Here is a 144,179-nt window from a genome sequence, read left to right as displayed (position 1 = left end):
TGTTGAAACTTACACAGGTAATTTGTGCATGATTCTCAAATGTGTATTTAAGGTGTAGTTGTGTCAATGTGAGTGCTATTTTCTCATGTGTGCTTCTCATGTAACTTTCTTTTTAATAGAAGCCATTATGAATTCATTTCTGGCTCTGATTGTGCATTTTATGACGTACTGCCATGTCAGCGTCTAAACGTATGAGACGTGCATAAAGGCTAAGGTAAAATCAGGTCTGAGTATAAACCATGGACTATCTCTGATTATCGTGCATATATCAGTGGAGTGGAGGTCTGTTGTGTATGGTGAAAGCTCCATGAAGTTGGCTGAGATGAAGGAATTAGATTTTGAGGAGTGTACCCATCTTAAAGGATATTGTAAGGTGATAGAACCTATCTCAGAGGATATTGGAAGCTCTCTGTCTAAATAGACAGGTTTCTTGATATGGTCGGCAAAGGTGATAGGTTGATGGAAGGAAAATGTCGCATGTAGCAGGAGCCTAAGAGATAGGCCCTATTTTTAGGGGCTTTCAATCATACAATGACAATCTTCTTCATCCTGCAAAAAAGTAAATTCTCTCCTTCTTCCTGTGAACATTGAAGGATGGTGTTGTGTCTGTGTCTCGAGCCCTGTTCATCATTTATTTATTTATTTATTTATTTATTGAACTTGTATTGCGCACAGCTACCCGCAATGGGTTTCCCGGCGCCAGGGACAGACTGAAGAAGAAAACAAGCAATTGCTGAAAGAAAAGAAAAACAGAACCGAAGAACTTAGAACAGAAGAGTCTTCAATTTTTTGCGGAAAGCAAGAAGACTAGTTTCTGTTTTTAGCGCCAACGGGAGAGCATTCCACATCTTAGGTCCTAGATATGCGAATGAACGGCCTCCCATTTTTGCCAGTCGGATTCTAGGAATCACAAGATTGCCATTGTTGGATGACCTAAGAGAGCGGCCAGGCTGATATGGCTGGGCAAGATTGTGCAGGTAGATGGGAGCAAAACCCTGACGAATCTTAAATAGGAAGCACAAAGTTTTGAAGACCACACGATCAGAAATATTTAACCAGTGAAGGTCACGCAAAGCTTGCATTGCGGACGTTCTACGTGGAACATTGCGCAGCAGGCGAGCAGCTGAGTTCTGTACAACCTGGAGTTTGTTGATTGTGGCTTTATCTGCTCCTAGATAGAGCACATTGCCATAGTCGATGCGGGACATCACAAGGGCTTGTACGACAGTTCTTCGAGTGGACTCAGGCAACATCCATATGATCTTCTGCAGCCAGCGTAGAGTATTAAAAAAGATTGCAGCGACCTTAGTTGCCTGCTGCCTCATCGAGAGTTTATCGTCGATCAGGACACCGAGGTTACGAGCAACAGGCACGGGGGTAGGCAGCGGACCCATATCACTGGGCCAGTGTCTAGAGCCCCACAGATCTTTATGTTTGCCTAGTATGATCACCTCGGTCTTGTCACCGTTGAGCTTTAGCAGATGCGCTTGCATCCAAGCTGCAACACGAGAAAGGCCAGTTTTAAGGGCAGAAGTGTCCTGAGCCCTGCTGCTAGACAAAGAAAACACAATCTGCGTGTCGTCTGCATATGAGTATATAGACAGACCGGCGTCCTCTACGATAGAAGCAAGTGGTCTGATGTAAATATTGAACAACAGAGGGCTCAATATAGACCCTTGAGGGACGCCGTAAGCAGAGGAGTGAATCGCAGATTCAGCTTTGTTTGAGAAAACCTGAAAGGTGCTCTCATTGAGAAATGAGGCCACCCAGGCAAGCGCTGGTCCAACAACACCAAGGGAGCAGAGAGACTCCAATAAGATGGAATGGGACACGGTATCGAAAGCAGCGCTTAAATCAAGAAGAATAAGCGCAAAGGTCTCACCGCTATCGATACCGTGTCGGAGTCGCTCAGTCACCCCAAGGAGTGCGGATTCTGTGGAATAATTAGCGCGAAAGCCTGATTGGGATGGATGAAGATATCCCACGTTTTCAACAAACTCATTGAGCTGGGTGTTAACATGGCGCTCCAATATTTTGGAACAGGCTGGCAGCAGGGATATAGGCCTGAAGTTGGCAAGATTTGTGATGTCAGCACCAGATTTTTTTAGCAGGGGGACGACCATGGCATGTTTCCAGTCCTGTTCCGTCTGGGCTCGAGCTCTGCTGTGTTCTTGTGCTCGTGCGTACTGTCTTTATGTTATGGTTTGAACTGGGGTGGCGTTGGAGTTGGTGCGGGCAGTCAGTGCTGGTTGGCGGCTGTGTCCGCATCACGTCCATGAATTTTTGAAAAGAGTTTGGATGTCGAGTGGAAAATTTGATGATGAATCACAACGGAAAGAATAAGACTGGCTACCACCTGAATGCATCCGATGTAATTTTTATTTTACGTTTGTGAGTTAAAACAACGTAATGGTAAAAGACTTTAAGTGAATAAACTACGTTGAGGATCGGATGCCGCAGTGTAAATGATAGAAGTGAAGTGGAAAAGGTGTTTGCAACCAAAGAAGTAAACAGTGTGATTACTAAAGAACCGATACCTTAATCCGGAATGGATTTGAACTATGAAAAGTTAAAAGTTATTGCTGACTGCATATTGAAATAAGTTTAAAATGATGCCGTAAATCGGATTGAATGTGACAAGGAAGGAACTGATTGCCTAAGTGTGATCGTAAAAGAAAAAAACTTTCTGTGTGTCGAAGCTGTATCCAGGAATGTCTGACATAATATCGACAGACAGAATATCGAAATACAAAAATATCGGAGCAAAAATATCAACATCAAAAATATCGGAATCCTATCTTCATAAAGGTAAGTACAAAAATATCGAAAAAAGTATATCGTAGTACAAAAATATCGGAATCAAAAATATCGTTTTTTTAAATGTATTAATAATAATGTAAAAATAATTTTAAAATACATATAATTTTACACATATTAAATAAAAATATTAAAACAAAATTAAAACTAATACATATACATTTAAAATAAATAAAACACTTAATAATTTAATGTAATTTTTTTTTAATGTTATTTATTTGATTTAATGTAATATTTTTTTGTTTTTACCCTGTACGCCTGTACCCCAAAAACCCAAAACTGACCCTGAACCCTAAAAATATCCTTGTACCCCAAAAACCCAAAACTAACCCTGAACCCTAAAAATACCCCTTTACCCAAAAACTGAAAACTGACCCTGAACCCTAAAAATACCCCTTTACCCAAAAACTGAAAACTGACCCTGAACCCTAAAAATACCCCTTTACCCATGAACTGAAAACTGACCCTTATCCCTAAAAATACCCCTTTACCCAAAAACTGAAAACTGACCCTGAACCCTAAAAATACCCCTTTACCCAAAAACTTAAAACTGACCCTGAACCCTAAAAATACCCCTTTACCCAAAAACTGAAAACTGACCCTGAACCCTAAAAATACCCCTTTACCCATGAACTGAAAACTGACCCTGAACCCTAAAAATACCCCTTTACCCAAAAACTGAAAACTGACCCAGAACCCTAAAAATACCCCTTTACCCAAAAACTGAAAACTGACCCTGAACCCTAAAAATACCCCTTTACCCAAAAACTGAAAACTGACCCTGAACCCAAAAAATACTCCTTTACCCAAAATTAATTAATATTATTTAATTACAAATTAATTATTAATTAACAATAACAATAAAGTAAATATATTAGCACATTAGCTGTAATTAATTTAATTTAATAATTAATATTATTTTTCCCAATTAATTAATTAAGAATAACAAAAAATGATATATAAAAAATTACTATAAATAATGTAATTAAATAATTAATATTAATTAATTACCAACTAATTAATAATTAAAATATGTACAAAATTATATTAGTTAATTAACTAATTAATATAAATTAATTACCAATTAATTATTAATTAAAATATGTACAAACATATAATAATTAATTAATTATTATTAAATTGCTTACCACCCTATTCCCCTATAAACCCATAACCCGCTACAGAACATATATATCAATTAATCAATTAATTAAAATTAATTAAAAATTATTTCTCAATTAATTAATTAATAATTCCTACTAATTAATAATAATTTAACATAATTAAATTACTTCCCACCCTATTCCCCTATAAACCCACAACCCGCTACAGTAGTAAAAGACAATATTTAATTAAATTACATTAAAAATAAATAATAAAACATAATAAATACAATATAATATACACTAAATTTATTTAAAAATTGATATTAGTAACAGCGAAGTTATTTATTTCGATATTATTGACATTGATATTTAAAACTTCGATATTACTGATATCATACTAATATCGATATTAAGACTGTCGATATTACTTACCTTCGATATTTTGTCCCATCGATATTTAAACTTCGATATTATTGTATATCGATATTTAAAACTCAATCTTTTGTCTGTGTACCGTATCCAGAAGGGAAAACTATCTATTGAGCAAGGATTTATCTAAAAATTATTGCATTAAACAAGGGAGAAGTACCTGTCGTTAGAACTTGCATTTTGTGAAAGCTGGAACGTTCCGAAGAGGAGTGTTTAGTAAACGCTATTCACGGCATCATGCAGAACGTTCTACAGTGGGTGCACCACGCATAACGGCGTCAGGGTCACGCTTCGGGGCAAAATTACGTGACTCCATTTTTATCTGGTTGTTGACGTTACTAGGCAACGGTTGTGGCACAAGTCACGCACCGCGAAGATAGTGACTCGTTTACAGCCAAAAGACAAGACGGAGCACAATAAACAAACAAAGGACACGTTGAAGCTAGAAGCGGAACTACTTGAGTGTGATCAAGTTATTCAAGACGGTAATAATTCATCTGTGATACACACACTGTGTGTCAATTTAAGAATTCATTTGTGATATGCACACCTATGGTCACGCTGTGCGTCATAACTTATTCTTGATACAAGTATGGCAACTACAACGATGAATTTGCCAGCCCCACAGGCATTTTTATTTAGAGATGGAGAAGTATCGAGTCAGAGATGGGAGGAATGGAGGGATTATCTTGTAAACTATTTAGAAACGTTCGAGAGCAAGGAGTTGACTCCGGAAAGGAAAAAGAAGATCTTTACATTGTCTTGGACCAGGGGGGTTAAGGGTTTATAACAGAATAGAGAAAAAAAATACTAGTGGAGGTGATGTTTTTACGCGAGCAATAGACGATCTAAAAGCTTATTTTGCCCCCACGGTATGTAAGGCTGTACATAGGTTAAATTTTTTTCATCGGAAACAAGAGGCAAATGAAAAGATAGAAGATTATATTGCTTCTTTGAGAAGGCTAGAGTTATCTTGCAATTTTGGCACTATTGAGGAGGATTTGATTCACAATCAAATTGTGATGCACTGTAATAACAGCGGATTGCAAGATAAGTTGTGGGTGAATGGGGATGCTAGTCTAAGGCAAATATCAGCGATTGTTAGCAAAGTCGAGTTGACTCCTAAGTGTGCCAAAACCGTGGTTAATAAGGTGAAGGGAGAGAACAGTGATGAGATAATTAAGATAATTAGGGCTCCTGTTCAAAACAAGAGAGAGCAAGATTTAAGTAAGAAGGACTTTAAGGGCAATGCCACAGCTTTTGAGTATAAGGGTGAATGTTTTTGCTGCGGTAGCTCCTCGCATTTTGCTAACGACAAAAGATGCCCTGCTTTGGGTCAAACTTGTGCCTATTGCAAGATGACGGGACATTTTGCAAGGGCATGTAAGAATAAAGAATTAGGGTGCATTGTGGAGCAGTGTGATGAGGAAGATGGCTGCGGGGAGCAAGAGTTTAGTAAAGAGGTAGTTTCTTATGTGTGTGAAGATATTGACAATGACTGTGACATTAACATTGTGTAGGTTTAGGGTTTAATTGGAATGTTGTCGTTTTGTTTAGGTAAACTAGGAAAGGTATTAAGTAAGTATAGCACAGGGAGTTTTAGTGTGTATTTTAATTTGTTTGATTTTGTTCTATGAAGGGGGGAGAAGTGTAGGGTTTGTGTCTTTGTGTGTGTTTTTGTGTGTGTGTGTGTCGTGTTTGTTTTTGTGTTGTTGTTGTTTAAATGGGGAGAAGTGTTGTGTCTGTGTCTCAAGCCCTGTTCATCATACGTCTGGGCTCGAGCACAGCTGTTCATTATAATTCCAGGCTCGAGCTCTGCTGTGTTCTTGTGCTCGTGCGTACTGTCTTTATGTTATGGTTTGAACTGGGGTGGCGTTGGAGTTGGTGCGGGCGGTCAGTGCTGTTTGGCGGCTGTGTCCGCATCACGTCCATGAATTGAGGTTATGCTGATAATAAAGCAGCTCTTCTAAGATTACTGCCTACGTGTATTCAACTTAACAGATGGGACCTGCATCATGTGGCCAGCACAAAGTAAGAAATTAACTGGAGCGTAGATGGGCAGCAAAAAGAGAGCATGTCAAAGTCAATGTAGCTCAGGATAAAATTAAGAGCCTATTTCAAGAAACCAGTTGCAGCATATGGTAGGTGTGTATGTGTTACAAAGATGAAACACACGCAGGTATGTATCAAACTTTCTGTATTCTGCCACCACCACAGTTTCAGTCAGCTGTGGAATGTGGACAACAGTCCATGGGAGGGTCCATTATGAGGGAGGATGAGGGGGGAAACGGAATGCACCAATTAGATTATAAAACATCTCTTATGCAAGGAAAATAAAAAGGAGGATACAAGGAGGAAAGAAAGAGAGTAGGAGAAGAAGAAAGCAAGAGGTACAGTGACAAGTCAATAATACAATTGCATAGAATTATGAACAATTGAAGAAATATGTTACCAGGATACCATAGCTAAAGGTTTAGGAAGGACAAACTATGTTAAGTTGTAGTCCTTGAACCCCACCAGAATTGTCTTGGTTCTCTGGGAAACCCTAGGAATTTTAGGTACCCCATCCCTTTTTCCTCCACTAGGATCAAGGTTGGCTGAGGCTGTTTCCCCCAGCTTGTGAGGAATGATTCTGTCTATACTCCAAGTTTGGCCATTCTCAAGGCGAACCATGTTCTTTTCTACGTAAGAAATTTTGAAAGGTTCAGAAAATCTTGAGGTTACCCTCCTACGGGGTTTTGAAAGGTCGACTCAAACTAAATCTCCTTCCTGAAACCCACCAGAAATGACACATTTGCTTTGATCATATCCGTTTTTATATTTGTTCTGATGTTCACACACTCTCCGGTAAATCTCATACCAATCCACAACACACCGACTAATATTTTTCAAAGTGGGAGGTGATAATTTAGTCTTAGACGCTCTGCCTTTCAATGACATGAATGGAGAGGTTCCTGTGATGCTATTGGGAGTAGAGCAATACGCCCAAATGGTTTCTTGTGAAGTGGATCAGGAAGATGTGCCCATGGTTTCGGCCCTTTGTAAGCCTTCCTTAAATACCCGGTTCATCTGTTCTACCAGTCCATTTGCACGGGGGCAATGCAATGTTGTTTATTATTGACTTATGCCTAAATCATTCAAGAAACTTTTCATGTTTTCTGAGCTGAATTATACTCCGTTATCTGTGATCAAGGTGTCAGGAATACCTTCGTCAAAAAATTTTCCCTTTAAGAACTTTGGGCCATATGCATCAACATTCCATTTTGCGATTCCTAAATAGCGATTTTTAAGGAATCGCTATTTAGAAATCACAAAACGGTATGTATGTAGAAAATCGCTTCTTTTTAGCGATTCCTTAAAATTCCATAATTGCGATTAGCAAATTGCTAATCGCAATTAAGGAATAATTTCCCATTCATTTCTATGGGCCAGGAGGCCCATAGGAATGAAGAGGGAATTGCGAATAGCAATTTGATCATCGCAAATTGTGAATATTTTCAAGGGTACAGGGTTGTCTCAAGAACACCCTGCTGCACCCCTGAAAATGACATGTGTGCACATATGGCACACATACATGCCCTAAAGGCACGTATGAGCGTCACGTGGCACCTTTTGATTTTTTAAAAGAATGCGCAACTTACCACCACCTAGAAGTTGGTGGTAATTTGCGATTCCTTAATGGCATTTTGGAAGGTTTTTTTCCTTGATACATTGCATTTAAGTAATCGCAAAATTTGCAATTCCTTAAATGCAATCGCAAAATAAGGAATGGCAAATTTAGCGATTCCTTATTTTGCAACAAAAATGTTTCATATACACCATTTAGCGAAAATGGGTTCGAAAACGCCGGAATTTTGGCGTTTGCGAACCCATTTTGCCTTGATACATATGGCCCTTTATGATGGCTTCTGGTTCAATTTGGTGCACACACTTAAAAAACACCCATCGGGAGTGATAGTCCACTAACACCAAGATAAAACGTTGTTTAAGCATTTTGAGAGTAAGTGGTCCTATAATGTCCAGTGTTCAGTGGTGGCTGGTGACATTTGAAAGTGGTGGGCGTAAAATGCTAGCCATAACGAGCGAGCTCGAACAACCTAAAGGGGGATTCGGGGGATTCTCCCCGAGAAAATGTTGCAAAAAGAGTGGCCAAATGGTGCATTTTCAATCATATGTAAGAAAGCAGGAAGGTTAATAAAGCAATTTTGAAAGTGTTTTGCCATATAATTTTATAATCTGCTGCACTTTAAATGCATTTTAACGAGACCACACATTATTATCACATTGTATAGCCTTATTAATGCTGCACAGGAGTGATTAGCATTTTGAGGCAAACAAAGGTGTACTTAGTGGGTCATGACCCTACTCTCATTAAATTATATCCATGACTAATGATCTTCTGTAGCACTGAGCTAAAACTTTGAGTGATAATGAATAGATTATGAACTAGATGGATACAAAATTAATCAAAATGATAAGAAGCACAGCTGGTGCTCACAGTTTATTTTAAATTACAGCACGCATCTCTACCATGTGGCTGTCAGGGAGGTTTTGTACTCAACTAGACTTCATAGAATAGAGCACAACATTTGTTGCTCTTAAAGCAACAGTACAAACAAGGACATCCCTATATTCAAAAACGCGCAGACACAACATATTTTCATGCCAGAGTTGACAATGTTTGTGGCGAACATTAAAGGCGGTAACATTGCTCGGTGGGTATGAGCGCCCGATGTTAACCATCTGCCTGTAATCCTCACCAGTGGGCTGGCAAGGCTGCCATCCTGACCTTTATCCTACAATCCCCACCTGCAACAATGCACACCGGAGATACAGCGGGATGATATGCATGCCTACAGTGACTCACTCATGCCACTCTTGCCGACATAGCCATAGCATTGACCCGCCACAAAGACACGGAACTTAAGTCAACACCAACTCTGGGGGAACCAGCTTTTTACAGTGACTCATGCCGACATAGGCCTTTTGCATGATTACATAGGCCCACCAAGACACTGAAGTCAATCTTACGCACCGACTCTGGGGGAACCTTTCATCCTTCAGCCATATTTCCCAATGTTGGAATGGTTATGTAAATGTTTACTGAAGGTGCCATTCACATCACCTCAGCGCTGTAGCTTTTGGAGGCCAGGCACAGATTTGTATCCTGCAAGGACAGAGGACATGCCCAGGCGAGCCTTCACCTGCCAGCCAGCCACCAGGATGCACTAGTCGTTAATCGTGTGTCTGTTTATCATCTCGACGCAGTAACACCTTAGCAGCATAATTACACAAGCATATCGGCGAGGGCACGACCCTGATATGTGCTTTTATCGTGAATGTCTGAGGAATAAAATAACACATCCAGTAAACAACTTGTCCGTATTTACCACACATGCAAAAGAGACATCTGATCTGAATCATACTCCTATTGTAGTTGATGAAGTGATAAAACGTTTTGTACTGCCAGGAAATATTTGAATATATATATATGATCAAACACACACTCCATTGGTGACAGAAGGCACTTCAAGCATGAATAATGAATATGTAACTGCTTTGTATTTACTGTACGTTTGTCCTTGAAGTTTGCATGTTTCTCCTTGTGGAAAATAAGGAGTAAAGCGTACAAAGTAGTATGCAGATACAGATCGTGTATGGCTACATCTACTGAACAAAACTATGATCATTTGATTCGCTTCCCTTTCATCTTTGTATTAACGTCAATACCTAACACGCAGTCACAGCTGGCATATGACGGGCGGGTTGGGGGGAGGGAGGTGTAAATGGGGTCGTCACAGATCGGGGGTTTGGGGGGAGGCAGGAGGGGTTTATTTAAAAAAATTAATTACCGGCCCGCAGCACCTCAGCTCCCGCCGTCCTGAGTTTTCGAATTCCAGCAGCAGCTCTCGTCATCAGGGCAGCAGCTCTCATCATCAGGACAGGCAGGCAGCCTCCCTCCCTCCCCTCCGCCAATCACAACCGGTGAGGCGCATCGGGGAGCGCCCCACCTGGGCCATTTTCTCTATGTAGGCAGCCGCAGGCAGCAGCGTACATAGAGAAAAAGGGAGTGGGCAGTCCTGCTCCAGGGCAGCGGGGGAGTGGCTTTAACACTGTTGTGGATACTGTCTGTTTGGTCGGCCTGGGTGCCGACCAAACAGTCAGTATTGACAACAGTGGGCAAGCCACTGCCCCCTGCCCTTGAGCAGGACCGCCCACCCCTAACCAGGCACCTCTGCTTTCTTGCCGTGCGAGATGGCAGAAACATGAAATGGTAGTTTTTACCATTTATGTCTCTGCCTTCTTGCACTACGAGAAAGCAGTGGGGCTACGCCCCCACGCCCCAATAGGAGAGCCCCATTGTTAATTTAGACCACAGTTTACGGGGAACGTCTACAGGAGAAAGAGGAGGTTTACCTGTTTGGTGAATTTTATCACTCTTACCACACTCAAAACAATCTCTCACGATACTCTCCATCATGGAGTCCTTGCAGGGCCACCAGTAGTCCAAGCATACTTTGTTCTTGGTGAGACTGCGTCCTAGATGACCAATATGTGCTAACTCTACAATTTTCTCTCTGAACTTCAGAGGAGGAACGATTTTCTCCCCTCTACATACTGTCCCTTCCTGTATGTTAAGTTCAAGTTTCACCTTCGAGTACTTTCACAGTGACGTCGGGAGCTCATTTTTGGTGGCAGGCCAACCCTCCCTCATGTACTTTTTAAGGGAGTTCATCTCCTCATCAGCTTCAACACAAGCTTCCCATTCCTCCTTATTGGGACATATTACTTGTAAGACGATTTCCTCACACACCCCACTGTTAGTTTTATAATCTGCATCCATTGGAGTGCAGGATAGATGGTCTACAACAGCATTTTCGGTACCAGGTACGTAATTTAACTTGAAATTGTAACCTTCTACTCCCAATACCCCTCTTGCAATTCGGGGTGCGGTCCTGTTTGACCCTTTTGTGGTGAATACAAATACTAGAGGTTTGTGATCTGTTCTTACAGTAAATGGTATTCCCCATACGGAGACTTCAAGTGTTTAATGGCCCGATAACAAGTCAGCGTCTCATTTTCCACTACCAAATATTTATTTTCTGCTCCTTTAAGAGCACGAGAGGCGAATGCCACTACTTGTTCTTATCCCTCTGCAAACTGAGTAAGGCTGGCACCTAAACCTTTAATGCTGGTGTCTGTACAGAGTACGGTAGGTTTGGTGGGGTCGAATCCACCAAGTGACTGTGCAGATATAATTCCTTCTTTCACCACTGCAAAAGCATCATTACATTCTTTACTCCACACATACAGGATCTTGGATTTAAGCAGCCTTCATAATGGTTCAACAATACTAGCAAAAATCCGAACAAATTTGGAATAGTATTCCGACCTAGGAATGACTTTAGGTCTTTAGTACATAATGGGGCGTTAGTATTTTGAATAGATTCTACCAGATTAAATTTGGGTCTGATGCCATCATGTGAGATAGTGTGGCAGAGGTATTCTACTGATCCTACCCCTATGTGACACTTCTCTTTTTTTAGGTAAGTCTTGCTTTTTCTAGGTTTGACAATACACTTCTCAGCCTGACATGGTGCTCATCCACCTTTTTTCCATAAATGAGGATACTGTCCTGGAAGCACAATGTTTCAGGAAGATCCCTCAGCACATGCTGCATGATTCCTTGGAGGGCTGCCGCGGCGAGGCCAGTCTGAAAGGCATGCGCTGGAATTGAAATGCACTAAGCGGGGTTATGAAAGATGTAAGGTGGCGGAAATCTGGATTGAGCTCAACTTGTGGTAGGCTGCAGACAGGTCGAGGACAACTGGCTCCATTAATTATTGTGAGGACCTCATGAATCTGTGGTACTGGATGTCTGTTCACCCAAATGTTTCCATTGAGATCCCTGAGGTGAACAGATAACCTCATATCTTTACTTGTGAGAACTATAGGGGCCAACCACTTGGAATGTTCGATGGGTTCTATCACTCCAAGAGCCAGTAAGTGGTCTAGTTCCAGTTGTAGTCGAGTTTGCATAAGTTGGGGAATGGGTCTGACCGTATGTGCGACTGGTTTAATGTTGGATTTTAGTTTGATGGATTGTTTGTAATTTTTTAGTAATCCTAAGTATTCAGTGAATACCATAAGGAATTCAGTACAAAATTTCTTCCCACCAAATGACGGGTCCACAAGTAATACTTGGTCGGTAGTATTGGGGTCCAACTTAATACCCAATTCCTTTTGGTGTCTCCACCCCAACAGACTAGTCCCTTTTTGCGTGACATAGATTTTCCCAATAGTGCTCCTACCCTTGAATCCAATCTCCATGGTAGTCATTCCCAAAAGGGGTATGGGATCACAGTTATAACCCCTGGGTTGTTTGTCAGGGGATAGTAGGATTTCTTGCCAAGTGGGAAAAAGTTCAGAAAAGCATTTGGCATCGACTAGGGTGTAAGGTGAACAAGAGTCACCAAATACTGACATATTTTATCAAGTGTGATGTTGCAAGAGGGAAAACAGATAGCTTCTCTGCCATCTTGTAATTTGAAGACAAATTTGGTATCATGGTGTAGGTCTTGCTCAATAGCTATTACCGGTTTATTGCTCTGTTGTCTACAGATTCTTGCCATGTGGCCCCTTTTACCACACTTGTGGCTAACAATTATTCTTGCTGGGCAAGCTATATTATTAGCTAAGTGAGCCGGGCTGCTGCATCTGTAGCACTTGGATTTGACTGAAGAATGGGCAGTGCTACTGCTTTTATTTTGGTTAATCTTACTTAGATCTTGCTTATTGATGACATTTACATCCGCTTGTTTGTCCCCACTATCTTGCATAGCCAAGTGCAGTATTACAGCAATATCAAACCCTTTCTCGATATCAGGATTAACCACCAGTAGTCTATATGGATGTTAGGGTTATTGGTACACCTGACTGGTTGGTCCCTGATAAGGGATTCTTGGAGGGACCCAAATGCACTTGTATTAACTAACCCCTTCAATGCTGCAAAAAAAGATTTCACTTTTTCTTGTTTACCTTGTATTCTAGAAAAGAATTTGTGTCTCTCTAACACAACATTTATCTTCTTGCCAAAGTGTTTTTCCAACTTGTTCACTGCAGCTTGGTGAATGTTTTCATCTTCTTCACTATCCTCCCCCACCTGACTTGACATGGATATATTCTCATATGTCTCACATCCTTCAATGCAAAATTAACAAGAAGGGAAGAGAAGGTTCACAGGTGGATTCGTACCCCCTGATCAATAGTTTGTAAACAAAAGGAATCCACTAAAGGATGGGTTTCCCTAACTATGGTTGGGAACACCCTGTGTTGTAAAATACCCCTCTCACACCAAAAGGACCCTTGGTGTCATGCTTCATCATTGGGGTCTTCACACCCCTCTACGGGAAGGGTCCTTTCGGTGTGTGAGGGGTATTTTACAACACAGGGTGTTCCCAACCATAGTTAGGGAAACCCGTCCTTTAGTGGATTCCTTTTGTTTACATCCTTCAATACCCGAATTATGGAATAGAGTTTGTAATTTACGTACATGGCAAAGCATTTCTCCTCCTATCGCAATAAGGTAAGACTCTAATAAACCAAATAATTGTTTCCAAGGCAGCAAGGCTTCACCAATTTCGTTCAGAAAAGGAGGTGGCTGAGAAATATTTGGTGAAGCCATTATATTTCCACAGAGGAAAAGAAAGGCAGAAATAAAATAGGAGGAGGCCACCACAGACCACTTAAGGCTAGTACGAAGTCTGTGAATTGCTACACGCAGGGTGACCCTTATACTACCCTCCTCTTAATTTTCGCAACAAAGGTAGAGTGCAAGCAAAATACGTGACAATAATAGGCAACTTGTGATCACCATAATTAACAGGATTGACATCAGTAAGTCTATGAATATTAAGAGGCAGTGCCTGTCCATCAATTGTTCCTTTTGCATTGGTTACCCCGAGTGGGACGGGTTTGTTTAGACGTGAGTCCCGTGCTCTCCATGCCACTGAAGTCAAGCTATCCTGGCTGATGAGGGCTGAAAGCCTGAAGCATGAAATTGGTCCTAGGATGCTTGTTTCCAGTCCAGGGAGGACCTGGCCTGGCAGTTCTGGCTGAACTGTTCCCATTGGGTGCAGGGTCAAGACTGATTTGCATGTAGCTGGGTCGAAACTAGAATGGCATGGTGAGCAAAAAAAACGATGGATTTAGGCCCAGATCTCTGTACTGGGGTGAATGTATGACATTGTTCTGTATTCTGTCACATCAATTGTTTTTTTTGCATTGGTCAACCCAAGTGGGACGGGTATGGTCAGACGTGAGACCCTTGCTCTCCATGCCACTGGAGTCAAACTATCCTGGATGAGGAGGGCTGAAAGACCGAAACAGGTCCTAGGATGCTTGTTTCCAGGGTCAAGACTGATTTGCATACAGATGGGTCCAAACTGGAATGGCATGGTGAGCAAAAAAATGATGGATTTAGGCCCAGATCTCTGTACTGGGGTGAATGTATGACAGTGTTCTGCATTCTGTCCATCAATTGTTCTTTTTGCATTGGTCACCCCGAGTGGGACAGGTATACCCAGACAAGAGTCCTGTGCTCGCCATGCCACTGGATTCAAGCTATCCTGGCTGATGAGGGCTGAAAGCCCGAAACTGGTCCTACGATGCTTGTTTCCAGTCCAGGGAGGACCTGACCTGGCAGTTCGGGCTGGACTGTTCCCATTGGGCGCAGGATCAAGACTGATTTGCATATGCCTGCCTCCAAACTGGAATGGCATGGTGAGCGAAAAAATGATGGATTTAGGCCCAGATCTCTGTACTGGGGTGAATGTATGACATTGTTCTGCATTCTGTCCATCAATTGTTCTTTTTGCATTGGTCACCCCAAGTGGGACGGGTATGCTCAGACGTGGATCCCGTGCTCTCCATGCCAGTGGAGTCAAGCCATTCTGGCTGATGAGGGCTGAAAGCACGAAACTGGTCCTAGGATGTTTGTTTCCAGTCTAGGGAGGACCTGGCCTGGCAGTTCGGTCTGGACTGTTCCCATTGGGCGCAGGGTCAAGACTGTTTTGCACATGACTGGGTCCAAACTGGAATGGCATGGTGAGCGAAAAAACTATGCATTTATGCCCAGATCTCTGCACCGAGGTGAATGTATGACATTGTTCTGCATTCTGTCCATCAATTGTTCTTTTTGCATTGGTCACCCCGAGTGGGACGGGTATGCTCAGACATGAGTCCCGTGCTCTCCATGCCACTGTAGTCAAGCTATCTTGGTTGGTTAGAGCTGAAAGCCCAAAACTAGTCCCAGGATGCTTGTTTCCAGTCCATGGAGGACCTGGCCTGGCAGTTCAGGCTGGACTGTTCCCATTGGGCGCAGGGTCAAGACTGATTTTCATACGGCTGGGTCCAAACTGGAATGACATGGTGAACAAAAAAACAATGTATTTAGTCCCAGATCTCTGTACTGGGGTGAATGTATGACATTGTTCTGCATTCTGTCAATTAATTGTTCTTTTTGCATTGGTAACCCCGAGTGGGATGGGTATGCTCAGACGTAATTCCTGTGCTCTCCATGCCACTGGAATCAAGATATCCTTGCTGATGAGGGCTGAAAGGCCGACACTGGTCCTAGGATGCTTGTTTCCAGTCCATGGAGGACCTGGCCTGGCAGTTCAGGCTGGACTGTTCCCATTAGGCGCAGGGTCAAGACTGATTTGCATATGGCTGGGTCCAAACTGGAATGGCATGGTGAGCAAAAAAATGATGGATTTAGGACCAGATCTCTGTACTGGGGTGGATGTATGACAGCGTTCTGCATTCTGTCCATCAATTGTTCTTTTTGCATTGTTCACCCCGAGTGGGACGGGTATGCTCAGACATGAGTCCCGTGCTCTCCATGCCACTGTAGTCAAGCTATCTTGGTTGATTAGAGCTGAAAGTCCAAAACTAGTCCTAGGATGCTTGTTTCCAGTCCATGGAGGACCTGGCCTGGCAGTTCAGGCTGGACTGTTCTCATTGGGCGCAGGGTCAAGACTGATTTGCATACGGCTGGGTCCAAACTGGGATGGCATTGTGAACAAAAAACAATGTATTTAGGCCCAGATCTCTGTACTGGGGTGAGTGTATGACATTGTTCTGCATTGTGTCAATTAATTGTTTTTTTTGCATTGGTCACCCCAAGTGGGACAGGTATGCTCAGACGTGATTCCTGTGCTCTCCATGCCACTGGAGTCAAGATATCCTTGCTGATGAGGGATGAAAGGCTGAAACTGGTCCTAGGATGCTTGTTTCCAGTCCAGGGAGGACCTGGCCTGGCAGTTCGGGCTGGACTGTTCCCATTAGGCGCAGGGTCAAGACTGATTAACATATGGCTGGGTCCAAACTGGAATGGCATGGTGAGGAAAAAAATGATGGATTTATGCCCAGATATCTCTACTGGGGTGAATGTATGACAGTTTTCTGCATTCTGTCTATCACTTGTTTTTTTTGGATTGGTCACCCCCAGTGGGACGGGTATACTCAGACAAGAGTCCTGTGCTCTCCATGCCATTGGATTCAAGCTATCCTGGCTGATGAGGGCTGAAAGCCCTAAACTGGTCCTAGGATGCTTGTTTCCAGTCCAGGGAGGGCCTGGCCTGGCAGTTCGGGCTGGACTGTTCCCATTGGGCGCAGGGTCAAGACTGTTTTGCATATGACTGGGTCCAAACTTGAATGGCATGGTGTTGGAAATGGGGGTTGCCCAAGTCTCAAAGGGGGTAGCATGGCATCCAGCGGGCAGGCCAAACTTCGAGGACATGTGAAGCATTCACGCAGTACCCTCAGTCAACACACCAGGCACACTTACAAAAGAGGCAGGACACCAATTTGAGTTGGAAAATTAAGCAGTTTAGTATCTCCAACCTGCAAGGCAAAAAGGAAAAATACACTGGTAATCACAACAAGGCGCCAACTGGCGCCAGAGCCAAGTACATCCTGGGGAATTATTTACATGGGACAAAAAGGGTTGAGTCCAAAGTCCATGCTGTAATAAAAATGGTTGGTTAAATGAACATTAGACCTGGGGCCAATCTGGCGGGGCCAACTCAGGGTCTCATCCTTAGGGGTAGACTGTAAATGTAAGGTACAACATTATGCATAAATACACCTCATGTATTATAACGCCAATCCCCACCCTTGTAAAGGTAACTTCAGGGCATCACAGAAAATCCCAACATACAGGAACACCTGCAGTAAATCAGATTAGGGATATCAAACATCAGTCGGAAGCATTAATATGCATTAGCATCAGTAACCTCCTATCACTCCAACACAACCCCTGTAAGGGAAACATCAGGGCATCATGGCACAGAATAGACAGGAGCACCTGTAACAATTCAGCAAGGCTTGCTCCTTAACAGGGGATGGGACTAGGGGCCTGGAACAACATGCCAAGCCAACCTCTGGGCTCACCTGCAATAAAGGGCACCACCCGGTCTACTCCATCATCCCTGTGGGTTTATCACAACAGCCCAAATACATTTAAAATTCGGCACACACCTGCAAAAGAAAAAGTCACCTTCACCTGCCCGGTGGGCACAAAAGCCTTAACTATAAAACCACCTAGGCAGTACATAACGGTAGTATCAATCATAAGCAGGGGCGCAATAACCTAAGCACCCAGCATTGACATAAGGTGTGGCCGTGTCTCAGGGGGGGGGCCATGATGATTCCCTGGGGGACCCTATGGGCTAGTTATCGGCCTCCTCCTACTGGCACAGTCTACTGGGGCCACCGACTCCGCTGGGGCCCAACGTGGCAGGTACCCACTGCCAGACGGGGCACCTGATAAGGTAACTCAGTCCCCGGGGGCGGGCACCGGCAATGTACCCCGTTGCCCCCCTCCCTCCACCAACTTAAGACAGGCCCACACTCACCGGCAGTCCAGGGACTCCTTGGCGGTAGGGGCAGGCACCGACAATGTGCCTCGAGGCCCCTGCCGCACAGCGTTTAACTCACGGGGCTTCCCCGACCAACCGGGAGCCTCGCGGGTCCTGCAGCACCCTCACATCAGGGTGGAAGGAAGGAGGGGTTTGCGCTTCCTCGAGCGCCCCTCCCAGCGGTATCTTCCGGCTTCTCCCGGGCCCTTCTTCCTCACAGGGGCCCGGGGTTTTCAAACGGCGTCGGCGGGGCCACCGGGGACGGCGCAGGGACCTGGCCCGCGAGGGGGAAGCCTGCCTGGCTTTCCTCCCTCCTCCTTCGGGTCGCTTCTTCCGTGTCGGCGGGCTGGCACCGACAGTGTGCCCCGGCCCCGCCTTCTCCACGAGCCCCTCACTCTGGGGCTCAGACCGGCGGGGTGGCCTCCCGCGACGGTCGCTTCTCTCGGGGCTCTGACTCGACTCCTTCCTGCCTTCCCGGACCGACGACCAATCCCTGCGCGGCGTTGGCGGGGGCGGGCCACTGACGCGGCCGGTAGCCCCCGTCACATGGGCAGGTCGAGGCTGGCTTCTCGGGCCCAGCGCGGCCCTTTCTCTACTCCGGCGGCCCTCTCCTCACATCGGGGGCCGCCGCAACGCTGCACACCCCAGCAAAGGGGGGTCTCCTCACGGCGGCGGCGGATTCCGGCGCTACCACGCAGCGCGTGGCGAGGACAAGGGGTAGGCTCCCTTTTTCAATTAATTATTTATTTAGCAGACAGCGCGATGACGCGAGGGTAGGCTCCTCCCAGTATGATTCTCCTCAGGAGAATAGCGCTATTTACAGCGCACTGCTCCTTGCCACAGTCTCCTCCGGAAACAGCGTTTTCCACCACGCACTACTCCTCAGACCACAGCGCTATTCACAGCGCACTGCTCCTTGCGCACACACGGCAGTTCTGGGGCAGATTGGCGCTTCCAGAGTATAGCGCTTCCTAGGGGGAACACAGCAGGCCCTCAGAACGCGTTTTTCTTCCCACAGCACTACTTCTCCTCACAATCTTCTCAGCACTATGGCGCTATTCACAGCGCACTGCTTGTTCAGCAGTCCAGGGGCAGGTTGACTGAGGCAGATTAGTGAGGCACAGTTCCTCGGGGGCACTATCCTCCCCGGGCAGCTCCTCCCGGTACAGCGCTTCCACAGGGGCCGCAACTTCCCAGTTCAGCACTTAGGGCAATGCAGCAGCAGCACTTCCCAAGGGGGCCACAGCTTCCTGGGGGCACCAACCTCCCCAAACAGCGTCTGACAGGCGCTCCTCACGGAGGGGGGGCGAATAGTTCCACAGCCAGCCCCAGGGGCACACTCCTCACCTCCTGGGGGGTTCAAGCCCACAGCATTCCTCCTCATGTGGGCACCTCTTTCCTTCAGCGCTGGCGTAGTTCAAGGTCCCACGGCGTCAGTGTCCTGGGTAGGACCCTCCCTTGTCAGGGGCCCATGGGGACAGCAGCGGGGGGGGTTTATAGGGGTGCAGGGCCCAGCTCACAGGCCCATGTGGCGGTAGCACCTCACAACAGGTCCCCTCCCTTCCTTGTCCCAGCGTTGACTAAAACTCTGGTGACACTTTCCCCTATTTATACCCTCCTCCCAGGCAGTGCCAGGACCTTCTAGAATGTTGGCACATCTAGCCTAAACTGGTTCTAGGGGAGGGGGTGAGCACCCTGGGTGCCAGGCTTTCCCTCCAAAAGCTAGGGGTTGCTGGGTAATGTTATCTAGACCGCTGACCTATGTCAGTCCAGTGGCAAAACCCATGGCCATGGCATCCATTTTAAAAGAAATCATTTCAGTCAGGTGCGTTTTCAAAATGGGGGATATTTACAAGTGCACCATTTACAACATGTAATTTTACATTTTCACAAAGTGTCTCACATTATGTCAGGTAATTACATTTTTCAAAAGGGGTCTCACACCACTCATGGCCTATACAGGTTTAATCCCATGGGGGAGACAGCCTAGGTAAGGGGGTCAAAAGCGAAAATTTTTGGGGGAAAAAGGCCAAGTCCAACACGACTCCCCCCCAGCCAAAAGCCAGGGTAGACACATCAATGCCTTGATGGGCTTCCCTGCTTGGGGCGGAAAAAGGTGGACGCAGGCCTGCAACTACAGGAGCACCTGCAGTCTCTCCTCCACTCTGGAACCCAACGGTTCTCTTTCGCAACCCTCCCTTCACCAACAGAACCACCCCACTGGTGTTCCCTAGTGGGATGTCTCTCTTTCCTAGAGTGGGAGGCACTAGCCTCAGGCTTAGAATTCTCTTGGACCACTCTCTTCTCTCCAAATTTCCACTGGTCCACCCACCTGGGGTCTACACCCTCAGAATGACCAGCCCTTAGGGGCGAGGCTCCCCTCCCCCTACTTCTCCTCCTTGGGTTCCTCCATCTCCTACGCCTGGGGACACCCTCACACAACTCTCTTCCCAACCTGGAATCGAAACTCACAGGCTGAACCGGTGACAGGGGCGAGTCCTCCCTCTCCCTGCACCCCCTCCCAGAATTCTGCACCCTCCTACCCGGAGAAGTACCCCTGGGAGTCACTTCCGGGGGAACTCTGATTACAGATGTCCCTCCCACCAGGGCAGGCAACTCCTGTCCCTGGCCACCCAACCCGGGATCTGCGCCCTGTGGCTGAGCTGGTGACAGAGAAGAGACCTTCCTCCCTCTGCACCCCCTCCCAGAGTTCCGCACCCTCCCACTGGAAGTGGTACCCCTGGGAGTCAATTTGGTAGGGACCTGCCTTACAGGAACCCCACCCTCCAGGTCAGGCAACCCCTGAACCTGGAACCCCAGTCCAAGATCTAGACCCTGTGACTGGTCAGTCCCCCGAACCACTGGAGCTCTGATTAGTGATGCTCCGGGTTCTCCTGACATAAGGGGATCCCTCCCTCTGGGTGACACATCGGGGCAGCCTAGCCTCCCAAGCTGGGGTTCTCTTAAAGAACACTCCAGGCCTGGTGGCCGCAGCTGGGGCACCTTGGGACACCTCCCCGTCTCACTCCCTTCGGGATCACTCCCCTCTGCCTTCCCAGACACTCTGGCACTTACCCAGAGGTCTGCCTCCCGTGCAAGTTCCCTGGGGTCTGAGAACCCGCACTGCAACAGATGGTGACGCAGTCTTGGGAAACAACTCCTCAGCATGTGCTCCCGAATAACGGCATGGCACAGCCCTTCCCAATCCTCCACTGCTCTCCTCACCACCCAATCCTCCAGTACAGTCCAACACTCCTCCTCGAACTCTCCCCAGGACTGATGGGACAGCTTTCCCCTGCCCCTGAACTCTAACCCGTCCTCCTCCTCCGGGGAATCAGGCACAGTCTCCTGGGCTTCGGGAGTGGGACTCCTTGCACTGGACCTACACTCGCTGCCACCACTGGATCCCACCCACCTCGGTGAATCCAGACTCCTAAAACCACTCTCAGGGGACAAACTACCCACCTGAGCTGATCTCTCCCTGGCAAAGGCCCTCTCCGCCTCCGCCATCCTCTCCAGCGCTAGGACTTTTTCAGTCTCTAGTCGCTGCTCTTCTACCCTCAGCTGCGCTAAGCCCTCGGCATGCCTGAGCTTTGCCAGCGCCAGCTGATACTCCCTCTCTTCCCTCCTATCTACCCACTATTCTGGGGACAGGGAAAGGGATGGGGCAGTGCCCCCGGGACTGGACCCAGTGCGAGACTCCCTATCTTCGGTGTCCTCCACAGCTACTGGCATCTCCGCCCTCTCCAATTCTTCCTCCTCCTCGGAATAACTACCTCCCAGGGTTCTGGATGGGGAGCCCTCTCTCTGGTCTCTAACCCACTGACCCTTCAACACCTCGGGGGGGTAGTCAGACAAGTCCCCATCAATCTCTAAGGGCTCTCCCCTCTTGAGGGCCTCATAGAGAAACAGGTTCCTCCTAATGTTCCCTACTGGGGGTATCCCTCTCTCCAGGAGGAAGTCTATCACCTCCTGTTCGGTGTACTCCATCAATTCCACTTCCTGGTAAATCAACCCCATTGTGGCGAGATACACCCGGGACACACCCTCCCAGTGGAACAAGGGGACAGTTGTCAAACACTTTCAGAACACTCTTCAGGAGGAAGCAATCAAAAAACACAATAATCCCCACAACAAGGCTCAGATTACCTCCAAGCTCTATTTGCAGTGTAACCCGTGGCCGCTGTGGTACTGCGCAAACACAAGTCCTATCCCACCGCTCTGCCACCAAAATGTTGGAAATGGGGGTTGCCCAAGTCTCAAAGGGGGTAGCATGGCATCCAGCGGGCAGGCCAAACTTCGAGGACATGTGAAGCATTCACGCAGTACCCTCAGTCAACACACCAGGCACACTTACAAAAGAGGCAGGACACCAATTTGAGTTGGAAAATTAAGCAGTTTAGTATCTCCAACCTGCAAGGCAAAAAGGAAAAATACGCTGGTAATCACAACAAGGCGGCAACTGGCGCCAGAGCCAAGTACATCCTGGGGAATTATTTACATGGGACAAAAAGGGTTGAGTCCAAAGTCCATGCTGTAATAAAAATGGTTGGTTAAATGAACATTAGACCTGGGGCCAATCTGGCGGGGCCAACTCAGGGTCTCATCCTTAGGGGTAGACTGTAAATGTAAGGTACAACATTATGCATAAATACACCTCATGTATTATAACGCCAATCCCCACCCTTGTAAAGGTAACTTCAGGGCATCACAGAAAATCCCAACATACAGGAACACCTGCAGTAAATCAGATTAGGGATATCAAACATCAGTCGGAAGCATTAATATGCATTAGCATCAGTAACCTCCTATCACTCCAACACAACCCCTGTAAGGGAAACATCAGGGCATCATGGCACAGAATAGACAGGAGCACCTGTAACAATTCAGCAAGGCTTGCTCCTTAACAGGGGATGGGACTAGGGGCCTGGAACAACATGTCAGGCCAACCTCTGGGCTCACCTGCAATAAAGGGCACCACCCGGTCTACTCCATTATCCCTGTGGGTTTATCACAACAGCCCAAATACATTTAAAATTCGGCACACACCTGCAAAAGAAAAAGTCACCTTCACCTGCCCGATGGGCACAAAAGCCTTAACTATAAAACCACCTAGGCAGTACATAACGGTAGTATCAATCATAAGCAGGGGCGCAATAACCTAAGCACCCAGCATTGACATAAGGTGTGGCCGTGTCTCAGGGGGGGGGCCATGATGATTCCCTGGGGGACCCTATGGGCTAGTTATCGGCCTCCTCCTACTGGCACAGTCTACTGGGGCCACCGACTCCGCTGGGGCCCAACGTGGCAGGTACCCACTGCCAGACGGGGCACCTGATAAGGTAACTCAGTCCCCGGGGGCGGGCACCGGCAATGTACCCCGTTGCCCCCCTCCCTCCACCAACTTAAGACAGGCCCACACTCACCGGCAGTCCAGGGACTCCTTGGCGGTAGGGGCAGGCACCGACAATGTGCCTCGAGGCCCCTGCCGCACAGCGTTTAACTCACGGGGCTTCCCCGACCAACCGGGAGCCTCGCGGGTCCTGCAGCACCCTCACATCAGGGTGGAAGGAAGGAGGGGTTTGCGCTTCCTCGAGCGCCCCTCCCAGCGGTATCTTCCGGCTTCTCCCGGGCCCTTCTTCCTCACAGGGGCCCGGGGTTTTCAAACGGCGTCGGCGGGGCCACCGGGGATGGCGCAGGGACCTGGCCCGCGAGGGGGAAGCCTGCCTGGCTTTCCTCCCTCCTCCTTCGGGTCGCTTCTTCCGTGTCGGCGGGCTGGCACCGACAGTGTGCCCCGGCCCCGCCTTCTCCACGAGCCCCTCACTCTGGGGCTCAGACCGGCGGGGTGGCCTCCCGCGACGGTCGCTTCTCTCGGGGCTCTGACTCGACTCCTTCCTGCCTTTCCGGCCGCCCGGACCGACGACCAATCCCTGCGCGGCGTTGGCGGGGGCGGGCCAATGACGCGGCCGGTCGCCCCCGTCACATGGGCAGGTCGAGGCTGGCTTCTCGGGCCCAGCGCGGCCCTTTCTCTACTCCGGCGGCCCTCTCCTCACATCGGGGGCCGCCGCAACGCTGCACACCCCAGCAAAGGGGGGTCTCCTCACGGCGGCGGCGGATTCCGGCGCTACCACGCAGCGCGTGGCGAGGACAAGGGGTAGGCTCCCTTTTTCAATTAATTATTTATTTAGCAGACAGCGCGATGACGCGAGGGTAGGCTCCTCCCAGTATGATTCTCCTCAGGAGAATAGCGCTATTTACAGCGCACTGCTCCTTGCCACAGTCTCCTCCGGAAACAGCGTTTTCCACCACGCACTACTCCTCAGACCACAGCGCTATTCACAGCGCACTGCTCCTTGCGCACACACGGCAGTTCTGGGGCAGATTGGCGCTTCCAGAGTATAGCGCTTCCTAGGGGGAACACAGCAGGCCCTCAGAACGCGTTTTTCTTCCCACAGCACTACTTCTCCTCACAATCTTCTCAGCACTATGGCGCTATTCACAGCGCACTGCTTGTTCAGCAGTCCAGGGGCAGGTTGACTGAGGCAGATTAGTGAGGCACAGTTCCTCGGGGGCACTATCCTCCCCGGGCAGCTCCTCCCGGTCCAGCGCTTCCACAGGGGCCGCAACTTCCCAGTTCAGCACTTAGGGCAATGCAGCAGCAGCACTTCCCAAGGGGGCCACAGCTTCCTGGGGGCACCAACCTCCCCAAACAGCGTCTGACAGGCGCTCCTCACGGAGGGGGGGCGAATAGTTCCACAGCCAGCCCCAGGGGCACACTCCTCACCTCCTGGGGGGTTCAAGCCCACAGCATTCCTCCTCATGTGGGCACCTCTTTCCTTCAGCGCTGGCGTAGTTCAAGGTCCCACGGCGTCAGTGTCCTGGGTAGGACCCTCCCTTGTCAGGGGCCCATGGGGACAGCAGCGGGTGGGGTTTATAGGGGTGCAGGGCCCAGCTCACAGGCCCATGTGGCGGTAGCACCTCACAACAGGTCCCCTCCCTTCCTTGTCCCAGCGCTGACTAAAACTCTGGTGACACTTTCCCCTATTTATACCCTCCTCCCAGGCAGTGCCAGGACCTTCTAGAATGTTGGCACATCTAGCCTAAACTGGTTCTAGGGGAGGGGGTGAGCACCCTGGGTGCCAGGCTTTCCCTCCAAAAGCTAGGGGTTGCTGGGTAATGTTATCTAGACCGCTGACCTATGTCAGTCCAGTGGCAAAACCCATGGCCATGGCATCCATTTTAAAAGAAATCATTTCAGTCAGGTGCGTTTTCAAAATGGGGGATATTTACAAGTGCACCATTTACAACATGTAATTTTACATTTTCACAAAGTGTCTCACATTATGTCAGGTAATTACATTTTTCAAAAGGGGTCTCACACCACTCATGGCCTATACAGGTTTAATCCCATGGGGGAGACAGCCTAGGTAAGGGGGTCAAAAGCGAAAAATTTTGGGGGAAAAAGGCCAAGTCCAACACATGGTGAGCAAAAAAACTATGGATTTAGGTCCAGATCTCTGTACTGGGGTGACCGTATGACATTGTTCTGCATTCTCTCTATCAGTTTTTCTTTTTGCATCGGTCACCCCGAGTGGGAGGGATATGCTCAGATGTGAGTCCCGTGCTCTCGATGCCACTGGAGTAAAGCTATCCTGGCTGATGAGGGCTGAAAGCCCAAAACTGATCCTAGGATGCTTGTTTCCATTCCAGGGAGGACCTGGCCTGGCAGTTCGGGCCGGACTGTTCCCATTGGGCGCAGGGCCAAGACTGATTTGCATATGACTGGCTCCAAACTGGAATGGCATGGTGAGCAAAAAAAAGATGGATTTAGGCCCACATCTCTGTACTGGGGTGAATGTATGACATTGTTCTGCAATCTGTCCATCAATTGTTCTTTTTGCATTGGTCTCCCCAAGTGGGATGGGTATGCTCAGACGTGGGTCCCGTGCTCTCCATGCCAGTGGAGTCAAGCTATTCTGGCTGATGAGGGCTGAAATCCCAAAACTGGTCCTAGGATGCTTGTTTCCATTCCAGAGAGGACCTGGCCTGGCAGTTCGGGCTGGACTGTTCCCATTGGGTGCAGGGTCAAGACTGATTTGCATATGGCTGGGTCCAAACTGGAATTGCATGGTGAGCGAAAAACGATGGATTTAAGCCAGATCTCTGTACTGGGGTGAATGTATGACATTGTTCTGCATTCTTTCCATATATTGTTCTTTTTGCATTGATCACCCCGAGTGGGAGGGGTACGCTGAGACGTGAGTCCCGTGCTCTCCATGCCACTGGAGTCAAGCTATCCTGGCTGATGAGGGCGGAAATCCCGAATCTGGTCCTAGGATTCTTGTTTCCAGTTCAGGGAGGACCTGGCCTGGCAGTTCGGGCTCAACAGTTCCAATTGGGCGCAGGCTCAAGACTGTTTCGCATATGACTGGGTCCAAACTGGAATGGCATGGTGAGCAAAAAAATGATGGATTTAGGCCCAGATCTCGTTACTGGGGTGAATGTATGACAGTGTTCTGCATTCTGTCCATCAATTGTTCTTTTTGCATTGGTCACCCCGAGTGGGACGGGTATACCCAGACAAGAGTCCTGTGCTCGCCATGCCACTGGATTCAAGCTATCCTGGCTGATGAGGGCTGAAAGCCCGAAACTGGTCCTACGATGCTTGTTTCCAGTCCAGGGAGGACCTGGCCTGGCAGTTCGGGCTGGACTGTTCCCATTGGGCGCAGGATCAAGACTGATTTGCATATGCCTGCCTCCAAACTGGAATGGCATGGTGAGCGAAAAAATGATGGATTTAGGCCCAGATCTCTGTACTGGGGTGAATGTATGACATTGTTCTGCATTCTGTCCATCAATTGTTCTTTTTGCATTGGTCACCCCAAGTGGGACGGGTATGCTCAGACGTGGATCCCGTGCTCTTGTAAAAGGGTAGCTAGACAACCAGTGACCAAAGACCCTTTTGTGTTGCCCGGGGGTGTCGCCTCTATTACCCACAAAATATTAATCAATGAAGAAGCAGGCGCTGGAGACTGAAAGGCAGGAAACGAGGGTTTATTCTCTCCGGAGGAGAACACATCAATTCGGACAGCAAGTATCGTCACGAGGTGCTCTACCCGCATCTCTGAGGCCTGGCCTCTTATACACAGGTTTATTGCTTTATTACATGAAACACATATTTGTCAATACTTTGATGTACGGAAAAGCATCCTAGGAATCCCCGCTTCAATCCCGTTCCCACACTTTTACAGTTGAAATCCCCACCCCGGTCACAACAGGTGATGATTATCGCGCAGCTGGACATTCCGCCGATTCACGGAATGTGTGGAGTTGATCGGATCTCATGGGGTGAAGGGTGTTCGATCGACTCGAGGGTCCTTTGATAGGGGGAAGCTTCCTACTGTACGGGGGTGTGATAAACAGTATCCGCAGGGCCAGGTGGCGGCCTGGGAACAAGGGAGACAAACGGGCACACAGAAAAAAGGGGGGTTTGTATCAAAGGACTTGGGACCATGAAAGGGATGAAGGGAGGTGTCGCGCTGGGAACAGGATGGGATTCCGAGGCAGGGCTGCGCTGAAGAGGGGTTTATGACCTGAGGCATATGGGAGCAGGAGGGGGTTGTCAGCGTGCAGGGGATGCCTGCGAGGTTAGGAGGGAGAGAGACGCGCTGGCTATCAGCGAGGGCAGGGAGGCCATAGTGCTTAAAATGGCTGCTGCTTACGCGCAAGGCATGTGGGAGCGGGAGTGCTCAGTGCGTGGGGGTGTTTGTGAGGGTGAAGAGCCGTGCTGGGGGTCAGGGGTGTGCAGAGGATGGTTCTGATCAAGGCAGCTGAAATGGCGGGGGGGGTGTACGAAAAAAGTGTGGCATCGGAGAAAAGGGCAAGATGGCGCAGATAATGTTCACCAAACCGTATTAATTTTCCACAGTCCTCCCTTTAACATATCCAAGACATCTTGCTGGCCTATTTCCTATCTATGTCTACTGCGGTGGTCATAAGTAAGGAAGTGAAAAACCCAGGCGAAGGAACTGTACATAAACATCACATTTTAAAATCTTTTCATCTTAGTGGGCGGGCTCATCGTCAAGCTCGTTGCAGGAAAGTCATAGTAATGCAATATCAGACAAAAATTATGTAGTGAGAGCGTTGGGTACAGATCATAGATGCTTATAGTCATTCGGAATAGGAACTGATAGGTTACCACGAAAGTAAGTTCTTTTTTTTTTTTGTACTCGGTTGGAGCATAGTCAATTCAATGGCGGTTGGGAGAGAAATGAGACATAGTAAAAACACTAATCGGGGTTTCCAGTGTCTTGTGGTCATGGACCATCATTAGTGAGTTCTCAGCATTCTTTGTCATCTTCTGTTGGCACTGTTGAGCACCTGCATTACAATTCGTTCTTTAGTAGGGATGTCCATGTGGGTTGAGCCGTTGAAGGTCTGCGGGCAGGAGTGTGTCTTTGTTTTGTTTTGCCAGACCTCGTGGGAGAAATACGTTACGGTTTTGGAGCAGGTGCATTTTCTTCCATAACCCAGAGCATGGTCATTAGGAGAAGACAGAAAAAGGATTGTGATGAAGAGTGCAATTGTCTTTGAGCTGTGGAGTCTGTCTGTCCTTGGGTCTCTGTAGTGGGTATTTCCTGTTGCTTCCATCATCTTCAAGGTGCTCGGTAGCGGGCAGAACCACATACTTCGTTTAGCTTCTCTTTGGGGTGACCCTTGGTGGTGTTTAGGTCACCGTTCTGAGATTTAACACAGTTCGTGGTCTACTTAGTCGGAGGAAATACCCTTCTCTGGATGGTACAGTAGTATTTAGAGGATTTTGAAAGTTCAGGTGGAGGGAGGGGGGTGTGTGAGTAGTCCTTATGGTAGGTCAGAGGAGGAGGGGATGGAGCAGGGCCAGATCGGGAACAGACCAGGGGGACGGAAAATTTAGACAGGTGGGTTCATAACCAGGTTCAGAGAGCGGGGACTTTTCGGCACATATCGATCATAAAGCAGGGGCCTCATGTCAGCCCTTTCCTTTCATTCGGTCAGAAACAGTGCCTCGTCCTGCGACTCCTTACTGTTGCGGTCTCGCCTTGGCCAATGTCGCTGATGTTCCACGATCTGCGGTCAGGCCGCGCGCTCCCACATCCGGTCTCTTTCTCCTCCGACAGTGGTATCCTTAAATGAGTTTGAAAAGACAGTCTTTAGAGATTTTGCAGGCGAAGGTAATCACATAAATCTATTTCTCTCCCAACACTAAGCAACTGGGTAAGCATCTGTTACATTGAGGGTTTGCAGCCAACGTATAAATAATTGATGATAGGTTTGCTGGGTTCCCTACAGTTTTCCTTCGTGACTATTTCTTTGGCGTTCTGTTGGTACTACATTCATTGTCGTGGAACGAAGTCTGATACTTATTTATTGCATTTTATCACAGTCACTTCAATTCTTCTGGCAGAAACCCACTTTCCTAGTACGAGTCCTATGGAGCTCATGCCGTTCTTCAGGGCTTTCAGCCTGATTCATCAAGCCGAAATAGGCTCGCAAAGGGTCAGATTCTGAGAATCTGGCCCTTTGCGAGCGCTATTTTTGCATTTGGGATTCATCATCCCAAATGCAAAAATCGGTAATTGCTAATTCGCAAAATTGCGAGGAATCACATTTAAGGAATCTCTATTTGAGATTCCTTAAATGCAATTCATCAACCATTTTTAAATTGCTAATTCGCAATTTCGAGCCGCTATTTACCGAGAGGTCAGACCTCTCGGTAAATAGCAAAAACTTAGAAAAATGCTTTTAAAAGCATTTTTCTAAGTTGCATGTTGCACACACACATGTCCTTTGGACATGTGTGTGCGCAACACCTGTTTCAATTTGCATTTAAGGGGTGCTACAGGGTGTCCTTTGGACACCCCTGGCACCCTTTAAATCGCTATCTTATTTGCGAGTAGCAAATTGCTAATCGCAAATAAGGAATACTCCCCATTCATTCCTATGGGCCTTTTGGCCCATAGGAATGAATGGGGAGTTATTCCTTATTTGCGATTAGCAATTTGCTACTCGCAAATAAGGATTGTGTAGGAATCGCTATTTATTTAGCAATTCCTACATGAATCCCGTTTTGCAAGTCCTTAATAGCGATTCCTTATGAATCGCTATTAGGGGCTCGCAAAACGGGAGATTGATGAATCAGGCTGTTTGTATTTTACGGAAAAGTGCAACGTGCTATTCACCATGGTCTAATAGGTATCTTTCTGAGGAATGAACATAGGCTAAACGATTTTTCATTATATCAATGCATCCTATCTTTCGGCTAAACATTTTACTTTCAACAGGGTTTTCTTGCAACAAGTTCTTTCATTTTTGACTTAATTCTAACTTCGCAAACATTATTCTAAATTCTACATAGTTTCTTACAACCTGGCTACTTTATTAAAAAACTCGGGGCTTGCGATGACTATTCAACTCATCCTTGGGGTGAGCGAGGTCTAATGGAAAACAGCTAGGAACATAGCGAACTAGGGCAAGGGACATTTTTTTTTTTCAAACTCTCGTCCAGGGCAGCTGATACAAAACTGGGGGCATTCTTGGAAAACGGGGATGTCTCGATCACTTTTTCTGTTTGGGTATTGAGATAACTTCGGGACGGGGAAGGTCGCGTTTACCAGAGACATTTTTATCATGGATGCCACTGACAAGCAGTTCCCTCAAAATGGGTCAGATTAGGGAACCTTAGTCGTCTTACCTGTCCCTTTCTTATCGGCCAATCTAGGTTTCATCAGTATTTAGCAGAAAAGGAGAGGTAGTAACATGGTATCGATGTAATATATATTTTTGAAGACAAATTTGTGCAAATACTTGTGGTATTTGGAGCCAATCAGGTGGTGCACCAGGGGTAGTGGTTCGCCAATTAGGTGCCAGTCGCTAGGAAGAGTGAAAGTGTGGAGGAGAGAGAGAGAGAGAGAGAGAGAGAGAGAGAGAGAGAGAGATAGAGAGAGAGAGAGATCAATAATAGGCTAAATAGTACACGTGTGACATGGAGAGTGGCCGTGTACTATTTAGGCTATTCAGTGCATTACCCAACATGAGACATTTTGGGTCTGTGTTAGAATGTAGAAAGCATGCAGTTTGGGACGGTAGAGCATTAGGCCGGGTACATAAGGACATGCATTGAGTTGGGTGTTCTTACGTGCCATCTTGCAGCGTAGGTCCGCTTCGTTTATCGGACATGGCGTGGCTCCAGATCTTTACTATACCCTAGTCGTGATTCCAATGTAACCTGTAGAGGGAGAAAAAGGAAGAAAAGGGAGGGGGAACAACATTCGAGCATATCAAAGGTACGGGCACGAAAGTTCTTTACTTACCACATACTCGTCTTATCTCCTCGGGATATAATCCCTAGGGCCATGGTTTCCGAAGTCAAGGGGGGCGGGCAGTGTGATAGGTTGTTCGTGGGGGGGGTGTCCGAGGGTGGCATTATAGATCGTGTGTAGGGAAAACGCTAAAAAGAAATCAGAGGCGCCTAGCGCGAGGTATCTCGTTTGTAGATGTATCCAGCTATCGGGATCCTTAAATCACTCCCAACGCTGTGATGTTCTAAGGCATATCAGTTCTTCGGCCAACCCTATCCCTTAGTACCTTCGAGCATCATACCTTTATAACATTCTAACATTCATACCGCTTCGCTTTTACCCATTCTCAGAAGTCGAGGTCCTTCTTCATGCGTTAGTTCCTGAGCTTAGTCGCATATTTGGAGGCAGCGTATCATACCTTAGATTCGATCATCAATCCGGGGCCGAACAGCCATTTTCTAATAACCTTAAAAAGAGAGCAAAACGGTTGCGCACAAAATAGCCCTCCCGCCAATTCCCACATTTACAAAAGTATGCGATACCTGTTCATAGCTTGGAAAACCTTTATTTGCATAATCGTTCAGTAAGTAAATATGTGAGGGCAATCGTATTTGGCCGGACACGGCGATGGCTGAAGCACATACAGTAGGGGGCTATTTTGCAGCGTTTTAAAAGCATTGAAAAAACGTCTACTTAGTTATTTGCAAGAAACTAAAAACGTTTATTAATAATTGAGGGATCAGAGGGTATTTATTTCATAAATTGAAACACAGTCAAACTAATTGTAATCACATTTCCTAGATGTATACCGTGGGCGTGCGTCATAAGCTACGTTATGTATCGGCTACAATAAATATCATAATAAATCGTACATTGAAATCAACATTTTAATGGGATCCTTTCAAATGTTCGCCAAGTGAACCCTCCTCCCTTTTTCGTCAAGTGTACAAAGGTTCACATACATATCTCAGAACATCAAGTCTTGTTAGCTAAAGAACACCGCGAGGTGTTCGTAAGTTCCTATTGATACCGGCGCCATTTTGGGCGATGTCGGGTTGGTCGCACCAGAATCCCTTTCGGCAGTTCAAAAAACCTGTGCTAACAGAGGGGCTGGTAATGTGGACCGTCAATCAAAAGGGGAGGGAGGTAGAATCTTCCTTACCGGGTCACGTTGAGGTTCAGCCGGAACTTACTCGAATCCGTTAGCCCACAATATTTTTGGATGATTCAAACTGAAGCTGGTGCCGACACGAGAGCACCACCATCTTGTGGCTATGTCGCAGTCATTTCATTAGTGATCAAGGCAGTTGTTCCCCACCGGAAGCCTGTGGATGCCGAGGGCTTCTGGGACTCTGGTAGAATCTTCAAAGCTGTGGGGATGTTGTCGGAGGTGGGGGCTCGTGCCCAGGTGGGCAAGCGCCCGAGTTGCAATACCGGACAAAGTTACTCCAGCGGCCTAGACCAGCTTTCCAGGGGGCCCAGACGCCATTTTGAGACCCTGCAGCAGCCGCCCTTCGTCGTGTCTTCAAGAGTGGAAGAGACTTCTCTGGGGCGAGAAAAAAAAAAATGGAACACCGTGCCGTTGGAGCAGGATATTGGCTCGGGGCGCTAGGATGCAGCTGCGGCGCCTCTACCTGGGGAGGTGAGGGAGGCTCGTTCGCGCCGCCTCCCTCTCCCAGTGCACCCCAGGCCGTTCCTTCGAATCAGGGGTGTACATGATGACCACCCTACACCCCTGACTCGGCGAGTACTCTGGAGGACCATTGTATGTCCGGTGCTGCGCAAGTATGCCCGTCGGACATTGTATGTTCTGTGCTGCGGAAATAGGTCCGTCGGACATGGTATGTTCTGTGCTGCGCAGGTATATCCGTTGCCCGGCTGGAGGGTTTCGGCGCCGGGCCGGGGCTGGGAAACCTCCTACCTGTGGAGGTGGAAGAGGCTCGTCCGCGTCGCCTCTTCCTCCCAGCCCACCCTGCACCAGTTCAGCGGAGGAATTTGCGATGGCCGGACCAGGAGATACGGGGGAGGGGGTCATCTGCATCCGCCCCCTCCCTACTTGTGGCCCGGGGGACGCCGCCCCAGGAAGGAGAGGATGGGGAGACAATTTCATGCCGGGCCCGTGGAGCCTCCTGTACATTCTCGCCGGCGACCTCTTTGGTCTATGGCTGTCGGCAGGACCCCGCCCCACACGTGCTGAGTGTTTCACCTTCCGGATGGGCGTGACCGGTGACCTGTTGCATTTTGGGAACTTACGAGTGAGCGTAATATGTTTTGTATTGTTCCTATTAGTACAGTTTTACTTTAAAGAATGTTTTACTAGTTGTTCTATTTATCGTTGGTCATGTGTTTATCTTTACCGTAATTAAATCTTAAATTATATAACAGAGACTTGGCTTCCTTGAGTCTTTTTACTAACGGGGCGTTGTCTACGCAGGCCTGTAATTGCTTTTGTTTTTCAGAGGGGGGGGGCAGAGAGTAATCAGTCCCAGAACTCAAACATGTCGTTGAAATTGGTCTGACGAAATCTGTGCCATCGGGCATAATCAAACGTGGTGGTTCTGTCTGTCCTGTCCGTGTTAGTCTGATTCGTCTTTGTCTCGCGCCTTTTCCCTTTCTGCCGGCCTGTTATTTCTGTCGGCCCTCCGCTCTTACCTATGTTCCGTAGAGTCGGGCATTGGGCTTTCCAGTGCCCGAGTCTTTTACAAAAAGCACATTGGTTTTGCCTTAAGTCTGTTCGCCCTGCGCGTAGTGTCGGGGGGTTACTTTCGGGTCGTTGTGTCTCGGGGTTGTCCTGTCGGTACGTCCCTTTACACTGTTCCCTTTTTGTGCCTAATCCTTGGAATTGTGTCGTCGCTGCCCCTTCCTTTTGCCTATCAGACGCTTGGAAGGTCGTCTGTCGCGTTTCTTTACCTACTCTGACTTCGTCTCTTTCCTTTCGTTGCATTGCTTCTTTGCGCCACATACCGAGACTGTCGAGCATAATAGGCGTTGTCTTGCTACTACGAAGGGCTATTTCTAACGTCTCTATTTTGTCAAGATCGAAGGATCCTACCAGTGGCCACTGTTTCTCTTGATTTGCTTTGGTATACTTGTGCCATAGCTTACTATAGGCTATGGTAATTAATCCATACTTTGTGAACATTTCTTTATTAGGGGTGCCTTCCAGCGGAGCTAGATGGTCCACCTCTAATAAACGGTCCGGGCTGAACCAGCTATCAATCAGTGGGGAGAAGACAGGCATGACGGGTCACAATGGGGACAATAGTCAGCACTACCTATCTTATCACTGTGTGCAAAGACTAGACAGAATATTTCTATTCTACGTTGTTTGCAGGCAGTGAATACCTCAAGAACCAATATCAATCAAAAAAAATGGTCAATGGGGAGAATAAGTAGGCCCGCAAAAAGGTCTGCGTCACCTACCCTTTCATTATCTGCAAAGAGGGAACCTATTCTTTCCTGTTTGCAGACAGAGAATCTCCAGAAAACAATCCGTAACAGTTAATCAATGGGGAGGGGCAATTTGATCAGTGGGGGAGAAAGATAGGCACGATGGGTGCGTTACCTATCCTTCACTGTTTGCAAAGGGAGAGCCGGTTGTTTTTCCGTTTGCCGACAGCGAAACTCCAAATAAATTAACAAAAGAGTAATACTAGTATTTTTTTACAATCAATCAAACAATTTCTTAATTCGTCGTGTCTACACGACCTTACCCGGACCGCATGGACAGTTTCTTGTCTTCTGAATCCAGCGCCCGATCGTCCTCTTTTCTTCGTAATCCTCGCGGCACTCCTGATGGTTCCCAGTCAGGACCGTAGATCACTCGAGAGAGGTCTGTTCGGAACCAGTGAAGTTCGGATGATCGGCTGTCAGACGAGGGTCTCTCGGACAGGGTACCTCCCGATCGTTGCAGTCGTTCACTCTGTCGTCAGGACCTCTCCCACTGGATCCACGAGTCGCTGATGGGCCCCACGTTGGGCGCCAATTGTAAAAGGGTAGCTAGACAACCAGTGACCAAAGACCCTTTTGTGTTGCCCGGCGGTGTCGCCTCTATTACCCACAAAATATTAATCAATGAAGAAGCAGGCGCTGGAGACTGAAAGGCAGGAAACGAGGGTTTATTCTCTCCGGAGGAGAACACATCAATTCGGACAGCAAGTATCGTCACGAGGTGCTCTACCCGCATCTCTGAGGCCTGGCCTCTTATACACAGGTTTATTGCTTTATTACATGAAACACATATTTGTCAATACTTTGATGTACGGAAAAGCATCCTAGGAATCCCCGCTTCAAGCCCGTTCCCACACGTTTACAGTTGAAATCCCCACCCCGGTCACAACAGGTGATTATTATCGCGCAGCTGGACATTCCGCCGATTCACGGAATGTGTGGAGTTGATCGGATCTCATGGGGTGAAGGGTGTTCGATCGACTCGAGGGTCCTTTGATAGGGGGAAGCTTCCTACTGTACGGGGGTGTGATAAACAGTATCCGCAGGGCCAGGTGGCGGCCTGGGAACAAGGGAGACAAGCGGGCACACAGAAAAAAGGGGGGTTTGTATCAAAGGACTTGGGACCATGAAAGGGATGAAGGGAGGTGTCGCGCTGGGAACAGGATGGGATTCCGAGGCAGGGCTGCGCTGAAGAGGGGTTTATGACCTGAGGCATATGGGAGCAGGAGGGGGTTGTCAGCGTGCAGGGGATGCCTGCGAGGTTAGGAGGGAGAGAGACCCGCTGGCTATCAGCGAGGGCAGGGAGGCCATGGTGCTTAAAATGGCTGCTGCTTACGCGCAAGGCATGTGGGAGCGGGAGTGCTCAGTGCGTGGGGGTGTTTGTGAGGGTGAAGAGCCGTGCTGGGGGTCAGGGGTGTGCAGAGGATGGTTCTGATCAAGGCAGCTGAAATGGCGGGGGGAGGGGTGTACGAAAAAAGTGTGGCATCGGAGAAAAGGGCAAGATGGCGCCAGTGGCGGCTGGTGGCATTTGAAAGTGGTGGGGCGGAAAGTGATAATCATACTGCACCGTAGCGAGCGAGCGTAGCGAGCGAGCATGAACCCCCTAAGGAGGGTTCGGGGGGAATTCCCCCGGAGACATTTTTTAAAAAATAGTGGAAAAATGGTGCATTTTCAAGCAAATTTGAGAAAGCAGGAAGGTTAATAAAGCAATTGTGAAAGTGCAGGTATTACATTATTAAAGAGCTGTCATATAACATAGGTAGCTGCTTATTCAGTATAACTACAGAGCTTTATATCAGACTTCAAGATACAATGCTGAGAACCTCACAGATTGTTTTTATTTAAACTGCAAACAACAAAACAAAGAACTTTTTTGATTTAAACTGCAGACAACAAAAGAACCAACTAAACAGGTCACAAACTATCACCATTCAACATATTTACTCTTTGTATCTAAATTCAGCACGTCTGTACAATTTTTACCTTGCAGTTTTCAATAGCTCACTGTTGTATGTTTGGATTTTTACTTAAGGGCAAGTGACAAAATGATTTCTTTGACAAATGCAGTGACCCACTGACCTATTTACTGCATTTTGTGCTCTGCATCAGGTACATGTTCTTTGCAGCAGGCATATTAACCTTCTGTGCTACCTTTCCATGAGTCAAAACTTCCATTAAACAAAACTCTGATCTCTCTCTCTGAAAAACATGAACAATATCCTTGGTGCAACAGCAAGTGTTGCATGGCTTAACATTTATAAGGCCCCAAAGGCGCGACCTGTATGAGTCTTCAGCCAGCACCCTACATTCATTGATCTGTTCAACTGTTGTTCATATTTTGTTTCCACACACAATAGCATGGGGCAATGGGTCTGCCCACTCAATCCATTGGCTGGGTGGCACAGTTTTGCACGTGTTTGGCCTGAGCCCTGAACACGTGCTCATCCGCCTGAAAAGAAGTGCATTTCAATGCCGACCCTTCTGGGATAGTCTTTTATGTCATATACTCTATAGTTTTCCATTTTTTTGCAAAAATAAATATATCGATCAAAATTGCATGGTTTGAAAGGCCGAACCAATTGGCTTTGCCATGGCATAGCTTGTTCATTATTTTCACCTACAGCAGCCATCAGCGAAAACATTCCTGAGCGGAGTACATATACTAGTATAAAATAGTATCTCAAGGTATATTTCGTAAACATAAATCAGAAGTGTTGCAACTTCTGATATAAAACATTCCAGTTGAGTTTTTAGCATTAGCTTAGCATTTTTTACAATACGTTTTCTAAAACTACCGTATCCATAGTGCCATTAGGCCCGGCCTGTCCACCTTTAAAAACATAACAGACCAAAACATAGCATTACAAATAAATAACACCTGCAGCATAACACACTTAAAAATTACATAACATCAGAGCTGTTGCGCAGCACTAGAGACAGAGAACTTAGGGGATTAAAAGTGTTGCTGCCACAGCCTAAGATTGCTCCCATGCACGATGCACAGCCACCACCACCAATTACAGCACAAAGTCACGCCTGCACAGTGCACACACTCTGGCTTGCATATGAGCCTGCCTTTATTATTTCCTCCTAGAAATCGCTGGGCTCACAAAGATGTATGCAGGCTGTACAAATTAAGCACCGGTAAAAAATGCACCTATTACTATACTGAGTATAAATATTAATTTTGTGGCATCACGTGTTGCATATAAAGGTAGTGCTGCCACTTACAAATGAGGGTGTCTCTGCTTCAGAGGAAGCGCCTTGAGCGGAAACTTTGGCACTAAGAGCCCGAGAGGCATTACTGAAGAACCCCATCATGACTGACATATGATGAGGGTCATAGACAGTAGTTTGGCATAGTAGTAGTACAAGCAAGTGCTATCTCAGTTACAGACTGTACACATCTGTGCCCTCTGACTGTCCCGTAACCCCAGTGGTTTTCAGGGCTGCATTTTAACACTTGAGGTACACATACGTGGTGGCCACAGAATCAGCTGTGGCAGTATCCTATAACTGCTCACGGAAATGCCAGTCCACCGGACTCATAATGACAGCTAAAGTATACACTGTTGAAGTACTTGGTTGCCGAGTTCACAAGCACAATAAAAAAGCGCAAATAAAGAAAATTGAAGAGAAAGTAATATTGCATACGTATAAAAAGGACATCGTTTTTGTCAGTCTCCACATTTTTCCCTGCCTGATTTTGTTGATGTTAAAAGAGTGTACACTATGCTTCTACTAAACAGTGGCATAGCACATCTGATAGCATTCAGATAGATGACAGACAGAAGGTGAAATGCAATTACAAATGCTACAGAGGGTTTTGCGCCTAGGAGTCCCAGAGGGGTAGGGCGGTTTGGGCATAGTTTGATCTATGAATTGGTGAGGTGATTGTTTATAGGTGGTAAGGGGAGCAGTATTTGACAGTCTTTTGTTGTGATTGCGCTATTTTAACTAAATGACAAGGTCCTCGCAACACGTTTCTGATTTACTCTTGTTGAGCCACAACTAACAGGATTATTCTTATCTGAGTTTGTATAGCCTTCCAACTTTTCATGCTATTTATCCCTCTTTGAAGCACTAGAAAAAATATTAATTATGTGGCTCCTATCTAAAAGGAATCACTTCAGTCATAACCGCCCATTTCTCATGTAATGTGTGACACCTTCAGCCAGTACTGGCTTTTACTTCAATACCACTACTCGTGCTGGGATTTTTTTTAACCTACACTTACAATTGCCGCGCAGTTACATTGCTAGGTTCTTTGCCTGGTTTACATGCTACCACCTACCGCCGCCCGGCCTTTGGGTTGTGGGCTGATGGGCCGTGTGCACAGCAGCATGACACTTGACGTAAAGTCGTTATTTTATTGAAGCTGTCGGCGCAACTGTTTGTATGCTGTCACTGTCTGCGACAAAAATAAAGTTTAAAAAAAAAAACCTACACTTACAATGTTACCAAAAAAATGAAAGTCCCATAAAGTAACAGGCAGTTGGTTGAAAACTCATGACTTACTGATAAGACGTTACATGAAAATACTTGGCAGCACTGTTTATGGTGCTACGAACCAGCAAATTGGTGATTGCAAACTCTGGATACATGTTTCTACGAATTTTGCGTCCCCTCCAAAAACATACACTGTATGCAGGGCCGGGTCCTGCCGGTGCCAAGCAGGTGCAGGTGCGGAGAAGGGTCCTTATTAGGCTCTCCAATGTTTGCCTTCACCCTCAGGGTGAAAATAAAAATCTTCACTCTGCAGCAGTACCATCCTTCACAGGCTTTGATATAACTTATAAGAGACTCGTTTTACTTTCGCGCAAGAAATCATTGTCCACATCTCTCTTTTAGGAGCGAAAAAGGCCACTTTATTTTAGGACAGGTGCATCATACTTTTCACGAAACACATTTCATTATTTATTTATTTACAAAAATCCAACTCTACAATGATCTTACAAAACTGAATCCCAAAACCCAGAACGAAACTCCTACCTACTACCCCTAACCTACCCACGCTACCCTTCAGGATGGCCAACCCGCTCCAGGCTGCCCACCCCCACTACCAAAAACCCCGCCTCTAATTAGAACAAAGGCACCCATCCTAACTGTGGCAGGCTAAGAAAAGGAGCAGCACCTAAAGTACCGCATAGGAAGAAAACACCCCCCACCCAAATGTAAAGAAAAAGGGGGAGGGCGGGTGGGGCAAAACAAACCTCCCACCTAGCCACCCGCTACGCAGTTCCCAACCGCCAGGCTGACTCCCTTATATCTGTTCCCTAATCAGTCCCCACCTGATTTCCGATTCTCGCGCGAACCTACCCAGGAAGAGACCGGCTCGCGCCTGGCTCTCCCTGGGTCCCCCCTCGCGCAAGAAATCATTGTCCACATCTCTCTTTTAGGAGCGAAAAAGGCCACTTTATTTTAGGACAGGTGCATCATACTTTTCACGAAACACATTTCATTATTTATTTATTTACAAAAATCCAACTCTACAATGATCTTACAAAACTGAATCCCAAAACCCAGAACGAAACTCCTACCTACTACCCCTAACCTACCCACGCTACCCTTCAGGATGGCCAACCCGCTCCAGGCTGCCCACCCCCACTACCAAAAACCCCGCCACCCAGGAAAACCTTTAGTGTTTTCCTGCCCCACCAAAAGGACAGGAAGGGGCACACCATAATTGAACTTGAAGAACCTTACTAATCAAATCCCTGAGCTCTAAAAGGTAAAAGGAAATACCCAAAGCTGAGAGATGCACACCGTCCTCACAAAATAAATGATGTTCAGAGACCTGTAAATGATAATGATTCAAACAGTATATACCCAAATTATGACAAAAAGGTCGCATTGTCCTGTTCACTTTTCTCCTGGCCTTTTCAAGAGCGGAATGGTTCCTCGCTCCACGCCATTGCAGACGAGGCACAAATTCAGTCCATATCAACATGGTGTTCACCCATGTGGTTTTTATAATTTCCAGGTCTTGCTTCATGAGTTTCAACAAAGTCAACCCCGATAAAGTAACCAAGTCATTCTCCCCCAGATGTAGCACCAGGAGATCCGGAGGGCCTCCCAAACACTGAGAAACCAAAGCGGCCAAGGCGGGAAAAAGCCCACCCCAGCGCATGCCCCCTGTTCCATACCAGGAGACTTCGTGTGACGTGCTGTTTAGACCCAGCGATCTCCCACATAGCTGAGTGGCAGCGGCTAAAGCTGCACGTTTAATAAAAGAGTGCCCCAGAATCCACACCCTCCGTTTGCCTCCGGCGACCGACGGCCAAGGACCTAGGAGAGAAAGAAATGTTAGACAATCCAAAAATGCACTACTTTCTCACATATTTCTCACAACACTTGGAACGCCAACGCCCAATGCGTCGGATCTGGGACCAGTCCCACCCCAAACGAGCGGCCTCCGTTGCCGCACCAATTCTGAATGAATGGGTACCAAACTGAACCGGATCCTTCCCCAAGCGCAACAACACTTTGCGCAATACAGCCAACAATTGGGATGCCACAATGGGACTACCATCCACATGACAAAATATAGACCCCAGAAGAAAATGCGGAGAGGAGACAAACACTTCCCATTCCCCAACCGGGCAACATGCAGAAACACCACTCCTACCAAGGAAAACCCACTTACCCCTCCCCAACTGGTCAGTTTTGGATGCCCGCAGCCACAGCCGCACCCTGTCACTCTCCAACACTACCTCACTACTAGTCATGCCTACCCTACCCCGTAACCCCAACAATTCAGACGCCCGAAATGCCCCAAAGAACAACCAAATGAAACACAAACGAAATTTGGCACACTCAAAGGCATCATGACAACACACCTCCAACTCCGGTAACAACAACTGAAGCAACTCAAAAGTCACTGGCTGCCGGAGCTGTGGACCACCAGCCCGAAGCCTAGCCAAACCTTTTAACATTTTACGAACCAACACCCCCCCAACCGGATCCCTTCCCCACCAAAGCTGCCCATAAAAAGAAATCCCAGCCAACTTGCCCGAAATGGTAGTGGGCGATAAACCTTTGTCAGCCAAATGCAACACAAACTGCAAGATGCCATGTTCATCAGACCAATCAGCCCCCGACGGTCCCACACAATCCTTACCGAACTGCAGAAACTCACTCCAAGCCTTCACATACCCCCGCCTTGTGGAGGCAGCCACCGAATGTTCGACTAAGTGGTGAACCCTCAATCCCCCAGGTCCCATACGTACTGTGGGATCGCTGTTGGTTCCAGGTCCGCCCCAGGAGCTAACTTGCGGAACTCTGCCCACTGAAATCGAGACAAAGAGTCAGCGATGCAGTTAGAGGTACCAGGAACATGCCGTGCTTTAAACACAATATTCAATTGCAGACACCGCAGCATGAATGCGCGCAGTAAGCGCAACACCCTCAAATCACGAGCCTTCTGGTGATTGACAAGATGTACAACTGCCAAGTTGTCCACATGAAACAGAACTGATCGATTCCGAAACTCATCCCCCCACAGATACAAAGCAACCAGCAGTGGGAAGAGCTCCAGAAAGTCGATGCTATGGCCTTGTTCCTGCCAGTGCGCCGGCCATCCGGCCGCACACCACCTACCGTCCCAAAAGATCCCGAAGCCGTGAGCCCCAGAAGCATCAGTGAACAACTGTACCTGCCACACCATGTCCTCATCCGCAAAAAACAAGGACACGCCATTGAACTCCTGCAGAAAGCGAAGCCAGACTGTCAGATCGGCACGGACAGCGGCGGTAATGCGTACCCGATGATGGGGAAGGCTCGCCCCGGACATGGACAGACCCAGACGCCTGCAGAAAGTCCTTCCCGCCCGCACAACCCTACAAGCAAAATTGAGGTACCCCAACAGCTTCTGGACAGTTTTCAAAACGACTTTCCGTTCCCCCAAAACCAGTTGTATGAAATCAGACATTTCCGTCACTTTAGCTGCAGGCAATCTCGCCATCATAGACAGCGTGTCAATTTCAATCCCCAAGAAAACCAGGGACGTACAGGGGCCCTCAGTTTTGTCCGGCGCCAAAGGAACACCCAATTCCTCCGCCAGGGCCTGAAAGCTGTTCAAAGCCGACTGACACTGCCCGGAGCGACCTTCCCCAATGAAAAGAAAATCATCCAGGTAATGACAGACCAGGATGTGGCCAGTAACAAAAGTGAATCTCCACTGCAGGAAGGTACTGAAGGTTTCAAAAAGGGAGCAGGACACGGAACAGCCCATGGGCAACACTCGATCCACGTAGAAACAACCATCAAACTGCATACCCAACAGACTGAAATCCCAAGGATGGATGGGCAGGAGCCGGAAAGCCGACTGAATGCCGCTCTTCGCCAGCAACGCCCCAACACCTGCCATGCGCACGAGCCGTAAGGCATCGTCCACCGAGGCATAAGTGACGGATGAGTCGGCTGGATCAATGAAGTCATTAATGGACGTACCCTCTGGCCAGGACAGATGGTGGATAAGACGAAACTCCCCTGCCGCCTTCTTGGGCACCACGCCCAGGGGCGAAACAATCAAGTCGGGCAGAGGACAAGACACAAAAGGACCAGCAATCCTACCAGCCGCAAGCTCGGCATCCAGCTTCTTCCTCACAACATTTGGACTCTCCTTCACAGACTTCAAATTGTCCGACCACCTGCCCACCCGGGGTCCCTGATACCCAATCCGAAAACCTATTTTGAAACCCCAAGACAAAATCTTAGCGGCTTCAAAGTCCGGATAATCCACGAGCCAGAGATCAAGAACCTTCTGCCTAATAGGAGTAGGAGCCCTTGTGAACAGACTGTTGTTGCTGTCCCCTACCCCCGAAACCTCGTCCCTGATCGCCCAATCGTTGTCCAGGAAAACAGTGGGTGAGGGGGTGCTTTCCTCCACACTGGGAACACTCATGCTTGTACCGACAAGCTGGCCTGTTACAGGAACCCCGGTTAAAGTGCCAGCAAGTGCCAGTGGCGGCTGATTGACCTCTGCCCCAAACCCCCGCCCCAGACTGAGCGGGGCGAGCTGAAAAGGGGCGATAATACACCGGCTGCCCGCTAGCCGTGTGGGTCGTAGCGGACGGATTAGCCGATGCCATCCACTGTAACCATAATTCAGAATCAACCTCGCCCCACGAACGCTCGGGGAAAGCGCTCATGCGGGCCCTGAATTCGTCATCATAAGACAACCAGGCAAAACCACCAAAATAACTGTGAGCCTTGCGGACACTATCAGCATATTTAAACATATCAATTGCCTTCTCAGGATGACGTTGACAATAAACACTGGCATAAATCAAAAAAGCCGACGTCCAATTCTCTATAGACTTCGGAACACGAGGCCTCCGAGCCAGTTCTAACTCCTCCTCCTTCGACCCTTCTTTTGCCTGAACATCCCTATGGAGAAGTCGAAAAACATCCACAAAGGCCCCTGACCATATCAAATTCTTCGTTTTTTCGGACAAATGAGACCCCAAAGGCATCCCCACCCCAGAATAAGGTAACTTTTTCGGTAGGATACTATCCTCCGCAGCCTGTGGGGCAACCATTCCACCATTCCCTGTAGTAGAAACCTCTTTGGCAACTTGCCCTTTAGGAACATTCGAAAATACCGGCCGCTCAAGCCTCGGTGCCAGAGCGACTCGCTCAACCACAACCCCATCCCCAGTAGAAACATTCGAAAATACAGGCCGCTCAAGCCTCGGAGCCAGAGCGACTCGCTCAACCACAACCCCATCCCCAGTTGAAACATTCGAAAATACAGGCCGCTCAGGCCCCGGTGCCAGAGCGACTCGCTCAACCACACCATCTCCCGTACCAATAGATCTTGTACTCTTCACCGGGAGACTCTCCCTAGGTTGCCACACAGACCACCACCCATCCTTACCTTTTGGCAATTGCTCTGACTGCATTGTGACAGCCCCACGATCCTTCTGCGATGGTCCAGACCTCACTGCCCCTCGTACACCTGCATGGTCCGCTCGAGACTCCTGCAAAACACGAGAAACAGTGGGTTGCCCCATCCCACCCCCCTGGGCCCGTGCTGCCAAAAGCCCAACATTTGAGTCTCTCAATTCCCCCTCCTCCAAATCCTCCCCACGAAAACTCCCACAGAAAGCTTCATCAGAAAAGAAAACTTGGTCACTGCCACTGGGCATAGCCCCATCACCAATACCCCCATCATAACACTGCCAATCAATAGGCTGAAAGCTGTTTACATTGAAAACTGTAGAAGAGCTATCCGTTCCAGATAGCCCCCCGTGAAGCCCACCACTGGAAACAGCCGTGTGGACAGGTCCCGGGCCCGTAGAAGCAGCCGACAGCCGCCCAGCCGAAGGCGCCGCATGAAAACTGCGGCCGCTCAAGCCAGACAAAGAAGAGGACCCCGCAACCGGGTCCCCGAAAACGAAAACGCCATCTCCCCCCGAGGAACGAGCTACCGACGCCAAACCATGTTCGCCCACCGTCCCAGGCGCAGGGCCACCCAAACGGCCACCCGGCCGACCCCTGGGAACCGGAAAAAGGGTAGGACCCGTACCTGTGGGCACCCCCTTTTGCAACGAACCCCTCCCACTCGAAGCCAAGGGGGTGGAGGTGGCAGACCCCAGGCCAGACACACCGGTGTCCATGGACTGTGTAGCTGGGGGTGGCAGCCCAAAAGTGGCAGCACCCGCAGAAAGTACAACAGCAGCAGGGGGCGGGACGTCAGGGGAAGGGCAGTCCGGCAACTCGTCCGGCAGGGGGCGGACATCAGTCCCAGCCCGGGTCGGGAAGTCAAAAGAGGGGTGGGGGGCAGTACCAGGCCCCGGTACGGCGGGGGAGAGCAGGAAACATTGCCCGTTTAGCCACAGGTAAGGCGAGGCCCCGTCCGACAATAGGGGGACCGCAGAGGGGGGGACAGGGGGCACCACTGCAGGGGAGGGGAATTGCACACGCCCAGGCACATCCAGGCTCCGCCCACGCTTGGGTCTAGGGCCCGCCTGAGGCTTCCCGACTTCCCCCGGACCATCCCGCTGGGGCTCGGAGCCTGTCGGCCCGCCGAACGGCCCCTCCTCCCCCCGGGCGCCCCACGTGTGCCAGCACTAAAAAATGGCAAACCACATACCTGCTGGGAGGCGCCCGGGGCATCCGGCGGGGGTTCCACATCAACGGCGGGCAACACTAGCCAGGGCCCGTCAGCCGGCATCGCCGCCTCTCCGTCTTCCTCCTCCTCCAGGCCCTGCGATAAGCAGGCTTCCACCGCCCTGGATACGCCCTCAGAACGCCTTGCGAGGGGGGCGAGCCATGCCAACCCACGCCTCCGCCGGGACACCTGGCCGCAGCAAGTCTTCGCGCCCCGCCTCACACAGGATTTGCACCGCCCTCCGGACCTCGGCCGCCGCCTCCATGACCCAGGAAACAAGGTAAACCACGAGCGCCGCAAAACAAACCTCCCACCTAGCCACCCGCTACGCAGTTCCCAACCGCCAGGCTGACTCCCTTATATCTGTTCCCTAATCAGTCCCCACCTGATTTCCGATTCTCGCGCGAACCTACCCAGGAAGAGACCGGCTCGCGCCTGGCTCTCCCTGGGTCCCCCCTTTTCACAGTCTCATGTCAGAATTGAAGCTTTTTCAATATTATATACAACGAAGCAGTAGTAGTTGCTTATTTATTTTATGCAACTAACAACCATTGACAAAGCCAATAGTCCTGGCTTGTTGTAGGAGGAATGTTACTTGTTTTATATATCTGGATGCAGTGACAAAAGCAACAAAATACAAGTCAGGCAGCGCAGCACACTATGCTAAACACCGATTTTTAGCTTACGTGTTTTAAAGCAGTTGTAAGGCACGGCCACTGGCCAGGCCCCTTTGAGAGAGACCACGCCCCCCCACCCCCCAACAGTTTTTTCATCCCACTTAAAGCCCTGACTGTATGGTACCTGCATTTCTATCGCGTTTTCTCCCCACCTGACTGTGTGTGTTTCTGAAACACCAAAATACACTCTGGGCCTCTGGCGCTGCTCAGTGAAAGTTCCACCCTGTCCCCGTTGTTACTTGGTCCATCCGTACCACAGGCAGGCAGGACTCAGTCAGACTCCAAACTGCCCGCACCATTCCCGGGTACGATCGCCGCTTTACTGGGGATTCTTGGACCATTTTTTTCATGAACCATATTCAGTGATGGCCAGTGTGCACTGCAAACAAAATAATCATTGTTGAAATTTGGATTCTGCAGCTTTTAAACCGTGAGTCCGTGACTAATATTGTGCACAATTAAAGCGCTAGGAAACATTGAAGGCTCACTTGCTGTTAAAAGACCTGCAGTCACACTGCTAAATAACAGTGCTTGAACAACAGTCCATAAGAGTAGCACTGCCACTTACCAGCTCTGAGTAGCTGCAATGACGCCCCTCTGAGAGCAGCGCGAAGATGGCGCTGCGTTATCACCACTAGCAGCAGACAGCCCTACACGCCTCAGTGGGCATGCTTTCCTCGTGAAAGTTGAAGTGTTTATTCAGTAAGCAAGGTGCATGCCACGTTTTTGGGTGCCAATTTTTTCTAAAGAATTGTATTTTCGAAAAAAAAATCTCGTGCATATTTAAAAGCAGATTTTATATATTTTTTTAATTTGCACTAGAGCTGATTTTGGATGCGAGTGCTTCTGCAGATGTGTCACGGAGGAACGAGGCTTTGTATTGCGCATGCAGATAAAAAGGAAGAACGGGTGTTTTCGTTTGAGGAAGAGGTGACATTTACCAACTTTACCCATCACTAATGCCCAGCAAGGTTCAGAAGCTCTGTGTTTTTCAGAAGAGGATTTGTCTTCTCTCAGCTGCCTGTGTGCCCTCTTCCACCTTAGTATTCTGTCCCCACCCTCCCCTGCCGATTTTTTTTAAGAAGATAGTTCCGCGGGTTGAACAGAGCTCCTGCTTCCAAGACCCTTTTGAGAAATCTCACGGTCAAATCTATCAACTCAGATTTCAATCCTTCCCAATAGGTTAAAAGCAGCACTTCCATTGAGCTCCGTCATTGTGCAATCTATTATTCGAGTGCCTTTTTTTGTTCTACGCCATAGCAACATCAAATTCCTGACAGCTGTTTCGAAAACTTTAATAAATGAGGGACTAGAAATGGAAGACTAGTTTTGCTGAGTTGGCGCCTCATTACCTGCACTGCACAGAACATGCACTGCAAGAGCTGTTGCTGCTCAGAGAAGATAGAAAGAGTCCGAGCCCACCGTATAATGTTGTATCTATGCCCCTCTATTTCTTCCATTATCTTTTTCAAACATTGTTTAATGTAAGCTGCGCATATTTAAACTTTTGCACCTTCGCAACGCTGTGGACAGTTGCATTGTAATTGCAATTATATCGCGCTTACCTGGTTACCCCTGACGAGGCGTTGAAGAGCCTGTGTTAAGTATCTGAAAATGCACATAACAGGGCAAGACATGCCAGTGACAAACTATCAGCACACGATGTTGTTTATGCCACTCGCCACCATGATGTTACAGTCACCAGTCACCACTGCCGCCACATGACCATTAGATGCCATTTCAGATTAACTTTCTGATCAGAATGATCAACACTGAACGACCATCGCACGACTTCCGTCCCAGAGGTGACTTTTTCTGGTAAAAGTACAGACAAAAAGTACAGACACCCACGTGCAAGGAGTAAGGACAGCTGCGGATCTGTTAGCAGCAGACCCCGGGCCCCGTCCCATTTCACCATCCCACTTGACTTAAGATGATGCAAGCATTTGATAAATATTTAGGCACTTCAGAGGTTGTTTGCAAGGCCCACGCTTGTGATGGCGGACGCTCTAGTCAGCCTCGATAGCAGCAACAGATCAGTTTGATGATGAGGAGCATATAACTTATAACATAACTTACGTGGGTGCCACCCGGACGCGGTCCGCCGGGTCCGGTCGTGCTAATCGATCGACGATGGTTGTAAGCTGCTTAAGCAGGCCTGTCCGTCCAGGCAGCAGCCAGGCGGTCCGACTCAGAGTCCACATGACGACGACTCACTCACTCCCACTCCCACAACAGTCCTCGACCTCGGCTCTCCTCTCTATGGCATTGGCATCACATGATCGTATCTATCGACTTACTTCCAGACAGCGTCCACTGACTTTCACTTTCACTTCTGGTGTGTGTGTTGCTGTGCAGTACTGGGCATCTCTGGCATTCCAGCATGCGCAGTGATGAGGGACAATGTGGCCAATCACTGAAGACAATGGCTCAGAGCAGCCAACACCCACGCACGCTGCACCATCCTGCCGCAGCAGCCAATCCTGGCGCAGCGTTAGCAGTGCCACTGCGCCAGGATTGGCTAAAGAGCAGACTGAAATCTGCCCATTTTGAGACCCGGGGCCCCGGGTCCATGCCTACATCGATAGTGGTAGGTCTAAAGTGTGCGCATGCGTGGGCCCGTCGAAATCTGGACAACTCCGGCCTTTTGCATGCGCACTCGCAGTCACCCTCTGCCTGTGCGCTGCCTCAGCCTGCCTGGGCTGTCACTCTCCGCTGCAGCTCCACCCCCCACGGGCCGGCCCACTTCCATATTGATGCCCGATCCTGTCGGGCTTCTCCCGGTGCCTTGATGCGCTCGGCGCTCCGATTTCTTTTTTTTTGGGAACTTGGAAAGAAAACATATTTTGTTATGCAGTGCAGTCTCGGCGGTCGTCCAGGCTAGTGGGGCAACGCCCCAACGCCCCCAATGGACGCACCGCCACTGGATGGCGCAGATAATGTTCACCAAACCGTATTAATTTTCCACACTCTCAATGCCAGTGGAGTCAAGCCATTCTGGCTGATGAGGGCTGAAAGCCCGAAACTGGTCCTACGATGCTTGTTTCCAGTCCAGGGAGGACCTGGCCTGGCAGTTCGGGCTGGACTGTTCCCATAGGGCGCAGGGTCAAGACTGATTTGCAAATGCCTGCCTCCAAACTGGAATGGCATGGTGAGCGAAAAAATGATGGATTTAGGCCCAGATCTCTGTACTGGGGTGAATGTATGACATTGTTCTGCATTCTGTCCATCAATTGTTCTTTTTGCATTGGTCACCCCAAGTGGGACGGGTATGCTCAGACGTAGATCCCGTGCTCTCAATGCCAGTGGAGTCAAGCCATTCTGGCTGATGAGGGCTGAAAGCACGAAACTGGTCCTAGGATGTTTGTTTCCAGTCTAGGGAGGACCTGGCCTGGCAGTTCGGTCTGGACTATTCCCATTGGGCGCAGGGTCAAGACTGTTTTGCACATGACTGGGTCCAAACTGGAATGGCATGGTGAGCAAAAAAACTAAGCATTTAGGCCCAGATCTCTGCACCGAGGTGAATGTATGACATTGATCTGCATTCTGTCCATCAATTGTTCTTTTTGCATTGGTCACCCCAAGTGGGACGGGTATGCTCAGACATGAGTCCAGTGCTCTCCATGCCACTGTAGTCAAGCTATCTTGGTTGATTAGAGCTGAAAGCCCAAAACTAGTCCCAGGATGCTTGTTTCCAGTCCATGGAGGACCTGGCCTGGCAGTTCAGGCTGGACTGTTCCCATTGGGCGCAGGGTCAAGACTGATTTTCATACGGCTGGGTCCAAACTGGAATGACATGGTGAACAAAAAAACAATGTATTTAGTCCCAGATCTCTGTACTGGGGTGAATGTATGACATTGTTCTGCATTCTGTCAATTAATTGTTCTTTTTGCATTGGTAACCCCGAGTGGGACGGGTATGCTCAGACGTAATTCCTGTGCTCTCCATGCCACTGGAATCAAGATATCCTTGCTGAAGAGGGCTGAAAGGCCGAAACTGGTCCTAGGATGCTTGTTTCCAGTCCAGGGAGGACCTGGCCTGGCAGTTATGGCTGGACTGTTCCCATTAGGCGCAGGGTCAAGACTGATTTGCATATGGCTGGGCCCAAACTGGAATGGCATGGTGAGCAAAAAAATGATGGATTTAGGACCAGATCTCTGTACTGGGGTGGATGTATGACAGCGTTCTGCATTCTGTCCATCAATTGTTCTTTTTGCATTGTTCACCCCGAGTGGGACGGGTATGCTCAGACATGAGTCCCGTGCTCTCCATGCCACTGTAGTCAAGCTATCTTGGTTGATTAGAGCTGAAAGCCCAAAACTAGTCCTAGGATGCTTGTTTCCAGTCCATGGAGGACCTGGCCTGGCAGTTCAGGCTAGACTGTTCCCATTGGGCGCAGGGTCAAGACTGATTTGCATACGGCTGGGTCCAAACTGGGATGGCATTGTGAACAAAAAAACAATGTATTTAGGCCCAAATCTCTGTACTGGGGTGAGTGTATGACATTGTTCTGCATTGTGTCAATTAATTGTTTTTTTTTGCATTGGTCACCCCAAGTGGGACAGGTATGCTCAGACGTGATTCCTGTGCTCTCCATGCCACTGGAGTCAAGATATCCTTGCTGATGAGGGATGAAAGGCTGAAACTGGTCCTAGGATGCTTGTTTCCAGTCCAGGGAGGACCTGGCCTGGCAGTTCGGGCTGGACTGTTCCTATTAGGTGCAGGGTCAAGACTGATTTACATATGGCTGGGTCCAAACTGGAATGGCATGGTGAGGAAAAAAATAATGGATTTAGGCCCAGATATCTCTACTGGGGTGAATGTATGACAGTTTTCTGCATTCTGTCCATCACTTGTTCTTTTTGTATTGGTCACCCCGAGTGGGACGGGTATACTCAGACAAGAGTCCTGTGCTCTCCATGCCATTGGATTCAAGCTATCCTGGCTGATGAGGGATGAAAGGCTGAAACTGGTCCTAGGATGCTTGTTTCCAGTCCAGGGAGGACCTGGCCTGGCAGTTCAGGCTGGACTGTTCCCATTGGGCGCAGGGTCAAGACTGATTTGCATATGACTGGGTCCAAACTTGAATGGCATGGTGAGCAAAAAAACTATGGATTTAGGCCCAGATCTCTGTACTGGGGTGAGTGTATCACATTGTTCTGCATTGTGTCAATTAATTGGTTTTTTTGCATTGGTCACCCCAAGTGGGACAGGTATGCTCAGACGTGATTCCTGTGCTCTCCATGCCACTGGAGTCAAGATATCCTTGCTGATGAGGGATGAAAGGCTGAAACTGGTCCTAGGATGCTTGTTTCCAGTCCAGGGAGGACCTGGCCTGGCAGTTCGGGCTGGACTGTTCCCATTAGGCGCAGGGTCAAGACTGATTAACATATGGCTGGGTCCAAACTGGAATGGCATGGTGAGGAAAAAAATGATGGATTTAAGCCCAGATATCTCTACTGGGGTGAATGTATGACAGTTTTCTGCATTCTGTCTATCACTTGTTTTTTTTTAATTGGTCACCCCGAGTGGGACGGGTATACTCAGACAAGAGTCCTGTGCTCTGTGGTAAATAAAATTACCGGGACTATTTTTCTATACATTAATAACAACAAGAATAGCTCATAAAATGAGAGGCAGAGTCCGTGGTATCTGAGTCATACGGGCTTTAATTAAGATGACTCGAGTCAACGAGAATCGGGTTCCATCACCACTAATGTTCAGGAAGGGATATCTAACGTTTTATTAACATCACACATTATATATAGTAAAACCGTACAATTGCAATGAATACAGTAGGCGTAACAAGTGAGAAGAGAGAGAGATAAGAACATATGGGCGTAAAAGAAGGCGTGTAAGGAGGCGTACACGTAGGTGTGCACTCGATGAGTCATAGACGTGTCATAGGTGGGTGGATATATAGAGAAAGTCTGCAGGGTCAGCAGAAACCTTTACCCTACATGTGCGCGCAACTGAACATGACGTGAGATTGACGTGTAACTGGGGAGAGCTGGGGGGCTTGACTTTAGCACTAGTAGAGGAGTCTGGAGTCTGGGATGTCAGAACGACCTGCACCTGTGGCATTTCTGATATCTTGTGTTTGGAGGATGTATTATCTGAAGTAAAGGTCTCTCGAGCAGAGGCCGTTCATCACTGAACGCTAGTGGGTGCATATATTTCTTCGTGCAATGCGCGGGGCCATGGGCATACTATGGCAACGGGTTCAGTAAATCCCTTGCATGGAGACAGGAAGGCTGGGCCCTATGCTCTGCAGGCGGAAATATGTTTACCTATTTCACTAGACTGGAATGTGTTTTTGCGGAGGCTAAGCAGATAACTGTGGGCAAAATACCGTCTTGGCAGGCAGGCCAGGCCGGGCACCGCTCGGCTGGGCAGGGAGTAAGGTAGAGGTCAGGGATGCATACCTAAACTGCAGCTTTCAGAGACAGAAGAGGCTCAGAGCCTGAATTCAGGGCCTGGCTCGGCTGAGCCACAAAAACGTGTGCTTGACGGTATTTAAAAGTGCACCATGTAAATGCATTGGAAACGTAGGCCTCAGTGCGGAATTAACATTACATACATGGAAGGCCTAATAACTGACATGCTAAACTTAGACGAAAATGCAGGGGCATTATTGAAACAGGCACGGGAAGGGAATTACATGATAACAGGGAAATCCATGGGGCATAGGTACATGGATAGGGTGCGAGGGGGGGACACACTGACTGCCTAAAAATTCCTGTTTCCTCAGCTCTCCATGCCATTGGATTCAAGCTATCCTGGCTGATGAGGGCTGAAAGCCCTAAACTGGTCCTAGGATGCTTGTTTCCAGTCCAGGGAGGACCTGGCCTGGCAGTTCGGGCTGGACTGTTCCCATTGGGCGCAGGGTCAAGACTGTTTTGCATATGACTGGGTCCAAACTTGAATGGCATGGTGAGCAAAAAAACTATGGATTTAGGTCCAGATCTCTGTACTGGGGTGACCGTATGACATTGTTCTGCATTCTGTCTATCAGTTGTTCTTTTTGCATCGGTCACCCCGAGTGGGAGGGATATGCTCAGATGTGAGTCCCGTGCTTTCGATGCCACTGGAGTAAAGCTATCCTGGCTGATGAGGGCTGAAAGCCCAAAACTGATCCTAGGATGCTTGTTTCCATTCCAGGGAGGACCTGGCCTGGCAGTTCGGGCCGGACTGTTCCCATTGGGCGCAGGGCCAAGACTGATTTGCATATGACTGGCTCCAAACTGGAATGGCATGGTGAGCAAAAAAAAGATGGATTTAGGCCCAGATCTCTGTACTGGGGTGAATGTATGACATTGTTCTGCAATCTGTCCATCAATTGTTCTTTTTGCATTGGTCTCCCCAAGTGGGATGGGTATGCTCAGACGTGGGTCCCGTGCTCTCCATGCCAGTGGAGTCAAGCTATTCTGGCTGATGAGGGCTGAAATCCCAAAACTGGTCCTAGGATGCTTGTTTCCATTCCAGAGAGGACCTGGCCTGGCAGTTCAGGCTGGACTGTTCCCATTGGGCGCAGGGTCAAGACTGATTTGCATACGGCTGGGTCCAAACTGGGATGGCATTGTGTACAAAAAAACAATGTATTTAGGCCCAGATCTCTGTACTGGGGTGAGTGTATGACATTGTTCTGCATTGTGTCAATTAATTGTTTTTTTTGCATTGGTCACCCCAAGTGGGACAGGCATGCTCAGACGTGATTCCTGTGCTCTCCATGCCACTGGAGTCAAGATATCCTTGCTGATGAGGGATGAAAGGCTGAAACTGGTCCTAGGCATGCTCAGACGTGATTCCTGTGCTCTCCATGCCACTGGAGTCAAGATATCCTTGCTGATGAGGGATGAAAGGCTGAAACTGGTCCTTTTCCAGTCCAGGGAGGACCTGGCCTGGCAGTTCGGGCTGGACTGTTCCTATTAGGCGCAGGGTCAAGACTGATTTACATATGGCTGGGTCCAAACTGGAATGGCATGGTGAGGTAAAAAATGATGGATTTAGGCCCAGATATCTCTACTGGGGTGAATGTATGACAGTTTTCTGCATTCTGTCCATCACTTGTTCTTTTTGTATTGGTCACCCCGAGTGGGACGGGTATACTCAGACAAGAGTCCTGTGCTCTCCATTCCATTGGATTCAAGCAATCCTGGCTGATGAGGGCTGAAAGCCCTAAACTGGTCCTAGGATGCTTGTTTCCAGTCCAGGGAGGACCTGGCCTGGCAGTTCGGGCTGGACTGTTCCCATTGGGCGCAGGGTCAAGACTGTTTTGCATATGACTGGGTCCAAACTTGAATGGCATGGTGAGCAAAAAAACTATGGATTTAGGTCCAGATCTCTGTACTGGGGTGACCGTACGACATTGTTCTGCATTCTGTCCATCAAATGGTTATTTTGCATTGGTCACCCCGAGTGGGAGGAGTATGCTCAGACGTGAGTCCTGTGCTCTCCATGCCACTGTAGTCAAGCTATCCTGGCTGATGAGGGCTGAAAGCCTGAAGCATGAAATTGGTCCTAGGATGCTTGTTTCCAGTCCAGGGAGGACCTGGCCTGGCAGTTCTGGCTGAACTGTTCCCATTGAGTGCAGGGTCAAGACTGATTTGCATGTAGCTGGGTCGAAACTAGAATGGCATGGTGAGCAAAAAAAACGATGGATTTAGGCCCAGATCTCTGTACTGGGGTGAATGTATGACATTGTTCTGTATTCTGTCACATCAATTGTTTTTTTTTGCATTGGTCAACCCAAGTGGGACGGGTATGGTCAGACGTGAGACCCTTGCTCTCCATGACACTGGAGTCAAACTATCCTGGATGAGGAGGGCTGAAAGACCGAAACTGGTCCTAGGATGCTTGTTTCCAGGGTCAAGACTGATTTGCATACGGCTGGGTCCAAACTGGAATTGCATGATGAGCAAAAAAATGATGGATTTAGGCCCAGATCTCTGTACTGGGGTGAATGTATGACAGTGTTCTGCATTCTGTCCATCAATTGTTCTTTTTGCATTGGTCACCCCGAGTGGGACGGGTATACCCAGACAAGAGTCCTGTCCTCGCCATGCCACTGGATTCAAGCCTATCCTGGCTGATGAGGGCTGAAAGCCCGAAACTGGTCCTACGATGCTTGTTTCCTGTCCAGGGAGGACCTGGCCTGGCAGTTCGGGCTGGACTGTTCCCATTGGGCGCAGGATCAAGACTGATTTGCATATGCCTGCCTCCAAACTGGAATGGCATGGTGAGCGAAAAAATGATGGATTTAGGCCCAGATCTCTGTACTGGGGTGAATGTATGACATTGTTCTGCATTCTGTCCATCAATTGTTCTTTTTGCATTGGTCACCCCAAGTGGGACGGGTATGCTCAGACGTGGATCCCGTGCTCTCCATGCCAGTGGAGTCAAGCCATTCTGGCTGATGAGGGCTGAAAACACGAAACTGGTCCTAGGATGTTTGTTTCCAGTCTAGGGAGGACCTGGCCTGGCAGTTCGGTCTGGACTGTTCCCATTGGGCGCAGGGTCAAGACTGTTTTGCACATGACTGGGTCCAAACTGGAATTGCATGGTGAGCAAAAAAACTATGCATTTAGGCCCAGATCTCTGCACCGAGGTGAATGTATGACATTGTTCTGCATTCTGTCCATCAATTGTTCTTTTTGCATTGGTCACCCCGAGTGGGACGGGTATGCTTAGACATGAGTCCCGTGCTCTCCATGCCACTGTAGTCAAGCTATCTTGGTTGATTAGAGCTGAAAGCCCAAAACTAGTCCCAGGATGCTTGTTTCCAGTCCATGGAGGACCTGGCCTGGCAGTTCAGGCTGGACTGTTCCCATTGGGCGCAGGGTCAAGACTGATTTTCATACGGCTGGGTCCAAACTGGAATGACATGGTGAACAAAAAAACAATGTATTCAGTCCCAGATCTCTGTACTGGGGTGAATGTATGACATTGTTCTGCATTCTGTCAATTAATTGTTCTTTTTGCATTGGTAACCCCGAGTGGGACGGGTATACCCAGACAAGAGTCCTGTGCTCGCCTTGCCACTGGATTCAAGCTATCCTGGCTGATGAGGGCTGAAAGCCCGAAACTGGTCCTACGATGCTTGTTTCCAGTCCAGGGAGGACCTGGCCTGGCAGTTCGGGCTGGACTGTTCCCATTGGGCGCAGGATCAAGACTGATTTGCATATGCCTGCCTCCAAACTGGAATGGCATGGTGAGCAAAAAATGATGGATTTAGGCCCAGATCTCTGTACTGGGGTGAATGTATGACATTGTTCTGCATTCTGTCCATCAATTGTTCTTTTTGCATTGGTCACCCCAAGTGGGACGGGTATGCTCAGACGTGGATCCCGTGCTCTCCATGCCAGTGGAGTCAAGCCATTCTGGCTGATGAGGGCTGAAAGCACGAAACTGGTCCTTGGATGTTTGTTTCCAGTCTAGGGAGGACCTGGCCTGGCAGTTCGGTCTGAACTGTTCCCATTGGGCGCAGGGTCAAGACTGTTTTGCACATGACTGGGTCCAAACTGGAATGGCATGGTGAGCGAAAAAACTATGCATTTAGGCCCAGATCTCTGCACCGAGGTGAATGTATGACATTGTTCTGCATTCTGTCCATCAATTGTTCTTTTTGCATTGGCCACCCCGAGTGGGACGGGTATGCTCAGACATGAGTCCCGTGCTCTCCATGCCACTGTAGTCAAGCTATCTTGGTTGATTAGAGCTGAAAGCCCAAAACTAGTCCCAGGATGCTTGTTTCCAGTCCATGGAGGACCTGGCCTGGCAGTTCAGGCTGGACTGTTCCCATTGGGCGCAGGGTCAAGACTGATTTTCATACGGCTGGGTCCAAACTGGAATGACATGGTGAACAAAAAAACAATGTATTTAGTCCCAGATCTCTGTACTGGGTGAATGTATGACATTGTTCTGCATTCTGTCAATTAATTGTTCTTTTTGCATTGGTAACCCCGAGTGGGACGGGTATGCTCAGACGTAATTCTTGTGCTCTCCGTGCCACTGGAATCAAGATATCCTTGCTGATGAGGGCTGAAAGGCCGACACTGGTCCTAGGATGCTTGTTTCCAGTCCAGGGAGGACCTGGCCTGGCAGTTCAGGCTGGACTGTTCCCATTAGGCGCAGGGTCAAGACTGATTTGCATATGGCTGGGTCCAAACTGGAATGGCATGGTGAGCAAAAAAATGATGGATTTAGGACCAGATCTCTGTACTGGGGTGGATGTATGACAGCGTTCTGCATTCTGTCCATCAATTATTCTTTTTGCATTGTTCACCTTGTCTCTGCGCCGGGACGCCCCTTGGCTGGGGTATCTGTGCGCATAATAAATCAATATAACATAACATAACATAACATAACACCCCGAGTGGGACGGGTATGCTCAGACATGAGTCCCGTGCTCTCCATGCCACTGTAGTCAAGCTATCTTGGTTGATTAGAGCAGAAAGTCCAAAACTAGTCCTAGGATGCTTGTTTCCAGTCCATGGAGGACTTGGCCTGGCAGTTCAGGCTGGACTGTTCCCATTGTGTCAATTAATTGTTTTTTTTGCATTGGTCACCCCAAGTGGGACAGGTATGCTCAGACGTGATTCCTGTGCTCTCCATGCCACTGGAGTCAAGATATCCTTGCTGATGAGGGATGAAAGGCTGAAACTGGTCCTAGGATGCTTGTTTCCAGTCCAGGGAGGACCTGGCCTGGCAGTTCGGGCTGGACTGTTCCCATTAGGCGCAGGGTCAAGACTGATTAACATATGGCTGGGTCCAAACTGGAATGGCATGGTGAGGAAAAAAATGATGGATTTAAGCCCAGATATCTCTACTGGGGTGAATGTATGACAGTTTTCTGCATTCTGTCTATCACTTGTTTTTTTTGGATTGGTCACCCCGAGTGGGACGGGTATACTCAGACAAGAGTCCTGTGCTCTGTGGTAAATAAAATTACCGGGACTATTTTTCTATACATTAATAACAACAAGAATAGCTCATAAAATGAGAGGCAGAGTCTGTGGTATCTGAGTCATACGGGCTTTAATTAAGATGACTCGAGTCAACGAGAATCGGGTTCCATCACCACTAAGGTTCAGGAAGGGATATCTAACGTTTTATTAACATCACACATTATATATAGTAAAACCGTACAATTGCAATGAATACAGTAGGCGTAACAAGTGAGAAGAGAGAGAGATAAGAACATATGGGCGTAAAAGAAGGCGTGTAAGGAGGCGTACACGTAGGTGTGCACTCGATGAGTCATAGACGTGTCATAGGTGGGTGGATATATAGAGAAAGTCTGCAGGGTCAGCAGAAACCTTTACCCTACATGTGCGCGCAACTGAACATGACGTGAGATTGACGTGTAACTGGGGAGAGCTGGGGGGCTTGACTTTAGCACTAGTAGAGGAGTCTGGAGTCTGGGATGTCAGAACGACCTGCACCTTTGGCATTTCTGATATCTTGTGTTTGGAGGATGTATTATAAGTAAAGGTCTCTCGAGCAGAGGCTAGTGGGTGCATATATTTCCTCGTGCAATGCGCGGGGCCATGGGCATACTATGGCAACGGGTTCAGTAAATCACTTGCATGGAGACAGGAAGGCTGGGCCCTATGCTCTGCAGGCGGAAATATGTTTACCTATTTCATTAGACTGGAATGTGTTTTTGCGGAGGCTAAGCAGATAACTGTAGGCAAAATACCGTCTTGGCAGGCAGGCCAGGCCGGGCACCGCTCGGCTGGGCAGGGAGTAAGGTAGAGGTCAGGGATGCATACCTAAACGGCAGCTTTCAGAGACAGAAGAGGCTCAGAGCCTGAATTCAGGGCCTGGCTCGGCTGAGCCACAAAAACGTGTGCTTCACGGTATTTAAAAGTGCACCATGTAAATGCATTGGAAACGTAGGCCTCAGTGCGGAATTAACATTACATACATGGAAGGCCTAATAACTGACATGCTAACATTAGACGGAAAGGCAGGGGCATTATTGAAACAGGCACGGGAAGGGAATTACATGATAACAGGGAAATACATGGGGCATAGGTACATGGATAGGGTGCGAGGGGGGGACACACTGACTGCCTAAAGATTCCTGTTTCCTCAGCTCTCCATGCCATTGGATTCAAGCTATCCTGGCTGATGAGGGCTGAAAGCCCTAAACTGGTCCTAGGATGCTTGTTTCCAGTCCAGGGAGGACCTGGCCTGGCAGTTCGGGCTGGACTGTTCCCATTGGGCGCAGGGTCAAGACTGTTTTGCATATGACTGGGTCCAAACTTGAATGGCATGGTGAGCAAAAAAACTATGGATTTAGGTCCAGATCTCTGTACTGGGGTGACCGTATGACATTGTTCTGCATTCTGTCTATCAGTTGTTCTTTTTGCATCGGTCACCCCGAGTGGGAGGGATATGCTCAGATGTGAGTCCCGTGCTCTCGATGCCACTGGAGTAAAGCTATCCTGGCTGATGAGGGCTGAAAGCCCAAAACTGATCCTAGGATGCTTGTTTCCATTCCAGGGAGGACCTGGCCTGGCAGTTCGGGCCGGACTGTTCCCATTGGGCGCAGGGCCAAGACTGATTTGCATATGACTGGCTCCAAACTGGAATGGCATGGTGAGCAAAAAAAAGATGGATTTAGGCCCAGATCTCTGTACTGGGGTGAATGTATGACATTGTTCTGCATTGTGTCAATTAATTGTTCTTTTTGCATTGGTCACCCCAAGTGGGACAGGCATGCTCAGACGTGATTCCTGTGCTCTCCATGCCACTGGAGTCAAGATATCCTTGCTGATGAGGGATGAAAGGCTGAAACTGGTCCTAGGATGCTTGTTTCCAGTCCAGGGAGGACCTGGCCTGGCAGTTCGGGCTGGACTGTTCCTATTAGGCGCAGGGTCAAGACTGATTTACATATGGCTGGGTCCAAACTGGAATGGCATGGTGAGGAAAAAAATGATGGATTTAGGCCCAGATATCTCTACTGGGGTGAATGTATGACAGTTTTCTGCATTCTGTCCATCACTTGTTCTTTTTGTATTGGTCACCCCGAGTGGGACGGGTATACTCAGACAAGAGTCCTGTGCGCTCCATGCCATTGGATTCAAGCTATCCTGGCTGATGAGGGCTGAAAGCCCTAAACTGGTCCTAGGATGCTTGTTTCCAGTCCAGGGAGGACCTGGCCTGGCAGTTCGGGCTGGACTGTTCCCATTGGGCGCAGGGTCAAGACTGTTTTGCATATGACTGGGTCAAACTTGAATGGCATGGTGAGCAAAAAAACTATGGATTTAGGTCCAGATCTCTGTACTGGGGTGACCGTATGACATTGTTCTGCATTCTGTCCATCAAATGGTTATTTTGCATTGGTCACCCCGAGTGGGAGGAGTATGCTCAGACGTGAGTCCTGTGCTCTCCATGCCACTGTAGGCAAGCTATCCTGGCTGATGAGGGCTGAAAGCCTGAAGCATGAAATTGGTCCTAGGATGCTTGTTTCCAGTCCAGGGAGGACCTGGCCTGGCAGTTCTGGCTGGACTGTTCCCATTGGGCGCAGGATCAAGACTGATTTGCATATGCCTGCCTCCAAACTGGAATGGCATGGTGAGTGAAAAAATGATGGATTTAGGCCCAGATCTCTGTACTGGGGTGAATGTATGACATTGTTCTGCATTCTGTCCATCAATTTTTCTTTTTGCATTGGTCACCCCAAGTGGGACGGGTATGCTCAGACGTGGATCCCGTGCTCTCCATGCCAGTGGAGTCAAGCCATTCTGGCTGATGAGGGCTGAAAGCACGAAACTGGTCCTAGGATGTTTGTTTCCAGTCTAGGGAGGACCTGGCCTGGCAGTTCGGTCTGGACTGTTCCCATTGGGCGCAGGGTCAAGACTGTTTTGCACATGACTGGGTCCAAACTGGAATTGCATGGTGAGCAAAAAAACTATGCATTTAGGCCCCGATCTCTGCACCGAGGTGAATGTATGACATTGTTCTGCATTCTGTCCATGAATTGTTCTTTTTGCATTGGTCACCCCGAGTGGGACGGGTATGCTTAGACATGAGTCCCGTGCTCTCCATGCCACTGTAGTCAAGCTATCTTGGTTGATTAGAGCTGAAAGCCCAAAACTAGTCCCAGGATGCTTGTTTCCAGTCCATGGAGGACCTGGCCTGGCAGTTCAGGCTGGACTGTTCCCATTGGGCGCAGGGTCAAGACTGATTTTCATACGGCTGGGTCCAAACTGGAATGACATGGTGAACAAAAAAACAATGTATTCAGTCCCAGATCTCTGTACTGGGGTGAATGTATGACATTGTTCTGCATTCTGTCAATTAATTGTTCTTTTTGCATTGGTAACCCCGAGTGGGACGGGTATGCTCAGACGTAATTCCTGTGCTCTCTATGCCACTGGAATCAAGATATCCTTGCTGATGAGGGCTGAAAGGCCGAAACTGGTCCTAGGATGCTTGTTTCCAGTCCAGGGAGGACCTGGCCTGGCAGTTATGGCTGGACTGTTCCCATTAGGCGCAGGGTCAGGACTGATTTGCATATGGCTGGGTCCAAACTGGAATGGCATGGTGAGCAAAAAAATTATGGATTTAGGACCAGATCTCTGTACTGGGGTGGATGTATGACAGCGTTCTGCATTCTGTCCATCAATTTTTCTTTTTGCATTGTTCACCCCGAGTGGGACGGGTATGCTCAGACATGAGTCCCGTGCTCTCCATGCCACTGTAGTCAAGCTATCTTGGTTGATTAGAGCTGAAAGCCCAAAACTAGTCCTAGGATGCTTGTTTCCAGTCCATGGAGGACCTGGCCTGGCAGTTCAGGCTGGACTGTTCCCATTGGGCGCAGGGTCGAGACTGATTTGCATACGGCTGGGTCCAAACTGGGATGGCATTGTGAACAAAAAAACAATGTATTTAGGCCCAGATCTCTGTACTGGGGTGAGTGTATAACATTGTTCTGCATTGTGTCAATTAATTGTTTTTTTTGCATTGGTCACCCCAAGTGGGACAGGCATGCTCAGACGTGATTCCTGTGCTCTCCATGCCACTGGAGTCAAGATATCCTTGCTGATGAGGGATGAAAGGCTGAAACTGGTCCTAGGATGCTTGTTTCCAGTCCAGGGAGGACCTGGCCTGGCAGTTCGGGCTGGACTGTTCCTATTAGGCGCAGGGTCAAGACTGATTTACATATGGCTGGGTCCAAACTGGAATGGCATGGTGAGGAAAAAAATGATGGATTTAGGCCCAGATATCTCTACTGGGGTGAGTGTATGACAGTTTTCTGCATTCTGTCCATCACTTGTTCTTTTTGTATTGGTCACCCCGAGTGGGACGGGTATACTCAGACAAGAGTCCTGTGCTCTCCATGCCATTGGATTCAAGCTATCCTGGCTGATGAGGGCTGAAAGCCCTAAACTGGTCCTAGGATGCTTGTTTCCAGTCCAGGGAGGACCTGGCCTGGCAGTTCGGGCTGGACTGTTCCCATTGGGCACAGGGTCAAGACTGTTTTGCATATGACTGGGTCCAAACTTGAATGGCATGGTGAGCAAAAAAACGATGGATTTAGGTCCAGATCTCTGTACTGGGGTGACCGTATGACATTGTTCTGCATTCTGTCTATCAATTGTTCTTTTTGCATCGGTCACCCCGAGTGGGAGGGATATGCTCAGACGTGAGTCCCTTGCTCTCGATGCCACTGGAGTAAAGCTATCCTGGCAGATGAGGGCTGAAAGCCCAAAATTGATCCTAGGATGCTTGTTTCCATTCCAGGGAGGACCTGGCCTGGCAGTTCGGGCCGGACTGTTCCCATTGGGCGCAGGGCCATGACTGATTTGCATATGACTGGCTCCAAACTGGAATGGCATGGTGAGCAAAAAAACAATGGATTTCGGCCCAGATCTCTGTACTGGGGTGAATGCATGACATTGTTCTGCATTCTGTCCATTAATTGTTCTTTTTGCATTGGTCTCCCCAAGTGGGATGGGTATGCTCAGACGTGGGTCCCGTGCTCTCCATGCCAGTGGAGTTAAGCTATTCTGGCTGATGAGGGCTGAAATCCCAAAACTGGTCCTAGGATGCTTGTTTCCATTCCAGAGAGGACCTGGCCTGGCAGTTTGGGCTGGACTGTTCCCATTGGGTGCAGGGTCAAGGCTGATTTGCATATGGCTGGGTCCAAACTGCAATTGCATGGTGAGCGAAAAACGATGGATTTAAGCCAGATCTCTGTACTGGGGTGAATGTATGACATTGTTCTGCATTCTTTCCATATATTGTTCTTTTTGCATTGATCACCCGAGTGGGAGGGGTACGCTAAGACGCGAGTCCCGTGCTCTCCATGCCACTGGAGTCAAGCTATCCTGGCTGATGAGGGCGGAAATCCCGAAACTGGTCCTAGGATTCTTGTTTCCAGTTCAGGGAGGACCTGGCCTGGCAGTTCGGGCTCAACAGTTCCAATTGGGCGCAGGCTCAAGACTGTTTCGCATATGACTGGGTCCAAACTGGAATGGCATGGTGAGCAAAAAAACAATGGATTTAGGCCCAGATCTCTGTACTGGGGTGAATGTATGACATTGTTCTGCATTCTGTCCATCAAATGGTTATTTTGCATTGGTCACCCCGAGTGGGAGGAGCATGCTCAGACGTGAGTCCCATGCTCTCCATGCCACTGTAGTCAAGCTATCCTGGCTGATGAGGGCTGAAAGCCTGAAGCATGAAATTGGTCCTAGGATGCTTGTTTCCAGTCCAGGGAGGACCTGGCCTGGCAGTTCTGGCTGAACTGTTCCCATTGGGTGCAGGGTCAAGACTGATTTGCATGTAGCTGGGTCGAAACTAAAATGGCATGGTGAGCAAAAAAAACGATGGATTTAGGCCCAGATCTCTGTACTGGGGTGAATGTATGACATTGTTCTGTATTCTGTCACATCAATTGTTTTTTTTTGCATTGGTCAGCCCAAGTGGGACGGGTATGGTCAGACGTGAGACCCTTGCTCTCCATGACACTGGAGTCAAACTATACTGGATGAGGAGGGCTGAAAGAAAGAAACTGGTCCTAGGATGCTTGTTTCCAGGGTCAAGACTGATTTGCATACGGCTGGGTCCAAACTGGAATTGCATGGTGAGCAAAAAAATGATGGATTTAGGCCCAGATCTCTGTACTGGGGTGAATGTATGACAGTGTTCTGCATTCTGTCCATCAATTGTTCTTTTTGCATTGGTCACCCCGAGTGGGACGGGTATACCCAGACAAGAGTCCTGTGCTCGCCATGCCACTGGATTCAAGCTATCCTGGCTGATGAGGGCTGAAAGCCCAAAACTGGTCCTACGATGATTGTTTCCAGTCCAGGGAGGACATTGCCTGGCAGTTCGGGCTGGACTGTTCCCATTGGGCGCAGGATCAAGACTGATTTGCATATGCCTGCCTCCAAACTGGAATGGCATGGTGAGCGAAAAAATGATGGATTTAGGCCCAGATCTCTGTACTGGGGTGAATGTATGACATTGTTCTGCATTCTGTCCATCAATTGTTCTTTTTGCATTGGTCACCCCAAGTGGGACGGGTATGCTCAGACGTGGATCCCGTGCTCTCCATGCCAGTGGAGTCAAGCCATTCTGGCTGATGAGGGCTGAAAGCACGAAACTGGTCCTAGGATGTTTGTTTCCAGTCTAGGGAGGACCTGGCCTGGCAGTTCGGTCTGGACTGTTCCCATTGGGCGCAGGGTCAAGACTGTTTTGCACATGACTGGGTCCAAACTGGAATGGCATGGTGAGCAAAAAAACTATGCATTTAGGCCCAGATCCCCAGATCTCTGCACCGAGGTGAATGTATGACATTCTTCTGCATTCTGTCCATCAATTGTTCTTTTTGCATTGGTCACCCCGAGTGGGACGGGTATGCTCAGACATGAGTCCCGTGCTCTCCATGCCACTGTAGTCAAGCTATCTTGGTTGATTAGACTTGAAAGCCCAAAACTAGTCCCAGGATAATTGTTTCCAGTCCATGGAGGACCTGGCCTGGCAGTTCAGGCTGGACTGTTTCCTTTGGGCGCAGGGTCAAGACTGATTTTCATACGGCTGGGTCCAAACTGTAATGACATGGTGAACAAAAAAACAATGTATTTAGTCCCAGATCTCTGTACTGGGGTGAATGTATGACATTGTTCTGCATTCTGTCAATTAATTGTTCTTTTTGCATTGGTAACCCCGAGTGGGACGGGTATGCTCAGACGTAATTCCTGTGCTCTCCATGCCACTGGAAGCAAGATATCCTTGCTGATGAGGGCTGAAAGGCCGAAACTGGTCCTAGGATGCTTGTTTCCAGTCCAGGGAGGACCTGGCCTGGCAGTTATGGCTGGACTGTTCCCATTAGGCGCAGGGTCAAGACTGATTTGCATATGGCTGGGTCCAAACTGGAATGGCATGGTGAGCAAAAAAATGATGGATTTAGGACCAGATCTCTGTACTGGGGTGGATGTATGACAGCGTTCTGCATTCTGTCCATCAATTGTTCTTTTTGCATTGTTCACCCCGAGTGGGACGGGTATGCTCAGACATGAGTCCCGTGCTCTCCATGCCACTGTAATCAAGCTATCTTGGTTGATTAGAGCTGAAAGCCCAAAACTAGTCCTAGGATGCTTGTTTCCAGTCCATGGAGGACCTGGCCTGGCAGTTCAGGCTGGACTGTTCCCATTGGGCGCAGGGTCAAGACTGATTTGCATACGGCTGGGTCCAAACTGGGATGGCATTGTGAACAAAAAAACAATGTATTTAGGCCCAGATCTCTGTACTGGGGTGAGTATATGACATTGTTCTGCATTGTGTCAATTAATTGTTTTTTTTGCATTGGTCACCCCAAGTGGGACAGGTATGCTCAGACGTGATTCCTGTGCTCTCCATGCCACTGGAGTCAAGATATCCTTGCTGATGAGGGATGAAAGGCTGAAACTGGTCCTAGGATGCTTGTTTCCAGTCCAGGGAGGACCTGGCCTGGCAGTTCGGGCTGGACTGTTCCTATTAGGCGCAGGGTCAAGACTGATTTACATATGGCTGGGTCCAAACTGGAATGGCATGGTGAGGAAAAAAATGATGGATTTAGGCCCAGATATCTCTACTGGGGTGAATGTATGACAGTTTTCTGCATTCTGTCCATCACTTGTTCTTTTTGTATTGGTCACCCTGAGTGGGACGGGTATACTCAGACAAGAGTCCTGTGCTCTCCATGCCATTGGATTCAAGCTATCCTGGCTGATGAGGGCTGAAAGCCCTAAACTGGTCCTAGGATGCTTGTTTCCAGTCCAGGGAGGACCTGGCCTGGCAGTTCGGGCTGGACTGTTCCCATTGGGCGCAGGGTCAAGACTGTTTTGCATATGACTGGGTCCAAACTTGAATGGCATGGTGAGCAAAAAAACTATGGATTTAGGTCCAGATCTCTGTACTGGGGTGACCGTATGACATTGTTCTGCATTCTGTCTATCAATTGTTCTTTTTGCATCGGTCACCCCGAGTGGGAGGGATATGCTCAGATGTGAGTCCCGTGCTCTCGATGCCACTGGAGTAAAGCTATCCTGGCTGATGAGGGCTGAAAGCCCAAAACTGATCCTAGGATGCTTGTTTCCATTCCAGGGAGGACCTGGCCTGGCAGTTCGGGCCGGACTGTTCCCATTGGGCACAGGGCCAAGACTGATTTGCATATGACTGGCTCCAAACTGGAATGGCATGGTGAGCAAAAAAAAGATGGATTTAGTCCCAGATCTCTGTACTGGGGTGAATGTATGACATTGTTCTGCAATCTGTCCATCAATTGTTCTTTTTGCATTGGTCTCCCCAAGTGGGATGGGTATGCTCAGACGTGGGTCCCGTGCTCTCCATGCCAGTGGAGTCAAGCTATTCTGGCTGATGAGGGCTGAAATCCCAAAACTGGTCCTAGGATGCTTGTTTCCATTCCAGAGAGGACCTGGCCTGGCAGTTCGGGCTGGACTGTTCCCATTGGGTGCAGGGTCAAGACTGATTTGCATATGGCTGGGTCCAAACTGGAATTGCATGGTGAGCGAAAAACGATGGATTTAAGCCAGATCTCTGTACTGGGGTGAATGTATGACATTGTTCTGCATTCTTTCCATATATTGTTCTTTTTGCATTGATCACCCCGAGTGGGAGGGGTACGCTAAGACGTGAGTCCCGTGCTCTCCATGCCACTGGAGTCAAGCTTTCCTGGCTGATGAGGGCGGAAATCCCGAAACTGGTCCTAGGATTCTTGTTTCCAGTTCAGGGAGGACCTGGCCTGGCAGTTTGGGCTCAACAGTTCCAATTGGGCGCAGGCTCAAGACTGTTTCGCATATGACTGGGTCCAAACTGGAATGGCATGGTGAGCAAAAAAACAATGGATTTAGGCCCAGATCTCTGTACTGGGGTGAATGTATGACATTGTTCTGCATTCTGTCCATCAAATGGTTATTTTGCATTGGTCACCCCGAGTGGGAGGAGTATGCTCAGACGTGAGTCCCGTGCTCTCCATGCCACTGTAGTCAAGCTATCCTGGCTGATGAGGGCTGAAAGCCTGAAGCATGAAATTGGTCCTAGGATGCTTGTTTCCAGTCCAGGGAGGACCTGGCCTGGCAGTTCTGGCTGAACTGTTCCCATTGGGTGCAGGGTCAAGACTGATTTGCATGTAGCTGGGTCGAAACTAGAATGGCATGGTGAGCAAAAAAAACTATGGATTTAGGCCCAGATCTCTGTACTGGGGTGAATGTATGACACTGTTCTGTATTCTGTCACATCAATTGTTTTTTTTTGCATTGGTCAACCCAAGTGGGACGGGTATGGTCAGACGTGAGACCCTTGCTCTCCATGACACTGGAGTCAAACTATCCTGGATGAGGAGGGCTGAAAGACCGAAACTGGTCCTAGGATGCTTGTTTCCAGGGTCAAGACTGATTTGCATACGGCTGGGTCCAAACTGGAATTGCCTGGTGAGCAAAAAAATGATGGATTTAGGCCCAGATCTCTGTACTGGGGTGAATGTATGACAGTGTTCTGCATTCTGTCCATCAATTCTTCTTTTTGCATTGGTCACCCCGAGTGGGACGGGTATTCCCAGACAAGAGTCCTGTGCTCGCCATGCCACTGGATTCAAGCTATCCTGGCTGATGAGGGCTGAAAGCCCGAAACTGGTCCTACGATGCTTGTTTCCAGTCCAGGGAGGACCTGGCCTGGCAGTTCGGGCTGGACTGTTCCCATTGGGCGCAGGATCAAGACTGATTTGCATATGCCTGCCTCCAAACTGGAATGGCATGGTGAGCGAAAAAATGATGGATTTAGGCCCAGATCTCTGTACTGGGGTGAATGTATGACATTGTTCTGCATTCTGTCCATCAATTGTTCTTTTTGCATTGGTCACCCCAAGTGGGACGGGTATGCTCAGACGTGGATCCCGTGCTCTCCATGCCAGTGGAGTCAAGCCATTCTGGCTGATGAGGGCTGAAAGCACGAAACTGGTCCTAGGATGTTTGTTTCCAGTCTAGGGAGGACCTGGCCTGGCAGTTCGGTCTGGACTGTTCCCATTAGGCGCAAGGTCAAGACTGTTTTGCACATGACTGGGTCCAAACTGGAATTGCATGGTGAGCAAAAAAACTATGCATTTAGGCCCAGATCTCTGCACCGAGGTGAATGTATGACATTGTTCTGCATTCTGTCCATCAATTGTTCTTTTTGCATTGGTCACCCCGAGTGGGACGGGTATGCTTAGACATGAGTCCCGTGCTCTCCATGCCACTGTAGTCAAGCTATCTTGGTTGATTAGAGCTGAAAGCCCAAAACTAGTCCCAGGATGCTTGTTTCCAGTCCATGGAGGACCTGGCCTGGCAGTTCAGGCTGGACTGTTCCCATTGGGCGCAGGGTCAAGACTGATTTTCATACGGCTGGATCCAAACTGGAATGACATGGTGAACAAAAAAAAACAATGTATTTAGTCCCAGATCTCTGTACTGGGGTGAATGTATGACATTGTTCTGCATTCTGTCAATTAATTGTTCTTTTTTCATTGGTAACCCCGAGTGGGACGGGTATGCTCAGACGTAATTCCTGTGCTCTCTATGCCACTGGAATCAAGATATCCTTGCTGATGAGGGCTGAAAGGCCAAAACTGGTCCTAGGATGCTTGTTTCCAGTCCAGGGAGGACCTGGCCTGGCAGTTATGGCTGGACTGTTCCCATTAGGCGCAGGGTCAAGACTGATTTGCATATGGCTGGGTCCAAACTGGAATGGCATGGTGAGCAAAAAAATGATGGATTTAGGACCAGATCTCTGTACTGGGGTGGATGTATGACAGCGTTCTGCATTCTGTCCATCAATTGTTCTTTTTGCATTGTTCACCCCGAGTGGGACGGGTATGCTCAGACATGAGTCCCATGCTCTCCATGCCACTGTAGTCAAGCTATCTTGGTTGATTAGAGCTGAAAGCCCAAAACTAGTCCTAGGATGCTTGTTTCCAGTCCATGGAGGACCTGGCCTGGCAGTTCAGGCTGGACTGTTCCCATTGGGCGCAGGGTCAAGACTGATTTGCATACGGCTGGGTCCAAACTGGGATGGCATTGTGAACAAAAAAACAATGTATTTAGGCCCAGATCTCTGTACTGGGGTGAGTGTATGACATTGTTCTGCATTGTGTCAATTAATTGTTTTTTTTGCATTGGTCACCCCAAGTGGGAGAGGCATGCTCAGACGTGATTCCTGTGCTCTCCATGCCACTGGAGTGAAGATATCCTTGCTGATGAGGGATGAAAGGCTGAAACTGGTCCTAGGATGCTTGTTTCCAGTCCAGGGAGGACCTGGCCTGGCAGTTTCGGCTGGACTGTTCCTATTAGGCGCAGGGTCAAGACTGATTTACATATGGCTGGGTCCAAACTGGAATGGCATGGTGAGGAAAAAAATGATGGATTTAGGCCCAGATATCTCTACTGGGGTGAATGTATGACAGTTTTCTGCATTCTGTCCATCACTTGTTCTTTTTGTATTGGTCACCCCGAGTGGGACGGGTATACTCAGACAAGAGTCCTGTGCTCTCCATGCCATTGGATTCAAGTTATCCTGGCTGATGAGGGCTGAAAGCCCTAAACTGGTCCTAGGATGCTTGTTTCCAGTCCAGGGAGGACCTGGCCTGGCAGTTCGGGCTGGACTGTTCCCATTGGGCGCAAGGTCAAGACTGTTTTGCATATGACTGGGTCCAAACTTGAATGGCATGGTGAGCAAAAAAACTATGGATTTAGGTCCAGATCTCTGTACTGGGGTGACCGTATGACATTGTTCTGCATTCTGTCCATCAAATGGTTATTTTGCATTGGTCACCCCGAGTGGGAGGAGTATGCTCAGACGTGAGTCCCGTGCTCTCCATGCCACTGTAGTCAAGCTATCCTGGCTGATGAGGGCTGAAAGCCTGAAGCATGAAATTGGTCCTAGGATGCTTGTTTCCAGTCCAGGGAGGACCTGGCCTGGCAGTTCTGGCTGAACTGTTCCCATTGGGTGCAGGGTCAAGACTGATTTGCATGTAGCTGGGTCGAAACTAGAATGGCATGGTGAGCAAAAAAAACGATGGATTTAGGCCCAGATCTCTGTACTAGGGTGAATGTATGACATTGTTCTGTATTCTGTCACATCAATTGTTTTTTTTTGCATTGGTCAACCCAAGTGGGACGGGTATGGTCAGACGTGAGACCCTTGCTCTCCATGACACTGGAGTCAAACTATCCTGGATGAGGAGGGCTGAAAGACCGAAACTGGTCCTAGGATGCTTGTTTCCAGGGTCAAGACTGATTTGCATACGGCTGGGTCCAAACTGAACTGGAATTGCATGATGAGCAAAAAAATGATGGATTTAGGCCCAGATCTCTGTACTGGGGTGAATGTATGACAGTGTTCTGCATTCTGTCCATCAATTGTTCTTTTTGCATTGGTCACCCCGAGTGGGACGGGTATACCCAGACAAGAGTCCTGTGCTCGCCATGCTACTGGATTCAAGCTATCCTGGCTGATGAGGGCTGAAAGCCCGAAACTGGTCCTACGATGCTTGTTTCCAGTCCAGGGAGGACCTGGCCTGGCAGTTCGGGCTGGACTGTTCCCATTGGGCGCAGGATCAAGACTGATTTGCATATGCCTGCCTCCAAACTGGAATGGCATGGTGAGCGAAAAAATGATGGATTTAGGCCCAGATCTCTGTACTGGGGTGAATGTATGACATTGTTCTGCATTCTGTCCATCAATTGTTCTTTTTGCATTGGTCACCCCAAGTGGGACGGGTATGCTCAGACGTGGATCCCGTGCTCTCCATGCCAGTGGAGTCAAGCCATTCTGGCTGATGAGGGCTGAAAGCACGAAACTGGTCGTAGGATGTTTGTTTCCAGTCTAGGGAGGACCTGGCCTGGCAGTTCGGTCTGGACTGTTCCCATTGGGCGCAGGGTCAAGACTGTTTTGCACATGACTGGGTCCAAACTGGAATTGCATGGTGAGCAAAAAAACTATGCATTTAGGCCCAGATCTCTGCACCGAGGTGAATGTATGACATTGTTCTGCATTCTGTCCATCAATTGTTCTTTTTGCATTGGTCACCCCGAGTGGGACGGGTATGCTTAGACATGAGTCCCATGCTCTCCATGCCACTGTAGTCAAGCTATCTTGGTTGATTAGAGCTGAAAGCCCAAAACTAGTCCCAGGATGCTTGTTTCCAGTCCATGGAGGACCTGGCCTGGCAGTTCAGGCTGGACTGTTCCCATTGGGCGCAAGGTCAAGACTGATTTTCATACGGCTGGGTCCAAACTGGAATGACATGGTGAACAAAAAAACAATGTATTCAGTCCCAGATCTCTGTACTGGGGTGACCGTATGACATTGTTCTGCATTCTGTCTATCAATTGTTCTTTTTGCATCGGTCACCCCGAGTGGGAGGGATATGCTCAGACGTGAGTCCCTTGCTCTCGATGCCACTGGAGTAAAGCTATCCTGGCAGATGAGGGCTGAAAGCCCAAAACTGATCCTAGGATGCTTGTTTCCATTCCAGGGAGGACCTGGCCTGGCAGTTCGGGCCGGACTGTTCCCATTGGGCGCAGGGCCAAGACTGATTTGCATATGACTGGCTCCAAACTGGAATGGCATGGTGAGCAAAAAAACAATGGATTTCGGCCCAGATCTCTGTACTGGGGTGAATGCATGACATTGTTCTGCATTCTGTCCATCAATTGTTCTTTTTGCATTGGTCTCCCCAAGTGGGATGGGTATGCTCAGACGTGGGTCCCGTGCTCTCCATGCCAGTGGAGTTAAGCTATTCTGGCTGATGAGGGCTGAAATCCCAAAACTGGTCCTAGGATGCTTGTTTCCATTCCAGAGAGGACCTGGCCTGGCAGTTTGGGCTGGACTGTTCCCATTGGGTGCAGGGTCAAGGCTGATTTGCATATTGCTGGGTCCAAACTGCAATTGCATGGTGAGCGAAAAACGATGGATTTAAGCCAGATCTCTGTACTGGGGTGAATGTATGACATTGTTCTGCATTCTTTCCATATATTGTTCTTTTTGCATTGATCACCCGAGTGGGAGGGGTACGCTAAGACGTGAGTCCCGTGCTCTCCATGCCACTGGAGTCAAGCTATCCTGGCTTATGAGGGCGGAAATCCCGAAACTGGTCCTAGGATTCTTGTTTCCAGTTCAGGGAGGACCTGGCCTGGAAGTTCGGGCTCAACAGTTCCAATTGGGCGCAGGCTCAAGACTGTTTCGCATATGACTGGGTCCAAACTGGAATGGCATGGTGAGCAAAAAAACAATGGATTTAGGCCCAGATCTCTGTACTGGGGTGAATGTATGACATTGTTCTGCATTCTGTCCATCAAATGGTCATTTTGCATTGGTCACCCCGAGTGGGAGGAGTATGCTCAGACGTGAGTCCCATGCTCTCCATGCCACTGTAGTCAAGCTATCCTGGCTGATGAGGGCTGAAAGCCTGAAGCATGAAATTGGTCCTAGGATGCTTGTTTCCAGTCTAGGGAGGACCTGGCCTGGCAGTTCTGGCTGAACTGTTCCCATTGGGTGCAGGGTCAAGACTGATTTGCATGTAGCTGGGTCGAAACTAGAATGGCATGGTGAGCAAAAAAAACGATGGATTTAGGCCCAGATCTCTGTACTGGGGTGAATGTATGACATTGTTCTGTATTCTGTCACATCAATTGGTTTTTTTTGCATTGGTCAGCCCAAGTGGGACGGGTATGGTCAGACGTGAGACCCTTGCTCTCCATGACACTGGAGTCAAACTATCCTGGATGAGGAGGGCTGAAAGAAAGAAACTGGCCCTAGGATGCTTGTTTCCAGGGTCAAGACTGATTTGCATACGGCTGGGTCCAAACTGGAATTGCATGGTGAGCAAAAAAATGATGGATTTAGGCCCAGATCTCTGTACTGGGGTGAATGTATGACAGTGTGCTGCATTCTGTCCATCAATTGTTCTTTTTGCATTGGTCACCCCGAGTGGGACGGGTATACCCAGACAAGAGTCCTGTGCTCGCCATGCCACTGGATTCAAGCTATCCTGGCTGATGAGGGCTGAAAGCCCAAAACTGGTCCTACGATGATTGTTTCCAGTCCAGGGAGGACATGGCCTGGCAGTTCGGGCTGGACTGTTCCCATTGGCCGCAGGATCAAGACTGATTTGCATATGCCTGCCTCCAAACTGGAATGGCATGGTGAGCGAAAAAATGATGGATTTAGGCCCAGATCTCTGTACTGGGGTGAATGTATGACATTGTTCTGCATTCTGTCCATCAATTGTTCTTTTTGCATTGGTCACCCCAAGTGGGACGGGTATGCTCAGACGTGGATCCCGTGCTCTCCATGCCAGTGGAGTCAAGTCATTCTGGCTGATGAGGGCTGAAAGCACGAAACTGGTCCTAGGATGTTTGTTTCCAGTCTAGGGAGGACCTGGCCTGGCAGTTCGGTCTGGACTGTTCCCATTGGGCGCAGGGTCAAGACTGTTTTGCACATGACTGGGTCCATACTGGAATGGCATGGTGAGCAAAAAAACTATGCATTTAGGCCCAGATCCCCAGATCTCTGCACCGAGGTGAATGTATGACATTGTTCTGCATTCTGTCCATCAATTGTTCTTTTTGCATTGGTCACCCCGAGTGGGACGGGTATGCTCAGACATGAGTCCCGTGCTCTCCATGCCACTGTAGTCAAGCTATCTTGGTTGATTAGAGCTGAAAGCCCAAAACTAGTCCCAGGATAATTGTTTCCAGTCCATGGAGGACCTGGCCTGGCAGTTCAGGCTGGACTGTTCCCATTGGGCGCAGGGTCAAGACTGATTTTCATACGGCTGGGTCCAAACTGGAATGACATGGTGAACAAAAAAACAATGTATTTAGTCCCAGATCTCTGTACTGGGGTGAATGTATGACATTGTTCTGCATTCTGTGAATTAATTGTTCTTTTTGCATTGGTAACCCCGAGTGGGACGGGTATGCTCAGCCGTAATTCCTGTGCTCTCCATGCCACTGGAAGCAAGATATCCTTGCTGATGAGGGCTGAAAGGCCGAAACTGGTCCTAGGATGCTTGTTTCCAGTCCAGGGAGGACCTGGCCTGGCAGTTATGGCTGGACTGTTCCCATTAGGCGCAGGGTCAAGACTGATTTGCATATGGCTGGGTCCAAACTGGAATGGCATGGTGAGCAAAAAAATGATGGATTTAGGACCAGATCTCTGTACTGGGGTGGATGTATGACAGCGTTCTGCATTCTGTCCATCAATTGTTCTTTTTGCATTGTTCACCCCGAGCGGGACGGGTATGCTCAGACATGAGTCCCGTGCTCTCCATGCCACTGTAGTCAAGCTATCTTGGTTGATTAGAGCTGAAAGCCCAAAACTAGTCCTAGGATGCTTGTTTCCAGTCCATGGAGGACCTGGCCTGGCAGTTCAGGCTGGACTGTTCCCATTGGGCGCAGGGTCAAGACTGATTTGCATACGGATGGGTCCAAACTGGGATGGCATTGTGAACAAAAAAACAATGTATTTAGTCCCAGATCTCTGTACTGGGGTGAATGTATGACATTGTTCTGCATTCTTTCCATATATTGTTCTTTTTGCATTGATCACCCGAGTGGGAGGGGTACGCTAAGACGCGAGTCCCGTGCTCTCCATGCCACTGGAGTCAAGCTATCCTGGCTGATGAGGGCGGAAATCCCGAAACTGGTCCTAGGATTCTTGTTTCCAGTTCAGGGAGGACCTGGCCTGGCAGTTCGGGCTCAACAGTTCCAATTGGGCGCAGGCTCAAGACTGTTTCGCATATGACTGGGTCCAAACTGGAATGGCATGGTGAGCAAAAAAACAATGGATTTAGGCCCAGATCTCTGTACTGGGGTGAATGTATGACATTGTTCTGCATTCTGTCCATCAAATGGTTATTTTGCATTGGTCACCCCGAGTGGGAGGAGCATGCTCAGACGTGAGTCCCATGCTCTCCATGCCACTGTAGTCAAGCTATCCTGGCTGATGAGGGCTGAAAGCCTGAAGCATGAAATTGGTCCTAGGATGCTTGTTTCCAGTCCAGGGAGGACCTGGCCTGGCAGTTCTGGCTGAACTGTTCCCATTGGGTGCAGGGTCAAGACTGATTTGCATGTAGCTGGGTCGAAACTAAAATGGCATGGTGAGCAAAAAAAACGATGGATTTAGGCCCAGATCTCTGTACTGGGGTGAATGTATGACATTGTTCTGTATTCTGTCACATCAATTGTTTTTTTTTGCATTGGTCAGCCCAAGTGGGACGGGTATGGTCAGACGTGAGACCCTTGCTCTCCATGACACTGGAGTCAAACTATACTGGATGAGGAGGGCTGAAAGAAAGAAACTGGTCCTAGGATGCTTGTTTCCAGGGTCAAGACTGATTTGCATACGGCTGGGTCCAAACTGGAATTGCATGGTGAGCAAAAAAATGATGGATTTAGGCCCAGATCTCTGTACTGGGGTGAATGTATGACAGTGTTCTGCATTCTGTCCATCAATTGTTCTTTTTGCATTGGTCACCCCGAGTGGGACGGGTATACCCAGACAAGAGTCCTGTGCTCGCCATGCCACTGGATTCAAGCTATCCTGGCTGATGAGGGCTGAAAGCCCAAAACTGGTCCTACGATGATTGTTTCCAGTCCAGGGAGGACATTGCCTGGCAGTTCGGGCTGGACTGTTCCCATTGGGCGCAGGATCAAGACTGATTTGCATATGCCTGCCTCCAAACTGGAATGGCATGGTGAGCGAAAAAATGATGGATTTAGGCCCAGATCTCTGTACTGGGGTGAATGTATGACATTGTTCTGCATTCTGTCCATCAATTGTTCTTTTTGCATTGGTCACCCCAAGTGGGACGGGTATGCTCAGACGTGGATCCCGTGCTCTCCATGCCAGTGGAGTCAAGCCATTCTGGCTGATGAGGGCTGAAAGCACGAAACTGGTCCTAGGATGTTTGTTTCCAGTCTAGGGAGGACCTGGCCTGGCAGTTCGGTCTGGACTGTTCCCATTGGGCGCAGGGTCAAGACTGTTTTGCACATGACTGGGTCCAAACTGGAATGGCATGGTGAGCAAAAAAACTATGCATTTAGGCCCAGATCCCCAGATCTCTGCACCGAGGTGAATGTATGACATTCTTCTGCATTCTGTCCATCAATTGTTCTTTTTGCATTGGTCACCCCGAGTGGGACGGGTATGCTCAGACATGAGTCCCGTGCTCTCCATGCCACTGTAGTCAAGCTATCTTGGTTGATTAGACTTGAAAGCCCAAAACTAGTCCCAGGATAATTGTTTCCAGTCCATGGAGGACCTGGCCTGGCAGTTCAGGCTGGACTGTTTCCTTTGGGCGCAGGGTCAAGACTGATTTTCATACGGCTGGGTCCAAACTGGAATGACATGGTGAACAAAAAAACAATGTATTTAGTCCCAGATCTCTGTACTGGGGTGAATGTATGACATTGTTCTGCATTCTGTCAATTAATTGTTCTTTTTGCATTGGTAACCCCGAGTGGGACGGGTATGCTCAGACGTAATTCCTGTGCTCTCCATGCCACTGGAAGCAAGATATCCTTGCTGATGAGGGCTGAAAGGCCGAAACTGGTCCTAGGATGCTTGTTTCCAGTCCAGGGAGGACCTGGCCTGGCAGTTATGGCTGGACTGTTCCCATTAGGCGCAGGGTCAAGACTGATTTGCATATGGCTGGGTCCAAACTGGAATGGCATGGTGAGCAAAAAAATGATGGATTTAGGACCAGATCTCTGTACTGGGGTGGATGTATGACAGCGTTCTGCATTCTGTCCATCAATTGTTCTTTTTGCATTGTTCACCCCGAGTGGGACGGGTATGCTCAGACATGAGTCCCGTGCTCTCCATGCCACTGTAATCAAGCTGTCTTGGTTGATTAGAGCTGAAAGCCCAAAACTAGTCCTAGGATGCTTGTTTCCAGTCCATGGAGGACCTGGCCTGGCAGTTCAGGCTGGACTGTTCCCATTGGGCGCAGGGTCAAGACTGATTTGCATACGGCTGGGTCCAAACTGGGATGGCATTGTGAACAAAAAAACAATGTATTTAGGCCCAGATCTCTGTACTGGGGTGAGTATATGACATTGTTCTGCATTGTGTCAATTAATTGTTTTTTTTGCATTGGTCACCCCAAGTGGGACAGGTATGCTCAGACGTGATTCCTGTGCTCTCCATGCCACTGGAGTCAAGATATCCTTGCTGATGAGGGATGAAAGGCTGAAACTGGTCCTAGGATGCTTGTTTCCAGTCCAGGGAGGACCTGGCCTGGCAGTTCGGGCTGGACTGTTCCTATTAGGCGCAGGGTCAAGACTGATTTACATATGGCTGGGTCCAAACTGGAATGGCATGGTGAGGAAAAAAATGATGGATTTAGGCCCAGATATCTCTACTGGGGTGAATGTATGACAGTTTTCTGCATTCTGTCCATCACTTGTTCTTTTTGTATTGGTCACCCTGAGTGGGACGGGTATACTCAGACAAGAGTCCTGTGCTCTCCATGCCATTGGATTCAAGCTATCCTGGCTGATGAGGGCTGAAAGCCCTAAACTGGTCCTAGGATGCTTGTTTCCAGTCCAGGGAGGACCTGGCCTGGCAGTTCGGGCTGGACTGTTCCCATTGGGCGCAGGGTCAAGACTGTTTTGCATATGACTGGGTCCAAACTTGAATGGCATGGTGAGCAAAAAAACTATGGATTTAGGTCCAGATCTCTGTACTGGGGTGACCGTATGACATTGTTCTGCATTCTGTCTATCAAGTGTTCTTTTTGCATCGGTCACCCCGAGTGGGAGGGATATGCTCAGATGTGAGTCCCGTGCTCTCGATGCCACTGGAGTAAAGCTATCCTGGCTGATGAGGGCTGAAAGCCCAAAACTGATCCTAGGATGCTTGTTTCCATTCCAGGGAGGACCTGGCCTGGCAGTTCGGGCCGGACTGTTCCCATTGGGCACAGGGCCAAGACTGATTTGCATATGACTGGCTCCAAACTGGAATGGCATGGTGAGCAAAAAAAAGATGGATTTAGTCCCAGATCTCTGTACTGGGGTGAATGTATGACATTGTTCTGCAATCTGTCCATCAATTGTTCTTTTTGCATTGGTCTCCCCAAGTGGGATGGGTATGCTCAGACGTGGGTCCCGTGCTCTCCATGCCAGTGGAGTCAAGCTATTCTGGCTGATGAGGGCTGAAATCCCAAAACTGGTCCTAGGATGCTTGTTTCCATTCCAGAGAGGACCTGGCCTGGCAGTTCGGGCTGGACTGTTCCCATTGGGTGCAGGGTCAAGACTGATTTGCATATGGCTGGGTCCAAACTGGAATTGCATGGTGAGCGAAAAACGATGGATTTAAGCCAGATCTCTGTACTGGGGTGAATGTATGACATTGTTCTGCATTCTTTCCATATATTGTTCTTTTTGCATTGATCACCCCGAGTGGGAGGGGTACGCTAAGACGTGAGTCCCGTGCTCTCCATGCCACTGGAGTCAAGCTTTCCTGGCTGATGAGGGCGGAAATCCCGAAACTGGTCCTAGGATTCTTGTTTCCAGTTCAGGGAGGACCTGGCCTGGCAGTTTGGGCTCAACAGTTCCAATTGGGCGCAGGCTCAAGACTGTTTCGCATATGACTGGGTCCAAACTGGAATGGCATGGTGAGCAAAAAAACAATGGATTTAGGCCCAGATCTCTGTACTGGGGTGAATGTATGACATTGTTCTGCATTCTATCCATCAAATGGTTATTTTGCATTGGTCACCCCGAGTGGGAGGAGTATGCTCAGACGTGAGTCCCGTGCTCTCCATGCCACTGTAGTCAAGCTATCCTGGCTGATGAGGGCTGAAAGCCTGAAGCATGAAATTGGTCCTAGGATGCTTGTTTCCAGTCCAGGGAGGACCTGGCCTGGCAGTTCTGGCTGAACTGTTCCCATTGGGTGCAGGGTCAAGACTGATTTGCATGTAGCTGGGTCGAAACTAGAATGGCATGGTGAGCAAAAAAAACTATGGATTTAGGCCCAGATCTCTGTACTGGGGTGAATGTATGACACTGTTCTGTATTCTGTCACATCAATTGTTTTTTTTTGCATTGGTCAACCCAAGTGGGACGGGTATGGTCAGACGTGAGACCCTTGCTCTCCATGACACTGGAGTCAAACTATCCTGGATGAGGAGGGCTGAAAGACCGAAACTGGTCCTAGGATGCTTGTTTCCAGGGTCAAGACTGATTTGCATACGGCTGGGTCCAAACTGGAATTGCCTGGTGAGCAAAAAAATGATGGATTTAGGCCCAGATCTCTGTACTGGGGTGAATGTATGACAGTGTTCTGCATTCTGTCCATCAATTCTTCTTTTTGCATTGGTCACCCCGAGTGGGACGGGTATTCCCAGACAAGAGTCCTGTGCTCGCCATGCCACTGGATTCAAGCTATCCTGGCTGATGAGGGCTGAAAGCCCGAAACTGGTCCTACGATGCTTGTTTCCAGTCCAGGGAGGACCTGGCCTGGCAGTTCGGGCTGGACTGTTCCCATTGGGCGCAGGATCAAGACTGATTTGCATATGCCTGCCTCCAAACTGGAATGGCATGGTGAGCGAAAAAATGATGGATTTAGGCCCAGATCTCTGTACTGGGGTGAATGTATGACATTGTTCTGCATTCTGTCCATCAATTGTTCTTTTTGCATTGGTCACCCCAAGTGGGACGGGTATGCTCAGACGTGGATCCCGTGCTCTCCATGCCAGTGGAGTCAAGCCATTCTGGCTGATGAGGGCTGAAAGCACGAAACTGGTCCTAGGATGTTTGTTTCCAGTCTAGGGAGGACCTGGCCTGGCAGTTCGGTCTGGACTGTTCCCATTAGGCGCAAGGTCAAGACTGTTTTGCACATGACTGGGTCCAAACTGGAATTGCATGGTGAGCAAAAAAACTATGCATTTAGGCCCAGATCTCTGCACCGAGGTGAATGTATGACATTGTTCTGCATTCTGTCCATCAATTGTTCTTTTTGCATTGGTCACCCCGAGTGGGACGGGTATGCTTAGACATGAGTCCCGTGCTCTCCATGCCACTGTAGTCAAGCTATCTTGGTTGATTAGAGCTGAAAGCCCAAAACTAGTCCCAGGATGCTTGTTTCCAGTCCATGGAGGACCTGGCCTGGCAGTTCAGGCTGGACTGTTCCCATTGGGCGCAGGGTCAAGACTGATTTTCATACGGCTGGATCCAAACTGGAATGACATGGTGAACAAAAAAAACAATGTATTTAGTCCCAGATCTCTGTACTGGGGTGAATGTATGACATTGTTCTGCATTCTGTCAATTAATTGTTCTTTTTTCATTGGTAACCCCGAGTGGGACGGGTATGCTCAGACGTAATTCCTGTGCTCTCTATGCCACTGGAATCAAGATATCCTTGCTGATGAGGGCTGAAAGGCCAAAACTGGTCCTAGGATGCTTGTTTCCAGTCCAGGGAGGACCTGGCCTGGCAGTTATGGCTGGACTGTTCCCATTAGGCGCAGGGTCAAGACTGATTTGCATATGGCTGGGTCCAAACTGGAATGGCATGGTGAGCAAAAAAATGATGGATTTAGGACCAGATCTCTGTACTGGGGTGGATGTATGACAGCGTTCTGCATTCTGTCCATCAATTGTTCTTTTTGCATTGTTCACCCCGAGTGGGACGGGTATGCTCAGACATGAGTCCCATGCTCTCCATGCCACTGTAGTCAAGCTATCTTGGTTGATTAGAGCTGAAAGCCCAAAACTAGTCCTAGGATGCTTGTTTCCAGTCCATGGAGGACCTGGCCTGGCAGTTCAGGCTGGACTGTTCCCATTGGGCGCAGGGTCAAGACTGATTTGCATACGGCTGGGTCCAAACTGGGATGGCATTGTGAACAAAAAAACAATGTATTTAGGCCCAGATCTCTGTACTGGGGTGAGTGTATGACATTGTTCTGCATTGTGTCAATTAATTGTTTTTTTTGCATTGGTCACCCCAAGTGGGAGAGGCATGCTCAGACGTGATTCCTGTGCTCTCCATGCCACTGGAGTGAAGATATCCTTGCTGATGAGGGATGAAAGGCTGAAACTGGTCCTAGGATGCTTGTTTCCAGTCCAGGGAGGACCTGGCCTGGCAGTTTCGGCTGGACTGTTCCTATTAGGCGCAGGGTCAAGACTGATTTACATATGGCTGGGTCCAAACTGGAATGGCATGGTGAGGAAAAAAATGATGGATTTAGGCCCAGATATCTCTACTGGGGTGAATGTATGACAGTTTTCTGCATTCTGTCCATCACTTGTTCTTTTTGTATTGGTCACCCCGAGTGGGACGGGTATACTCAGACAAGAGTCCTGTGCTCTCCATGCCATTGGATTCAAGTTATCCTGGCTGATGAGGGCTGAAAGCCCTAAACTGGTCCTAGGATGCTTGTTTCCAGTCCAGGGAGGACCTGGCCTGGCAGTTCGGGCTGGACTGTTCCCATTGGGCGCAAGGTCAAGACTGTTTTGCATATGACTGGGTCCAAACTTGAATGGCATGGTGAGCAAAAAAACTATGGATTTAGGTCCAGATCTCTGTACTGGGGTGACCGTATGACATTGTTCTGCATTCTGTCCATCAAATGGTTATTTTGCATTGGTCACCCCGAGTGGGAGGAGTATGCTCAGACGTGAGTCCCGTGCTCTCCATGCCACTGTAGTCAAGCTATCCTGGCTGATGAGGGCTGAAAGCCTGAAGCATGAAATTGGTCCTAGGATGCTTGTTTCCAGTCCAGGGAGGACCTGGCCTGGCAGTTCTGGCTGAACTGTTCCCATTGGGTGCAGGGTCAAGACTGATTTGCATGTAGCTGGGTCGAAACTAGAATGGCATGGTGAGCAAAAAAAACGATGGATTTAGGCCCAGATCTCTGTACTAGGGTGAATGTATGACATTGTTCTGTATTCTGTCACATCAATTGTTTTTTTTTGCATTGGTCAACCCAAGTGGGACGGGTATGGTCAGACGTGAGACCCTTGCTCTCCATGACACTGGAGTCAAACTATCCTGGATGAGGAGGGCTGAAAGACCGAAACTGGTCCTAGGATGCTTGTTTCCAGGGTCAAGACTGATTTGCATACGGCTGGGTCCAAACTGGAATTGCATGATGAGCAAAAAAATGATGGATTTAGGCCCAGATCTCTGTACTGGGGTGAATGTATGACAGTGTTCTGCATTCTGTCCATCAATTGTTCTTTTTGCATTGGTCACCCCGAGTGGGACGGGTATACCCAGACAAGAGTCCTGTGCTCGCCATGCTACTGGATTCAAGCTATCCTGGCTGATGAGGGCTGAAAGCCCGAAACTGGTCCTACGATGCTTGTTTCCAGTCCAGGGAGGACCTGGCCTGGCAGTTCGGGCTGGACTGTTCCCATTGGGCGCAGGATCAAGACTGATTTGCATATGCCTGCCTCCAAACTGGAATGGCATGGTGAGCGAAAAAATGATGGATTTAGGCCCAGATCTCTGTACTGGGGTGAATGTATGACATTGTTCTGCATTCTGTCCATCAATTGTTCTTTTTGCATTGGTCACCCCAAGTGGGACGGGTATGCTCAGACGTGGATCCCGTGCTCTCCATGCCAGTGGAGTCAAGCCATTCTGGCTGATGAGGGCTGAAAGCACGAAACTGGTCGTAGGATGTTTGTTTCCAGTCTAGGGAGGACCTGGCCTGGCAGTTCGGTCTGGACTGTTCCCATTGGGCGCAGGGTCAAGACTGTTTTGCACATGACTGGGTCCAAACTGGAATTGCATGGTGAGCAAAAAAACTATGCATTTAGGCCCAGATCTCTGCACCGAGGTGAATGTATGACATTGTTCTGCATTCTGTCCATCAATTGTTCTTTTTGCATTGGTCACCCCGAGTGGGACGGGTATGCTTAGACATGAGTCCCATGCTCTCCATGCCACTGTAGTCAAGCTATCTTGGTTGATTAGAGCTGAAAGCCCAAAACTAGTCCCAGGATGCTTGTTTCCAGTCCATGGAGGACCTGGCCTGGCAGTTCAGGCTGGACTGTTCCCATTGGGCGCAGGGTCAAGACTGATTTTCATACGGCTGGGTCCAAACTGGAATGACATGGTGAACAAAAAAACAATGTATTCAGTCCCAGATCTCTGTACTGGGGTGACCGTATGACATTGTTCTGCATTCTGTCTATCAATTGTTCTTTTTGCATCGGTCACCCCGAGTGGGAGGGATATGCTCAGACGTGAGTCCCTTGCTCTCGATGCCACTGGAGTAAAGCTATCCTGGCAGATGAGGGCTGAAAGCCCAAAACTGATCCTAGGATGCTTGTTTCCATTCCAGGGAGGACCTGGCCTGGCAGTTCGGGCCGGACTGTTCCCATTGGGCGCAGGGCCAAGACTGATTTGCATATGACTGGCTCCAAACTGGAATGGCATGGTGAGCAAAAAAACAATGGATTTCGGCCCAGATCTCTGTACTGGGGTGAATGCATGACATTGTTCTGCATTCTGTCCATCAATTGTTCTTTTTGCATTGGTCTCCCCAAGTGGGATGGGTATGCTCAGACGTGGGTCCCGTGCTCTCCATGCCAGTGGAGTTAAGCTATTCTGGCTGATGAGGGCTGAAATCCCAAAACTGGTCCTAGGATGCTTGTTTCCATTCCAGAGAGGACCTGGCCTGGCAGTTTGGGCTGGACTGTTCCCATTGGGTGCAGGGTCAAGGCTGATTTGCATATTGCTGGGTCCAAACTGCAATTGCATGGTGAGCGAAAAACGATGGATTTAAGCCAGATCTCTGTACTGGGGTGAATGTATGACATTGTTCTGCATTCTTTCCATATATTGTTCTTTTTGCATTGATCACCCGAGTGGGAGGGGTACGCTAAGACGTGAGTCCCGTGCTCTCCATGCCACTGGAGTCAAGCTATCCTGGCTTATGAGGGCGGAAATCCCGAAACTGGTCCTAGGATTCTTGTTTCCAGTTCAGGGAGGACCTGGCCTGGAAGTTCGGGCTCAACAGTTCCAATTGGGCGCAGGCTCAAGACTGTTTCGCATATGACTGGGTCCAAACTGGAATGGCATGGTGAGCAAAAAAACAATGGATTTAGGCCCAGATCTCTGTACTGGGGTGAATGTATGACATTGTTCTGCATTCTGTCCATCAAATGGTCATTTTGCATTGGTCACCCCGAGTGGGAGGAGTATGCTCAGACGTGAGTCCCATGCTCTCCATGCCACTGTAGTCAAGCTATCCTGGCTGATGAGGGCTGAAAGCCTGAAGCATGAAATTGGTCCTAGGATGCTTGTTTCCAGTCTAGGGAGGACCTGGCCTGGCAGTTCTGGCTGAACTGTTCCCATTGGGTGCAGGGTCAAGACTGATTTGCATGTAGCTGGGTCGAAACTAGAATGGCATGGTGAGCAAAAAAAACGATGGATTTAGGCCCAGATCTCTGTACTGGGGTGAATGTATGACATTGTTCTGTATTCTGTCACATCAATTGGTTTTTTTTGCATTGGTCAGCCCAAGTGGGACGGGTATGGTCAGACGTGAGACCCTTGCTCTCCATGACACTGGAGTCAAACTATCCTGGATGAGGAGGGCTGAAAGAAAGAAACTGGCCCTAGGATGCTTGTTTCCAGGGTCAAGACTGATTTGCATACGGCTGGGTCCAAACTGGAATTGCATGGTGAGCAAAAAAATGATGGATTTAGGCCCAGATCTCTGTACTGGGGTGAATGTATGACAGTGTGCTGCATTCTGTCCATCAATTGTTCTTTTTGCATTGGTCACCCCGAGTGGGACGGGTATACCCAGACAAGAGTCCTGTGCTCGCCATGCCACTGGATTCAAGCTATCCTGGCTGATGAGGGCTGAAAGCCCAAAACTGGTCCTACGATGATTGTTTCCAGTCCAGGGAGGACATGGCCTGGCAGTTCGGGCTGGACTGTTCCCATTGGCCGCAGGATCAAGACTGATTTGCATATGCCTGCCTCCAAACTGGAATGGCATGGTGAGCGAAAAAATGATGGATTTAGGCCCAGATCTCTGTACTGGGGTGAATGTATGACATTGTTCTGCATTCTGTCCATCAATTGTTCTTTTTGCATTGGTCACCCCAAGTGGGACGGGTATGCTCAGACGTGGATCCCGTGCTCTCCATGCCAGTGGAGTCAAGTCATTCTGGCTGATGAGGGCTGAAAGCACGAAACTGGTCCTAGGATGTTTGTTTCCAGTCTAGGGAGGACCTGGCCTGGCAGTTCGGTCTGGACTGTTCCCATTGGGCGCAGGGTCAAGACTGTTTTGCACATGACTGGGTCCATACTGGAATGGCATGGTGAGCAAAAAAACTATGCATTTAGGCCCAGATCCCCAGATCTCTGCACCGAGGTGAATGTATGACATTGTTCTGCATTCTGTCCATCAATTGTTCTTTTTGCATTGGTCACCCCGAGTGGGACGGGTATGCTCAGACATGAGTCCCGTGCTCTCCATGCCACTGTAGTCAAGCTATCTTGGTTGATTAGAGCTGAAAGCCCAAAACTAGTCCCAGGATAATTGTTTCCAGTCCATGGAGGACCTGGCCTGGCAGTTCAGGCTGGACTGTTCCCATTGGGCGCAGGGTCAAGACTGATTTTCATACGGCTGGGTCCAAACTGGAATGACATGGTGAACAAAAAAACAATGTATTTAGTCCCAGATCTCTGTACTGGGGTGAATGTATGACATTGTTCTGCATTCTGTGAATTAATTGTTCTTTTTGCATTGGTAACCCCGAGTGGGACGGGTATGCTCAGCCGTAATTCCTGTGCTCTCCATGCCACTGGAAGCAAGATATCCTTGCTGATGAGGGCTGAAAGGCCGAAACTGGTCCTAGGATGCTTGTTTCCAGTCCAGGGAGGACCTGGCCTGGCAGTTCAGGCTGGACTGTTCCGATTGGGCGCAGGGTCAAGACTGATTTGCATACGGATGGGTCCAAACTGGGATGGCATTGTGAACAAAAAAACAATGTATTTAGGCCCAGATCTCTGTACTGGGGTGAGTATATGACATTGTTCTGCATTGTGTCAATTAATTGTTTTTTTTGCATTGGTCACCCCAAGTGGGACAGGTATGCTCAGACGTGATTCCTGTGCTCTCCATGCCACTGGAGTCAAGATATCCTTGCTGATGAGGGATGAAAGGCTGAAACTGGTCCTAGGATGCTTGTTTCCAGTCCAGGGAGGACCTGGCCTGGCAGTTCGGGCTGGACTGTTCCTATTAGGCGCAGGGTCAAGACTGATTTACATATGGCTGGGTCCAAACTGAAATGGCATGGTGAGGAAAAAAATGATGGATTTAGGCCCAGATATCTCTACTGGGGTGAATGTATGACAGTTTTCTGCATTCTGTCCATCACTTGTTCTTTTTGTATTGGTCACCCTGAGTGGGACGGGTATACTCAGACAAGAGTCCTGTGCTCTCCATGCCATTGGATTCAAGCTATCCTGGCTGATGAGGGCTGAAAGCCCTAAACTGGTCCTAGGATGCTTGTTTCCAGTCCAGGGAGGACCTGGCCTGGCAGTTCGGGCTGGACTGTTCCCATTGGGCCCAGGGTCAAGACTGTTTTGCATATGACTGGGTCCAAACTTGAATGGCATGGTGAGCAAAAAAACTATGGATTTAGGTCCAGATCTCTGTACTGGGGTGACCGTATGACATTGTTCTGCATTCTGTCTATCAATTGTTCTTTTTGCATCGGTCACCCCGAGTGGGAGGGATATGCTCAGATGTGAGTCCCGTGCTCTCGATGCCACTGGAGTAAAGCTATCCTGGCTGATGAGGGCTGAAAGCCCAAAACTGATCCTAGGATGCTTGTTTCCATTCCAGGGAGGACCTGGCCTGGCAGTTCGGGCCGGACTGTTCCCATTGGGCACAGGGCCAAGACTGATTTGCATATGACTGGCTCCAAACTGGAATGGCATGGTGAGCAAAAAATAAGATGGATTTAGTCCCAGATCTCTGTACTGGGGTGAATGTATGACATTGTTCTGCAATCTGTCCATCAATTGTTCTTTTTGCATTGGTCTCCCCAAGTGGGATGGGTATGCTCAGACGTGGGTCCCGTGCTCTCCATGCCAGTGGAGTCAAGCTATTCTGGCTGATGAGGGCTGAAATCCCAAAACTGGTCCTAGGATGCTTGTTTCCATTCCAGAGAGGACCTGGCCTGGCAGTTCGGGCTGGACTGTTCCCATTGGGTGCAGGGTCAAGACTGATTTGCATATGGCTGGGTCCAAACTGGAATTGCATGGTGAGCGAAAAACGAACGATTTAAGCCAGATCTCTGTACTGGGGTGAATGTATGACATTGTTCTGCATTCTTTCCATATATTGTTCTTTTTGCATTGATCACCCCGAGTGGGAGGGGTACGCTAAGACGTGAGTCCCGTGCTCTCCATGCCACTGGAGTCAAGCTTTCCTGGCTGATGAGGGCGGAAATCCTGAAACTGGTCCTAGGATTCTTGTTTCCAGTTCAGGGAGGACCTGGCCTGGCAGTTCGGGCTCAACAGTTCCAATTGGGCGCAGGCTCAAGACTGTTTCGCATATGACTGGGTCTAAACTGGAATGGCATGGTGAGCAAAAAAACAATGGATTTAGGCCCAGATCTCTGTACTGGGGTGAATGTATGACATTGTTCTGCATTCTGTCCATCAAATGGTTATTTTGCATTGGTCACCCCGAGTGGGAGGAGTATGCTCAGACGTGAGTCCCGTGCTCTCCATGCCACTGTAGTCAAGCTATCCTGGCTGATGAGGGCTGAAAGCCTGAAGCATGAAATTGGTCCTAGGATGCTTGTTTCCAGTCCAGGGAGGACCTGGCCTGGCAGTTCTGGCTGAACTGTTCCCATTGGGTGCAGGGTCAAGACTGATTTGCATGTAGCTGGGTCGAAACTAAAATGGCATGGTGAGCAAAAAAAACGATGGATTTAGGCCCAGATCTCTGTACTGGGGTGAATGTATGACATTGTTCTGTATTCTGTCACATCAATTGTTTTTTTTTGCATTGGTCAACCCAAGTGGGACGGGTATGGTCAGACGTGAGACCCTTGCTCTCCATGACACTGGAGTCAAACTATCCTGGATGAGGAGGGCTGAAAGACCGAAACTGGTCCTAGGATGCTTGTTTCCAGGGTCAAGACTGATTTGCATACGGCTGGGTCCAAACTGGAATTGCCTGGTGAGCAAAAAAATGATGGATTTAGGCCCAGATCTCTGTACTGGGGTGAATGTATGACAGTGTTCTGCATTCTGTCCATCAATTCTTCTTTTTGCATTGGTCACCCCGAGTGGGACGGGTATACCCAGACAAGAGTCCTGTGCTCGCCATGCCACTGGATTCAAGCTATCCTGGCTGATGAGGGCTGAAAGCCCGAAACTGGTCCTACAATGCTTGTTTCCAGTCCAGGGAGGACCTGGCCTGGCAGTTCGGGCTGGACTGTTCCCATTGGGCGCAGGATCAAGACTGATTTGCATATGCCTGCCTCCGAACTGGAATGGCATGGTGAGCGAAAAAATGATGGATTTAGGCCCAGATCTCTGTACTGGGGTGAATGTATGACATTGTTCTGCATTCTGTCCATCAATTGATCTTTTTGCATTGGTCACCCCAAGTGGGACGGGTATGCTCAGACGTGGATCCCGTGCTCTCCATGCCAGTGGAGTCAAGCCATTCTGGCTGATGAGGGCTGAAAGCACGAAACTGGTCCTAGGATGTTTGTTTCCAGTCTAGGGAGGACCTGGCCTGGCAGTTCGGTCTGGACTGTTCCCATTAGGCGCAAGGTCAAGACTGTTTTGCACATGACTGGGTCCAAACTGGAATTGCATGGTGAGCAAAAAAACTATGCATTTAGGCCCAGATCTCTGCACCGAGGTGAATGTATGACATTGTTCTGCATTCTGTCCATCAATTGTTCTTTTTGCATTGGTCACCTCGAGTGGGACGGGTATGCTTAGACATGAGTCCCGTGCTCTCCATGCCACTGTAGTCAAGCTATCTTGGTTGATTAGAGCTGAAAGCCCAAAACTAGTCCCAGGATGCTTGTTTCCAGTCCATGGAGGACCTGGCCTGGCAGTTCAGGCTGGACTGTTCCCATTGGGCGCAGGGTCAAGACTGATTTTCATACGGCTGGGTCCAAACTGGAATGACATGGTGAACAGAAAAAACAATGTATTTAGTCCCAGATCTCTGTACTGGGGTGAATGTATGACATTGTTCTGCATTCTGTCAATTAATTGTTCTTTTTTCATTGGTAACCCCGAGTGGGACGGGTGTGCTCAGACGTAATTCCTGTGCTCTCTATGCCACTGGAATCAAGATATCCTTGCTGATGAGGGCTGAAAGGCCAAAACTGGTCCTAGGATGCTTGTTTCCATTCCAGGGAGGACCTGGCCTGGCAGTTATGGCTGGACTGTTCCCATTAGGCGCAGGGTCAAGACTGATTTGCATATGGCTGGGTCCAAACTGGAATGGCATGGTGAGCAAAAAAATGATGGATTTAGGACCAGATCTCTGTACTGGGGTGGATGTATGACAGCGTTCTGCATTCTGTCCATCAATTGTTCTTTTTGCATTGTTCACCCCGAGTGGGACGGGTATGCTCAGACATGAGTCCCATGCTCTCCATGCCACTGTAGTCAAGCTATCTTGGTTGATTAGAGCTGAAAGCCCAAAACTAGTCCTAGGATGCTTGTTTCCAGTCCATGGAGGACCTGGCCTGGCAGTTCAGGCTGGACTGTTCCCATTGGGCGCAGGGTCAAGACTGATTTGCATACGGCTGGGTCCAAACTGGGATGGCATTGTGAACAAAAAAACAATGTATTTAGGCCCAGATCTCTGTACTGGGGTGAGTGTATGACATTGTTCTGCATTGTGTCAATTAATTGTTTTTTTTGCATTGGTCACCCCAAGTGGGAGAGGCATGCTCAGACGTGATTCCTGTGCTCTCCATGCCACTGGAGTGAAGATATCCTTGCTGATGAGAGATGAAAGGCTGAAACTGGTCCTAGGATGCTTGTTTCCAGTCCAGGGAGGACCTGGCCTGGCAGTTTCGGCTGGACTGTTCCTATTAGGCGCAGGGTCAAGACTGATTTACATATGGCTGGGTCCAAACTGGAATGGCATGGTGAGGAAAAAAATGATGGATTTAGGCCCAGATATCTCTACTGGGGTCAATGTATGACAGTTTTCTGCATTCTGTCCATCACTTGTTCTTTTTGTATTGGTCACCCCGAGTGGGACGGGTATACTCAGACAAGAGTCCTGTGCTCTCCATGCCATTGGATTCAAGCTATCCTGGCTGATGAGGGCTGAAAGCCCTAAACTGGTCCTAGGATGCTTGTTTCCAGTCCAGGGAGGACCTGGCCTGGCAGTTCGGGCTGGACTGTTCCCATTGGGCGCAAGGTCAAGACTGTTTTGCATATGACTGGGTCCAAACTTGAATGGCATGGTGAGCAAAAAAACTATGGATTTAGGTCCAGATCTCTGTACTGGGGTGACCGTATGACATTGTTCTGCATTCTGTCCATCAAATGGTTATTTTGCATTGGTCACCCCGAGTGGGAGGAGTATGCTCAGACGTGAGTCCCGTGCTCTCCATGCCACTGTAGTCAAGCTATCCTGGCTGATGAGGGCTGAAAGCCTGAAGCATGAAATTGGTCCTAGGATGCTTGTTTCCAGTCCAGGGAGGACCTGGCCTGGCAGTTCTGGCTGAACTGTTCCCATTGGGTGCAGGGTCAAGACTGATTTGCATGTAGCTGGGTCGAAACTAGAATGGCATGGTGAGCAAAAAAAACGATGGATTTAGGCCCAGATCTCTGTACTATGGTGAATGTATGACATTGTTCTGTATTCTGTCACATCAATTGTTTTTTTTTGCATTGGTCAACCCAAGTGGGACGGGTATGGTCAGACGTGAGACCCTTGCTCTCCATGACACTGGAGTCAAACTATCCTGGATGAGGAGGGCTGAAAGACCGAAACTGGTCCTAGGATGCTTGTTTCCAGGGTCAAGACTGATTTGCATACGGCTGGGTCCAAACTGGAATTGCATGATGAGCAAAAAAATGATGGATTTAGGCCCAGATCTCTGTACTGGGGTGAATGTATGACAGTGTTCTGCATTCTGTCCATCAATTGTTCTTTTTGCATTGGTCACCCCGAGTGGGACGGGTATACCCAGACAAGAGTCCTGTGCTCCCCATGCTACTGGATTCAAGCTATCCTGGCTGATGAGGGCTGAAAGCCCGAAACTGGTCCTACGATGCTTGTTTCCAGTCCAGGGAGGACCTGGCCTGGCAGTTCGGGCTGGACTGTTCCCATTGGGCGCAGGATCAAGACTGATTTGCATATGCCTGCCTCCAAACTGGAATGGCATGGTGAGCGAAAAAATGATGGATTTAGGCCCAGATCTCTGTACTGGGGTGAATGTATGACATTGTTCTGCATTCTGTCCATCAATTGTTCTTTTTGCATTGGTCACCCCAAGTGGGACGGGTATGCTCAGACGTGGATCCCGTGCTCTCCATGCCAGTGGAGTCAAGCCATTCTGGCTGATGAGGGCTGAAAGCACGAAACTGGTCGTAGGATGTTTGTTTCCAGTCTAGGGAGGACCTGGCCTGGCAGTTCGGTCTGGACTGTTCCCATTGGGCGCAGGGTCAAGACTGTTTTGCACATGACTGGGTCCAAACTGGAATTGCATGGTGAGCAAAAAAACTATGCATTTAGGCCCAGATCTCTGTACTGGGGTGAATGTATGACATTGTTCTGCATTCTGTCCATCAATTGTTCTTTTTGCATTGGTCACCCCGAGTGGGACGGGTATGCTTAGACATGAGTCTCGTGCTCTCCATGCCACTGTAGTCAAGCTATCTTGGTTGATTAGAGCTGAAAGCCCAAAACTAGTCCCAGGATGCTTGTTTCCAGTCCATGGAGGACCTGGCCTGGCAGTTCAGGCTGGACTGTTCCCATTGGGCGCAGGGTCAAGACTGATTTTCATACGGCTGGGTCCAAACTGGAATGACATGGTGAACAAAAAAACAATGTATTCAGTCCCAGATCTCTGTACTGGGGTGACCGTATGACATTGTTCTGCATTCTGTCTATCAATTGTTCTTTTTGCATCGGTCACCCCGAGTGGGAGGGATATGCTCAGACGTGAGTCCCTTGCTCTCGATGCCACTGGAGTAAAGCTATCCTGGCAGATGAGGGCTGAAAGCCCAAAACTGATCCTAGGATGCTTGTTTCCATTCCAGGGAGGACCTGGCCTGGCAGTTCGGGCCGGACTGTTCCCATTGGGCGCAGGGCCAAGACTGATTTGCATATGACTGGCTCCAAACTGGAATGGCATGGTGAGCAAAAAAACAATGGATTTCGGCCCAGATCTCTGTACTGGGGTGAATGCATGACATTGTTCTGCATTCTGTCCATCAATTGTTCTTTCTGCATTGGTCTCCCCAAATTGGGATGGGTATGCTCAGACGTGGGTCCCGTGCTCTCCAGGCCAGTGGAGTTAAGCTATTCTGGCTGATGAGGGCTGAAATCCCAAAACTGGTCCTAGGATGCTTGTTTCCATTCCAGAGAGGACCTGGCCTGGCAGTTTGGGCTGGACTGTTCCCATTGGGTGCAGGGTCAAGACTGATTTGCATATGGCTGGGTCCAAACTGCAATTGCATGGTGAGCGAAAAACGATGGATTTAAGCCAGATCTCTGTACTGGGGTGAATGTATGACATTGTTCTGCATTCTTTCCATATATTGTTCTTTTTGCATTGATCACCCGAGTGGGAGGGGTACGCTAAGACGTGAGTCCCGTGCTCTCCATGCCACTGGAGTCAAACTATCCTGGCTGATGAGGGCGGAAATCCCGAAAGTGGTCCTAGGATTCTTGTTTCCAGTTCAGGGAGGACCTGGCCTGGCAGTTCGGGCTCAACAGTTCCAATTGGGCGCAGGCTCAAGACTGTTTCGCATATGACTGGGTCCAAACTGGAATGGCATGGTGAGCAAAAAAACAATGGATTTAGGCCCAGATCTCTGTACTGGGGTGAATGTATGACATTGTTCTGCATTCTGTCCATCAAATGGTTATTTTGCATTGGTCACCCCGAGTGGGAGGAGTATGCTCAGACGTGAGTCCCATGCTCTCCATGCCACTGTAGTCAAGCTATCCTGGCTGATGAGGGCTGAAAGCCTGAAGCATGAAATTGGTCCTAGGATGCTTGTTTCCAGTCCAGGGAGGACCTGGCCTGGCAGTTCTGGCTGAACTGTTCCCATTGGGTGCAGGGTCAAGACTGATTTGCATGTAGCTGGGTCGAAACTAGAATGGCATGGTGAGCAAAAAAAACGATGGATTTAGGCCCAGATCTCTGTACTGGGGTGAATGTATGACATTGTTCTGTATTCTGTCACATCAATTGTTTTTTTTTGCATTGGTCAGCCCAAGTGGGACGGGTATGGTCAGACGTGAGACCCTTGCTCTCCATGACACTGGAGTCAAACTATCCTGGATGAGGAGGGCTGAAAGAAAGAAACTCGTCCTAGGATGCTTGTTTCCAGGGTCAAGACTGATTTGCATACGGCTGGGTCCAAACTGGAATTGCATGGTGAGCAAAAAAATGATGGATTTAGGCCCAGATCTCTGTACTGGGGTGAATGTATGACAGTGTTCTGCATTCTGTCCATCAATTGTTCTTTTTGCATTGGTCACCCCAAGTGGGACGGGTATGCTCAGACGTGGATCCCGTGCTCTCCATGCCAGTGGAGTCAAGTCATTCTGGCTGATGAGGGCTGAAAGCACGAAACTGGTCCTAGGATGTTTGTTTCCAGTCTAGGGAGGACCTGGCCTGGCAGTTCGGTCTGGACTGTTCCCATTGGGCGCAGGGTCAAGACTGTTTTGCACATGACTGGGTCCAAACTGGAATGGCATGGTGAGCAAAAAAACTATGCATTTAGGCCCAGATCCCCAGATCTCTGCACCGAGGTGAATGTATGACATTGTTCTGCATTCTGTCCATCAATTGTTCTTTTTGCATTGGTCACCCGAGTGGGACGGGTATGCTCAGACATGAGTCCCGTGCTCTCCATGCCACTGTAGTCAAGCTATCTTGGTTGATTAGAGCTGAAAGCCCAAAACTAGTCCCAGGATAATTGTTTCCAGTCCATGGAGGACCTGGCCTGGCAGTTCAGGCTGGACTGTTCCCATTGGGCGCAGGGTCAAGACTGATTTTCATACGGCTGGGTCCAAACTGGAATGACATGGTGAACAAAAAAACAATGTATTTAGTCCCAGATCTCTGTACTGGGGTGAATGTATGACATTGTTCTGCATTCTGTGAATTAATTGTTCTTTTTGCATTGGTAACCCCGAGTGGGACGGGTATGCTCAGACGTAATTCCTGTGCTCTCCATGCCACTGGAAGCAAGATATCCTTGCTGGTGAGGGCTGAAAGGCCGAAACTGGTCCTAGGATGCTTGTTTCCAGTCCAGGGAGGACCTGGCCTGGCAGTTATGGCTGGACTGTTCCCATTAGGCGCAGGGTCAAGACTGATTTGCATATGGCTGGGTCCAAACTGGAATGGCATGGTGAGCAAAAAAATGATGGATTTAGGACCAGATCTCTGTACTGGGGTGGATGTATGACAGCGTTCTGCATTCTGTCCATCAATTGTTCTTTTTGCATTGTTCACCCCGAGCGGGACGGGTATGCTCAGACATGAGTCCCGTGCTCTCCATGCCACTGTAGTCAAGCTATCTTGGTTGATTAGAGCTGAAAGCCCAAAACTAGTCCTAGGATGCTTGTTTCCAGTCCATGGAGGACCTGGCCTGGCAGTTCAGGCTGGACTGTTCCCATTGGGCGCAGGGTCAAGACTGATTTGCATACGGCTGGGTCCAAACTGGGATGGCATTGTGAACAAAAAAACAATGTATTTAGGCCCAGATCTCTGTACTGGGGTGAGTATATGACATTGTTCGGCATTGTGTCAATTAATTGTTTTTTTTGCATTGGTCAATCCAAGTGGGACAGGTATGCTCAGACGTGATTCCTGTGCTCTCCATGCCACTGGAGTCAAGATATCCTTGCTGATGGGGGATGAAAGGCTGAAACTGGTCCTAGGATGCTTGTTTCCAGTCCAGGGAGGACCTGGCCTGGCAGTTCGGGCTGGACTGTTCCTATTAGGCGCAGGGTCAAGACTGATTTACATATGGCTGGGTCCAAACTGGAATGGCATGGTGAGGAAAAAAATGATGGATTTAGGCCCAGATATCTCTACTGGGGTGAATGTATGACAGTTTTCTGTATTCTGTCCATCACTTGTTCTTTTTGTATTGGTCACCCTGAGTGGGACGGGTATACTCAGACAAGAGTCCTGTGCTCTCCATGCCATTGGATTCAAGCTATCCTGGCTGATGAGGGCTGAAAGCCCTAAACTGGTCCTAGGATGCTTGTTTCCAGTCCAGGGAGGACCTGGCCTGGCAGTTCGGGCTGGACTGTTCCCATTGGGCGCAGGGTCAAGACTGTTTTGCATATGACTGGGTCCAAACTTGAATGGCATGGTGAGCAAAAAAACTATGGATTTAGGTCCAGATCTCTGTACTGGGGTGACCGTATGACATTGTTCTGCATTCTGTCTATCAATTGTTCTTTTTGCATCGGTCACCCCGAGTGGGAGGGATATGCTCAGATGTGAGTCCCGTGCTCTCGATGCCACTGGAGTAAAGCTATCCTGGCTGATGAGGGCTGAAAGCCCAAAACTGATCCTAGGATGCTTGTTTCCATTCCAGGGAGGACCTGGCCTGGCAGTTCGGGCCGGACTGTTCCCATTGGGCACAGGGCCAAGACTGATTTGCATATGACTGGCTCCAAACTGGAATGGCATGGTGAGCAAAAAAAAGATGGATTTAGTCCCAGATCTCTGTACTGGGGTGAATGTATGACATTGTTCTGCAATCTGTCCATCAATTGTTCTTTTTGCATTGGTCTCCCCAAGTGGGATGGGTATGCTCAGACGTGGGTCCCGTGCTCTCCATGCCAGTGGAGTCAAGCTATTCTGGCTGATGAGGGCTGAAATCCCCAAACTGGTCCTAGGATGCTTGTTTCCATTCTAGAGAGGACCTGGCCTGGCAGTTCGGGCTGGACTGTTCCCATTGGGTGCAGGGTCAAGACTGATTTGCATATGGCTGGGTCCAAACTGGAATTGCATGGTGAGCGAAAAACGATGGATTTAAGCCAGATCTCTGTACTGGGGTGAATGTATGACATTGTTCTGCATTCTTTCCATATATTGTTCTTTTTGCATTGATCACCCCGAGCGGGAGGGGTACGCTAAGACGTGAGTCCCGTGCTCTCCATGCCACTGGAGTCAAGCTTTCCTGGCTGATGAGGGCGGAAATCCCTAAACTGGTCCTAGGATTCTTGTTTCCAGTTCAGGGAGGACCTGGCCTGGCAGTTCGGGCTCAACAGTTCCAATTGGGCGCAGGCTCAAGACTGTTTCGCATATGACTGGGTCCAAACTGGAATGGCATGGTGAGCAAAAAAACAATGGATTTAGGCCCAGATCTCTGTACTGGGGTGAATGTATGACATTGTTCTGCATTCTGTCCATCAAATGGTTATTTTGCATTGGTCACCCCGAGTGGGAGGAGTATGCTCAGACGTGATTCCCGTGCTATCCATGCCACTGTAGTCAAGCTATCCTGGCTGATGAGGGCTGAAAGCCTGAAGCATGAAATTGGTCCTAACATGCTTGTTTCCAGTCCAGGGAGGACCTGGCCTGGCAGTTCTGGCTGAACTGTTCCCATTGGGTGCAGGGTCAAGACTGATTTGCATGTAGCTGGGTCGAAACTAGAATGGCATGGTGAGCAAAAGAAACGATGGATTTAGGCCCAGATCTCTGTACTGGGGTGAATGTATGACATTGTTCTGCATTGTGTCAATTAATTGTTTTTTTTGCATTGGTCACCCCAAGTGGGACAGGCATGCTCAGACGTGATTCCTGTGCTCTCCATGCCACTGGAGTGAAGATGTCCTTGCTGATGAGGGATGAAAGGCTGAAACTGGTCCTAGGATGCTTGTTTCCGGTCCAGGGAGGACCTGGCCTGGCAGTTTCGGCTGGACTGTTCCTATTAGGCGCAGGGTCAAGACTGATTTACATATGGCTGGGTCCAAACTGGAATGGCATGGTGAGGAAAAAAAGTTATGGATTTAGGCCCAGATATCTCTACTGGGGTGAATGTATGACAGTTTTCTGCATTCTGTCCATCACTTGTTCTTTTTGTATTGGTCACCCCGAGTGGGACGGGTATACTCAGACAAGAGTCCTGTGCTCTCCATGCCATTGGATTCAAGCTATCCTGGCTGATGAGGGCTGAACGCCCTAAACTGGTCCTAGGATGCTTGTTTCCAGTCCAGGGAGGACCTGGCCTGGCAGTTCGGGCTGGACTGTTCCCATTGGGCGCAAGGTCAAGACTGTTTTGCATATGACTGGGTCCAAACTTGAATGGCATGGTGAGCAAAAAAACTATGGATTTAGGTCCAGATCTCTGTACTGGGGTGACCGTATGACATTGTTCTGCATTCTGTCCATCAAATGGTTATTTTGCATTGGTCACCCCGAGTGGGAGGAGTATGCTCAGACGTGAGTCCCGTGCTCTCCATGCCACTGTAGTCAAGCTATCCTGGCTGATGAGGGCTGAAAGCCTGAAGCATGAAATTGGTCCTAGGATGCTTGTTTCCAGTCCAGGGAGGACCTGGCCTGGCAGTTCTGGCTGAACTGTTCCCATTGGGTGCAGGGTCAAGACTGATTTGCATGTAGCTGGGTCGAAACTAGAATGGCATGGTGAGCAAAAAAAACGATGGATTTAGGCCCAGATCTCTGTACTGGGGTGAATGTATGACATTGTTCTGTATTCTGTCACATCAATTGTTTTTTTTTGCATTGGTCAACCCAAGTGGGACGGGTATGGTCAGACGTGAGACCCTTGCTCTCCATGACACTGGAGTCAAACTATCCTGGATGAGGAGGGCTGAAAGACCGAAACTGGTCCTAGGATGCTTGTTTCCAGGGTCAAGACTGATTTGCATACGGCTGGGTCCAAACTGGAATTGCATGATGAGCAAAAAAATGATGGATTTAGGCCCAGATCTCTGTACTGGGGTGAATGTATGACAGTGTTCTGCATTCTGTCCATCAATTGTTCTTTTTGCATTGGTCACCCCGAGTGGGACGGGTATACCCAGACAAGAGTCCTGTGCTCGCCATGCTACTGGATTCAAGCTATCCTGGCTGATGAGGGCTGAAAGCCCGAAACTGGTCCTACGATGCTTGTTTCCAGTCCAGGGAGGACCTGGCTTGGCAGTTCGGGCTGGACTGTTCCCATTGGGCGCAGGATCAAGACTGATTTGCATATGCCTGCCTCCAAACTGGAATGGCATGGTGAGCAAAAATATGATGGATTTAGGCCCAGATCTCTGTACTGGGGTGAATGTATGACATTGTTCTGCATTCTGTCCATCAATTGTTCTTTTTGCATTGGTCACCCCAAGTGGGACGGGTATGCTCAGACGTGGATCCCGTGCTCCCCATGCCAGTGGAGTCAAGCCATTCTGGCTGATGAGGGCTGAAAGCACGAAACTGGTCGTAGGATGTTTGTTTCCAGTCTAGGGAGGACCTGGCCTGGCAGTTCGGTCTGGACTGTTCCCATTGGGCGCAGGGTCAAGACTGTTTTGCACATGACTGGGTCCAAACTGGAATTGCATGGTGAGCAAAACAACTATGCATTTAGGCCCAGATCTCTGCACCGAGGTGAATGTATGACATTGTTCTGCATTCTGTCCATCAATTGTTCTTTTTGCATTGGTCACCCCGAGTGGGACGGGTATGCTTAGACATGAGTCCCGTGCTCTCCATGCCACTGTAGTCAAGCTATCTTGGTTGATTAGAGCTGAAAGCCCAAAACTAGTCCCAGGATGCTTGTTTCCAGTCCATGGAGGACCTGGCCTGGCAGTTCAGGCTGGACTGTTCCCATTGGGCGCAGGGTCAAGACTGATTTTCATACGGCTGGGTCCAAACTGGAATGACATGGTGAACAAAAAAACAATGTATTCAGTCCCAGATCTCTGTACTGGGGTGAATGTATGACATTGTTCTGCATTCTGTCAATTAATTCTTCTTTCTGCATTGGTAACCCCGAGTGGGACGGGTATGCTCAGAGGTAATTCCTGTGCTCTCTATGCCACTGGAATCAAGATATCCTTGCTGATGAGGGCTGAAAGGCCGAAACTGGTCCTAGGATGCTTGTTTCCAGTCCAGGGAGGACCTGGCCTGGCAGTTATGGCTGGACTGTTCCCATTAGGCGCAGGGTCAGGACTGATTTGCATATGGCTGGGTCCAAACTGGAATGGCATGGTGAGCAAAAAAATGATGGATTTAGGACCAGATCTCTGTACTGGGGTGGATGTATGACAGCGTTCTGCATTCTGTCCATCAATTGTTCTTTTTGCATTGTCCACCCCGAGTGGGACGGGTATGCTCAGACATGAGTCCCGTGCTCTCCATGCCACTGTAGTCAAGCTATCTTGGTTGATTAGAGCTGAAAGCCCAAAACTAGTCCTAGGATGCTTGTTTCCAGTCCATGGAGGACCTGGCCTGGCAGTTCAGGCTGGACTGTTCCCAGTGGGCGCAGGGTCAATACTGATTTGCATACGGCTGGGTCCAAACTGGGATGGCATTGTGAACAAAAAAACAATGTATTTAGGCCCAGATCTCTGTACTGGGGTGAGTGTATGACATTGTTCTGCATTGTGTCAATTAATTGTTTTTTTTGCATTGGTCACCCCAAGTGGGACAGGCATGCTCAGACGTGATTCCTGTGCTCTCCATGCCACTGGATTCAAGATATCCTTGCTGATGAGGGATGAAAGGCTGAAACTGGTCCTAGGATGCTTGTTTCCAGTCCAGGGAGGACCTGGCCTGGCAGTTCGGGCTGGACTGTTCCTATTAGGCGCAGGGTCAAGACTGATTTACACATGACTGGGTCCAAACTGGAATGGCATGGTGAGGAAAAAAATGATAGATTTAGGCCCAGATATCTCTACTGGGGTGAGTGTATGACAGTTTTCTGCATTCTGTCCATCACTTGTTCTTTTTGTATTGGTCACTCCGAGTGGGACGGGTATACTCAGACAAGAGTCCTGTGCTCTCCATGCCATTGGATTCAAGCTATCCTGGCTGATGAGGGCAGAAAGCCCTAAACTGGTCCTTGGATGCTTGTTTCCAGTCCAGGGAGGACCTGGCCTGGCAGTTCGGACTGGACTGTTCCCATTGGGCACAGGGTCAAGACTGTTTTGCATATGACTGGGTCCAAACTTGAATGGCATGGTGAGCAAAAAAACTATGGATTTAGGTCCAGATCTCTGTACTGGGGTGACCGTATGACATTGTTCTGCATTCTGTCTATCAATTGTTCTTTTTGCATCGGTCACCCCGAGTGGGAGGGATATGCTCAGACGTGAGTCCCTTGCTCTCGATGCCACTGGAGTAAAGCTATCCTGGCAGATGAGGGCTGAAAGCCCAAAACTGATCCTAGGATGCTTGTTTCCATTCCAGGGAGGACCTGGCCTGGCAGTTCGGGCCGGACTGTTCCCATTGGGCGCAGGGCCAAGACTGATTTGCATATGACTGGCTCCAAACTGGAATGGCATGGTGAGCAAAAAAACAATGGATTTCGGCCCAGATCTCTGTACTGGGGTGAATGTATGACATTGTTCTGCATTCTGTCCATCAATTGTTCTTTTTGCATTGGTCTCCCCAAGTGGGATGGGTATGCTCAGACGTGGGTCCCGTGCTCTCCATGCCAGTGGAGTTAAGCTATTCTGGCTGATGAGGGCTGAAATCCCAAAACTGGTCCTAGGATGCTTGTTTCCATTCCAGAGAGGACCTGGCCTGGCAGTTTGGGCTGGACTGTTCCCATTGGGTGCAGGGTCAAGACTGATTTGCATATGGCTGGGTCCAAACTGGAATTGCATGGTGAGCGAAAAACGATGGATTTAAGCCAGATCTCTGTACTGGGGTGAATGTATGACATTGTTCTGCATTCTTTCCATATATTGTTCTTTTTGCATTGATCACCCCGAGTGGGAGGGGTACGCTAAGACGTGAGTCCCGTGCTCTCCATGCCACTGGAGTCAAGCTATCCTGGCTGATGAGGGCGGAAATCCCGAAACTGGTCCTAGGATTCTTGTTTCCAGTTTAGGGAGGGCCTGGCCTGGCAGTTCGGGCTCAACAGTTCCAATTGGGCGCAGGCTCAAGACTGTTTCGCATATGACTGGGTCCACACTGGAATGGCATGGTGAGCAAAAAAACAATGGATTTAGGCCCAGATCTCTGTACTGGGGTGAATGTATGACATTGTTCTGCATTCTGTCCATCAAATGGTTATTTTGCATTGGTCACCCCGAGTGGGAGGAGTATGCTCAGACGTGAGTCCTGTGCTCTCCATGCCACTGTAATCAAGCTATCCTGGCTGATGAGGGCTGAAAGCCTGAAGCATGAAATTGGTCCTAGGATGCTTGTTTCCAGTCCAGGGAGGACCTGGCCTGGCAGTTCTGGCTGAACTGTTCCCATTGGGTGCAGGGTCAAGACTGATTTGCATGTAGCTGGGTCGAAACTAGAATGGCATGGTGAGCAAAAAAAACGATGGATTTAGGCCCAGATCTCTGTACTGGGGTGAATGTATGACATTGTTCTGTATTCTGTCACATCAATTGTTTTTTTTTGCATTGGTCAACCCAAGTGGGACGGGTATGGTCAGACGTGAGACCCTTGCTCTCCATGACACTGGAGTCAAACTATCCTGGATGAGGAGGGCTGAAAGAAAGAAACTGGTCCTAGGATGCTTGTTTCCAGGGTCAAGACTGATTTGCATACGGCTGGGTCCAAACTGGAATTGCATGGTGAGCAAAAAAATGATGGATTTAGGCCCAGATCTCTGTACTGGGGGGAATGTATGACAGTGTTCTGCATTCTGTCCATCAATTGTTCTTTTGGCATTGGTCACCCCGAGTGGGACGGGTATACCCAGACAAGAGTCCTGTGCTCGCCATGCCACTGGATTCAAGCTATCCTGGCTGATGAGGGCTGAAAGCCCAAAACTGGTCCTACGATGCTTGTTTCCAGTCCAGGGAGGACCTGGCCTGGCAGTTCGGGCTGGACTGTTCCCATTGGGCGCAGGATCAAGACTGATTTGCATATGCCTGCCTCCAAACTGGAATGGCATGGTGAGCGAAAAAATGATGGATTTAGGCCCAGATCTCTGTACTGGGGTGAATGTATGACATTGTTCTGCATTCTGTCCATCAATTGTTCTTTTTGCATTGGTCACCCCAAGTGGGACGGGTATGCTCAGACGTGGATCCCGTGCTCTCCATGCCAGTGGAGTCAAGCCATTCTGGCTGATGAGGGCTGAAAGCACGAAACTGGTCCTAGGATGTTTGTTTCCAGTCTAGGGAGGACCTGGCCTGGCAGTTCGGTCTGGACTGTTCCCATTGGGCGCAGGGTCAAGACTGTTTTGCACACAACTGGGTCCAAACTGGAATGGCATGGTGAGCAAAAAAACTATGCATTTAGGCCCAGATCCCCAGATCTCTGCACCGAGGTGAATGTATGACATTGTTCTGCATTCTGTCCATCAATTGTTCTTTTTGCATTGGTCACCCCGAGTGGGACGGGTATGCTCAGACATGAGTCCCGTGCTCTCCATGCCACTGTAGTCAAGCTATCTTGGTTGATTAGAGCTGAAAGCCCAAAACTAGTCCCAGGATAATTGTTTCCAGTCCATGGAGGACCTGGCCTGGCAGTTCAGGCTGGACTGTTCCCATTGGGCGCAGGGTCAAGACTGATTTTCATACGGCTGGGTCCAAACTGGAATGACATGGTGAACAAAAAAACAATGTATTTAGTCCCAGATCTCTGTACTGGGGTGAATGTATGACATTGTTCTGCATTCTGTCAATTAATTGTTCTTTTTGCATTGGTAACCCCGAGTGGGACGGGTATGCTCAGACGTAATTCCTGTGCTCTCCATGCCACTGGAATCAAGATATCCTTGCTGATGAGGGCTGAAAGGCCGAAAGTGGTCCTAGGATGCTTGTTTCCAGTCCAGGGAGGACCTGGCCTGGCAGTTATGGCTGGACTGTTCCCATTAGGCGCAGGGTCAATACTGATTTGCATATGGCTGGGTCCAAACTGGAATGGCATGGTGAGCAAAAAAATGATGGATTTAGGACCAGATCTCTGTACTGGGGTGGATGTATGACAGCGTTCTGCATTCTGTCCATCAATTGTTCTTTTTGCATTGTTCACCCTGAGTGGGACGGGTATGCTCAGACATGAGTCCCGTGCTCTCCATGCCACTGTAGTCAAGCTATCGTGGTTGATTAGAGCTGAAAGCCCAAAACTAGTCCTAGGATGCTTGTTTCCAGTCCATGGAGGACCTGGCCTGGCAGTTCAGGCTGGACTGTTCCCATTGGGCGCAGGGTCAAGACTGATTTGCATACGGCTGGGTCCAAACTGGGATGGCATTGTGAACAAAAAAACAATGTATTTAGGCCCAGATCTCTGTACTGGGGTGAGTGTATGACATTGTTCTGCATTGTGTCAATTAATTGTTTTTTTTGCATTGGTCACCCCAAGTGGGACAGGTATGCTCAGACGTGATTCCTGTGCTCTCCATGCCACTGGAGTCAAGATATCCTTGCCGATGAGGGATGAAAGGCTGAAACTGGTCCTAGGATGCTTGTTTCCAGTCCAGGGAGGACCTGGCCTGGCAGTTCGGGCTGGACTGTTCCTATTAGGCGCAGGGTCAAGACTGATTTACATATGGCTGGGTCCAAACTGGAATGGCATGGTGAGGAAAAAAATGATGGATTTAGGCCCAGATATCTCTACTGGGGTGAATGTATGACAGTTTTCTGCATTCTGTCCATCACTTGTTCTTTTTGTATTGGTCACCCTGAGTGGGACGGGTATACTCAGACAAGAGTCCTGTGCTCTCCATGCCATTGGATTCAAGCTCGTCAGGAAGGGACAAGGGGAACCCATTAGATCGCTCGGGACCATGGGTGACAAGTATTTATCAAAACAACAAGCGGTCCTGAGCATACAAAAAATGAGGAAAACAATTGATATATATAGATCACAATGGAGTTCTATATGATTCAGTATTCCTAGACCAGCCGGTCAGGGAATATTTATTGGTTCAATAAGTTTAAGAGCTCAAGAGTACAGCAATTAACCCAAGAAATAAGGGTTAAAATGGGGCACAGTCCTGTGCCATGCAAGGGGGAGAAGGTAAGAGAATAAAGGTAAGAGAGAAAGAATTATCAGGCAAACAGAGTGAGCTTGCAGGTCACTGATATTAGTTATACATCAGCAGTGTATCCTGGAGTCATTCATACAAAAAATAGTATTGAGGAAGTACATGTATGAATTACTCTATGGTCGACGTTTCGATCCCCAGCTCGGGTATCACGGGATCATCATCAGGACAAGAAAATGATTTTGCCTGAACAAAGTTATTAACAACACCCAGTGGGTTGTTTGAAGAGGGATTAAATTCAGAAGGGGAGGTCCTTTCTCAGTACCATACGTGATTCGTTCTCAGCAGGTGAGCCGCTCCTTGGAATGCGGTTGGGTTGAGGATTCTGTTTGGGCGCTGGTTTTAATATAAGAGTAAAGCCCAACCTTTTGGATTACGAGATAATGCAACACCAAAATGGTGGTTCTTGCAAATGGTCAGTCAGGGACATCTGATCCCATGAGCTTATCTTGCGTCATGGGTGAGAAGTAATGGTGATTTATAGAAGTCCGTTTCAGTAACTGTGACTGCAATATGGTAAAAACGGTCGGCGCTCACGTTTTCTCGCTAGCCTCGGTAGCCAACGAGGCAGAATCGCCGTCCTCCAGCGTCTTAGAAGATCGCCGTGTGAGGGGGTGCGGCCAGACGAATAACTGGTCCGCGTTGGGAGCATAGAAGTCTCCGAGGATGCCGGTCACTGGAGCTGCTCTCACTGGAACGTTCCAGTGAGAGCAGCTCCAGTGACCGGCGTTCCAGTGAGACAGCTCCAGTGACCGGCGCCCTCGGAGACTTCTATGCTCCCAACGCGGACCAGTTATTCGTCTGGCCGCACCCCCTCACACGGCGATCTTCTAAGACGCTGGAGGACGGCGATTCTGCCTCGTTGGCTACCGAGGCTAGCGAGAAAGCGTGAGCGCCGACCGTTTTTACCACTGGAACGTTCCAGTGAGAGCAGCTCCAGTGACCGGCGCCCTCGGAGACTTCTATGCTCCCAACGCGGACCAGTTATTCGTCTGGCCGCACCCCCTCACACGGCGATCTTCTAAGACGCTGGAGGACGGCGATTCTGCCTCGTTGGCTACCGAGGCTAGCGAGAAAACGTGAGCGCCAACCGTTTTTACCATATTGCAGTCACAGTTACTGAAACGGACTTCTATAAATCACCATTACTTCTCACGCATGACGCAAGATAAGCTCATGGGATCAGATGTCCCTGACTGACCATTTGCAAGAACCACCATTTTGGTGTTGCATTATCTCGTAATCCAAAAGGTTGGGCTTTACTCTTATATTAAAACCAGCGCCCAAACAGAATCCTCAACCCAACCGCATTCCAAGGAGCGGCTCACCTGCTGAGAACGAATCGCGTATGGTACCGAGAAAGGACCTCCCCTTCTGAATTTATTCCCTCTTCAAACAACCCACTGGGTGTTGTTAATAACTTTGTTCAGGCAAAATCATTTTCTTGTCCTGATGATGATCCCGTGATACCCGAGCTGGGGATCGAAACGTCGACCATAGAGTAATTCATACATGTATTTCCTCAATACTATTTTTTGTATGAATGACTCCAGGATACACTGCTGATGTATAACTAATATCAGTGACCTGCAAGCTCACTCTGTTTGCCTGATAATTCTTTCTCTCTTACCTTTATTCTCTTACCTTCTCCCCCTTGCATGGCACAGGACTGTGCCCCATTTTAACCCTTATTTCTTGGGTTAATTGCTGTACTCTTGAGATCTTAAACTTATTGAACCAATAAATATTCCCTGGCCGCCTGGTCTAGGAATACTGAATCATATAGAACTCCATTGTGATCTATATATATAAATTGTTTTCCTCATTTTTTGTATGCTCAGGACCGCTTGTTGTTTTGATAAATAATTGGATTCAAGCTATCCTGGCTGATGAGGGCTGAAAGCCCTAAACTGGTCCTAGGATGCTTGTTTCCAGTCCAGGGAGGACCTGGCCTGGCAGTTCGGGCTGGACTGTTCCCATTGGGCGCAGGGTCAAGACTGTTTTGCATATGACTGGGTCCAAACTTGAATGGAATGGTGAGCAAAAAAACTATGGATTTAGGTCCAGATCTCTGTACTGGGGTGACCGTATGACATTGTTCTGCATTCTGTCTATCAATTGTTCTTTTTGCATCGGTCACCCCGAGTGGGAGGGATATGCTCAGATGTGAGTCCCGTGCTCTCGATGCCACTGGAGTAAAGCTATCCTGGCTGATGAGGGCTGAAAGCCCAAAACTGATCCTAGGATGCTTGTTTCCATTCCAGGGAGGACCTGGCCTGGCAGTTCGGGCTCAACAGTTCCAATTGGGCGCAGGCTCAAGACTGTTTCGCATATGACTGGGTCCAAACTGGAATGGCATGGTGAGCAAAAAAACAATGGATTTAGGCCCAGATCTCTGTACTGGGGTGAATGTATGACATTGTTCTGCATTCTGTCCATCAAATGGTTATTTTGCATTGGTCACCCCGTGTGGGAGGAGTATGCTCAGACGTGAGTCCCGTGCTCTCCATGCCACTGTAGTCAAGCTATCCTGGCTGATGAGGGCTGAAAGCCTGAAGCATGAAATTGGTCCTAGGATGCTTGTTTCCATTCCAGGGAGGACCTGGCCTGGCAGTTCTGGCTGAACTGTTCCCATTGGGTGCAGGGTCAAGACTGATTTGCATGTAGCTGGGTCGAAACTAGAATGGCATGGTGAGCAAAAAAAATGATGGATTTAGGCCCAGATCTCTGTACTGGGGTGAATGTATGACATTGTTCTGTATTCTGTCACATTAATTGGTTTTTTTTTGCATTGGTCAACCCAAGTGGGACGGGTATGGTCAGACGTGAGACCCTTGCTCTCCATGACACTGGAGTCAAACTATCCTGGATGAGGAGGGCTGAAAGACCGAAACTGGTCCTAGGATGCTTGTTTCCAGGGTCAAGACTGATTTGCATACGGCTGGGTCCAAACTGGAATTGCATGGTGAGCAAAAAAATGATGGATGTAGGCCCAGATCTCTGTACTGGGGTGAATGTATGACAGTGTTCTGCATTCTGTCCATCAATTGTTCTTTTTGCATTGGTCACCCCGAGTGGGACGGGTATACCCAGACAAGAGTCCTGTGCTCGCCATGCCACTGGATTCAAGCTATCCTGGCTGATGAGGGCTGAAAGCCCGAAACTGGTCCTACGATGCTTGTTTCCAGTCCAGGGAGGACCTGGCCTGGCAGTTCGGGCTGGACTGTTCCCATTGGGCGCAGGATCAAGACTGATTTGCATATGCCTGCCTCCAAACTGGAATGGCATGGTGAGCGAAAAAATGATGGATTTAGGCCCAGATCTCTGTACTGGGGTGAATGTATGACATTGTTCTGCATTCTGTCCATCAATTGTTCTTTTTGCATTGGTCACCCCAAGTGGGACGGGTATGCTCAGACGTGGATCCCGTGCTCTCCATGCCAGTGGAGTCAAGCCATTCTGGCTGATGAGGGCTGAAAGGACGAAACTGGTCCTAGGATGTTTGTTTCCAGTCTAGGGAGGACCTGGCCTGGCAGTTCGGTCTGGACTGTTCCCATTGGGCGCAGGGTCAAGACTGTTTTGCACATGACTGGGTCCAAACTGGAAAGGCATGGTGAGCAAAAAAACTATGCATTTAGGCCTAGATCTCTGCACCGAGGTGAATGTATGACATTGTTCTGCATTCTGTCCATCAATTGTTCTTTTTGCATTGGTCACCCCGAGTGGGACGGGTATGCTTAGACATGAGTCCCGTGCTCTCCATGCCACTGTAGTCAAGCTATCTTGGTTGATTAGAGCTGAAAGCCCAAACCTAGTCCCAGGATGCTTGTTTCCAGTCCATGGAGGACCTGGCCTGGCAGTTCAGGCTGGACTGTTCCCATTGGGCGCAGGGTCAAGACTGATTTTAATACGGCTGGGTCCAAACTGGAATGACATGGTGAACAAAAAAACAATGTATTTAGTCCCAGATCTCTGTACTGGGGTGAATGTATGACATTGGTTTGCATTCTGTCAATTAATTGTTCTTTTTGCATTGGTAACCCCGAGTGGGACGGGTATGCTCAGACGTAATTCCTGTGCTCTCTATGCCACTGGAATCAAGATATCCTTGCTGATGAGGGCTGAAAGGCCGAAACTGGTCCTAGGATGCTTGTTTCCAGTCCAGGGAGGACCTGGCCTGGCAGTTATGGCTGGACTGTTCCCATTAGGCGCAGGTTCAAGACTGATTTGCATATGGCTGGGTCCAAACTGGAATGGCATGGTGAGCAAAAAAATGATGGATTTAGGACCAGATCTCTGTACTGGGGTGGATGTATGACAGCGTTCTGCATTCTGTCCATCAATTGTTCTTTTTGCATTGTTCACCCCGAGTGGGACGGATATGCTCAGACATGAGTCCCGTGCTCTCCATGCCACTGTAGTCAAGCTATCTTGGTTGATTAGAGCTGAAAGCCCAAAACTAGTCCTAGGATGCTTGTTTCCAGTCCAGGGAGGACCTGGCCTGGCAGTTCAGGCTGGACTGTTCTCATTGGGCGCAGGGTCAAGACTGATTTGCATACGGCTGGGTCCAAACTGGGATGGCATTGTGAACAAAAAAACAATGTATTTAGGCCCAGATCTCTGTACTGGGGTGAGTGTATGACATTGTTCTGCATTGTGTCAATTAATTGTTTTTTTTGCATTGGTCACCCCAAGTGGGACAGGTATGCTCAGACGTGATTCCTGTGCTCTCCATGCCACTGGAGTCAAGATATCCTTGCTGATGAGGGATGAAAGGCTGAAACTGGTCCTAGGATGCTTGTTTCCAGTCCAGGGAGGACCTGGCCTGGCAGTTCGGGCTGGACTGTTCCTATTAGGCGCAGGGTCAAGACTGATTTACATATGGCTGGGTCCAAACTGGAATGGCATGGTGAGGAAAAAAATGATGGATTTAGGCCCAGATATCTCTACTGGGGTGAATGTATGACAGTTTTCTGCATTCTGTCCATCACTTGTTCTTTTTGTATTGGTCACCCCGAGTGGGACGGGTATACTCAGACAAGAGTCCTGTGCTCTCCATGCCATTGGATTCAAGCTATCCTGGCTGATGAGGGCTGAAAGCCCTAAACTGGTCCTAGGATGCTTGTTACCAGTCCAGGGAGGACCTGGCCTGGCAGTTCGGGCTGGACTGTTCCCATTGGGCGCAGGGTCAAGACTGTTTTGCATATGACTGGGTCCAAACTTGAATGGCATGGTGAGCAAAAAAACTATGGATTTAGGTCCAGATCTCTGTACTGGGGTGACCGTATGACATTGTTCTGCATTCTGTCTATCAATTGTTCTTTTTGCATCGGTCACCCCGAGTGGGAGGGATATGCTCAGATGTGAGTCCCGTGCTCTCGATGCCACTGGAGTAAAGCTATCCTGGCTGATGAGGGCTGAAAGCCCAAAACTGATCCTAGGATGCTTATTATGTTATGTTATGTTATGTTATGCGTTTTTATTAGGCGCACAGATGCTCCAGCCAAGGAGCGTCCTGGCGCCCGACAAGGCAGCTGCACAACACAACGAAACAATAAATCAGACAAATTTAAAACTAAGGGAATAAAAAGGTTTTCACCGCATAGCGGAAGGAGAGCAGATCCCTCAGGGCACGGATCGCCGGGGGCAGGGAGTTCCAAAGCACCGCCGCCCGAACTCGAAAGGAGCGCCCACCGGCCCTACTCCGCTTAAAGCGTGGGACCACAGCCAGTTCTAAGTCAGCCGATCTTAAAGCCCGGGCTGGAATGTAATGGGCCAGAAGAGCAGCAAGGATCATAGCTGGGGACCCCTTCAGGATCTTATAGGCGACACAAAGGACCTTAAACTGAATCCGTTGGGCTACTGGGAGCCAATGCAATGAGCGCAAAGTGCTAGAAGTGGGGCACGATCTAGGTAGGCCTACCACCGATCTTGCTGCGGCATTCTGGATCCGTTGTAAACGCCCAATCTCTGCCTGGTTCAGGCCGACCAATAGGGAGCTCGCATAATCCAGCCTAGAGATGACAGTGGCTTGGATCATAAGTTGCCTAGTGGGGGCATCAAAAAACTTGAGCACTGGACGGAGCCCGCGCAGGATACCAAAGCAACAAGCCGCCGTACGTTTGGTATGACAAGCAAACGTAAGGGAAGGGTCCAACCAGACCCCGAAGTTCTTAAGCTCGGCAACTGGGATGGGAACAGGACCCAAGTCCCCTGGCCACCATCTCTCTCCCCAAAGTTCCAGTTGTTTGCCAAAAATCATGACCTCGGTCTTACTAGCGTTCAGCTGGAGACAGTTGGACGTCATCCAGCCGGCGACCGCCCGCAGTCCTTGTTGGAACCTGGGGGCATCGACTTCGGCATCCCCGCTGATCGTAACCGCTAGCTGGGTGTCATCGGCGTATGACACCATTGTCATACCCCATTGCCTGACAACCTCAGCTAGCGGCCTTACGTATAGATTGAACAACGTAGGACTCAGCGAGGAGCCTTGGGGGACCCCCAGCCCCAGCGGATGGAATTTGGACTGGTGAGGCGGGACGGTCACGCTAAAGGCCCGATTGGCTAAAAAGGACCGGAACCATTGGAGAGCAATGCCGGTGACACCAACCTCCTCTAAGCGACGCAGAAGGATCGGGTGCGAGACGGTGTCAAAGGCGGCGCTCAGGTCTAATAGCACCTGCGCCGCCGTTTGCCCCGCATCAAGCACGGAGCGAAGATGCTCCACCATATACAGCAGAGCCGTCTCCGTGCTATGACCGGCCCTAAACCCATTCTGCGTCACATCGAGGACGTTTGCGTGAAGTAGATGTTCCGAGAGGACCGCGTTGACATGCGCCTCAGTCACCTTAGCCGGCCACGGTAGAAGTGAGATTGGCCGATAACTCTCAGGCTTGCTACCGTCCAAGTTAGGTTTCTTGAGAATAGGACGAACCATGGCTCGCTTCCACTTCAGTGGGACATCACCTGATGTAAAGGACGTATTGATCAGAGAACATAACGGTGAGATATCGTGTACCGCTAAGTATTTGAACACAGCTGGGCAAAGCGGATCCGCAGGGGACCCCGACTTCACTTGGCGAGCCAATTTGTCGAGGCTTTCAGGTGTTAAGATAGGAAAGGAATGCAACCCCTCAGATGTTAACGGCTTGAGAGGTGGATTAGCCAGAGGGGTGGCCGACGGAAAGGCCAGATAAATGGCATTGACCTTTTCCAGAAAGAAATCCGCCAATTTTTCACAGTGCTCAACAGAGCACTGTTTCCATTCCAGGGAGGACCTGGCCTGGCAGTTCGGGCCGGACTGTTCCCATTGGGTGCAGGGCCAAGACTGATTTGCATATGACTGGCTCCAAACTGGAATGGCATGGTGAGCAAAAAAAAGATGGATTTAGGCCCAGATCTCTGTACTGGGGTGAATGTATGACATTGTTCTGCAATCTGTCCATCAATTGTTCTTTTTGCATTGGTCTCCCCGAGTGGGAGGGGTACGCTAAGACGTGAGTCCCGTGCTCTCCATGCCACTGGAGTCAAGCTATCCTGGCTGATGAGGGCGGAAATCCCGAAACTGGTCCTAGGATTCTTGTTTCCAGTTCAGGGAGGACCTGGCCTGGCAGTTCGGGCTCAACAGTTCCAATTGGGCGCAGGCTCAAGACTGTTTCGCATATGACTGGGTCCAAACTGGAATGGCATGGTGAGCAAAAAAACAATGGATTTAGGCCCAGATCTCTGTACTGGGGTGAATGTATGACATTGTTCTGCATTCTGTCCATCAAATGGTTATTTTGCATTGGTCACCCCGAGTGGGAGGAGTATGCTCAGACGTGAGTCCCGTGCTCTCCATGCCACTGTAGTCAAGCTATCCTGGCTGATGAGGGCTGAAAGCCTGAAGCATGAAATTGGTCCTAGGATGCTTATTTCCAGTCCAGGGAGGACCTGGCCTGGCAGTTCTGGCTGAACTGTTCCCATTGGGTGCAGGGTCAAGACTGATTTGCATGTAGCTGGGTCGAAACTAGAATGGCATGGTGAGCAAAAAAAATGATGGATTTAGGCCCAGATCTCTGTACTGGGGTGAATGTATGACATTGTTCTGTATTCTGTCACATCAATTGTTTTTTTTTGCATTGGTCAACCCAAGTGGGACGGGTATGGTCAGACGTGAGACCCTTGCTCTCCATGACACTGGAGTCAAACTATCCTGGATGAGGAGGGCTGAAAGACCGAAACTGGTCCTAGGATGCTTGTTTCCAGGGTCAAGACTGATTTGCATTCGGCTGGGTCCAAACTGGAATTGCATGGTGAGCAAAAAAATGATGGATTTAGGCCCAGATCTCTGTACTGGGGTGAATGTATGACAGTGTTCTGCATTCTGTCCATCAATTGTTCTTTTTGCATTGGTCACCCCGAGTGGGACGAGTATACCCAGACAAGAGTCCTGTGCTCGCCATGCCACTGGATTCAAGCTATCCTGGCTGATGAGGGCTGAAAGCCCGAAACTGGTCCTACGATGCTTGTTTCCAGTCCAGGGAGGACCTGGCCTGGCAGTTCGGGCTGGACTGTTCCCATTGGGCGTAGGGTCAAGACTGATTTGCATATGCCTGCCTCCAAACTGGAATGGCATGGTGAGCGAATAAATGATGGATTTAGGCCCAGATCTCTGTACTGGGGTGAATGTATGACATTGTTCTGCATTCTGTCCATCAATTGTTCTTTTTGCATTGGTCACCCCAAGTGGGACGGGTATGCTCAGACGTGGATCCCGTGCTCTCCATGCCAGTGGAGTAAAGCCATTCTGGCTGATGAGGGCTGAAAGCACGAAACTGGTCCTAGGATGTTTGTTTCCAGTCTAGGGAGGACCTGGCCTGGCAGTTCGGTCTGGACTGTTCCCATTGGGCGCAGGGTCAAGACTGTTTTGCACATGACTGGGTCCAAACTGGAATGGCATGGTGAGCAAAAAAACTATGCATTTAGGCCTAGATCTCTGCACCGAGGTGAATGTATGACATTGTTCTGCATTCTGTCCATCAATTGTTCTTTTTGCATTGGTCATCCCGAGTGGGACGGGTATGCTTAGACACGAGTCCCGTGCTCTCCATGCCACTGTAGTCAAGCTATCTTGGTTGATTAGAGCTGAAAGCCCAAAACTAGTCCCAGGATGCTTGTTTCCAGTCCATGGAGGACCTGGCCTGGCAGTTCAGGCTTGACTGTTCCCATTGGGCGCAGGGTCAAGACTGATTTTCATACGGCTGGGTCCAAACTGGAATGACATGGTGAACAAAAAAACAATTTATTTAGTCCCAGATCTCTGTACTGGGGTGAATGTATGACATTGTTCTGCATTCTGTCAATTAATTGTTCTTTTTGCATTGGTAACCCCGAGTGGGAGGGGTATGCTCAGACGTAATTCCTGTGCTCTCTATGCCACTGGAATCAAGATATCCTTGCTGATGAGGGCTGAAAGGCCGAAACTGGTCCTAGGATGCTTGTTTCCAGTCCAGGGAGGACCTGGCCTGGCAGTTATGGCTGGACTGTTCCCATTAGGCGCAGGGTCAAGACTGATTTGCATATGGCTGGGTCCAAACTGGAATGGCATGGTGAGCAAAAAAATGATGGATTTAGGACCAGATCTCTGTACTGGGGTGGATGTATGACAGCGTTCTGCATTCTGTCCATCAAGTGTTCTTTTTGCATTGTTCACCCCGAGTGGGACGGGTATGCTCAGACATGAGTCCCGAGCTCTCCATGCCACTGTAGTCAAGCTATCTTGGTTGATTAGAGCTGAAAGCCCAAAACTAGTCCTAGGATGCTTGTTTCCAGTCCATGGAGGACCTGGCCTGGCAGTTCAGGCTGGACTGTTCCCATTGGGCGGAGGGTCAAGACTGATTTGCATACGGCTGGGTCCAAACTGGGATGGCATTGTGAACAAAAAAACAATGTATTTAGGCCCAGATCTCTGTACTGGGGTGAGTGTATGACATTGTTCTGCATTGTGTCAATTAATTGTTTTTTTTGCATTGGTCACCCCAAGTGGGACAGGTATGCTCAGACGTGATTCCTGTGCTCTCCATGCCACTGGAGTCAAGATATCCTTGCTGATGAGGGATGAAAGGCTGAAACTGGTCCTAGGATGCTTGTTTCCAGTCCAGGGAGGACCTGGCCTGGCAGTTCGGGCTGGACTGTTCCCATTAGGCGCAGGGTGAAGACTGATTTACATATGGCTGGGTCCAAACTGGAATGGCATGGTGAGGAAAAAAATGATGGATTTAGGCCCAGATATCTCTACTAGGGTGAATGTATGACAGTTTTCTGCATTCTGTCCATCACTTGTTCTTTTTGCATTGGTCACCCCGAGTGGGACGGGTATACTCAGACGTGAGTCCCGTGCTCTCGATGCCACTGGAGTAAAGCTATCCTGGCCGATGAGGGCTGAAAGCCCTAAACTGGTCCTAGGATGCTTGTTTCCAGTCCAGGGAGGACCTGGCCTGGCAGTTCGGGCTGGACTGTTCCCATTGGGCGCAGGGTCAAGACTGATTTGCATATGACTGGCTCCAAACTGGAATTGCATGGTGAGCAAAAAAACGATGGATTTAGGCCCAGATCTCTGTACTGGGGTGAATGTATGACATTGTTCTGCATTCTGTCCATCAATTGTTCTTTTTGCATTGGTCACCCCAAGTAGGATGGGTATGCTCAGATGTGGGTCCCGTGCTCTCGATGCCACTGGAGTCAAGCTATCCTGGCTGATGAGGGCGGAAATCCCGAAACTGGTCCTAGGATTCTTGTTTCCAGTTCAGGGAGGACCTGGCCTGGCAGTTCGGACTCAACTGTTCCAATTGGGCGCAGGCTCAAGACTGTTTTGCATATGACTGGGTCCAAACTGGAATGGCATGGTGAGCAAAAAAACAATGGATTTAGGCCCAGGTCTCTTTACTGGGGTGAATGTATGACATTGTTCTGCATTCTGCCCATCAAATGTTTTTTTTGCATTGGTCACCCCGAGTGGGAGGAGTATGCTCAGACGTGAGTCCCGTGCTCTCCATGCCACTGTAGTCAAGCTATCCTGGCTGATGAGGGCTGAAAGCCTGAAACTGGTCCTAGGATCCTTGTTTCCAGTCCAAGGAGGACCCGGCCTGGCAGTTCCGCCTGGACTGTTCGTATTAGGCGCAGGGTCAAGACTGATTTGCATATGGCTGGCTCCAAACTGGAATGGCATGGTGGGCAAAAAAAACTATGGATTTAGGCCCAGATCTCTGTACTGGTGTGAATGTATGACATTGTACTGCATTCTATCCATCAATTGTTCTTTTTGTAGTGTTCAACCCAATGAGCGTAACTGGCAAACATCCAGTTAGAAATTGTCTTGGAGAGTACACTCTGAAGAGCTGTGCCAATGAACGTGAAGAATAGATTGGCAAAACCTTGTAAGACTTTTTGTGCCTGTCATGAATTAGAAACAATACTAAGTTTCCACTGTGCCTGTCAGTGAAAATGCAAAAAGGAATTTTAATATCTCACTAAAAGCTATTTAAACAACAAGCAATATCTTTCAACATGTGTAGAGAACTTTGCATGTCAGCGTAGCGAGAGAGTGGCAAGTGATTGAAATGAGGAGGGAAGGAGGCATTAACACACCTCCCAGGCGTTTCCAGCTCCAGACGTGACAAGCGGGATACTGACTCAAAGAGTGGGTGGCACGCTTGTCTAAGACGCCATGCCCCAGTGGCACTGACAAGGGAGTGGACAATTGGGAACAACAGTGGAAAGAGGCGTCGACACACCTCTGGGCTTTTCTAGCTCCGACATCAGAGGAGAGGCGTTGAGATTAGGAAATCCACTGGGGCGGCGGAAACCAAGAAAGAGGAGCCAGGAAGGAATCACAGAGAAGGAGCAGACTTGCTGACGGAGATCCTGCGAAGAATCCACCTCAGGCAGCCGTGGGGCACATGTGGGAACTCTCATGAAAAGGGGGGCCCTCGGCCCCCCCGCCCGCATGGCGGTGCGGCAACCCACTCTCCCCTTGCCTCCCGGTGGTGGGGCGTGACCTCCCGGCGTCCAGTGATGATCCGGGGGTTGTGCGCCGCACCACTGGTTGGCTGGCGCCCGACCCCTGACCCGGAAGGCATTGTGCAGACTTCCGGGTGGGGGGGCGGGTGGCTGGGGGCAAGGGGGAGGGGGCAGGCTGCCCCCTTCCCGCGATCCCGGAGATAAAGGAGGGGAGAGCGCTCAGGTGGCCCCTTGTTGCCTGGACGCTCCCCCACACTGGTCGTGCCCCGCGCTCGGAGCTTCCTAATTTTCCCCACCCACCATCCCTGGAACTTTGCGGAGTTTGGTGCATATTGTATACCTGTTTTGATTTTGTGTATTGACGAGCAATAATTGCTTAGTTCCCGTTTGGAAAGTGGTGTTGAAATATAAATGCCAGTTGCAATTTTGTTTAGGCCGTTTTTCCCCTAGTAGCCTGACGTTGGTATGTCATGACATGTGTTTAGATAGTGTAGTTGTCTTTTAGATCTTTTTCCACTGGTCGTCGTATTTATTAGGGTATGGACATGCGGTAAGGTCATGACCGGTGAGCAGGTATTTTAAGGTCTGAGGGGGCGGCATCATCCTTTGGAGGTGTCCACCCAGGGGGAGGTGTCACTGGCCCCTCCTAGAACTTCAGGGGCAGGTATAACTGGTGCTTCAAAGGGGCACGGGTAGGGGAGTCATGCTGTCCTTAGGGTGGTAGCCACCCCGCGCGTACTCATGACATCAGCGAATGGCGCGAGTAAGGGCCCTCCTTTAGTGAGTAAATGGAGTTCACGGCGTGGACCGAGTAATTAACGGGCTCGGCTGCGAATGCGCACCTGCGGTAAGGGCGCAGCTGGTAGGACCTGACACCGGTTAGCGTCCTCACCATATGGCCAGAAATGTTAGTATGCAAAATTTCAGAGGAGGAAGTTAGATTCGGTTAGGAAACAAGCTGTATTTGAATCTTGTTAAGATTAGCCTATCATACTTGTTGATATGATTGTATCTAATATCCCTGAATGTTATTTGCATACATTTGTATCTTTTGTTTAACAGTTTATTATTTTGTATCTTAATAAATACGGCCGGGGGGTCTTGTGATCCCCCGCCTTCCAAAGACAATTAAGTTTCGTGTCAATGTGTGCTGGGTTGATGTGGGTCCACAGGGAGGGGGCAGTAGCTGTCACTGACCATGTGAAGGTGAGGAGCTACAGTCAAACAAAACGCTGCGCAGTATGGGGTGAATTCCCTTAGGGAAAAGGCCCTCTACAATATACGTGGCATTAGCTGATGCAAAGTTGTGGCACGTGAAGTCAGCCTCCACCAATTTCCACTGGGGCCAGTACGTAGGAGAACAGCCCATGGTATGACTCAGTTCAGTCAGCACGAGATAGTTATTGGAGGGTAGGACAGCTGGAACACGCGATGGGGCAGTGCTCGATAAAAGTATCCAAGATAAGGTAAAACACAACACGGTACCTGAAGCATTTGACCGCAGGAAGGACAGCCGGTCACAACAAGTGGACGATGAACGAGGAGAGACTCGTTTTATGCTCATCCAGGAGTGGCACACCACGTCGTGGGACACAGCAGCTAGCACTGGAGTAGAAATTGGGGGTGGTGAAGGACCATCCCCACATGGGAAATCGTCTCCAATGTTACAAAGACGAAACGTACGCAGGTAAGTATGGAGCCTTCTTTATTCTTCCACCACCACAGTTCCAGTCAGTTGGAGTCAGCTGTGGAATGTTGACAACAGTCTTTGGGATGGCCCATTATGAAGGAGGAAAGATGCGGGGGGGAAACAGAATGGACCAAGTAGATTAACAGTATTATCCACACTTAATATGAGTTACAGACCTGTTAGATATTTTTCATAAATCATATAAAATGACACATTTTTTAAAACTTAAATATCTAAGGAAATATATGTAAGTGAATGGTGTTTGTGAAATAAAACCATAGCGTATTTAAAAAGGCAGTACTTGAATAGTGTATTCATTTTGGACCATACTATTCTTTTTTGTTGCAAATATTTTATTCGTTTTCAGTAAACAGGAAAAACAACAAAAAGAATAGGAAGAAAACACATACAAATGAATGACAAGAACCCTACTCGAATATGAATATGCCACCCATATTAGAAAGTGTCAAAAACAGAAGGTCAGACATATAAACTAAGAGTTGCCCAAAGGATACTGGTTCTAATATCTAAAATAAGATGAAACATTGACAATATGTTAATGACATTATAAAATAGTATTTAAAATGCAAACAACAATAAAGAACACCACACAGTCATAATGATAGTACATATTAATCATAGATGAGCGATGGGAAGCATATAAGGATCAAAGACCTGTGGGCCCCCAGGGTGTACTCCATAATATAAGTGAAAGAGGAAAGGAAAAAAAAGAGAAGATGAAAAATAGCAATAAAAAGAAGGAGTGGGGTGGATAAGGATAAGGCACACTGGGAGTGTAGAGAACGCATTTAAACTAAACCTGGCCGGTAGGGAGAAGAAGGAAGGAGTAGTAATAAGGAGTCCATAATACCTTGGCCATAAAGGTGTCAAGCATATGCCAGAGCGATCGTGGTGGGACAGGTGTCCGTTGGAAGAATGTTAGGCTTTTATGTGTGTTTTAAGGTATGGGAACAATGCCCACCATGTGTGGGAAGATATGTTGTTCAGAGCTTTCCAGTCTAACAAGACAACCTTAACTGCCACAGTCAGCAGAAGGTGCAGTAAAGCTGTATCGTTTTCTGATAACCCCAAAGAGGGACTCAATAGTATGGGCCCAAAATGATGAGAGGAATAGATAGGGGAAAGGAAAGCTCAAATGTACTAGTAATGCAATCATGAGCTTCCTTCCAATAAGTAGAAAGGTGTTAACAATTGAAAAACAGATGATCAAGAGACTGGCAAACATCAGATTTAAGTAGCTGTAGCTTAATCATTTTGGACAGTGTCCAGTGGAAAAAGTGCACGCTGTTAAAATGTGTCTGAGAAAGGGGTGGGATTAATTTATCATTAGGAAGGTAAGACAAAATCATCAAGCAACCATCGTCAAAAAAGGGAGGAGAGTTGAACTCAGAAAAGTATGTCGACCATTGTTTTTAAGAGGTGAAGGAGAAGATATCAGAGCACTGCGTAGGGTTTTATATATTTTCAGGGCTTTTTGACCCCTCTATTCAATTCTTGAATAAAGGAGAAGTTTGAAGGAGGCATTTAACCAAGTTTTGATATTTTCACTTTAATCTTTAAAAAACTATAATAGTCCATATTAGACAGGGAATACCTAGCCTGTAAGAGTACGAAGGATAGAGAGGAGCTGCCCTCCATCAGATCAGCTATTTCGTTGATACCTTGCGCTGTCCAAACCGGGCCTACATTGGCTGAAATCACAGAAGATGTTGTCAAATTGTTCCATAAAGAGAGAGAAAATGATTTAGATAAACTAGAGGACAAAGACCTGTCCACTAGTTTGAGAATTTAAATTGTATTGAGAAAGATAAAAAAAGAATGAGGCAACACCAAGGGGTTCATAGTTAAAGCTGAAAGCAAAGATTATGAAGACATGAGGTGGGGCTCTATCAAAAGCAAAGGGTCCGCCATGGATGTTGATGTATCAAGCCAACTCTTGGCCTTTGCCCTTTTGGCAGGTTTATCCCCAAACTTTTTGCCTATTTCCTTCTATTTTACTGACCCTTTTTTTGTTGGTGTTAGGACTCTAGGCACTTTACTAGTGCTAAAGTGCATAAACTCTCTCTGTAAATTGTGATTCTGATTGGTTATCCATGATAAGCATATTTGATGTACTGGTAAGTCCCCAGTAAAGTATACTGTGTTTGCCAGGGCCTGTAAATCAATTCTACAAGTGGGCCTGCAGCACTGGTTGTGCCACCCACATAAGTAGCCCTGTAAATGTGTTTCAGACCTGCCATTGCACTGTATGTGAGTCAGTATTAAACTGCCATGTCAACATGGCAAGTTCACCCACTTAAGTAAATGAGAGAAGGACTTGCACAGCAAGATAGTTCAAAAGTTAAATCAAAGTAATGGTCTGTGGCGTGCTCACGGGGAATTACGCTGTCTGTACCTCACAGCGTGAATGTAGACACTAATGCACAGCTCCCCCCATTTGGAAGGAGGCACCCAGTCGCACAGCTCAAAAGTTAGACAATGATGTCTATAAACAATTCATCAAGGTTGATTCCACACAATGTTGAGGTTCCTTAAGTATTTAATTTTTGATCAAAAGTTCAAATGTAGTTCCATAAAGCATAAACTTCATTCCAACGAAAAAATCATCCAGTTATAAATCCTCCCCAATGCATTTCGAGCAGATGACAAGCCCTTCCTCAGGGGACAACTCTACAAACAAAAGGAAAAATACCAAAGTATCACTGGATATGACCAATATTGTACTAGCATAACATCTATCAAATCAAGTAATGGTGTCATTAACCACATGTGCAAAACTCAGAACAGAAAGGTGAACATAGGTCTCTCGGGTCAAGTTCCTTAATACAGAAAATGCCAAACGTTTAAAGAAAGTTCATGAACAATGTAATTACACTCATGAAATAAAAAAGAAGTGCCTAACCAAAATGTGAAAGTGGTACTCCTTCAGTGAAAATGGTAAAGAAAACAACGTGTCGAAGGTAACAAACCACCAAGGTGTGTGTAAAAGTGAGCATGACCCATAGTGTGACGCACTCGCAAGCATAGTACTCACGGACAAATTACATCCGTGACTCTTAAGTCGCGATATCTGTAAAACGTGAAACAGTGATTAAAATGCGGTTTAGAGTAAATCAGGCAAGTATGCCGAATAGGTAACACAGTCCCCAATGTGGAGTACTTACAGTGTCAAAAGGTTGTTCTGAAACAACGTAAACTCAGTCTCGGGAACCCCACAGAAGTTCAAACTCAGAGGAAATTAATACCGGCTTCCCACGTGTGCATGCAGATAGAAAGCGGACTAGTAAGAAAAAAGGTAACGCCATATTGAATAAGGAAAGTGAAACGAGTGTTGGTCCGTGTACAAACCAAAGCAGGTCTATTACCGTAAGAAAAGAGTAGTAACATAAGTGCTGCAGCAAAGGCAAAAATGTGTATGTGGAGGTTGCGAAAAACATTACAATGACACAATGTTATAACATGATGTAACAGCTATAAATGAGTACGGTAGTAAATATATGGGTATGTGATCAGCAATTCAAAGATAACATAAAAATTCCAAGCGATCATTCAAGCCGTGTGGCTGCATCGATGCCATGTAGCGAATCCAGAAGTTCTCTCTCTTTAGCAAAGTCTGCTTGTTGTTGTGTGTGGGAGTAACTTGTTCAAGTACCAGATATTTGAGTTGGGCAACAGAGTGTTTAAGTTCAGCGAAGTGTGCTGCAACAGTGGATTTGATATTCCCAGTTCTTATGTTGCTTTTATGTTCAAGTAGACGGGTTCTGATCTTTCTTACAGTATGACCAATGTAACATTTCCCGCAGGGACATTTTAGCATGTAAATTAAATTGGCAGAGTTACAGGTGGCATTTACTCTCAATTTGATTGGATGACCCTTCATCGGGTGATTGATGACATTACCTTGCATGCAGTTATTGCAATTGCTGCAATTATAACAGGGTCGAAGACCTTTGAAGGTAGTTGGTTCACTTTGTTTGTTAGTTCTCTTCAAAATTTCTTTGAGGTTGCGTCCTCTAGTGCACGCAAACATCGGTGGCTGACCAAAAATGCCATTAAAGTCAGGTTCAAAACTAAGCAGGGACCAGTGTTTACAAATAATGTTCTTGAATTGATTACTCAAAATGGCATATTTGGAGACCACTACCATCGGGGTGCTCTCCATCCTAACACGGGTTTGTAACAGTTCTTCACGCTTCATTTCCCCGATACGGGTGACAGCTGTATCAAGGATTGGTTGTGGATAACCACGTGCCTTAAATCTTTCTACCATGTTGAGAATTTCCTGCTGACATGTGTCTTCCGAAGAGACTATGCGTTTGACTCGCATAAGTTGGGACAGTGGCAGATTACGTTTCAGCCCAGTTCTATGGAAACTCTGATGATGTAAAAGTGAATTACGATCAGTGGGTTTTCGAAAAATGGTGGTACTCCAGTTCCCAGAGTTACATTGAATCTTGACATCCAAAAAATGTATGTTCTCTCTATCCATGTTCCAAGTGAATTGCACTCGGTCGTTGATCAAATTCCAAGTTGTTAAAAAATCAGTCAACTCGATCTCTGTTCCTTTCCATAGAATGAAAATATCATCTATGAATCTCAAACAGAGTTTGCCATGATTTTGCCAGGCATTTTGGTTCAGGATATGTCTTTCTTCAAAGGATTTCATAAAAATGTTAGCGTATGACGGCGCTGCACAATTTCCCATGGCGGTTCCACACAGCTGGTGGAACCATTGGTTGAAAACAGTGAAATAACTATGGTACAGTGTGAATACCATTAGTTCCATGAGCAGGAGTTGCATGTCTGAATCCAGATCAGAGTTGGATAATTCATGTTCAATGGCGTTGATACCCAAATTGTGTGGTATTGATGTGTATAGTGAACAGACGTCCACAGTACACAACACTAATTCTTCATCTCCTAATGTCTTAATCGCTTCTTCAAATTTGATAAGGAAATCAGTGGTGTCCCTGATATGTGATCTGGTATTTAAAACAAAAGGCTGAAGATATCTGTCCAAAAATTTTCCAACGTGTTCATGGATGGACCCTTTAGTTGACACGATGGGCCTGAATGGTGGTCTAGTCGGATGCTTGTGCATCTTTGGCAACATATACAGTGTCGGTGGCTTGGGGTTGTCAGGAGTCAAATACCGTCGAGTTCGATCATTGATGATTCCATTATCGAAAGCTCGTTTGATGATCTCAATTAGTACAGTCGTAAATACTTCAGTGGGGTCAGCCATCAATGAAGCATAGGTGTTGGTATCACTGGTGTGGGCCAATACTTGTTCTTCGTAGAATGTGGCGTCCATGATGACTAGGGCGCCGCCCTTGTCTGCTGTTTGACACACAATAGTGGGATTGTTTGCAATTTTGAGTAGAGTGTTTTTTTCGGCAACGGTAAGGTTCTCACGTTTTGGCCTAGTTTGAAATGGCAGCTTGGCTAGGTCTCTTTTAACCATATTCTCAAACATTTCAATGATCTTGTGGCTCGCAGGAGCCATAAAAGTGCTATGTGGGCGTAGTCCTCGTAACATGTCATCATCAGTGCTTGCAGGAGTTACTATATTCTGAAAATAGTGTCGCAGTCTGATATTGCGAACAAGTTTAAACATGCTCACTTCAAGTTCCAACGTGTTTGTTCTCGTTGTGGGTATGAATGTTTGGCCTTTCTGTAACACTTGTATTTCTTCATTGGACAATGAAGTCGATGAAATGTTAATCACCAGATTATCAGATAAACTCATTTGCGGCGGTTGGGCTTCTTGACTTTTGGTTGTTCTTTTTCTACCTCTGCGGGTTTTGCCCCGCCTGGGTCGGTGGGTTGATTTTGGCCCTCCTCTAAAAAATGAACCGCAGTGCTGGAAGTGCTAGGTTGTTGGTCAGTGGGTGTGGCAACTGTGGTTGTTTTGGATGTTCTAGAGGTTCTGCTCTCACCGTCTGAAGAGTATGTTTCGTTTTCAGAATAAGGGTTGTAAGGACGATTAGGGCGTCGGCGGGCGTACACTTCTGCCCAAGTGTACACCTCGCCGAGCTTATAATCAATGGTATCCCCACTTGCCAGTCTCTGACCTCCCTTTTACTACATGTAAGTCACCCCTTGGTTAGGCCCAAAGTACCTCCATGATCAGGGTGCGTTGTATGTGAAAGGAAGGACCTGTACGTGTGTTAACAAGAGTCCTGATGGTGAAATACTGCCAACGTCATTTTTCAGTAGTGCAAGGCTTGCTCTCCCATATGGTATTATTGGAGCTGCCTTGTAACATTTTACAAATGCAAATTTCAATTAGGAACAGCTAGAGATTTGGAGTTTGGGATCCCTGAGCTCAGGATTTAAAAATATATCTTTTAGTGAAGGTGTTTTTAAATTGTGTGGTTGAAAATGACACTTTTAGAAAGTGGGTATTTTCTTGTTCAACCATGATGCTCTGCCTCTTCCTGTCTGTGGAATCAACATCTGGTTTAGAATGACAAGGGCCTGTTTGTACATTCACTCTAGACAGTCAAACCAAGGGAGTTGAGGTGTGGCCTACATTTGCTGATGGCCCATCACCAGGCCTTTCTAAGCAAAAGTAGTGGGAGGAGAAGTCACCTGTACCTGAATAGGTCTGTGCCTGTCCCCTCACAGTATGTGTCTGGAGCCAAGGCCATTGCAAAAACAACAAGTGATGGACTGAATGTGGATCAATGTCACACACTCCCCCCGTCAAAAGATCTGGGCCCAAATCCATCGTTTTTTTGCACTCCACACCACCCTGGGTTAGACAATGGCGATATGCAAATCAGCTCTGACCCTGTTGCCCCATGGGAACAGTCCAGTCCAAACTACAAAAGCCATGTCCTTCCCAGAACGGAATCAAGCATCCGAGGACCGGACCGGTTTCGTTTGTATTTGCATATTCCGCCCTAAGTGCGCTGGGGATGCCCAGACGTGGGTCCCAGGCACTCCACACCACTGGAGTCAAGCTAGCCGGGCTGATGAGAGGTGTTACCTCGAAACCGGTCGGGTCCTCGGATGCTTGATTCCGTTCTGGGAAGGACATGGCTTTTGTAGTTCGGACTGGACTGTTCCCATGGGGCACAGTGTCAGAGCTGATTTGCATATCGCCATTGTCTAACCCAGGGTGGTGTGGAGTGCAAAATAACGATGGATTTGGGCCCAGATCTTTGGACTGGGTTGAGTGTGTGACATTGATCCACATTCGGTCCATCACCTGTTGTATTTGCATATTCCGCCCTAAGTGCGCTGGGGATGCCCAGACGTGGGTCCCAGGCACTCCACACCACTGGAGTCAAGCTAGCCGGGCTGATGAGAGGTGTTACCTCGAAACCGGTCCGGTCCTCGGATGCTTGATTCCGTTCTGGGAAGGACATGGCTTTTGTAGTTCGGACTGGACTGTTCCCATGGGCACAGGGTCAGAGCTGATTTGCATATCGCCATTGTCTAACCCAGGGTGGTGTGGAGTGCAAAATAACGATGGATTTGGGCCCAGATCTTTGGACTGGGTTGAGTGTGTGACATTGATCCACATTCGGTCCATCACCTGTTGTATTTGCATATTCCGCCCTAAGTGCGCTGGGGATGCCCAGACGTGGGTCCCAGGCACTCCACACCACTGGAGTCAAGCTAGCCGGGCTGATGAGAGGTGTTACCTCGAAACCGGTCCGGTCCTCGGATGCTTGATTCCGTTCTGGGAAGGACATGGCTTTTGTAGTTCGGACTGGACTGTTCCCATGGGGCACAGGGTCAGAGCTGATTTGCATATCGCCATTGTCTAACCCAGGGTGGTGTGGAGTGCAAAATAACGATGGATTTGGGCCCAGATCTTTGGACTGGGTTGAGTGTGTGACATTGATCCACATTCGGTCCATCACCTGTTGTATTTGCATATTCCGCCCTAAGTGCGCTGGGGATGCCCAGACGTGGGTCCCAGGCACTCCACACCAGTGGAGTCAAGCTAGCCGGGATGATGAGAGGTGTTACCTCGAAACCGGTCCGGTCCTCGGATGCTTGATTCCGTTCTGGGAAGGACATGGCTTTTGTAGTTCGGACTGGACTGTTCCCATGGGGCACAGGGTCAGAGCTGATTTGCATATCGCCATTGTCTAACCCAGGGTGGTGTGGAGTGCAAAATAACGATGGATTTGGGCCCAGATCTTTGGACTGGGTTGAGTGTGTGACATTGATCCACATTCGGTCCATCACCTGTTGTATTTGCATATTCCGCCCTAAGTGCGCTGGGGATGCCCAGACGTGGGTCCCAGGCACTCCACACCACTGGAGTCAAGCTAGCCGGGCTGATGAGAGGTGTTACCTCGAAACCGGTCCGGTCCTCGGATGCTTGATTCCATTCTGGGAAGGACATGGCTTTTGTAGTTCGGACTGGACTGTTCCCATGGGGCACAGGGTCAGAGCTGATTTGCATATCGCCATTGTCTAACCCAGGGTGGTGTGGAGTGCAAAATAACGATGGATTTGGGCCCAGATCTTTGGACTGGGTTGAGTGTGTGACATTGATCCACATTCGGTCCATCACCTGTTGTATTTGCATATTCCGCCCTAAGTGCGCTGGGGATGCCCAGACGTGGGTCCCAGGCACTCCACACCACTGGAGTCAAGCTAGCCGGGCTGATGAGAGGTGTTACCTCGAAACCGGTCCGGTCCTCGGATGCTTGATTCCGTTCTGGGAAGGACATGGCTTTTGTAGTTTGGACTGGACTGTTCCCAGGGGGCACAGGGTCAGAGCTGAATTGCATATCGCCATTGTCTAACCCAGGGTGGTGTGGAGTGCAAAATAACGATGGATTTGGGCCCAGATCTTTGGACTGGGTTGAGTGTGTGACATTGATCCACATTCGGTCCATCACCTGTTGTATTTGCATATTCTGCCCTAAGTGCGCTGGGGATGCCCAGACGTGGGTCCCAGGCACTCCACACCACTGGAGTCAAGCTAGCCGGGCTGATGAGAGGTGTTACCTCGAAACCGGTCCGGTCCTCGGATGCTTGATTCCGTTCTGGGAAGGACATGGCTTTTGTAGTTCGGACTGGACTGTTCCCATGGGGCACAGGGTCAGAGCTGATTTGTATATCACCATTGTCTAACCCAGGGTGGTGTGGAGTGCAAAATAACGATGGATTTGGGCCCAGATCTTTGGACTGGGTTGAGTGTGTGACATTGATCCACATTCGGTCCATCACCTGTTGTATTTGCATATTCCGCCCTAAGTGCGCTGGGGATGCCCAGACGTGGGTCCCAGGCACTCCACACCACTGGAGTCAAGCTAGCCAGGCTGATGAGAGGTGTTACCTCGAAACCGGTCCGGTCCTCGGATGCTTGATTCCGTTCTGGGAAGGACATGGCTTTTGTAGTTCGGACTGGACTGTTCCCATGGGCACAGGGTCAGAGCTGATTTGCATATCGCCATTGTCTAACCCAGGGTGGTGTGGAGTGCAAAATAATGATGGATTTGGGCCCAGATCTTTGGACTGGGTTGAGTGTGTGACATTGATCCACATTCGGTCCATCACCTGTTGTATTTGCATATTTCGCCCTAAGTGCGCTGGGGATGCCCAGACGTGGGTCCCAGGCACTCCACACCACTGGAGTCAAGCTAGCCGGGCTGATGAGAGGTGTTACCTCGAAACCGGTCCGGTCCTCGGATGCTTGATTCCGTTCTGGGAAGGACATGGCTTTTGTAGTTCGGACTGGACTGTTCCCATGGGGCACAGGGTCAGAGCTGATTTGCATATCGCCATTGTCTAACCCAGGGTGGTGTGGAGTGCAAAATAACGATGGATTTGGGCCCAGATCTTTGGACTGGGTTGAGTGTGTGACATTGATCCACATTCGGTCCATCACCTGTTGTATTTGCATATTCCGCCCTAAGTGCGCTGGGGATGCCCAGACGTGGGTCCCAGGCACTCCACACCACTGGAGTCAAGCTAGCCGGGCTGATGAGAGGTGTTACCTCGAAACCGGTCCGGTCCTCGGATGCTTGATTCCGTTCTGGGAAGGACATGGCTTTTGTAGTTTGGACTGGACTGTTCCCAGGGGGCACAGGGTCAGAGCTGAATTGCATATCGCCATTGTCTAACCCAGGGTGGTGTGGAGTGCAAAATAACGATGGATTTGGGCCCAGATCTTTGGACTGGGTTGAGTGTGTGACATTGATCCACATTCGGTCCATCACCTGTTGTATTTGCATATTCTGCCCTAAGTGCGCTGGGGATGCCCAGACGTGGGTCCCAGGCACTCCACACCACTGGAGTCAAGCTAGCCGGGCTGATGAGAGGTGTTACCTCGAAACCGGTCCGGTCCTCGGATGCTTGATTCCTTTCTGGGAAGGACATGGCTTTTGTAGTTCGGACTGGACTGTTCCCATGGGGCACAGGGTCAGAGCTGATTTGTATATCACCATTGTCTAACCCAGGGTGGTGTGGAGTGCAAAATAACTATGGATTTGGGCCCAGATCTTTGGACTGGGTTGAGTGTGTGACATTGATCCACATTCGGTCCATCACCTGTTGTATTTGCATATTCCGCCCTAAGTGCGCTGGGGATGCCCAGACGTGGGTCCCAGGCACTCCACACCACTGGAGTCAAGCTAGCCAGGCTGATGAGAGGTGTTACCTCGAAACCGGTCCGGTCCTCGGATGCTTGATTCCGTTCTGGGAAGGACATGGCTTTTGTAGTTCGGACTGGACTGTTCCCATGGGCACAGGGTCAGAGCTGATTTGCATATCGCCATTGTCTAACCCAGGGTGGTGTGGAGTGCAAAATAATGATGGATTTGGGCCCAGATCTTTGGACTGGGTTGAGTGTGTGACATTGATCCACATTCGGTCCATCACCTGTTGTATTTGCATATTTCGCCCTAAGTGCGCTGGGGATGCCCAGACGTGGGTCCCAGGCACTCCACACCACTGGAGTCAAGCTAGCCGGGCTGATGAGAGGTGTTACCTCGAAACCGGTCCGGTCCTCGGATGCTTGATTCCGTTCTGGGAAGGACATGGCTTTTGTAGTTCGGACTGGACTGTTCCCATGGGGCACAGGGTCAGAGCTGATTTGCATATCGCCATTGTCTAACCCAGGGTGGTGTGGAGTGCAAAATAACGATGGATTTGGGCCCAGATCTTTGGACTGGGTTGAGTGTGTGACATTGATCCACATTCGGTCCATCACCTGTTGTATTTGCATATTCCGCCCTAAGTGCGCTGGGGATGCCCAGACGTGGGTACCAGGCACTCCACACCACCGGAGTCAAGCTAGCCGGGCTGATGAGAGGTGTTACATCGAAACCGGTCCCGTCCTCGGATGCTTGATTCCGTTCTGGGAAGGACATGGCTTTTGTAGTTCGGACTGGACTGTTCCCATGGGGCACAGGGTCAGAGCTGATTTGCATATCGCCATTGTCTAACCCAGGGTGGTGTGGAGTGCAAAATAACGATGGATTTGGGCCCAGATCTTTGGACTGGGTTGAGTGTGTGACATTGATCCACATTCGGTCCATCACCTGTTGTATTTGCATATTCCGCCCTAAGTGTGCTGGGGATGCCCAGACGTGGGTCCCAGGCACTCCACACCACTGGAGTCAAGCTAGCCGGGCTGATGAGAGGTGTTACCTCGAAACCGGTCCGGTCCTCGGATGCTTGATTCCGTTCTGGGAAGGACATGGCTTTTGTAGTTCGGACTGGACTGTTCCCATGGGGCACAGGGTCAGAGCTGATTTGCATATCGCCATTGTCTAACCCAGGGTGGTGTGGAGTGCAAAATAATGATGGATTTGGGCCCAGATCTTTGGACTGGGTTGAGTGTGTGACATTGATCCACATTCGGTCCATCACCTGTTGTATTTGCATATTCCGCCCTAAGTGCGCTGGGGATGCCCAGACGTGGGTCCCAGGCACTCCACACCACTGGAGTCAAGCTAGCCGGGCTGATGAGAGGTGTTGCCTCGAAACTGGTCCGGTCCTCGGATGCTTGATTCCGTTCTGGGAAGGACATGGCTTTTGTAGTTCGGACTGGACTGTTCCCATGGGGCGGGCACAGGGTCAGAGCTGATTTGCATATCGCCATTGTCTAACCCAGGGTGGTGTGGAGTGCAAAATAACGATGGATTTGGGCCCAGATCTTTGGACTGGGTTGAGTGTGTGACATTGATCCACATTCGGTCCATCACCTGTTGTATTTGCATATGGAGCCAAGGCCAGGCATGACAGGAACTTGTAAACTACAAAGTCTTCAAAGGCCAAAGGAAGTATAAGTATTGGACCTAAAACCCCAGACTTTTGAACACTTCTGGATCAAGTGGACCCTGCCAAGAAGAAGAGCTGTAAGGAGTACTGCCCCTTTGTTGTGTGTTGCTTTGCAAGGTTGGCCTGCAATTGCTGCTTCTGTCTGTGGGAAGCGGAAAGGACTGGACTATTACTTTATTATTATTATTATTATTAAAATTTTTTATAGAGCGCGTAGTCACCCGTAGGTATCCCAGCGCTGAGACAAAACCCTAACCAGTGAGAGGGGGGGGAGGGGGAGTACAGCAATTTTTTAAAAGGGGCGGTTTTAAATAGAACAAAAGAAGAAAAAGAAGTGGTAAAAGCAGTTTTAAGGAAACAGGTGGGTTTTAAGTTGTTTCCTGAATCGTAAATAGTTTGATTCTTTCCTCAGGTCTCGGGGAAGAGCGTTCCATAGGCGCGCTGTGTGAATCGAGAAACGTCTTCCGCCTGTGCGGGATTTTTTGAACCTGGGCACAATGATGAGGGACTCCCTGTCCGATCGGAGAGATCTAGGGGCTTTGTAGGGTTGTATGAATTTCCTCAGAATGGGGGGGCCCTGATTCTGCACTAGCCTGTGAGCCAGGCTTAAGGCTTTGAATGTTATTCGTTCTCTCACTGGGAGCCAGTGAAGGAGCTTCAGAGCAGGTTTAGCTGACGCTCTGGCAGGGGTATGTGTGAGAATCCGGGCGGCAGCATTTTGTATTTTCTGCAGTTTATTCAAGGTTGCCTCGGGTGCGCCCAGGTATATAGCATTGCTATAGTCAAGCCTGGACAGGATGAGGCCTTGGATGAGAAGTCTCTGCGATGTAGGGGGAAGGAGGGGCAGAATCTTTCTCATCGCTTTAAGTAGGCCGAAGCAGGTGCCTGCTACTCTCTTGGCCTGTGTAGTGAAAGAGAGATCGGTTTCAATCCATACTCCGAGGCTTTTTACTTCCTGTTTGGGAGCAGGGGGGGGGCCTAGACAGGGTGGCCAGGTGTTCAGAGGGAAGGTACAACCTTTCTGACCCAGAAGGAGAATGTCAGTTTTCGATCCATTCAGTTTTAAGGCTGAATTATTCATCCACCCTTGGATCTGAGTTAAGCAGTTGAATAGATCCGCTGGTTGTTGACTGGGGTGGGAGAGGGAGACAACTAGCTGTGTGTCATCCGCGTAGCTGACAATGCTCACCCCGAATGGGATGACGACCTCCTCCAATGTGGACATATAGATGTTAAACAATGTGGGGCTCAGGGAGGAGCCCTGAGGCACCCCACATTGGAGGGGAGTATCGGGGGAGCATGTGTTGTTTTCCCAGATCTGGAAGGAACGTTGGGCCAGGAAGGAGGAAAGCCAGGATAGAGCGGTGCCTTCTACTCCTACCTTCTTAAGCCGTTTAACCAGAAGTTGGTGGTTGACGGTGTCGAAGGCCGCGCTTAAGTCGAGAAGGATCACTGCCACTGATCCTCCTTCGTCTAAGAGCGCTCTGGCCTCCTCCACTGCAGCTAGCAGGGCGATGTCGGTGCCTTGTCCTGGACGAAAGCCTGTCTGCGAGTTTTTTAGCAGATTATTAGATTCAAGAAACTGGGAAAGTTTTTTATTCACCAGTTTCTCTGCAACCTTGCTGGTCCCTGGAAGAAGGGAAATAGGTCGGTAGTTGGCCAATTCAGCTGGGTCTAAGGAAGGTTTTTTTAGCAGCGCCTTGACGACTGCCGCTTTCCAACTAGGGGGGACGACTCCCTGTTGAAAAGAGGCGTTAATCAGCTGAGTGAGGGGGGGAATGATAATGGGAGCGACTTCTTTAAGGGTACGTAGCGGGGCGGGGTCCCTAGGAGATCCGCTTTTGATGGATGTGAGCGTAGTCTTTACCTCTTCGATGGTTATTTGTCCCCAAGAAGTTAGACGAGGTGTGACCAAAGTATTGGGGGGGTCGTCCGTTTCGCTCGAGTTAGTCGGAGGGATGGAGTCCAGGATTTTTTGGATTTTTCCTTGGAAGAAGCTGGCTAACTGATTACATTTTTCCTGATCTGCCTTTGGGTCTGGGGGATTTCTAGGGGCTGTGTCGGGAACTTTAAGGAGCTCTTTGAGGATGGAATAAGTTTCTTTACTTGAGCAGGCCGCTTTTTCGATTCGTTCCTGGAAGAATCGACTCTTCGTTTTGTCGATCATAGCTTTGTAAGCTGATAAGGAGGTGACGTAGGCGTCCTTATTAGCGTTGGATTTGTCCTTCCTCCATGTCCGTTCAGCTCTCTTGCAGTTCTGTCGCAGCAGCTTGAGCTCTGGGGTGTACCATGGGGCTGACGGTAGACGTTTATTGTGTCTAAGAATGGAAGTTTTGGGGATTAGGGTATCGAGGGAGGAGGTGATCCAGGAGCAAAACTGTTCATCGGCAGTTATAGCGTCGGAGGAGAGCACTGGGGTGGTGTCAGAGAGGATGTCCGACCATTCCGATGTGACGAGTTTGTGCCATCGTCTGTCCCTGACTTTGATTTTCCCGGGCTGGGTGGTCACGATAGGAGTCTCCCAAGAGATGGGGACTAAGAGATGATCAGTCCATGGGAGTGGCAGGGGTGGGCTGGTGGTGATATTAGCATTGGTGAGGACGGGGTCTAACAGGTGTCCTTTGTCGTGGGTGGGCTCCTTGTTAACTAACCTAATATTCAATGACAGAAGGTCCGCAAGTAGATCCGAGGCGGCCCGGTCAGTGGGATCTGTAAAGTGGAGGTTCAAGTCACCTACGATGAGGAAGTTGGACACGGAAGCGGCTAGATGAGAGGCCGTTTCGGTGATTGCATTGAGAAATTTCCCTAGAGTACCCGGAGGCCGATAGATCAGGAGTCCCGAGAGGGATTGGGTCGGGGAAAACTGAAGGGAAAAGTGGCAACTTTCGGAATTATCAATTTGGGCGTCGCTCGTTCTACAGGTGATAAGTTCCCGATAGATTATGGCCAACCCACCTCCTCTACCTCTTGGCCTATGGAGGGTTTGGATGAGGTAGCCTGGGGGAAGGGCGGATACAGCATCCGCATCGGTGCTGTCAGCAAGCCAAGTTTCTGTGAGAAATAGTGCATCCAAGCCTTGGTCTTGGATCATCTCGTTAATTTCTAGTGCGTGCTTAGGGAGGGAGCGACAGTTGAGAAGCCCTAGCTGTAGTCCTAGATTGGCTGTGGACTGGATGGTTGGATAACAGCGCGAACACCTTGTGAAGGAATTATCTGTGTTGTAAGTATAACGGCAGCCCGGGTTTTTTTCGGGTCGGAGATTCCAAAGCGTGTCTGCTGTATACGTCAGGCGGCTGAGGGGTAAGTTTGGCAGAGTCTCTGGGCCTGGGTCCGTCCGGGCCCGGACGGGCACAGACGGGCTTGCCTTAGGCGCGCCTTCGGCGCGCAAACGGCGCTCCCGCTGCGCTCGTCCGCTGCGCTTCCTGTGCATGCACATTTCTAGGTGGCAGGGCGTGGCCTCAAGGGAGCGTGGTCGGCGAGCGCGCCTGATCTAATGGCGGCCGCTTTGGCTATGTAACAAGCGCTACAGCGTCTGCACCGCTGTGTGCTTAATGAGTCTTTTCCAGTTGTGGAAGGCACAGTAACACTGGCAAACAAATACTAAGTGACACCACACAAGTTTTTTAAAAGACGGTATTTACAGATATAAAGCGTACCTCCAGCTCCCGGCTTCCGCCTCAGGACTGGGTCAGGGATTTACACGTTGCGCTGACAATCAGCGTTTAAGTAGGCTGGTAAAGTGGGCGTGGCCTCAAGGGGGCGTGGTCGGCGAGCGCGCCTGATCTAATGGCGGCCGCTTTGGCTATGTAACAAGCGCTACAGCGTCTGCACCGCTGTGTGCTTAATGAGTCTTTTCCAGTTGTGGAAGGCACAGTAACACTGGCAAACAAATACTAAGTGACACCACACAAGTTTTTTAAAAGACGGTATTTACAGATATAAAGCGTACCTCCAGCTCCCGGCTTCCGCCTCAGGACTGGGTCAGGGATTTACACGTTGCGCTGACAATCAGCGTTTAAGTAGGCTGGTAAAGTGGGCGTGGCCTCAAGGGGGCGTGGTCGGCGAGCGCGCCTGATCTAATGGCGGCCGCTTTGGCTATGTAACAAGCGCTACAGCGTCTGCACCGCTGTGTGCTTAATGAGTCTTTTCCAGTTGTGGAAGGCACAGTAACACTGGCAAACAAATACTAAGTGACACCACACAAGTTTTTTAAAAGACGGTATTTACAGATATAAAGCGTACCTCCAGCTCCCGGCTTCCGCCTCAGGACTGGGTCAGGGATTTACACGTTGCGCTGACAATCAGCGTTTAAGTAGGCTGGTAAAGTGGGCGTGGCCTCAAGGGGGCGTGGTCGGCGAGCGCGCCTGATCTAATGGCGGCCGCTTTGGCTATGTAACAAGCGCTACAGCGTCTGCACCGCTGTGTGCTTAATGAGTCTTTTCCAGTTGTGGAAGGCACAGTAACACTGGCAAACAAATACTAAGTGACACCACACAAGTTTTTTAAAAGACGGTATTTACAGATATAAAGCGTACCTCCAGCTCCCGGCTTCCGCCTCAGGACTGGGTCAGGGATTTACACGTTGCGCTGACAATCAGCGTTTAAGTAGGCTGGTAAAGTGGGCGTGGCCTCAAGGGGGCGTGGTCGGCGAGCGCGCCTGATCTAATGGCGGCCGCTTTGGCTATGTAACAAGCGCTACAGCGTCTGCATCGCTGTGTGCTTAATGAGTCTTTTCCAGTTGTGGAAGGCACAGTAACACTGGCAAACAAATACTAAGTGACACCACACAAGTTTTTTAAAAGACGGTGTTTACAGATATAAAGCGTACCTCCAGCTCCCGGCTTCCGCCTCAGGACTGGGTCAGGGATTTTTTGCTACATCCTGCTTGAGAAGATTCTCCAAGAGCTTGCCCGCTGTTAAGAAGTCTCACGTACACAAAGTTTTTACCTGCAGCATCCCGACTTGTGGTGCCAATTTTAGTTCTGAGATCTTAAAGGTGCACATAATCTCGTACTCGAGGACCAGGCAGACTGATCTAGTTGCGCCGGTCTTACGGCACGGAGCGTGGTGCTTTTACTGAAAATTACAGTTTTGCTCACTTCGAAGCAAGGATACTAGACTCACTCACAGTCTAAAGTGCATGGGATGGAATTATCACCACATGGAAAGTTGCTACCAATGACATTGAAGCCTTGAGAAAGTCACAGGACGACTTCCCAATTTGTGCAATGAAACACGAGTTGGCTCAGCAGAAAGAAAAGAATAAAAGAAAGAGAAGATTTCTGAAACTGTGTTTATAATTTGTGTATACTTGCATTGGTATTTAATTTTACTCTACAGACGTGTGCTGAGGATTATGTGAATTTCTATGTTGGCTTTGGCAACAACTTTGGGAGAGGTTGGTGGTTCTCCTCACCTTACAGCCCCGCAACTCAATACTATCCTAAACTGATATATGTGCAAGTGTTCCTAAGGCGCTGTATAACCTATACCTATACTACTGTCCATTAAACATCCCCTTGGAGGTTGTTCTTGCCTCAAAAAGCATCAAGAAGACATAAAAAAGAGGCATCACCCTTCCAGGGCCGGTGTTCTGATGCAGCACCACTGTGTGGCACCTCTGCCATGCAGCAGAAGAATTTATCACAGCACCTGTCAGCAGCCAAAGAAACTGCCACAGCACAAGTTCAGTGCATTGTGTCTCTGTAGTCTGAGACTCTCGCACTGACTCCGATGCAGGCCCTGCTGTGTGGCTGAAAGAATCGGCACATTGTGGGACTGCGGCTGAAGAAATCGATGCAGTGTCTGCTTGTTGCCACCGCATCGACCTCCAGTGTGTCCGGATTTCCACACATCGCACTTGTGCAGCAAGTTTTTTTCCCCAACGTATCACCCGCAGACCAGAACTATCTTGAAATTAAAGAATCACTTCCCCCTAAAGTTCAGATTAGACGCATGACTTTTGCGTGCAGCGGAAATGTTGCATCTCCTCACCAAGGACTAAGGGACTGACGCCTCAGTGTGTTTTCCAATGCTTCCCTCCTCTGTGGCCGTTTTCCCTTGTGGATTTTGATGCATTTAAGGTACTTTGTGTAAAAATCATGTATCAATAGAGTTCAATGGACAAAATTGCTTGAAACATTTTAAAAGCTATATTTTGTGATGTGAATGTTGGATATTTGTTTACAGGCAGGCCGCTCCCCATGCTGCACAGCTCCACCAGATTCCACTCCCGCTGCTGCAGCGAGTTCATGCTGCTCTCCGTGCTTTTTCTCTAATTTGCCCGTTTCTACTTGTCTGCTGCGCTGTATGCTTTTTTCTCTCTAATTCTGCTGCACTGTATGCTTTTTCTCTCTAATTCTTCCTTTTTGACCCTCTAGTCCTCAGTTTGCTTTCTGTTCATTTTGGCCTTGCCACTTCCTTTTCCCGCCGCTGCATCCCCTGCGTTCCCGCCCCCCTTGATCGCCCATTCGTTCCCCGCACCCACCTCCCAGCTGCTCCTACCTCCCACATCCCCTTCTTAATGGTGGCTGCTGCACGGTGAAGAGAACAACCCTTGACTCTGTTTATAGGCGGGTCGCTCCCCACACCACACAGCTCCACCTGACAGTGCCCGTATTCCACTCCTCCTGCTGCCAGGAAGTCACACCTCCGGTACCAATCTCACTGCTTTTTCCCTAATTTGCCTGTTTCTACTTGTCTGCTGCACTGTATGCTTTTTTCTCTCAAATTCTGCTGCACTGTATGCTTTTTCTCTTTAATTCTGCCCTTTTGACCCTCTAGTCCTCTGTTTTCCCTCTGTTCATTTCGGCCTTGCAACTTCCCCTTCCTGCCACTGCATCCCCTGCAGCCTGCCCACTCGATCTCCCATTCGTTCCCCGCACCCGCCTCCCAGATGCGCCTCCCTCCCACCTCCCCTTCCTAAAGGCAAGCCCGTCTGTGCCTGTCCACGCCTGGACCATGCCCAGTGCCATACCCCCTGGCCCTGCGAGCAGCACGACTCCCAACTCCATTACGATGCCAACTTCCTCCACAAACTTAACGCCGGCCGATCATCCACCTGCTTCCAGGCCACCCCAAAGCTCACCCACGGACACTTCTCCAGCTGAAGCTGCAGCTTTACCAGCCAACAAAAATCAGCACGTCCTGCCCCTTCCACCAAGGCAGGTCGCAACCATCTCAGATGCATACTACTTAACACCCGCTTTGTCCACAAGCATGCCATCGAACTCTGGGAGCTACTTGACTCATCGTCCCTGGACGTGGCCTTTCTGACGGAGACCTGGATTAACTCCTCCTCGGCACCCAACGTTGCCATAGCCATCCCGGACGGCTACAAGATCACCCGCAGGGACCACACCAATAGACCAGGAGGAGGAATCACCATTGTCGACAGAAATACCCTTAGAATTTCGACCAGCACCGAAGACACCCTCAGCACTGACGAACACCTGCACTTCCAGATCCACAACAATCCCAACTCAACCCTTGTAGGAACCCTCCTCCACAGACCCGCAGGACCCCGACCTCAGTTCAGCGACTCCATCACCAACATCATCAGCATGCATGCCCTTGCTTCCACAGACTACATCCTCCTCTGAGACCTGAACTTCCACCTCAAGAACGCCAACAACAGCAACTCCACCACCCTGCTCGACAACCTTGACATCCTCGGACTCAAACAGCTTGTCACAACCCCCACCCACTCCACCGGACACACCCTTGACCCCATCTTTTCCGCCAGCAACCAAGTCACCTTCAGCCACACCACCAAACTCCACTGGCCCGACCACCGCTACATACACTTCTCTTTCAAGAAACACACCACACACACCCACCCTCAACGAATACCCTACCGCAGCCGGAACACGGTCACCAAAGACCAGCTATTCACCACCCTTGCCCAAGACCCTCCAAACGACCCCACCGATACCGACACAGCCGCCCGTAACTTCAGGCAATGGATCGATGACTGTGCCAACACCCTCAACCCAATCTGGAAACTCTCAGACAGACGCACCGACAGGAGGGCCATCTGGTTCACCACCGACCTCTAGGCATCCAAGCAGACTTGCCGAAGACTCGAGAAGAAGTGGAGCCACAAACAGATGCCGGACAACACCGCATCCCTCAGGAACGCCAGCCGCAAGCACCACCAACTCATTCGAACAGCCAAAAGGACCTCCTTCAAGGACCAAAACACAAGAAAAGGAGGTACCCTATGAACCAATATGGGACAGGGTGAATAGATATTAAAAGAAAGAAAGTCCCTATGCTTAAGGATATCCCTTATATCGTCATGCACCCAGCCTAAAATAATGAGGTGAGGCAATCTCTGACCTAAAGAACAACCCTATGATCAAGTTACAACTGTAATTTAAGCTAAATAATGGCTAAACGCCAGTTTTGTTGGGCACTCAATGTCTCATAAAATTCTGCAGCATTACAAACAAACTAATATGCATAAATAGTAAAAACAACAATTTATTTTCTAAAAAGTTCTTTACAATACATGATTTCAAATATTTCATAAACATACAACAAAATTACAATAAAAACCAAAAGTCGACGCAGCGTTTCAGTGTCTTGTGTGAATCGGTACATCTTCTTCAGGACGTTTTTTTTTTTAAAAATCACTAAAAAGAAAATGCCACAATTAGAAATAAAAAATGACTTATACCAGAGTCCCATTCTATACTGACGTTACAAAAAGCATTATACCTTTAGGGATATCCTTAAGCATAGGGACTTTCTTTCTTTTAATACCTCCTTCAAGGACCGCATCAACAACAACATGCACAACAGCAAAGAGCTCTTCAACATCGTGAAAGAACTCATCAACTCCAACTCCAGCTCCAACCTCATAGGCGGCCATTTTAAATGTGTGTGAGCCGAAAGTGACATCACAGCAGAGGATCTTTTGCCAAAAGGAATATTAGTGGAGATAATGGACACTCCTGCCGAGCACCAAGGGGGAGAAAGAGCCCCGTTAATCCTTATCCTGGCAATGGGATCACCGTACATGAACATAACCCTTGAAGAGAAAAGTTCCCTCAGATAATAATGTCCCCTTAGATAGCCTTAAGGAAAGGCCAGTATACTTTTCAAAAGCCTTTTAGTCACCCAGGCCGATGGCAATGGAGACCAGAGAATTGAGAAGGGAAGCTTTCTTGATTATATGACAAAGACGATCATGTTATCACATACGAATGTCTGACATAATATCGACAGACAGAATATCGAAATACAAAAATATCGGAGCAAAAATATCGACATACTAAATATCGGAATCCTATCTTCATAAAGGTAAGTACAAAAATATCGAAAAAATAATATCGTAGTACAAAAATATCGGAATCAAAAATATCGTTTTTTAAAATGTATTAATAATAATGTAAAAATAATTTTAAAATACATATAATTTTACAAATATTAAATAAAAATATTAAAACAAAATTAAAACTAATACATATACATTTAAAATAAATAAAACACTTAATAATTTAATGTAATTTTTTTTAATGTTATTTATTTGATTTAATGTAATATTTTTTTGTTTTTACCCTGTACGCCTGTACCCCAAAAACCCAAAACTGACCCTGAACCCTACAAATATCCCTGTACCCCAAAAACCCAAAACTGACCCTGAACCCTAAAAATACCCCTTTACCCAAAAACTGAAAACTGACCCTGAACCCTAAAAATACCCCTTTACCCAAAAACTGAAAACTGACCCTGAACCCTAAAAATACCCCTTTACCCAAAAACTGAAAACTGACCCTGAACCCTAAAAATACTCCTTTACCCAAAATTAATTAATATTATTTAATTACCAATTAATTATTAATTAACAATAACAATAAAGTAAATATATTAGCACATTAGCTGTAATTAATTCAATTTAATAATTAATATTATTTTTCCCAAATAATTAATTAAGAATAACAAAAAATTATATATAAAAAAATACTATAATTAATTTAATTAAATAATTAATATTAATTAATTTCCAACTAATTAATAATTATAAATATGTACAAAATTATATTAATTAATTAACTAATTAATATAAATAATTACCAAATAATTATTAATTAAAATATGTACAAACATATATTAATTAATTAATTATTATTAAATTACTTCCCACCCTATTCCCCTATAAACCCATAACCCGCTACAGAACATATTTATCAATTAATCAATTAATTAAAATTAATTTAAAATTATTTCTCAATTAATTAATTAATAATTCCTACTAATTAATAATTAATTTAACATAATTAAATTACTTCCCACTCTATTCCCCTATAAACCCACAACCCGCTACAGTAGTAAAAGACAATATTTAATTAAATTACATTAAAAATAAATAATAAAACATAATAAATACAATATAATATACACTAAATTTATTTAAAAATTGATATTAGTAACATCGAAGTTATTTATTTCGATATTATTGACATCGATATTTAAAACTTCGATATTACTGATATCATACTAATATCGATATTAAGACTGTCGATATTACTTACCTTCGATATTTTGTCCCATCGATATTTAAACTTCGATATTTTTGTATATCGATATTTAAAAATCGATATTTTGCCTGTGTACCATCACATACCAGTCTCCCAATGACAAACCTGGACTGTGACTGATAGATTAATTATTGGAGCAAGGATTGCAGGCATTTTTCTAGGATTTCCGCATACATATTCCTCTCCATATTCAGAAGGAAATAGTTCTATAATTCCTGTCCTCAAGATGATCTTATCCCTCTTTAGGGAGAACAACTCTATTGGCTTCTGCTGATGTGCCAGAAACAGCACCAGACATGACAAAGTGATGCAGTAGAGGCTCTAGGATAGGCAGAATTGTATCAGAAATCAATTGGAAGACCATCTAGCCAAGGGGCCTTCTCCTGGCAATAGGTTTAGTTGCTTTTATGATTCCACCCATTTTGATTGGCTTATTAAGAGGGCTATTCTTATCATCTGACGGAGATTTCATGATTATGTGTTTAACAAATATCGTACATGCATCTGTCATGGTTCTGATCTTCGGAGTGTAAAGAGTAGTTGTTGTGGCACTATGAGAGTCTTTAAGCACAGTTATGATAGAGTTGTTATGTGGAACTTGAGATATGCTGCTAAAGATTTACCAGCTTTGTTTAAATAAGTGTGCTCTATTACTGATAATAGAGTTGTTTTCATATTTGAGTCCTTTGATATCCTCTAATCAAAAGGAATCCCTGGAGTGTCTATAAAGAGATCTCTTATCTGTAATTGACTTATCAAGAGAAGCTAAAGATGCCTTAATGCCCCTATTTGTTTTAGCCATCCGGCCACTATAGAAACCTGTGACAGCACATTTCAAAGAATACTACAAGATTACTGGAGAGGAAACCAGTTTTGTGACCAAACTTAGGGGCATATTAGCAAGAACCTGGTTAAAATTATTGAGGTTTATAGCGGCAGGAAACTGCAGCTAAAACTGCGATGTGAGGTTGCAGAGTGTTAATGTTGGAAAGGAGTACCCGCTAGGAACATCCTATTTGAAAGTGTCTATGGAAGGATATTTGGAGGGTAGCTGGGACCCAGGACTCCAAGAACTCAACCATAGATGGCATTTTCTCCTCCACTCCCTTAGAGAGACCAAAAGTTCCCCAATTACCATGTCTATTATGGTCTTCCATGTCAGTGACATCTCTTTTGAGAAAAGATACGACATGATTAACCCTTTGAAGTTGTTTTCCATGAGCCATCATGCAATACTCTACATTATTTATTCTGCCTTCAGCGTGGTTACATCTAATATTTGAATATTTCACATCTATCCTGATAGCCCCCACCTCCAATTGATAAAGGCTCATTTGGTTTTAGTACTTTGTGCGATATCACATACAGCATTAAGGGCCTGATTTAGATCTCGGCAGACAGGTGGTTATGGAGCTCTCGTCCATTGAAATTTTAACTCCATTATATCCTTTTGGATTTATATTTTAGTGGACAGAATGTCTGTCACCATTGTGATGGAGTAACCTGTCCACTAAGATCTAAATCAGTCCCTACATTTGGATAGAATGGCCTCCAATCTCTGGGTTTGCTCTAGATAGGGGATTCAGGGAGTGGGGTATCCAGTTTGGTGTGTTTTCATTTCCCCTTAGCATCTTTGTCCTTAGAGTCTTTGGACTCAGCTATGATCTAGAATCAGAGTGCGAGGAAGAGTATGTAGCTCAGTTGGGAATGTAGGCGGGAATACAATTGAAATGATCAGAGTACGAGGCCCAGTGACATAGCCGCAAATCAGATCGAACTATGATCGCAAACCATGTTTAGCTTATCACCTCCATTACGCGAACCTTCTTGAAAGGATATGTATCGATTTACGAGCCAGAGAGAATCCACACAAGAAAATACTCCTGAAAATCAC

This window comes from Lissotriton vulgaris, chromosome 4_1 (assembly GCF_964263255.1).
Source record: "Lissotriton vulgaris chromosome 4_1, aLisVul1.2, whole genome shotgun sequence".
NCBI lineage: Eukaryota > Metazoa > Chordata > Amphibia > Caudata > Salamandridae > Lissotriton > Lissotriton vulgaris.
The sequence above is the reverse complement of the archived record's forward strand: the minus strand, read 5'-3'. Positions refer to the sequence as shown.